The following is a 140102-nucleotide window of genomic DNA, read 5'->3' as shown; positions in this document are numbered from 1 at the left end:
TAAGAAATTTTGGATTCAGATTAAATCACGTGATTGCCAGGTCTAGTAATCGAAGTATTAATCAAAATGAGAAAATAAAGTTACATATTTAATTAATTTAATGAAATTAAAATCGAAATTAAAGCAGTTTTGAATGAATGAAATGATCTGTACAGTACATCGGTTGGCCATATTACTAATATAAAAGCCGAGGTATGTGTGTATGTGTGAAAAAAAAATCTTTCCATAGTGATCACGTCATTCTTAGTGGGCAAAATTACTGGTACAATATAATTGAGACGGTCGAATGGCCAAAATTGGTTAAGGCGCCGGCCTACTACTTGGGGGGGGGGATCGGAAACGAATTCGAATAATAGAAAAACTATAGGAATTTGTCATAGTGGTCCATCCGAGATATATCGGACCCCAGTTACCCCTGAGGGGACCGTTATGGGTACCTCTCTATAGTCGAAGTTGGCCAGATCGGTCAATCTGATCGCATCCACGAACAGGGTCGTCGTGACGTTGAGCGGTGTATTCTCGGATTGAAGAAAGAGGCTAAATGCCGTTATTACGTGTTTATTTACAACTAAATATAACTATATATACAGAAAGTATAACAACGTCGGTCGTGGAGACACAGGTCGGAGCACACGAGGTGGACGTCCGAACCGAAGCACGTCGAGCCCAAAAAGTGGTTAGCCTCGACTCTGACGTCACGTTGGTCGGGGACGGTGGTCAGTCGCAGTGTTGCCGACCGCCGCAGTACCCCCTTCCTAGTGTAACGATCGTGTGGCTAACGAAAACGTGCCGGAAATCGGACGCGTCTTCCGGAGCGCGTCGTAGTTTTGGTTTCGGCTTCTTGCTTCGAATGTGTGGTGCTCGATGATTTAGGGTCTTGTACTTCTGTTGAACTGGGAACTTGTTCTGTGTCGGTCTCTTGCTTGTCGTCTGTTGGTGGTCTCTCGCTTGGTGAAAGATGTTCTGCCAGACAGTAAGCTGGCTTAAGTCTGTCTATAGAGATAACTGTCTCTTTTTGCCGTACGCGGACTTTGAAGAATTTGTCTGCACGCTGCAGTACGGGAAATGGTCCGTCGTACGGCGGCTGCAGAGGTGGCCGTACGGCGTCGTGCCGCACGAAAACGTGTGTGCAGCGCTGTAGGTCCTGAGGGACGAATATCTTCTTGGCTCCGTGACATCTCGTTGGGGTTGGTGTCAGTTGGTGCATTTGCTCCTTGAGCTGTTGAACGAAAACTGCTGCATTTGAGTCTGATGGTGTAGGGGCGAGAAACTCGCCGGGTAGTCGTAAGGTCGTCCCGTAGACGAGTTCGGCGGTTGTTGCCTTGATGTCTTCTTTAAAGGCGGCTCGCATCCCTAGCAGCACTGACGGTAAGACCTCTGTCCAGCGGTCGGTCAAGCAAGCCTTGAGAGCCGATTTAAGTCTGCGGTGGCTGTTCTCCACCAGGCCGTTTGCCATTGGGTGAAAGGCAGTCGTGTGTATATGGCTGCTACCCAATAATTTAGTCAGAGCTCGGAACAAGTGCGATTCGAATTGCCTACCCTGGTCGGTAGTGACCGTCTTCGGTACACCGTAACGCGCGACCCACTGACCGTAGAAAAACTTTGCCACTGTCTCTGCCGTACAATCGGCGATCGGGAAAGCCTCCACCCAACGGGTGAACCTGTCGATGAGCGTGAGACAATATATGTTACCTTGCGACGGCGGAAGGGGACCTACAATATCCATATGCACATGTTCGAAACGTGCGTTAGGGACCTGAAGATTTTGGACAGGGCTCCACGTGTGCCTATGAATTTTCGCTCGTTGACATGGAATACAGGTTTTGGCCCACATACGTGAGTCCTTTCTAATGGAAGGCCAAACAAAACGACTAGTTATTAATTTGGCGGTAGCTCTTATTCCGGGATGAGCCAGATTGTGTACGGCGTCGAAGACTTGCCTGCGGAAATTAACCGGGATATATGGGCGAATTTTGTTCGTAGATATATCACAGAATAATTCGGGACCTGCATTCGTGAAGGGCATTTTCTTCAGCTGCAAGGCTGTACTCGAAGACAGTAACTGTTGTAATTCGGGGTCGCTGATCTGGGCTTGCGCGATGTTCGCGTAGTCTATTGCGTTTGGCACTTCGATAGTTTCGATCCGCGACAATACGTCCGCTGGTGTGTTGTCGCTGCCTTTAATGTAGCGGATGTCCGTGCTGAATTGACCTATAAGGTCAAGATGCCTTAATTGCCTAGGGGTGCATTTCTCTGGCTTCTGACTAAAAGCGTACGTCAGTGGGCGATGGTCTGTGAAAACCGTAAACTCCCTGCCTTCGAGCATGTGCTTGAAGTGCCTTATTGATGCGTATATGGCATAAAGCTCTCTATCGAAAACCGACCATTTTCGTTGTGACTCTGTTAATTTGGCAGAGAAGAAAGCTAGTGGCTGCATCTTCGGTGTGCCGTTGGAGGAGTCAACTTGATTTAGTGAGCCGCCGATAGCTATGTCGCTTGCGTCGGTAAAAAGTGCCAGTTGCGCGTTTGGGTTCGGATGGGTCAAGAGCGTCGCGTTGGCTAATTCCTCCTTGCAGTGGTGGAAGGCTTTGGTTGTTTTCTCGGTCCACTGAATTTTGCTGTTGGACTTAAGGTTTGGTCCTTTTAGTAACTCGTTTAGTGGGGCTTGTGCATGGGCTGCGTTTGGGACATTCCTACGATAGTAGTTGAGTAGCCCCAGAAAACGCCTGAGCTCGCGAACCGTTGTTGGAATTTTATATTCCAGTATGGGGTTTACGCGTTCGGGTAGAGGTTTAATGCCCTCCTTGTTGACTAAGTACCCCAAAAACGGTAGTTCTGGTGCACCCAATATACATTTGCTCAGATTTACCTTGACGCCGTACTCTGAGAGGCGATGGAAAACCGCCTCTAGGTGAATCTCATGCTGCTCCCTCGATTCGCTAGCGATTAGAATGTCGTCGAGGTATGCGAAGGTAAAGTCGAGCCCTTGGAGTACCTCATTTATGAACCGTTGGAAGGTCTGCCCGGCATTGGACAACCCGAAAGGCATGAACATGAATTCGAATAGGCCAAAAGGGGTTGTGATTGCCGTCTTTGGAATGTCGTCCTGATGAACAGGAACCTGATTGTACGCGCGGACTAAATCGACCTTGGAGAATATAATTTTACCGAATAGGGAAGAGGAGAAATCTTGCAGATGTGGTAACGGGTAGCGGTCGGGAATCGTAAGTCGATTCAACGCTCGATAATCGCCCGTTGGTCTGAAGTCGCCGTTTGACTTGGGCACCATGTGCAAGGGGCTGGCCCAGTTGGAGGTGCTGGGTCTGCAAATTCCTTGCTCCATCATATGTTGGAACTCTTTCCGAGCTGCCGCGAGTTTGGCTGGGTGCAGTCGGCGGGGTTTTGCGAATACCGGCTGTCCCTTTGTTATAATGCGATGCACGGTGTGGTGTTTGGGTGCCCTGGCCGTCCCTGCGGGATAAGGATGGAAAATGTCGGGATACTTCTCCAGGATACTGCGGTATGTCGACGAGCTGGCTATCAGCGTTACTTGAGTAATCTCTGTTTCGATTTTTTTACCCGTGGTGGCTAGGTTAGTAATTGAGTCCCGGAGACGAGCGCCCTTTAGGTCGATTAACAATCCGTATTGCCGCAGAAAGTCGGCGCCTATGATTGGCTTACTGACGTCGGCTAGTACAAAAGGCCACTGAAAACGGCGGCGGAGGTTCAGCCCGAGCGTAACTAGCTTGGTGCCGTACGTTCGTATCGGTGTACCATTTGCCGCGTACAGCTTTACAGCATGGGGGTCGTCCCGCGAGCCATTTCCTGAGAAGGGTAAAACGCACACGTCGCTTCCGCTATCCACCAGGTACTCGCGGTTAGAAATGGGGTCGAAAATAAATAAACGGCTCTTGTTATTGGGGCTGAAATCGCAGCGGGCCGTTTCGTGCGATTTCCTTAAGGGTTTCCCGACTGGCGGAAAGAGCACGGGGAGCGGCAGCGTTTTGCCTCGCTCCCGTATTTCTGGTGATACCAGCAAGGGTGGCTAGCATCCCCCTTGGGCGTCTTTGAACGCCGCCGCCAATGTGATCTTCCTTGCCTAGACCTGTCTCGGGGTCGAGCTAATCGTTCGATTCTCTGACTCAGGGATTCTATTTGCATCTGAAGCTCGCTTAGCTGAATTTGAGTGTTATCGGGGACTTTTTGGACTTCGTTTACGTTCGCGTGCGTTACTTCGCCTATTTTGTCGGCCATGGTGGCCAAGTTTTCTAATCCGTCGTCGGAGGCTGCCAGGATCGCCTGGGTCTGTTGCGGCAGTCGTTGTAGCCATAAGGTTTTAAGAAAATCTTCCCCTAATTTATTGTTGGCTAACTGCCTCATTTTTCTTAGTAAATGTGAAGGTTTTTCATCTCCCAACGCGATATCGGAGAGTAGCGCTTTGATTCGCCTTTGTTCCGAGTCTGAAAAATCGGCGAGCAGTCTGGACTTAAGAGTATTATAACGGTTTTCGGCCGGTGGGTTGAGGACGATGTCGCTTACGTAGTTCAAAATGTCGGAGTTGAGAGCCGAAACGACAGAGTAGTACTTGGTACTGTCTTTGGTAATGCCCGAAATGGCGAACTGGGCCTCTATATTGGCGAACCACAACTCTGGGGTCTTGTCCCAAAATGGAGGTAGTTTGAGAGCCACTCTGTTCACTTCTGCGGTGGGTTCGGGCTCCGTCATCTTTGTTCGGCTGCTTGACCGGCGTGGAAGGGAAAAAGAGGCCTACCTGAATTTCCGTAAATGTCGTCTGGGCTTCGGGCTTCGGGCTTCGGGCTTGGGAAAGTTCGGTGTTGCTCCCACGTTGTCGATCACGTTCGGGTCACCAGTGAGGGGACCGTTATGGGTACCTCTCTATAGTCGAAGTTGGCCAGATCGGTCAATCTGATCGCATCCACGAACAGGGTCGTCGTGACGTTGAGCGGTGTATTCTCGGATTGAAGAAAGAGGCTAAATGCCGTTATTACGTGTTTATTTACAACTAAATATAACTATATATACAGAAAGTATAACAACGTCGGTCGTGGAGACACAGGTCGGAGCACACGAGGTGGACGTCCGAACCGAAGCACGTCGAGCCCAAAAAGTGGTTAGCCTCGACTCTGACGTCACGTTGGTCGGGGACGGTGGTCAGTCGCAGTGTTGCCGACCGCCGCACCCCCGTTGTGCGCTTGGCTGTATACACGATGAATACGAAAAAGAGCCCTTTTAGTGTCCACATGACAGAGAGAGTTTTTAAAAAATACAGTTTAATTTTAAAATAAAAAAAAATATAATAAAATATTAAAAAAATACATTTGGGATGAATAATTCTTGGAAATAATGCCGTAATTTAACCATAATGATATTCGGGTGTTAAATACTCTATCGGAATTATTGTGAAGCTTCGGAAGTGGGCCTACTATTTGTGCAAATAAGAAAATTTTTTCTAATTTTTGTATAGAAGAAAGTTGTTATTATTATTATTATTGTTGTTATTATAAATTAATGTTGTAAAGAGAAACCGTCAAACAAGAAAAAAATAGTGAAAACGAAAAATGAATATTACATGTCCATAAAAGGACATGTCTGTAGAAATTTCCGAGAAAGTCGGACTTCTCAGGTTGAAACAATAGATGAATTTCAGTACTTAGATCGAACATCTCCGATAGGAATCGAATTGTCCGTCGATGTTGACTCATCCAACGACCTGGGTTCCGATCTCGTTACCATTCGTAACGAAGGGAGGGGAGACCAATTGGAAAGCGGAGGCAAGTCGGCTTCGACCTATCGGAATGTTCGATCTGGGACTCAAAAGAAAGTTATAAAAACCGTCAAAAAAAAAGGATGTGACGTTCTCGGTTATTAGTTCTCTCAGTTCTCTTGGTTCTTGGGCTCGTGATCTTACGGCTGTGTGTGTTTCCGTGATCTTCGGCAGTTGGATTACATCTCTTTTGGAAGGTCACCCGCTCCCCTGGATTTGTCACCTGTTATCTGAATCGTCCCTGCTTCCGGAACTCTCCCTCGAGAAACTGAACAGTGCTCCCCGGGGCCATCATACTCCTGCGAAAACATCGGAGAACTTTTCTTGTGGACCTTTGCATTCGAAAAGGGGCCCAGAAGACTCGAACGCCGCCGCTGATAAAAATGTATCGTAGTTGTAAGCACCTTTTGTTATATAAACGGGTTACGAATGAAAGTCTGTCTCTGAGAGTTTCACTCCCACACGTGGATCGTGACCGCGCGACATTCTGACTAACGCAGTCGTTTGGCAAACCTCACATTATTCAATAATTAGGGGGGAAAAGTATTGTTTGGATCTGAATTTGAAAATATTTTATTGAAATAATAGAAAATACTCAATTGGATAGTAACGAAAATATTAACCATTATAATAATAATTTATTCTGTTCTCCTTTTCTTACATCTTAACATTTACTGTTGCTGATTACCGTATGTTCCACAAAGATAATATATACTTTCATGGGTACAGGGATAATAACAACACATTCCATTAACATCCACTTGAACTGGAACACCTTTTATGTAAAAAGATAATTAGTAGTGTTATAATTTAAATAAAATCTATTTATATATTTATTTCACTTACTTATTTCTCTATTCGTCCACGTAGAATCTTGGCATAAATATGCTAATGCTTGTCTCAATTCATCCATATTGCAAATTTTGAAACTAATTGATTGCATTCTATGAAATTGAAGGAGAAATGCGAACAGCATAAAAACGAAAACACTCATTATGTCCTAAATTATGAAATAAAACAGTTACTTTTTGAAAGTTAAAATGGTAAAATTACATGTAAGTTTATAATTTAAAATATAATATATTATACAGAGTGACAAAAAAGTAACCAAAACACAAAGAGCAATACATTACTTTACTAACAATTAAGTACGATCTCTTTTTATGGATGGAAAACTACATGATCTATATGTTTGCCATCAAGTTTAAAGCATAGCTCCATTATTGAACGATATTTCCCACCATGGCATTACATGGACCAGGTGAAATTCCTCCTATCACACGTCAGATGTAGTCTTTCAATAGAGAGGTTGCGGCCGACGTTTTCAACGCGAAAACGTGTACGTCGGACGTTCAGCGCCGTCTTCCTGTAAGCCTAGAAGTTTGACAATGGCGTTTGGTACGTCAGTGGAATTATGCTCGACGTTCGAAAGGCCATTGTCAAACTTCTAGGCTTACAGGAAGACGGCGCTGAACGTCCGACGTACACGTTTTCGCGTTGGAAACTTCGGCCGCAACCTCTCTAATGTAATACATGTGTAGAGTATCTGAAACCTTGTTCCTAAACAATTCTTTACAGATATTTTAGATTTCGATTATTATTCGTGTATGTATTGTAAGAGTTATGTATATAACAATGTGTGTACATTGTTATATACATAACACTTACATATACTTCGGTTATATTTTGGACCACCCAGTAAAATAAACATACATACAAAATTTAAAACTTATACTTCGATTATCGTATGGTTTATCATGACGTTTGATACGCAATAAAGGAATTTCAAGTAATATTATTTATTTGATTGACAAAACTTTGAAATGAAGTAATTTTTCAGATTAACTTTTCTTATGATTTTACTATATAACTTAGTGTAGTAGCAAAGCTATTGTCGTTTATTAACAGCACAGGTAATCAGCGCCGTAACTAGCCTTTTATGCGCCTGGTGCGAACTTCTCTAACTACGCCCCAAAACAATGACCCAAAACTTGGTCCAGGTCATTTCTGCGCTCCACTAGGGTCTACGCCCTGTGCCTGGGCACCGCTGGAACCTCCCTAGTTACGGCACTGCAGGTAATATCACAAACGATAACAACTACATCTTTCTCGGTTTTGATCCTAGAAAATATGGTAAACTTATTTATAGCCCCGTTATAATAATTACTTGAATGATTCCTTAAATTTCTTTCTATTTAATGTTTTGTTTTTATATATTTTTTGGTTAATGTTACCTATGGTAGCGAACATGGCGGCTAGTCTCTGAAACAGTGGGGACGCAAGTTCTAACCCAACCTAACCTATTCTAATAATTTGGTTGGCAATAATTATGGTAATTTATTAGAATAGGTTAGGTTAGGTTAGAACGTATGTCCCCGCTGTTTCAGAGACGAGCCGCCATGTTTGCTACCATAGGTAACATTTACCTTACTATAGGTAACATTAATTTTATATCTCTTGATATAACTATTATATGTACTGTACAAGTATCCCTCATACAACACGACACTTCTACAACACGGTTTCGCTCTAATATAGTTCGAGAGTTTGGGAAATCATCTGCCCTCGTTTAACTAAAATTAACGTTAACACGTCATACAGTAATTTTAATTGTAATTGTTAATTAATTATTGATTGACAATAAATTATCGATTGTTTTAATAAACATACCTCTCTTAGTAACGGAAAAGAATAAGCATACTTTTGTTAACCTTTGAAATCTAACCCCATGTTTTGTATTAATCCTTTGTTTTGTATAGCACGGATTCGCTTAACACGGCACTTTTTCGGAACGTAACTACCGTGTTTTACAAGGGATACCTGTATTGATATTGTTATTATGGTTAAACGAACAGTGATTCATGGATAATCATATATAAAAAATTCTTTGTTCTGAGATCCTATATTTACAAAAATTCAGAAGAATTCGCATCGAATTCTTCTAATTTTTTAATATGGTTTTGTTATTATTTCAAACCTATGCTGACATTATTGTGGGCCAGACAATAGTTGAATTCCAATGAGTTAATTTTGTGGCTAAGACAATGCAACACAAGGGGTTTATCCCGGAGAAGTTTCACAGAAGGCTTGTTTCTATTTAGGTGTTAGACATGTGAAGAAAACCCGGAACACACTATGTACTTGGCCAGCCTGTTGGTTAGACGCCAACCCACTAACAAGTGTTCAGTGTTTTATCTACTCGGCCACTAGTGGCGACCGATTATGATAAACAAAAATGGAAATTTAAGCGATTGTAAACTGATATCATGCATAAATGTTTCTAAAAATATTATTTTCAAGTTATATTTCTATGAACATTGGAGTTCCGTAGGACCTCCGTAAGCATATTGCATTTATGATAAAAACTCACCATTTGAAAGAAAAGTATTCGATTTAATATTTTAAAAACGTATTTTAATCTCAATAACGTGTATGTTCTGTGAATGAAATCTTAAATGTTAGGATTTTACAAACTAGTACACGTTTAATTCTTTCCATTTAAAAATCACTTTTGTTTTAAATAAAATAATAAATTTAATTTTTCTTTTTCTGTTAACATAACATAAACGAAAACTTAAATAAATAAAGTAAGTTAAAAAGTAATATATAATTATACTATAAGTCAGGGGTGGCGAACCTATGGCACGCGTGCCCAAAGTGGCACGTAAGAGAAATCATCTGGCACGTAATGTATCATATGATTTCTGTCCTTTTCAATCATCCTTTCTGTTAATCACTTGATCATCCTTTCTTCAATCAGATTTTTTACACTTATTCAAATTAAAGCGTATTCGTTTAATTTCTTTAAGTATCATTATTCGAAGTCTAAGACTTTGGCACGCATTAACATCTTTAAAGCTAAGTATGCTTACAATATGAAACGCGGACTCAAAAAGGTTCGCCATCCCTGTACTAGAAAATAAAATAAATACAGTTTATGACCTAATTATTTAACAATTTTGCAAAGTATTATATTCAAACTAATTGGTAAAATTGTAATTAAAGTAACTAAATGTGAACTAACTGAAAACAAACTTACTTATTAAATGAATAATAATAAATAATAAAAACAACTGAAAGGTAAATTGAAAGCTGTAGACAATTTACAAATGACGTTTTTACCATGTAGATATAATTAAATATATTGGGGATAAATAACGCGGTAATTTATAAGCATATAAGTGATTAGGCATTTAATTGAAATATTAAACAAGCAGCATGATAAGTGAATTACATGAAATATTTCCCATCAGATCACCCGATTCATTCTACGATATTATTTACATGATAAATAGGAAATTAGTGTTAAATAAACATTTTTAGGTGATCTAATTTAAAAAAAACACACATTTTGTTACCTTAAACGGTGATGACAAATATTTAATAAATTAAAGGAGATTTTATAAAATAAATAAACTATATAGAAATATCAAAACCTTATTTATACATAACAATATAATAAAAATACGGCATTTTAATATAGACTACATATAAACATGATCTAGATTAAAATGTAATATTGACACCATATTTTTGTTTGTTATTTTCGCTGAAAGTTCACATGCAACCGTAATTTGTATACCAATTTTAAGTACGTATTTAAATTTTATTCGTTAATTTTACAACAAAATATATAGTATTTGAACGGAGGCGAAACAACTTCGGTTCGAAATTCTAATAAGGACCATTCCAACTCCCGCAGCAAAGGATGGAACTTCCATTCCCTCAAAAAGCCTTTAGTACTTTACTGAAAACAGAATCGTTCGACTCACGAGTCGTAGGGTTTTTGCTTTACACGTTTGCTAGGCTCTAGTTCATTTTCAGCACTTAACTCTTTACAACTAATAAACCAGTTTCTCTCTACAACCATTTGAAAAGTGATTTAGTCTGGTTCGACAACTATCAACTTATGTTAGAAAGACTATACTTTTATTAGTGTTTTCAATGCACAAGTTATACTAAAACTGGTCAATATAATACAATAGAAAATATTCACAAAATTGACAGAGTTTTTCATTTTTGTTTCATTTCGTCCTGTGAGCACTAACTAGGTATTTATAAATCAAGTTAATGTCTGATAGCTAAATTGATTTGAATCTAGTTTGGACCATCATGATTTTCTCATGACGTCGTTTTCCATCTCTCATCTTTGTTGGTGGACCTAAGTGTCGAACTAGCTTTTCATCTGCCCCGTGCAAGGAAGGTTTCATTTTTGAGTCCCTGATTTTTTGGAGAGAGAAAATAATAATAATAATAATAATAACTCTCCCGTGGTCACCACCTGGTCGTGGTGGGAGAGCCCAGTAATTTTACTGAACCATAGAGCAATGCAGGCTGGAGGACAAGCTCCTGGTAGGGACACCCATGCCAGTAAGGTCTATGGGGAGAAATGAAGCTAAGAGTGACCACACCCACATTCTGTAAGGTCGCCGACTTCCAGGGGAAACAGTTAATCACGCGTCAGGAAAACCTAGGGTCGAAATCGTATGTGGGTGGTGGCGGTAGGAGACAAAGATGACAAGTGTCTTACACAAAACCGTTTATTCTAACTACTAAGTCAACTTACATATAACTGCAGTACAACACGATCTAGATCATTAGAGTAACGTTGTTGAGGTGACGTTGGAACGTTCCGGGGCTTCCTCGGTCAATTCCGGAGAGACAGTCTCTGGGCGCTGATGGACGATGAGGTAGGGTCCCGTTGTAGATGAGAGGGAATCTTGTTTCGTTTCCCGTGATCTCCGGATCGTCTGGACCTGGGTAGACTCGACTGGAGATGCACTCGTCTGCAGAACCGCCGCACTTCTTTTCCGAAAGACCGAAGGAGAATCGATCCCCTGACCTCGCGACTCGGGAGTTTTATAATCGTTTTCCTCTTGAATCTCACCCGTTTGATTGGTTCTGTTCCTCCTCTCCCTTACCCCGATTGGTCATTTCTTTTGTTTCTACGCGGAACCGGAGACCGATCTGGGTCGGGAGAGTTCCGAGAGGTGTTGACGGAGTCTTTGAAGCCCGTGCTTGTATATTCCGCCGTTATGGCCCTCTCTCTGACGTCCTTGACCTCACGCGGTCCGCCAGATGCTTCGGTGGCCATCTACCCCCCTCCGCCTCTCGCCTCTGACACTCGTACACGAACACTTGGACAAAGCTCCCCCTCTCTCGGTTGACATCCCCTCGGTCGTTCATTATCGTGTCGCATTTGTTTTAGGATAAGTTTTGGGAGAGTTTCTTTCGTGTCTGGTTTACATCACCAACACGTGTTCCTGACACGATTTGACTCTCGAAACTTCCCGACTTCGGAACTTTATAATTATTCACCATTTTTACGCGTTTTTGCGATCCCTACAATTCTGTGGAGATATTTATCATGGTAGTAACCAGATCTATATATGATACCGGCTCGGACGTCGCCCGGGTTAACAAGGTCCGAGTACGTGGGTTAGGCAGAGGCGCACGTTCGAAAAATAGGCCACAGAAGGAAGAATAGGCTCCCTTGGTTACCGGTGGCGAAAGCAGCACCGGCCCAAGCTTGGCTACTGCAATGCCCTCAACAGATGTGAGGAACCAACCTAGCCTTGGTGTTTCTGTGACAATGCATCCACAGACCACAAAGGCCTGAAAACCATGCTAACGGATGAAATGGACAATAGAAATGAACGAGTTTATCATCCGTACTTACTACACCATCACAAAACTCCAAATAAACATGACAGCATATAGAGAACAAGTACACCATAGATTCACACAACAATATCCTCACCTCACTGTCACCGAACAAAGGGTTGTTGATCAAAAAAGAACAATTACACACAACTACCTTATCCCACAAACAACACTCGAACTTATCAAACAACGGGTTACTGATCAAATACATCAATAGACAGAAAAATTTAACATTATTAATGAAGATCACGTAACTTGTCAGGATAATCCAGCAACAAGTATTGATATTTGCACACATACAACAACTACCACTAATGATACTGGAGACATTTCCTCATTCACCACTGATGGACATAGATTTAGTTAATACGCTGTCACTTATATTTCAGGAAACACTCATTAAATATACAGGCACAAATCCCACACAAAGACCACGAATACCAAAACTCAACACGTCAAAGGTAGTAGGAAACACACTAAATTATGTAAACACTCACTTACTACCACACTACATTCATTCAATTTCTACACTCTCAGACATTCATACACTAGTTTATGCTGGGGCAGTCACAGTAGTAACACACCATGATCTGAAAATACAATCGCAGACAGACACACACAAAACACAATTCTACCACAAGCCTGCCTGCAGAGAAGAATAGATACACAAATAAATAACATTAGACAGCAATTAGGCAGGCTGACATAATACACTAAAAAGAACGTAACACCCAAATTAAAGAAACAACTCAAAAACATTTTCAAAAAGATCAAAACACACAAAACACGAACATCACAACACACACATTACAGAATACATCGACACACTAAAACAAAAACTCGCAGCCAAAGCACGTAGACTTAAACGATACAAAACATGTTCACTACGAAAACAACAAAATAAATTATTCACAAACAATGAAAAACTCTTCTACAGACAAATCAGTACCAAAACAAATCTGATACACAGCACAGTGGCACACCAACAGAAGAACTCACAACTTATTGGTCTTCTCTTTGGTCCAGTGCTGTTATGCACAATGCTGATGCAGGCTGGATCGAAGAGGAGGAGAACAGAAACTTGCATAACATACCAACTATGCCCTGTGCTGAAATAAACGTACACGACATCCGCTACGATGTTAACAGAACACACAATTGGAAGACATCTGGTGTAGACAACATTCAGAATTTCTGATACAAAAAATTTACATCACTGCACCAGGAACTAGCTAAACATCTAACGCACATCATCATCAATCCACAAGACATTCCAAAATTTCTTACTCACGGCATCACCGACATGAAACCTAAAAACAACAATACCACAGACCCCACACAATACACACCAATTACATGTCTTCCAACACTCAACAAATTATTGACAGCCTGTATCGCAAACAAAATATACAAACATGTTGAAGAACACGACATTCTTCTCATATTCCATATTTTTATTATATTGTTATGTATAAACAAGGTTTTGATATTTTGATAAACAAGGTTTTCTATATAGTTTATTTATTTTATAAAATCTCCATTAATTTATTAAATATTTGTCATCACCGTTTAAGGTAACAAAATGTGTGTTTTTTTTTAAATTAGATCACCTAAAAATGTTTATTTAACACTAATTTCCTATTTATCATGTAAATAATATCGTAGAATGAATCGGGTGATCTGATGGGAAATATTTCATGTAATTCACTTATCATGCTGCTTGTTTAATATTTCAATTAAATGCCTAATCACTTATATGCTTATAAATTACCGCGTTATTTATTCCAAATATATTTAATTATATCTACACGGTAAAAACGTCATTTGTAAATTGTCTACAGCTTTCAATTTACCTTTCAGTTGTTTATTTATTTATTATTATTCATTTAATAAGTAAGTTTGTTTTCAGTTAGTTCATATTTCGTTACTTTAATTACAATTTCATCAATTGATCAGAATACAATACTTCATCTTTTGCAGATCAACCACCATTCTTTTTGTATTATGTTTTTACATATCTTTTGTTTCCATCTCATGTTTCATACTTTTAATTTTCAAATCTTGCAATAAAATATGCAAATATTTGCATCATAAATTCATAATTTTTATTGTTTATGTATTATAATAAAATATGGAACTGTTGTATTGTTCATTGAATAAATTAATTCTTGTAATTTATCAACATATCCTTCTGCTCTTGGAATGTTTTATTACGTACTCACCAGTGGCCAAGCAGTCTTCGTACCTTGAACACTGAGAGTTCGGTCGTGGGTTCGCGCCTTGCTCGGACGGGCTGGGCACATGGAGTTTTCCCGGTTTTCTCCACGTCTGTAACGCCTAAATAAGGGCCAGTTTCCTTAGAGACCTCCCGAAAGGGATCGCCCAAGTGTTGCGTTGCCATAAGTTAACAAACAAACATAATTAACCCCAAGTAAATTTAAATTAAATTTTGTAATGTATTTTGTAAAATGTACAGAGCTTCCCTTCTCACAGTCCGATCCTGAAGCCTCAATATGGTAGGCAGGAATTTTCTTAACTCTTTCCGCCCGTGGGACTAAGAAAACCTCATTTAGCAAGCCCATTATGGGCTCGACCAGGCCCACAATGGGCAGCCGGGTGGTGAGTTACGAGACCTGACATATCCGGTCGAACCATCCCGAAAAAAATTCTTGGGATTTTTTCGATTCGAACCCAGAGCAGTAGGCTGCCACCTTAAACACTCGGTCATCCAACCGTCGGAGGTGTAAACGGGTTGCACAGGTGAAGTACTGTATGCCAGGAGATAATCTGGTAGGTGTGAAGGCTGTGCTAATTTATCCGGCTAATGCAGGAAGGCAGATTTACCCAAAATGGATTAGGTCATCATGGGGAAGTATGGCCCACACCTTCAATGATGAATGATGATTGCTCCCAGACAAGTTCGTACCAGCTCGATCGTCTCCCGGATGAGCAAGAATCGAGTACTGGGCTTAGGCAGAGTGCCCAGCATGAAAAGTACTCTACAGTCTCCAAAACTAAATCTGAAACAATGGGATCTGTATGTTGCAACTTATAAATACAATGAAGGATCAATGTGAGTTATTACAATTTGAAAAACTTGGGAATGTGAAGTGAAATATTATTGGTATATATGAACATAGAAGTACAGGAAAAGAATTAGAACAACTGAAAAGTGGGAATATCCTAGCAATGATCGGCGGAGAACTTACCGACAAAAATGGAGTGGAATTTTTGATACATAAAAGGCATAAAGATAAAATCGAAAAATTAATATATCGGACTGACTCACACAACTAGTCTTTAAGATAAATCATCGATACAAACTGCGAATTATTCAAATCTATGCATCTACTACAAGTTCTGAAGATCAGGAAGTGGAGGACTTAAATTTATGAAGACGGATAAGGCACCAGGCTCAGATGGAATTACCATGGAAATGATTAGAGAGGGTGGGAAGATTGTAATTAGATACCTTCCTGTCTTCTTTACCCAACGCTTAAAAATTAAAAAAATACCAAAACGTTGGAAACACGGTCAGATTATTCTGATTTATAAAAGAATAAATCCAGCAACAAGTTGCTTAACTTTCCCGGCAACAATGTTTAAACTGCGTGTGGCGCAATCTGTTTTGATATTTTATTTTAAAACTTTTTATATTTTTAATTATTATAAAATGGGAAAAAAGCTTAATTTTGAAAGTAAGGATGAATTTTATATTATGAATTTAATAAAATTGTAAATGCTAATCAAGAATAAAATCTTTATTAAATACTGTACATCTAACCCTACTCGAGATATGACGCACAACCCTTTCTCCCCACCTTCTCAACCTTTAACCACCAAAATTTAATAGCATCAGTGCCCCTTATATAAAAGCTACAGTGGCAAATTTCGTCGATTAATCTTTGCTCCATCCTGAGATATTAAACGAAATAGACGCCAAAACACACACATTTTGGGTATCAGTTTTTTAGATTTTTTTGAGTTTAGACATGTCAAAATATCACTATTCCAAAAACGCGGAGGGTCAAATGTGACACGATTAAAATATTATATATAACAGCTGGATATGTATTATAACAGCTGAAAATGTAACCCTCGTTACGTTAAAACGACCAGGAAAGTAACAAGAAAGTAAACATTTGAAATGATACTTTCTCGTGTTATGTTAACAGTCGGAAAAGTAAAAGGCGATAGAAGGAATATAAGAAATTACAGGACTAAACAATTTGAGTTAGGAATCCGATGTACAGGGTTCACTTCAGATATTTTTCTTCGAGGGAATTTTTGGAGGAAATTCTTCCTCGATATCCTCATTCGTTTTTTAACGCGACCTCTAGAGGGTTTTCACTATACTGAATTTGCGGGTAATGTAAAATAAATGAACGCTTAGGCTAATTAATACTAGTTAGAATACTAGCTATCATTATCTTGATAACGTAATCAAAATGCTCTACTCGAGGAAATTACATTCGTCCCGGACAATTCAGTAGTGCTGCGGTACTTTAAACTTAACAAATAAATATAAATCAGATCTTGCATGTCGTAAACAAAACGATTCTGTGCAAAATTAAATATCTTTTATTGCGTAACAAAGCAATGTTAATAATAATAGATTATTATCGAAACCCGAAAAATTCCAAGATGTCGCGCATTTCACGCGTTATTATTGTGTTATCGTTCATCCACATCGACAATTGTCAATATTATGGGAAAGTGGGCAATGTCTTCGCCTACGACAATAATTTTAATAGGAATAACGAGAAAATTTGGTTACCAGAAATCGAAGGAAAACAAGGAGATTACGTGAATGTTGCTGCCTACGACGATCGACCGAACGGAAACGATGCGGATAACTTCGATAACGATAATAATTTTTCCACGAGGAAAAACAATAAATATGTTGCTAGAAAAGTGGATCCCCGCCACTTCGCGCAGGTTGCCCCGGTGTATTACGCATATTATCCGGATAAAATGTTAGAGAGATCGTTTAAATCCGTAGAAAATTCGAATATTCCGGAAGAAACCGTCCTAGACTACAAGGAAATCGCTAAAGCGAAAAACACGCAAAATGATCCGCATAAATCTAGACAGACGGCTATAAATCAACGAAGGTTTTTAACCGATTTGGAGAACAATAGAGTTCGACCAGGTTTGGAGTATCGTTACGTGGAGAGTGAAGAACATAGTCCTACCAACGTCACAATAGGCAACAAGACTACCGGAAAATCGGTTAACGTCACGAAAAGTACCGTTTCTTTTGTGGAAACTACCACAAAAAACGTGACTAGCGTCGGAGCAGAATCACGAACCAATTTCGTCGTGGAAATACTAGCAGTGGTGACTTTATTCGTGTTAATCCTCGCTTGCTACTTCAGTTCTAGTTACTTGAGAAAACCTGTAATTATAAAAGAGATTGCTCACAAACTGCTAAAGAAGTTGAAGAAATTCAAGTTTTCTAGAAGAACGAAAGAAAATCAGGAAAATAGACAACAGAGAGATAACCTGATCGGACACGAAGGGTTTTACGAGGATGCGGGTGAGTAGAACGACGCTGCAAAGGATGATTTCGTCTTTCGCCACTGTCCAGTGATTGTCATTAAAATTTATAATTATAAATAAATATTACACAATTTAGTTTCTAATCTACAGAAAACTTGTATCAGACGTTCACACGAAATACAGTTTCACCTAAATCTTATTTTATTCAAATCATACCTTTATCTTACTTATAAACCCCCATTCAAACAATTACACAAATATAAATATACTAGCAGGTAGGCCCGGCGTTGCTCGGGCAAAAGTAACGAGAGCGAAGATTAAGATTATTATGTTATAGTCAACCTTACCCGTTTTCACAGAATGCAAGAATTGGGTCCTCCTGTTTCCATACTAATTACAGAATTTTTAGATAAGTCTAAAAATATGTTCGATTTCCCGCGAAAACGAAAAAACCGCATCTGCGTCTTGCACGTCGCTTTCTCTTAACAATTCCATTGTTACTTGACACTTCTATCAACAATGGAAGTGTTAAGCCTTAATCCTGTCCCTCTCCGCCGTGGGGAGGAATTTCGAAAAATCCCTTCTTAGTGTGCGTTCTCGTGATGTACCCTAACTGTGTACCAAATTTCATCTTTCAACTCCTAACCGTTTGGGCTCTGCACTGATTATTATTATTATCAACTCGTCTCGATTATATATATAGATAGGCCTACATTTTTAGTAATTATAACAATACAGAAATTACAAAATGCTAAATTTAAAACTAATATAAATAATAAAAATAAATATAGAATATTTAATCGTTGTCTTTATGTAATTCTGTTTGTTCTGTTCTGTTTAGGTAATAATTAACCATTTTCATTAATCGTACTCTATTAATTAATTGAATCACTTACACTCGATTCTATGATTTATACAATAAAGCATAAGTGTTGTACGTCTTCGAAACTCTAACATTATTGTAATGGTTTACATCAGGCATGCCAAACTCATATGATATTGCGGGCCACATAATCTATTTTGTATAAGTCGGGGGCCGCATGTTTTCAATGTTCAAAAAATTAATAAAATACGGTTTTAGAATGATTATATCAAGTATATATTAAACTCAATGTATTGTATATTATACGTACTGTACATAGACATTTTGTATTTCGTATTATTTTTTAAACTTAAACTATAACTATTTTATATTTTTTATAAAGAACAAAAATAAAAGTTATAATAAAAAATAAACAAAATCACAGTTTAATATTACTTTTTAGAAGATATTTGACAACGTTTCTCACAAAGCGAGTCATCAAAATTTGGTTGAATATATTGAGCCGATGCAATTTTTAAAATTGATGATAAATGTTGATCGGTTAACCTGGACCTTTCTGAATTTTTGTTATTTTTCATTAAAGAAAATAGTTGCTGGCATAAATAAGTGCTTCCGAACATGGCCAGTATACGGGTAACAAAGATAACATTTTAGGAAACCGATCTACAGATAAATATGTATAAAAATCTGGAATTCCAACATTCATATATTTTTGCTTCAGCAAATTATCGCATTGGATTTCAATTAATTCCAATTTTTTTTTTTAACTCTTTCCGCCCTGTGGGCACTAAGAGGGCCTCTTTTAGTAGGCCCATTATGGGTTCGGCCAGGCCCACAATGGGGCGACCGGGTGGTGAAGGACGGGGCCCGACATATCCGAACGGACCACCCCCCGAAAAAATCCTGGGGATTATTCGACCCGTTCGGATTCGATCCCGGGTCCCCCAGAGCGGTAGGCTGCCACCTTTACCGCTCGGCCATCCGGCCTAATTAATTCCATTTGTAAGTTTTCATCAACAGTTTCAATATCGATAGATAGAGGCGAAGTAAAAAGACGAAATTGTAATTCGCAGCTTTTAAAATCAGAAAATCTTCGATCGAATTTCGTTTCTAACAATTTAATTTGGTGAGCATATTCTGTAAATTTTAATTTGGGTGATTAAGCAATAGATATTGACAGCTTTCAAAGTGAGACAAGTTTTCTTTTTCTATTTGTTTTCGCCAAAGTGATAATTTTTGTTCGAAAGCGTTAATATTATCAAATAGCGTTGTAACAACATGATTTTTGCCTCGAAGCTTAATTAAGATTAAGTTGATTAAGATGACTCGTAATATCAACTGAGAAAGCCAGGTCCTTTCTGTAAGTCCAGGCCTACTGTAAAAATATAAAATAATTTATATTGTTAATTTAAATTAAACAGCATGGTAATAATAATTTTGAACATTTTCATTGTATTATTCACCAGCAAGTACTGTGCTCCAAAGTTTTAAATATTGGACATGTTTTAAAAATAGTCACCAAAATTGTAAATTATATTCGAGCACGTGGACTTAATAACCGTCAATTTGCTTCATTTCTGGAAGATATTGAATGTGAATACATCGATCTACCATATTATACGGAAGTCCGTTGGCTTTCGAGTCATAAAGTGCTAAAACGATTCTTCACATTGCTGGACGAAATCATAATTTTCTTGGAAACAAAAAATTATGAATGTGCTGAATTAAAAAATGGATAATGGATAGAGGACCTGGCTTTCTCAGTTAATATTACGAGTCATCTTAATCGACTTAATCTTAAGCTTCGAGGCAAAAATCATGTTGTTACAACGCTATTTGATAATATTAACGCTTTCGAACAAAAATTATCACTTTGGCGAAAACAAATAGAAAAAGAAAACTTGTCTCACTTTGAAAGCTGTCAATATCTATTGCTTAATCACCCAAATTAAAATTTACAAAATATGCTCACCAAATTAAATTGTTAGAAACGAAATTCGATCGAAGATTTTCTGATTTTAAAAGCTGCGAATTACAATTTCGTCTTTTTACTTCGCCTCTATCTATCGATATTGAAACTGTTGATGAAAACTTACAAATGGAATTAATTGAAATCCAATGCGATAATTTGCTGAAGCAAAAATATATGGATGTTGGAATTCCAGATTTTTATACATATTTATCTGTAGATCGGTTTCCTAAAATGTTATCTTTGTTACCCGTATACTGGCCATGTTCGGAAGCACTTATTTATGCCAGCAACTATTTTCTTTAATGAAAAATAACAAAAATTCAGAAAGGTCCAGGTTAACCGATCAACATTTATCATCAATTTTAAAAATTGCATCGGCTCAATATATTCAACCAAATTTTGATGACTCGCTTTGTGAGAAACGTTGTCAAATATCTTCTAAAAAGTAATATTAAACTGTGATTTTGTTTATTTTTTATTATAACTTTTATTTTTGTTCTTTATAAAAAATATAAAATATTTATAGTTTAAGTTTAAAAAATAATACGAAATATAAAATGTCTATGTACAGTACAGTACGTATAATATACAATACATTGAGTTTAATATATACTTGATATAATCATTCTAAAACCGTATTTTATTAATTTTTTGAACATTGAAAACATGCGGCCCCCGACTTATACAAAATAGATTATGTGGCCCGCAATATCATATGAGTTTGACATGCCTGATGTAAAAATATAAAATAATTTATATTGTTAATTTAAATTAATTTAAATACTTGCTAGGGCGCCCCTAGTGGCCGTTTTTGGCATACATTGATAGAATCCGGTTTTTCAGCTTTATATAGTAGATTTTTTTAATGGGTAAAATGCTTATTTATTATTTTGCCAGAGGATTATTCATCCTATATGATGATCTCAGCATGAATATCATCAACTAGTAACAGTTTTTATTACACTTCATGTTGTACGAGGGTTTTATTTAATTCTCGAACCGTGTTAGAGCGTATCCGCGCTATAGAAGTACCGTGTTATACGGGGGTTACCTCTATTTTAAAACTATCAGTAATTCTTTATTCTATTCCTTCCTATGTTGCATTATTCTATTTACTGTATATAAATATCAGGCACGTTAAATTGGATGGAAATAAAAGCATTCAGTGAAAATTCACATACAAAACTTAGTCATTTACAATTAATATAAGGAAAAAAAGCAAAATTTTATTTCATTTATGAAGGTTTATCACAGGCATAAAATGATTGGAAAGATAATGTGAAACAAAAAGCATTGCTGAAAAAGAAATCGTCTGCAATGACTGGTGGGTAGGTTAGCGACTGGCCACGGCTCACAAGAGGGGTTCCAGTTGTAAAGTTCAACCGCCAAATGAATTGTCTCGCTGAAAGAGCATTCAATGTAGCCACAAAAACATTAGAATGGTGGCTACTATTGGAAAAATCATACTTACATTACATAATAATTAACATGCGCTTTCGTAACTTTCATTCATCCAACAGTATAACGGAGAGTATGTGAGGCGTGGAAAACGCAATGTTGTTTTATACCGTAAACATCCCGTTTTTACCGTATGATGGCGCGCACTCCAGCCGAAATATAGCAACACGTCCCGCAGGAATTTTTAAACAGATTCCGCCCGCGCCCAGCAACAATTAATTAACACTTCGCAGGCGGTTTGAAGAATAGGAAATGCCGACAGAATTTTAGTTACGCTAATTATTCGCTCGCGCACAGAACGGTATCTACAATATTCAGACGGGTTTCGTTTGGAATGTGCAACGCTAATAAAGCACGGTCCGATCAGAACACGCTGTAACGCGATCTCGGCCATCACTTCCGCATTGGCTTGACATGCTCGGATCCAAACTTCCACCTGTTCTTTCTTCCTAGTTGATCTCGTACGTGCATACCTGAACACAAATGTGTCAATAATACGCTATTTCGTTTCAAATGTTTAATCTTCTCTTCAGTCATTTCCAGGCGACGCAGCTCGAAACACTGTCAGTTCTTTCACGCCTCCAAATCTTCAAATTTAGGTCGGCCGAGTTAAACGAATGCTTCGGTGAGAACAATCACAGCGCACAAAAGTACAACTGCTCGTTACAGCTTCTCTTCAAATTACGCACGAAATCGCAAACTGTCGCCATAACAGTGGCCTTGGATCGCGACGTCTACAATGAAAAAATGAAATAAAATAACAACCGAACTCCCGCAGGGAGACTTTTTTGGCATACGCGTGTTCTCTAAACGACATGTATCGCGAAATGGCTCTCATAAGTTTCGACGCCGGACGTGAGAAAAAAACAGTCACGTCCGTCGAGGCGGATTTGAACCACCGACCTATGGATGACTATGCCACTACAGTCCACCGCTCTACCAGCTGAGCTATCGACGGAACGAACGTGATGTCTGAGAATTTACGTGAAGTGCTTTGCTTCGCCCAACTCGTTTCTTTCACCTTTTCTAGTTGCACGTAGGGACTTGCATCACACCGATTTGTCTGCCTGCGCGCGCTTGCAGAACTAACCGGTGCGATTTCAGCTGGTTCGTAGCGGTAGGCTGGCATTCATTCAGTACGGTAGAAAGCCATATCACTACGGACATGACGCCACATCGCCCGAGTCGAAATCAAGTCTTTGGTGTTCGCGGGACAAAATGCTTACGCTGCGAGACAGTGTTTTGCGTTATCGACAACGCCATCACTCGATCACTCGCAGCCAATATTCTGAGTGCAGCTGTTGTTGCCAAGCGTTGTGGAGTGGTTGGCGAAAATGTATGTATCGAAAGATAGGTGTGTACCTTATGACGAGGTGGCCGAGCGGTTAAGGCGATCGAGTACTAATCCATTGGGTTTCACCCGCGTGGGTTCGAATCCCACCCTCGTCGGGACTGTGCCTTTTGGCCACGTCTTGTTTTTAGCCTGCGTTTAGCTCGGAGCGGTCTTGCGGTGTCAAATGCACGTGAAAATATCTCGTTGTAATATTTTTCTTTAGCCTTATAATTTTCCAATTCTTACTTTTTCCAGGCCCACCAGTGGCCAAGCGGTCTTCGTACCCTGAACACTGGGGGTCGTGGGTTCGCGCCTCGCTCAGACGGGCTGTCCACGTGGAGTTTTCCGCCTGAATGGGGACCAGTATCCCTTAAAACGATCTCCAGGAAGGCAACCCCCTTAGGCAGATCGCCCAAGTGTTGCGTTGCCATAACTTAACAAACAGCAACAGCAACTACAACTTTTTCGAAAGCGCATCGCGGATATTGTCGTATCCGTTAACGACCAGCCGTATTTAACGAGTTTTAACATCTTGCATTTACCGGCGTCTCACTTCATCCTTTGTCGACGCAGGGGCTCTAGTCTGCTGTGTGAGTTGTTGTCGAACGACATTTGGTGACGTCATTGTCGACTCAATTCACTATCGTAAGTTGAAGTCGAACATCAATTACTTTGCAAATCCGCTCGGTGACTAGTTACGAGCGGGGCGGATAAGGTTTAAGCCCTGGACCCACAAAAGTCGAATTATTTTTGTTAATAATATTTTTAAAATATTATATATTATATCTTATAATATAAAATATCTTATATATATATATATAAGATATAAAGTTTGTAATTCCACACCAATTCATAAATAAATATATTTAAACTGTGATTTTGATGTTATTAAAAATAAATTCTATATTCCAGTTTAAAAGTTCTTTATCTAACAGAGGGCCCCATTGGACTTCAATAAGCCCTAGGCCCCGAAAAACTTAGATCCGCCCCTGCGGGTAACTAACATTCATCATGGAAATGCCACTTGGTATAACCATTGGAGTGTTCACGTAGAAGCTTCCAACAGATATACTGAGTGACATTTTCCGGTATCTTTTCATGAAAGTTAGATTTTGAAAAATAAAAGTTAAAACCTGCAAAAGTGAAACCTGCAAATTTACATACAAAGAGTTACCTTCAATATGAATCCTATAGGAAGATAGGATATCGATAATCTTACGATCCGAATGAAATTGCTGTAAATCTGTATAACAAAAAGGCATTGTATTAGTTTCCGCCGTTTTATTTCCACAAGTTTATCAAAAACTACCATAGATGCGAGAGAAACGATAAAGATGCAGACGGCTGCACAAAATACGGCATCAAATCCGAGCAATTCTTTGTTGGGCCTTTCCGAGAATAGGAATATATACCATAAGTGGCAAGATCGAAATACATCGCACATTTCTTGATGTCTGTCCATCACATCTACTAACCGTATCTCCAACTTCTCGTTAATTATACCGAGCAATGCCAATTTGCATTCTATACATTTTAATTTAACCTCTCGAATATCAAATTAAACAAAGTCCCCATAATGATATACACGAATGAAAGCTAACCAATGGTATCAGTCTGCCACAAACCATTCCATACAGAATACAGCAACAAAATGTCCGGATTCGAGACTCTAGTATTCGTGGCGGGTTTAAGCATTAAGTTCAAGTTTACGGAAAGGACGATCATCCAAACAAAACGCTATACCAGCCAGAAGTATACAGCAGTCTCCATGTTTTCGAAATAACGTTTCTCGTTATGGCACACTTTAGAAGCGTCCGCCTAAAAACGTTTCTATTTACGATTCTAAACTGAATGGCGATCGACGACGACGAACGTCATCTTAACTATATGGGCACCATTACCGTAGACACTTCTTCAACCCTCACGCAATAGTTATTCGTATAACGTATCCACTAGTTTCAGAGCGATACTTCATAACATACTTCTACCACTCAAATGTATATTGGATACAAGCGTTGAAAAAATGGCAAAATGGTGGCGGTGGCAGGCTCTGGACTTTATCAGTTGCGAAACTCAGCCGGCTTTTATTAAAGGATTAAGCGCGGAAATATAACAAGATGTCATTTAGCTCTCTTATTCCCTCAGCCAACGAACAAAATGCCATTTCCCTCTTTTCTCATTTAGTCCCTCATTCCCCAAACTTTCACCAGTTTGGGCCGGCAGGAAGCAATCGTTTTCGTTATCCGTATTGGAATGACGACGTAAAATCGAGAAAAAATTCAATAAATGGCAAGAGTCCATTAAAATATTTCATTTTCTGGTAACGTTACTGTCAATAACTTTTTACACTAATAGACTTTTTGTATAATTTTTGAAAAATTGGAGATTTCGTTATAAAGGCCCGTACTTCATTGTCAACAGTTTTGTTTACGATTTACATTGACGATTGGGATTTTATGATTTGATATTACGTCAAATCCATCAAAATTCTAATGAAACAACGATCTTGAAAGCACATTGTTTACTATGTTAAACATAAGTGCAAAAATGCACTCCCAGGCATTTCACTTGACTTCAAATGACGAAAGACCGCGCAAAACAAATGAAGGTAAAAAGTGAAACGACCAATCAAGCGCCGACCTTCAGTTTTCGGTCACTACGTGCGGATTAAAATTTAGCCCTAATTTTGTTTTACTTCATACGTTTTTCCTCGTGAAATTTTTGGGAAAGTATTTTCTTATAAAATATTCGTTTCGTGTCCCTGTTAGTGAGGCCCTAGGCAATTGTTTTTTTGCCTATAGTGTAATGAGACGAACAAGAAACGAGGAACGCCATTTAAAGGTGAGCAGCCAAGGAAATCGGTCCTGAAATTATCTTGAGCAGCTTGTCCTGTTTGTCGCTACTCGGCCGCACCCGTTGAAAGCCCGGTCGAACCCACGACAGACACGAAAAAGTTCTTTTTAGTGCCGGCGGGAAGAGAAAATAACTAGAATTACTTTAATTTCTTAATTAGAAAAAAACTTTATTTGAAAATTTTGTCAATTATTGTAGTGTTCCGAATGAATTAATCGTATTCGGGATCGAATACGATTCTCAGAAACAACAGAGTTAACAGATATTGATACTCAAACACCTCATTTGGATTTTTATATTTAGCCTGGTCGTTTTGAACGTCGTTGTCGTTGACCAACAATTTAAATGGATGGAAATGGCTTATTTCACGACTGGACGAGGCCGATTTTGAATGTAGATGAGCCAATGCTTTCTTCTGTTCGTAGTATCGTTCTCTGTCTCTTTCGGCCATTTCTAGGTATGTTTCTTTCTCTTCTCTCTTCATACCATTCCATTTCCTTCCTAATTGCTTAGCTAATTGCCAAACTTTCAGTTCAGGATTTTTCTCTCTCTCGTAAGAATACGTATTTTTAAAAAAGAACATGAAAGAAGGTACATTTTTCTTCGGCAAATATGGCCTCGATTCGTATTTCAGCAATTTCGTAGGACTAGACACCAAAGGACGAAGAGCTCTTTTCTCGTTCCGATATCTATTGCAGTCTTCTTTAGCCTTATTTAAGTAACCGTTTTTTGTATTTTGGTCTAAAGTTTTCCATTTTCTGCCCAACGTTTTGGCGACTTTGGTTATTTTCCATTTCTTTTCCGATCGCAAAGCGCCTTGGTGATCGCGAAAGTATAATAAAAATGAAGAGGCGGGCCTGTTTGGGAATTTTGTCAGTTTCTTGATATCTCTTAACTGTTTGCGATGAAACCTTTTCGACTCGGACTCTCCCCTTCTACGAATACGTCTGTAATCCGAAGTCCTGACGTACGACCGCTTAAAAGCCCAAGTTCGAGGAAATTGGCTTTCGGGATTAGCATTCTTCCGATTTTTTCGTCGGGGAGCCATGTTACGGTTAGGCCTCTAGTTCGATTGTATACAGGAACAATACTGTAATTCTTACAACAAAAGAAAACAGACTCTAATTGTTCGTAGGTTAACTCTGTTACGATCAATTGTTATTTATAAATATACCATTACTTTTCACTTTCGATGCCTTGAAATAATTTACAAATTTGAATTAATACAATAAATATTCAATCGAAATACATTGTACTGTACCTATAAATTTAGTTGCGGTAAAAGGATGCGAGTAAATTGATAAACGTCACTCGTATAAATCAGTAAATGTAGAGTACCTAGATATCAGAGTAGGGACATACGAGTCATCGCCGCCATGTTCTGTCGACTGTCATCACGTGGTCTACGGGATTACATTAAGAAATGACGATTTTTTTTAGTTTAATAAAAAAATTTTTACGAATAACATGCTTTATTAATATTTAATTATAACCGCATTATTTATTTTATTACAAATTTCTATACATGTGAAAAACAATGATAAGATTGCTATTGTATTTTTCAGATTTTCAGGCATAAAATCTTTCGAATTTTTATTACTTTTACACGTTAAAATTTCAAATATTGCGAGAAACAATTTTCCGAAGCGCGTTTTAATTCTTTAAATTAAGTCAATTTTATGAAGAATTTTTTTATTTATCTAAATTACCTAGTGAATCGCAATATCTATCTTTATGTCCAGACTTTATTGACAAGTCATAAAACATATTATAATTAATGACGTACTAAATGACTAACAATGATGTACTAAAAGAATTATATGATTTAATGTCATTAATGTTCACGGTACCATAAGCAGCGCCGCTAGCTGTTTGAGCGTCCGTGTGCAATACCGATTATGCCGCCCCTGTTTAACTACGACTATCTACGCTGAGCTTGCCAGCAATACCAATTTGCCGCCCCTGGACGTGCCGCCCGCGTGCGGTGCACGCCTTGCACGCCCGCTTACGGCGGGCCTGGGAGTGCATCTGTTCAGCACAGTTTCTCAACCATGCAGCGAATTCATACATTCGCAAGGAACACTCAGTCAGAGGAAACTTCGTTTAGTGTCAATTATCTATTTTAGAATTAAAATAAATCAACTGTTTAAGTCAATAAATGAAACGGTGAATGTAGAAGGTAAATGTCATTGAACCTCTCAGAGTCTAGATATTTGTTGCTCGCTGATCTTTGTACAGTACAGTACGTTGGATGGCGGAGGCTACGATGAATTCGGCTAATGACGTCATTACTCCGAAAAAGAGTAATTAACTAATCATAGTAGGCGAGTGATCCAAACAACTGCTCCACTGTGATCGTTCGAACAGGAAAATGCGGAGAACATTCTACTAATACTGCAGTGGCGTGCCGTCATTGGAAGCGATGGAAGCGCCGATTCCACCTTTCCTTGTATTTTATAAAATATAAATTTTCATATTTTAACGTACTTTGCATTAATTAAAATTAATATTTTATTATAACTGCATTATGTATCTTTTACAAATTTCTATACTACATGTGAAAAAAACGATAAGATTGCTATTGTATATTCGAATAATTTAGTGGCGGAAGGAGTGTCGAAACCGGGTCAGTTTCCAATCAGCCAGATTATATAGGCATTGGCACATGCGGTTTACAGAGCACCAACCTCACCCGGTTTAGCTGGTGGATGCTTCACATATAAAGCTTCTAATTTTATATCTCGGACCGGTTGTGGGCTGTTAGCCACCTGCCCGCTAGATATTCGGCCGCCCTCGCCCGATTACGTGAATCACGAGTAGACTAGATCAACGGCGGGCAACCCCCGGCCCCCGGGCCAGCTACGGCTAGCGAAAAGTTTCTATCCGGCCCACGAGATCTTTAATAGATTATTAAATTGGAAAAATAAGTAATTAATATTTATTTTTCCAATTCTTTGTAATTTTCGAAAACGATAAGAGAAATAAATGTAGTAATTAACTTTTTATTTATTTATTTCATATTTGCAGACTAAAAAAATTACGAGCCACAAGAAGGCGTCAATTAACTACTATGGCCCACAGAAAGAACGTAAAATTTATTCTGGCCCACGTTATAAAAAAGGTTGCCCACCCTAGCCTAGATTTATAACTTAATCCAACCGATAGGAATTTACTGGCATGTCTTTATGATAGTTCTGTATAGTTGACAGGAGTTTTAAAAAACTCCATTAAAATATTTGATATACTTATTCTGCGTTTATTCCGCTCTCCCACCTCATATTACTTACGAATTTCAATGTTAAACCGGTGATATTACGATTTAGTACGTCCCATCTGTAAGGGGATGCAGAAAAAACGTGTACAATTCTAGTAGTGTTAAAAAATGAACTGTTACTTTGGCAGCATCATTTACAATCAAATTTAATGAATGAGACATACAATGGCAGAAAAAAAAACTCTAGAATTTATTTTCCTTAAATTTACGATTTATGTTTCGGTTGTCATAAAAATTTCTTTCCACTTCTTTCCCAAGACTACAGATATTCAAGTACAAAGTAACCGGTTTCGACTTATTTCTACTTAAGAAGTAGTTAAATAATTAAGAGATTAGGGAATTAGAAACATAAATAAAACCCCGATGAAAGAGCCGAAATTTTACTTAAACAGAAGCTTAACCGAACCAATCTCTTGCCGAGTACAGTGGGGTCTGATCTCTTCGTAATATTAGATGTAATAAAGACAGAAATTTTTCCAGTTCAATGAGAGTGACCGAAAAGTTGTAAATTTTGGAAATTTCCATGGACACTTGGTCCTAAAACGAATTAGTTAAAAAACGAACGAAGGACAATCTGTTAAGTTTAACATATTTAGATTTTTACAGCTATGATGAGAAATGTTTAAAATTTACAACCACCCCATCGCGTCCTTTGAGATATACTAGTGATGCGACAAAAGAGGCATTCGACATTGACCGGTATCGGCACCCTCGGGATTTGGCACGCACACACATACCTGGACCGTCTCCGATTCCATTCATTAGCCACTCGTAGGGAGCTATTTCACTAAGTGGATTGTTTTAAGATTTAAAAAGTAAAGAATATTTTGTTATTTTTATGTACGTTTCTTCACAAAGTTATATTTAATTATAAGTTTCTTTAAAAGCATATTCATACAATTGAAGAATTTTTTGTACTAGGCATGTATATTTGTCACACATTTTGTTTTACCAAGCAAGTTTCTTTTTATAATTTTAATTTTAGCCCTTATATCGTGGCTAGTGATTCAAAAATTTATTTTAAAAAAGTTTTGGCTCGAGACCGTATAATGAAAAAGAAAACATTATTAAAAGAGAAAGACCAATGCCTAAATTAAATATAAATATGTCGACAAAAAAATTTCGACATTTTGACGATAAAATTTATGACGAATGACGATTCTTTCGTAAAATTGAAGCAATTTGGAAATCAAAGCGGAATAGAATTTAACATTGGTAGACAATATAAAATAAATATTGAAAATTATAACGAGATAATTACGATTAATAGATGTTATATGTTTTTTCTCAAAGCTAGAATTGGCATTTAGAGGGCGTAGAGAATTTATTGAATCTAATAACGGAGGTAATTATATTAAACTTTTTTATTTATTAAGTACGTCAGATAATCTATTAAAAATACATTTAAAGAAGTATACGGTTTTTACTGGCTTATCGAACAAACGAATACGAATGGGCCCTGACGCGCAATTAATTGATTGCCCCTGTAAGTCGACTTCTTACAGAAACACAGCTTCCCTATCATCAAATGTCACGGCACGCCACTGTAATACTGTGAAACAATCAGCCGAATTCGGCAATCTAAAAATGTATTACGTGACCGCGTTTCATGTCATATAGTCAGGTGACATCTGCAACGTTTCCCGAAAACTTATTCTCCTCGTGGATGCCTTTGTATTTTTTTCGCCAAATATTAGAGACATTACGTGATACGGCAATGATGTCATGTTTCCTAGCACGTGATTCGCCTCTCTGCAAACATATAATAACAATAGAATCTGTATTTGTATGAAATTTAAATATATAAAATATTTTTATAAAACGATGTGTTAAGGTTATACGGACAAACGTCTATAATTTCGACCGTTACGAAAGGATACGACCCACCACGACACAGACGAGAAACGAGGAACGACACTCAAAATAGGTGAAAAGCCAAGTCCTTGGCTTTTCACCTATTTTGGTCTCGGGGCAGCCTGTCCTGTTTCTGGCTACTCGGTCGCCCCCATTGAAAGCCCGGTCGAACCCATGACCGATACGAAAAAGTTCTTTTTAATGCCGGCGGGAAGAGAAAATAACCAGAATTACTTTAATTTCCTTAATTAGAAAAGAACTTTATTTGAAAATTTTGTCAATTATTGTAGCGTTCCGAATGAATTAATCGTATTCGGGATCGAATACGATTCTCAGAAACAACAGAGTTAACAGATATTGATACTCAAACACCGATCACCGAAGTCAAGCAGCGTCGGGCCCGGTCAGTACTTGGGACGAAGACGACCTGGGAATACCGGGTGCTGCTGTCACTATTTAGATGCCGTTCTTGCACCGAGCGGTAAAGGTGGCAGCCTACCGCTCTGGGGGACCCGGGATCGAATCCGAACGGGTCGAATAATTCCCAGGAATTTTTCGGGGGGTGGTCCGTTCGGATATGTCGGGCCCCGTCCCTCACCACCCGGTCGCCCCATTGTGGGCCTGGCCGAACCCATAATGGGCCTACTAAAAGAGGCCCTCTTAGTGCCCACAGGGCGGAAAGAGTTAAAAAAAAAAAAAAAAGATACTCAAACACCTCATTTGGATTTTTATATTTAGCCTGGTCGTTTTGAACGTCGTTGTCGTTGACCAACAATTTAAATGGATGGAAATGGCTTATTTCACGACTGGACGAGGCCAATTTTGGATGTAGATGAGCCAATGCTTTCTTCTGTTCGTAGTATCGTTCTCTGTCTCTTTCGGCCATTTCTAGGTATGTTTCTTTCTCTTCTCTCTTCATACCATTCCATTTCCTTCCTAATTGCTTAGCTAATTGCCAAACTTTCAGTTCAGGATTTTTCTCTCTCTCGTAAGAATACGTATTTTTAAAAAAGAACATGAAAGGTACATTTTTCTTCGGCAAATATGGCCTCGATTCGTATTTCAGCAATTTCGTAGGACTGGACACCAAAGGACGAAGAGCTCTTTTCTCGTTCCGATATCTATTGCAGTCTTCTTTAGCCTTATTTACGTAACCGTTTTTTGTATTTTGGTCTAAAGTTTTCCATTTTCTGCCCAACGTTTTGGCGACTTTGGTTATTTTCCATTTCTTTTCCGATCGCAAAGCGCCTTGGTGATCGCGAAAGTATAATAAAAATGAAGAGGCGGGCCTTTTTGGGAATTTTGTCAGTTTCTTGATATCTCTTAACTGTTTGCGATGAAACCTTTTCGACTCGGACTCTCCCCTTCTACGAATACGTCTGTAATCCGAAGTCCTGACGTACGACCGCTTAAAAGCCCAAGTTCGAGGAAATTGGCTTTCGGGATTAGCATTCTTCCGAATTTTTCGTCGGGGAGCCATGTTCGATTGAATACAGGAACAATACTGTAATTCTTACAACAAAAGAAAATAGACGCTAATTGTTCGTAGGTTAACTGTGACTCCTGGATACTTCTGCACTTTTAGTGACTTATTTGTTTATAGTGAACCCTACTCAAACTTGTTTTCACTATACAAGTACTCTGTATTTTAATACTGTATTATATTAATCAGTACTAATACATTACCCTGAATGAAAGTGTGAATTACTGTATATTACAAAAAATGTACGGAATTATGTGAATTTATTATTATTATTTGTTTACTTTTATAATCTGCATTGAACAAAATTTTAGCACAATTCAGTAAGGTATCTAATTGCAGTTTTGCATGTCGATTTTTCCTAACCCCAGCTAGGTTTTTCCTAACCTCACTTATGTTGTCAGAAATTTTGTACTTCAAAGGTGGCTACAAAATTGAAATTTCACTGTAGTATACCTTTATGAAAACTACACAATAATGTAAATATATAATAGAGTGTATGTAAACTATTGTAATATTATGTTTGTTTTTTGAAGCAATATATTTATTTCTGCATAATTTCTTATTTCCTTTGCACATATTCACACTTGTATGACTAAAGTTTGTCATAGGTATAAACGCTAGGTGTTATTACAATTACAGGTGAAACACATAAATTATCTTTGTTCCTCCGGAGCCCAATCTGTGAGGGGCAACATCTCAGATTTGTCCCTTAGCATTTTAATTTATTTTAAGGGCATACAAACGTCCAAATTAAACTTAAAATCCCAAGGTAAGAGCATCTGTGAATTTTTTTCAATATCATTTTTTTCATTCTTTTCTATATCTGAACTCTTACTTGTAATTGAGATAACAAAACTTAGAAGCTGTAGAAAATTTTGTTATTTGGGAAACCAAAGAGCATCTTTCATTATTAAAATGATGTAAAAAATTAAATTAAAATAATTTTTTGTGCTTTATTAAAAGATAAAACACAAACTTTTTTGATAATTTTATCTCATAAATTTGCTTTTTTGCATCAGAATCCAAATAATATTCAACATATTTTATAATATATAATTATATATTTTATAACTTAACAAATTACACTTGAATTTTCTAAGAATTAAAATTAATATAATTTAATAAATTAACATTGACAAACAACTACTCTTAACATTCACATAAAACAAGAAGCACAATCAGATTTGTTTTTATACATTAAAAGTATAATAATTTTTTTTACAACCAGGTGTAGAAATATCAGAAAATTATTTGATGCCAGCAGCATTAATATATTATTATTAGAGTATTATTATCACCGGTATTATAAATATATAATAATCAGATTTGATATCACAGCTTGCAAAACAAATTATTTCATACTTTTACAAAATTCAATTATTTACATTTTAATTCTATTCTCTATTAAAACAACAAAAACATTTATGTTTAATATAGGAAAAGCATGCTGAAAATTCTCAAACTATAATTTACAAGTTTAAATATTTTAACTCTTGTATACGTATATATTATATAATGTAACTAGCAAACATTTTTATGTATTAAAACTGTACATTATTTGTTGTCCATATGTTTGTCCCATAGTATGTGGTACTGCATGTTTTACATACAAAATATATTGCAAATGTCAACAAATGTTTTAAAATTAGATTCTATATAATTTTTTTTTTGTTTTTTTTTTCTTTGGAGGAAATTTTTGCAATATTGACTTAGCAGTTACTACAAAAACAATTATGACACTATATTATGGCACTGTTCTACTTGGTATTGCACTTCTTGATGAATTGCTTTTGTGGACTTTTGCAGATATTCTTTCTCTTGGCATTTCTCCAATTCCCTAAAAAATATTTTCAATATATTTTAACATGTTAAATCATCATATAATTAAGCAATGAAAAAGTAATTTGGTTAAATCTAAAAGCTGATCAAGTTTTTCTATACATAACTGTATAAAAATATGTTTTTATCAGATTTAATAATGATACCAAGGATTTATTAACATGTGATTTCAGATGATAATTCTGAAGATATTTTAAACAATATTTTATTTTTCGTCTTACTAAATTATAGAGAAATCCTTCTTATCTGTTTCTGTCAGTTAGAACTTACTTTTCAAATGTTTAATGGAAATTGAGCTGTTTCAAATTTCATGATAAATATTTTAAACAAATAAATAAATTAATTAAAGAAATAGGTACTCTTTAAGCATTGCCTACATACTCACAGGAACTAAGCATATATAGGACAGTTCATTTTTAATCAAACTACTGGAATAACTCAAAAAATACACATCCTACAAAAAATCCACTAAACCAAAGAGGCTAAACTTCAAGGGGCCACAAAATGGTGCTATTACATGGCTGCCATACCATGAGCATGGTGCAATGGTATGGTGGTTGTGTAAAAGTTCAAATGTTCATAACTTTTGATATGTTCATGTATCTTTTGGAAAAAATGTCTCAGATAAAAGTTTGTTTTTGTTATAGAATCATAATACAGTAATCCTCAATTTATGTGAATCATTTTAAAGCAGCTGAAAATTTTTTAAAGTTTAAATAATCAACTTTATGGAAATAAATGATAGTTACTTCAAAAAGAGGTTTTTTTTTTTTTTGTTATCAATAACCTCTTATAGAGATGTATATTAAAATAATTTAGTTAAAACTATTCTATCACAGTAAGAGTAAAATACTGAATTTGAAAATATGGAACAAACCCCTATTTTAAACAGCTTTTCATGGGTCCATTTAAGTGCTGTTTTGTTGAACCAATCACTCACGTAAATGGAGGGATTACTGTATGCAATAAAATAATGGAGATTTCCATCTAAGAAACTGAAGTTGACCCTGTCTTTCATGATTTTAGCACCATCTATGATGAAACTGACAGAGCCATTTTGAAGTCTCCTTGAAGTCTAACATTTTTTTAAATGAAATTTTTGTATATGTATTTTTGATTGTATTGATTAAAATGAAAGTGAAAATGAAAGATTAAAGTGTATTGATTAAAATGAACCACATTTTATAAGTGATCATTTTTGTGTGTTGCTGAAGCAATAGTGCTGTTTTTTTCAAGTGAAATGCTAGCAGAGTAATGTTAAATTATTAAAGAAAAATTTAATAAACATAGGAAGCTATTATTATATGCTAGGAGGAATATATTATGTTTTCAATGGTAACCTGATGGCTGATACAGTAAAGATGGGCCAATGACAGTATCAAATAGATAAGTCTGGGCAAGATCTTCAGGAATTTCATGAAAGGTTAGTCTGGATATGCAAATCCCATCTTTTGTTACTCAATGATTCCACTACAGGCCTGGATGAATCTATAATGGTGATGTTAAATAGCATTCTTAGTGCTTGCAGAGAAAAGACAGTTAAAAATTTTCAAAAGTAATCGATCAATATATTAAACAGAGAGTAATTTAATTTACTACATTTTATACATTAATTTTTATAATGAATAATGAAGCATATAACTATGATAAATAATGAACAGCATCTTAACAATATCTAAAAATATCAAGTCTCCTTAAGTCTGTCATTCTATATACTGTATAAGAAAAGTAAACTGATGTGAGAATCGGGGGTTAAGCGACGAGGTCTAACCCGTTATCCGACAACGGGGAGGTGATTCCCACTCACGTGGTCAGTGGATGGCAGTTTAGGAGGGCAAAAATCGAGTGGGAGGTCGTGGATAAGTCGATAAGGTGTTGGCCGCGTTCGAGTAATCACACCTATTTAAGACTCTAAACATATTTAATAAGGATATTATATAAAAGATGTATACATTACTAAAAATGACAATAATGGTTATACTAATAATAATAGTTTAGACGCGACAATAATCCTTCACGGAATTATTAATGAGGCGGTTAGCGGGGGTTTGACGCTCGTACTCGCATTCAGAGAAATTTTTAATCCTTTCCTCTGTCTATTATTAACTAAACCTCGACCAGCTGAGGGGAGAGAGAGATTTCCGTATAATAAGTCAAAAATTACCTTGCTATCTGTAAGTCGTCGGCGTCAATTCGAGTCGAAGGCACGGAGGAAGGTTGTGGATTAATTCTATTCGAGATCCTTGACGTCACACATTCTAATGGGGGTGTGAACACATTTTATACCTAATTCAAGGGGTGTGAACTGTCATATAGTCAGGATTTATTTGCACACCTGTTATTGTGTTCATGTCTGAATTTGGCTGGTACGGACGCCGGGAATTGAGATGTTTGTTTTAATTACAGACCTAAGTGCTTCGCAGAGGTGAACTTAAAATATAAATTTCTATTGACATGACAGCTCTCACCCATCAATTAGCGTGTAGCTGACAATAACTATTGCAATCTTGTCTACAATTTCGATATTGTTTATGTCCAATGTCAGGTTCAACGACGATCTATGTGATTTATTGCTGCAGCCATGTGTCACGTGCAACAAAAAAGGGAGATGAGAACATCGCTTATTCCCGTCTTGTTGATTCTATTGTCTATCGAATTACTGTAATACAAACGATTATTTCCTTCTTGTTTATATATATTTTTAACAGCTATTTTGTAAAGATCGTTGCGGTTGTTAACCTTGGAAGGCCTCTTTAACTTTCTTACTTCACATTCTTCCGTAGAATTAAAGGTTTATAAAAAGAACGATACTATTCAAAAAAAAGGGGGGGAGAAAGGGAGTGTTTCGGATCCTCGCACTGATGTGTCTGCAGACAAGTAATCTAAGACATTTATCATCTATTCAATACAACTGTGTTATTTTTGCATTTCTAACATGCAATTTTGTTTCAGTTCTATTCTCATTTCTTATGCTATTACATCCAGTTTTAAAGATGCATTTCCCTAGTTTTATTTTTGGTCCCGATTTTTATAAAACAAAATACAAAAAGTACATATTATATCCTAAAATAAATGTTCTTTCATCTCTACTGATTTCATAAGAGCAAGCCAAAATGATTAAATTGTTGTCTAAATTAATAATATTTAATCTTAGTATAGTCCAATAAAGACATCTAAAAATCATTTCAGAAAAATTAAAATGGACATTAATTTCAATAAAATATAAAATCAATCATAATATTGGCAATTGTAATAAATGGAAATTTTAGATATGGAACGTCACTGACAACTTAATTTTGACAACAGAATGAATCAATCTCAATTTTTTTCTAGAACAGTCAATAAATATGCCATTTCTAGGTAATCCTATTATAGCAATTATTAATGGAAAATACTGAATAAACTTGCTTTAGTGTAAGTTAATATTTAGAATCAAAGAGTATACAGTACTTATTGATTCAACTCATTATCTCAAATTTCATAAAAATCAGAGTAATGTTTTTGTTATTTGATTCAAAATTTGCAAATTTTTGTTTTTGTAAACAATTGGAATCATTATAAATAGAAATAAAAAGTAAAAATTGTTCTAATTTGATATGTGACCAATTATATTAATTTAAAACTTTACAATACCTTTTTTCTAATTGTTTCCAGAATTCCTCTTATATTTCGAACTGTTGTTTGATGAACATATTTAGTTAACATTTTATCAAAGGACGGATGAGGTAACAGTACTTGAAATATTCTCCTACCATGATACCTAACAGAATCAAACAAAAATTAAGACAGTTGCTTAACATTTGAACAAGAATGAAAATAACTTAATTTCAATATTTATAGTTACAGTGGAAACTTGATGGGACCAGTCTTATGTATAATGCAAAAGTGATTTGTTTTTATGTTTTTGAGTACCTCAAACATTGCACATTTAAAATTTCATGAACTGTAAATATTATAATGTAATTACCGTATTTGAAAGTAAATTAATTTACTCAAAATCTAAAGTAATGTTACATATACATATGGCCTATTTTTGTGGCATAACAATTGACAAATGATGTAGTAATTTCCTGTTACATAATGAGTTTGAATATATATGATATATCTATCATATGTACTGTAAAATGCTACATGTTCTAGTTCTTCATTTTAAAACAATTTCAAATAATTGTGCTTCAGATAACCGAGTTTTCACTGTAACTTTTTATTAAATTAACATGTTATTAATTATACCTTGTCAGAGGAACACCATCCATTAAAAATTGTGCTGCCACAGGCAAAAGACGTTCAGTAATTTCTTTTTGTCCAACTAAACATTTTGCAGCTCCGATACGTTCAACCAGAGTTGCTGTAACTTGAGCAGTTGTCTTTCGAACAGCACCATTACGATGACTGCAAATTAAAAAGTTTTAAAATATTTCTTTTGTAAATTTTTCTAAATGTTTTATTTATTACAGAAATAATTCTAAAAAATATCAGTTGATAATATTAATTGAACATTTAAATATCTTAAATAATAAGAATGTTTGACTGCAGAGTTCTACAGCTATAATAGAATAAATGCATTCATTAATACAGTAGAATTTGCTTATTGTAAACACTATAAGCAAGTCTCTAAGAGTTGATAATAAGTAAATAAAACTACAATTAAAGTAATATTTCCATTAAATTCTAGTTTATTGACTGTGACATTAAAAAAACTGGCTAAAGCAATGAAAAATATAATTAATAATTCTGCAAGTTACAGAATTATTATTACTAATTAATAGTAATTCATTCAGCATTGTTTACTTTCTGTTTTTTTACACTACCATCTTTATAACAGCTAGCATATAACTGAAATAAGAAATGACAGTAATTTAAACTACTGAACTACAAGGAAACAATTAAAATGTTTAAAGTACTCAGTAAGACCAATAACCATTGTTTTTATCAGCTATATGCTGATACCGATAGCTTAAAAATATGTTTTTATTTGAAAACAACTAATAAGCAAAGCTTTATGAGTGCATTTTAATCATCCAATAATCTGTATTTAATTATATAACAAGTAATTATTATGACAGCATCACAATGTTGGATTGCAATTTTTAATCATCTTTTAATTAAAAAAAAAATTATGTGACTTCTGGTCTGGCCTGGAAGTCAAGATTTTTTTAAATATATGAACTTCTGGTCTGGACCATAAGTTTCTATACAGTTAATTGGGGACTTCCAGTCTCTAAGCTTTCTGTATCTTGTCTGAATTTTCATCTATCTAACTCTGTTCTTGAGATGAAAAAAAGGACAGACAGTCAAATAGACAGGTGATAGTGGAAATGTATAAGTCTTCAATTTGAAAATTGCTGCCCTATTATCAACATTAGATAAATTAGATGTTTAACCATATTAGCATGACCCAGAACTTAATTCTACAGTAAATGGAAAAGAATTTATCATATTACCATACATATATTCTTATAGATAAGTCAAAATCCACTAATTCAGCAAAGTATCTTTTTAGGTACTTTGCAGAATAAAAAATCTCACTATTTTAAAAATCACTTTTATAGTATCGGAAGAATTTTTTTATTTTGGCTTTTTATGTTAATAATGATTACATTACAGATGTCACTGAATAATAACTGTATCAATATATTTACATTTAATTTGCATTGACTCAGAGATGCAACACTCTTATACATGGGGTATCCTCTAAGCAAAGCAGAATATGTTTCAAAACTGTAAAAACAAGTGAGTTTCACATATAAGAGCATGTTTATCTGGAAATACAATACATACAATCATAGATTAATATAAGGAGCAGAGTAAAAATGAACTGAACTTTTGAAAAATCAGGGAGTAAGGTTGTTGGGGAAAGTACTGTTCTGTCCTTGTTAGATATTTGTTTATCATGATAATGACCCTGCTCCTTGGTTGTTCTTGAACATCAAATATCTGATCAAAACTACATAACAGTGCTTTCCCCAATCTTCTTACTCCCGTCCCTAAAAATTTTTCTCTTTCCTAAACTGAAAGAAAAATTTGAGAGATGACAGTTCCAGTCAGCAACTGATATGATTCAGACACAATCACATCCAGTGGCGATATTCAGCGGGTTCGCACAGGTTCTGCCGAACCCATTGTTAAAATTTTCAGTTTTCCGAACGGGTTCGCCCGAACCTGTTGTTAAAGTTTTCCGAACGGGTCCGCCCGGACTCGTTAAAACTTTCAGTTTCCCGAACCTTGTTAAACACACAGAACATTTCTCAGTTGGTTTGTTTTTTTTTAAATATATTAAAATATACGTATTATACTCTGTAATACTACTAAACTAGGGCTTTATATCCCATTTGCACCGAGCATTTCAATCTAGATTGTGAGCAAGGTCGGGGACTATGTCTTGGTGCGATCTCTCTCGACTGTTTCAATCTCGACCGAAACGAGGTTTAGTCGTGATCGATTCAAGAGAGTTCTTGAAAGTAGATCCAGTCATAAGAGAGATCTCAGAATGCCACGCGCATGAGATAATACAAGATGGCTGTGCAACACGTGTCGGGCTATGGACAGCGAAAGAAAAAAGATAATGTATCTCGAGAGATGATAACATCTGTCTATAACAAGGAGTGGCATTCCGCAGCAAAGAATTTTTCTGTCTAAAAGAAAAAAAAAAAGGTTGACAGCATTAAAATACCATTGTCACCTGGTCTTCACCCAGGGCTCGTTACGTTCCAAATACGCCACTGATTGTTAGATATATCACAAGAAAAGGTATTGTATTTATTTCTAGCTAAAACTTCCGTTTCGTTTGTCGGTGATTGTCAGGGAAAAATTTTCTGCTAGCGAACCCCTTGTTAAATATTTCGAATATCACCACTGATCACATCTGATAGAAAAATATGAATAAATGAATAAAGCAAACTTTGTAATATTTACTTCCATAGTAATTCTTAAATTAGTTATATTAAATTCTTTAATTATAATTTTAAAACTAATTTATTTTTCATAATGATAAAACAAAAATCTAAATAATTACTACAGTGAATTAATTGCAATTTTATTTTGAAAGGATAATTTCTGGACAAATATTGAAATGGTATATTTTCTATCTATAATACTTGTATCTAATGCACTTAGATTTATGAATAAAATCATTTATTTTTACTTTAACAGAAATATAATGGGCATAGAAACACCAGTTATGTTTTTTAATAAACAAAATTTTATCTATAACTAGGACTGGATTTATTAATATCTATAAGCTAACAAAGCTACCAATTAGGGCCTCAAGATTTTTGGGGTCCTAAGTGACCCTAAGTCTAATACAGACAAACTGTTCAAGAGATCAATCCTGTTCACAAGTAAAAAGACTTAACAATGAATTAAGTTCTATAATGCAACAAGAAAAGCTTTCAGATTTAGTTATTCTGTGCATAAAAGAAAATAAATAAATAAATAAATAAACTTTGAAGTTTATCATTTGATGATAATATTAATGATTTTGCATATCAAAAATCAAGAAAATAAACTTAAAAATTTCCAATATTGTTTAAACAAAACTTGCAAAAAATTTGTAATTAAGAAAAAACAATTTTTTTTAATTACAAATTTTTCATTTCAATTTAAAATTCATTTTTAAAAATCTAATTTGGTAAGGTATGAGCCTCAACCACTGTAAATTCAGCCCTGTCTATACCTGGTGATAACAAATATTTACATTTTATCATATATAATTTAATTTAATTTGCTCAATCTGTGATTGCAGATCATTTTTTCTATTTAATAATAAAAATGTTTATGTTTATTCACAATTGTATTGTCATAATACATTAGGAAATTATTACATATTATAAGAATGATAAAACAAACAGTTTAAATATTAGGTCAAAGAATTAATACAATTGTTTTACATAATCTTAACTATAATTTCACATGCTACTTAAATTTGTATGTATATTTAAATATAAACTTACCTACCACCTCCTAAAATGACAGCTAAAATAGCTTTATTTGATGAAACTTCTTCAATCATATTATTCATTGCCTTTTCAATATCATCTCTAATGAAACCAACACTTTCACCTGTTTTATGAAGTAATGTCTGTACAATAACTTCTAAATCCTATTATGAAATAACAAAAATTTAATAAAATGGAAAATAACTGTAATTTAAATTAATGATATTCTTAAAACTACTTATATACTACTATAAAAAGACACGCAGTGTATTACAGTGCATCCAAATGCAATAGAGAAACTACAAGCAAAGATTAAAAAATTTGCCATCACACCACTGGCTAAAGAACTGGGTCTGACAAAAGTCGTAGTCCACTCTCCCTCGATACCTAAGCTATTTGGGTTTGCCAAAACTCATAAAAAAGATAAGGCATTAAGGCCGGTGGTAGATAAAGGATGCGCACCCACAATCTTACTAGAAAGGTTGGTTAATGGCTTCGTTAATAAATATTTACCCCAGAGCCCTTACAGCATAAAACAACCCCTAGACCTTCTACAGAAAATGGCTAACATGAACCCGCAAGAAATTAAATATATGACCGTACTAGACTTCAAGGCTCTGTATCCCTCTGTCAAGCTGGAACCATGCTTCTGTCATCTAAGGGATTTCCTGTTAACTGTGATCAAGTCCCCAGAAAAGAAGAGAAAACAAATACTAGAGATGGCGCACCTAACCACATTCTCATCCATCTTTAGCTTTAATGGCATCGCTTACACGCAACAGAAGGGTGTAGCCATGGGTAGCCCCCTGGCAGGTACTTTATGCGAGATGGTCCTAAGAACTCTGGAGAATGCACTCCTGCCAAAATATGCAACGCAAATCCTAACATATGCAAGGTACGTCGATGATGTGGTTGCTTTCTGGAATGTCAAACCCAACTTACACCAATTCATAACGGACATCAACGATAACAAATTCGGCCTGGAGATCGAACTCGAGCAAGAAAATGATAAGCTTATACACTTTCTAGATTTATCTATACAGCTCGACAGCCAAGGAGCTTTCCGTACTAAGGTATACAGAAAGCCTACTTACAACCCAATCTTTATCCCATGGAACTCGCACGACCCGCCGACGTACAAACTCGCAGCATTCCGAGCGCTCGCGGCACGAGCACACACACACTGTAGTAGTACCCAAGACAAAAACGAAGAGATGAACTACATCATTAAGCTAGCTCAGAAGAACGGGATCAGTCCTAAAGCTGTCACTAGCGAGATTACGACACGCAATAAGGAGCGAAACCTCCTAAATACAGAGGAGTTTACATTGATGGAATACAGAGCGGAACTGGGCAGCATCTATAGACGTATAGGAACTGCCACAAACAAAAGAATAATATATAAACGGAATCCCACTATATACCAGCTGCTAAGAGCGGATAAAGACGCCATGGACACTAACTCCCTTCCGGGGGTTTACAGGATCCCTATTACGAACACACGGAGGCAAAATAAGCTATTTTACATCGGAGCCACCAGAAGATCACTCAAGGAAAGGCTGGCGGAACATCAGAGAAATATAAGAAGCGAACAACCATGCACGGTTGTTCGCTTCTTGGCGACTTACGCATGGCGACTTACGTCCTGGCAGATCCCCAAGAAGTCCAAGCTGAATGGGCCCAAGCAAGATTAGTACAAACAGTTCGCAACGTAAAGCACCTCCATTATACAGAAGCTTGGCATATCTGCAAAGCAAGCCAAAAAGGACAATCTATCAACTTCAGAGAGGCTAGTAAAATATCTGCAGCCTGGCGCTCAGGCAACATGTAAACCTCAGAAAAGCGGATATGCGGAAGCCTACACAAGGACAAAAACCGTAGTTTTTTGTCTCTGCACAGCTCCTCTCCTTCCCTATGTTCGTGCGCCGTTCGGCTTGCACCATAGTTTATGTTTGTATTTTACTTTTAATGTCTCCAAGGAGCATATTACTTTTTATTGTCTGTTATTTATTTTTATTTTATTCTCATGCAATGTGTTATTTAATACGCATCGATATAGAGATGGCGCACGCAATTCTCTTTAGAATATTTTTAAAAACGTTCCGAAATTTGTTCGTTTTTGCAGATTTTCGTTGTGTTCGAATTTTTTTGGATATTTCCTGAAGAAGGTCGTTAAACACGACCGAAAACGTTCGTTTGTACCGAATAAACACGGCTGCAAATTTATAAGGTGTCATGAGTGTAGTGTTTTAATAAGATATGCAGTCTACGATGAGTTATACTACTATAATTTTAAACTTAATAATCCTCAAAATATTAATATAAAATAGAAACAAATAACTACGTAATTTCTCAAATAATATGATTACTACTATAAACAAGTTGTTCTAAAACCACAAGAAAATTTCATTATTAATATATTATGTTATATTGTGAAGATAATTATAAATTTAATGTAATATGCTATATATAATTATATATACATACTGTTTCCATATTGCGTTTAAGTTTTAGGAAAAGTTCTCCTATTGTTAGTATTGCTGTTCTGGACACAGATGATCTTAAATTTTTAACTTCACTTAATAAAGCAATATTAATTGAATGAAGCTGCCCCTTTACAGTATCTGCATGGCAATTAGCTAAACGGCTAATCATTTGCATTCCTTCTATCTTCACAGTCCTAAATAACCGCAATAAAAATATTAATTAAAGAATTATTCTTAGTTTTATTATTTTAATAATTTAGAAATAAAACTTATTTTAAGATAAGTTTTATTTAAAACTTTTCAAATATCCAATGTTAAACTGAAAATTGTAGGAAATTTTTAAAATTTTCCCGTCTTTATGGGATTTTTACCAATTGCCCTTTATTTGAAAAAACAGAAAAATTAATATATAGGATGTCACAAAAATACTTGTAGTTTTAAACTATTATAAATTCATACAATTTAAGTTATTAAATACCATTTGAAAGCTTAAATGATGAAGTTTATTAGTCTGAATTCATTAAACTAATACATAAATTTTTTTTCAGATTTATTAACTGATTAAAAATGGCAAATGTAGACTGTGTACTGTGGTTAGTAGAGCATTAGTCAAACTCAGCAGTCAGAAGAATATTCATTTCTTATTACAGGTTGAGGGCTCCCATAGAAATTCAATAAACGATTGGTCATTAAAAAGTTCAAGAAAACTGGTTCAGTTTATGACAAAACCAGATCTGGGAAGTGCTGAGACACCCAACTTGATCCCACAACTATTAGTGTTTTTTGTGAGATCATGTCAAAACAGAGTCTTTTCATGAAAACCTCATTCTTTAGCAAATCTTAGGATTAGGATTATAAATGCATTCCATGCATTCACTGAGCAGTAGATAATGAATGTTTTCAGAGTTAAGAAAAAACTTACTTAAACTTATTACATAACAGTAATTATGTTAAATTTTAAAGTAAACCCACACTGTACAAGAACTTTATTATTGTAAATTTGGACAGATAACTCATGGGTTATATTTATAAGACAATATAAAAGGATGTGTGGGTTACTTGAGCAGTGGGACAGGTTATATACCAAATTTAAATTTCTATCAAAAGTTAAAGTTGCTTCATACTACAGGACTGGCCAGAGGGAAGCAACTGTCTTGCTGAACTGACAATTACCTATTCATACATTTGCAATTAATGAAACCAAGTGTTTAATTATGGTATACTTGCCACCATGGGTGACTGCAGAAAACTTTCTAGGGGGTGGCAAAGCTTAGAGGCAAGTAATTACATCAAACAATTTTTTAAGACCAAAATTGAAGACACAGTTTGTTGAAAAGAAACCACTTTCAATGTTCCATAATAAAATATTTTGACGACTGACCTTTCTCTGTAGGCTATTTGGCCATCAAAAATTAAAAACTTCTGTTTACAAAACAATGAAAAATATCTAATTATCCAAATCAAAAATATCCAACTGTGTCTTCAGTTTTGGTTTTAAACTTAATTACCATCTGGCAATATTCTACAATTGAATAAAGTTCTTAATTTAATTACTTAATTTCTTCAGATTTTTTCACAAGTAGATTATAAAATATGGTATTGCTTCAATAATATAAAAAGACAAACAAAGCATCTGCAGTCAAGAGTGTAAGGTTACATATCTCAATCACTTTTATATTTGTGAAATTTTTTACTTGATCCCAGGGGAGAAGTGCATCATTTGATCCCATCCACATATACCCATGCTCTCTACTGTTTTTATAATCCTGACCCATTTCAAAGGATTAAAATTTACATTTTTAATAAATAATTCTAATTAAGATAAAAACTAATCTTCAGTGCAATACTAAATATAAGAAGACAAAAAGAATTAAATTTTACAAAATTAAAATAAGCAAAACTCATTATGAAATTCTGTTTAAAAGGTTACAACATTAAAAAAGTTAAACAGAAAATAATTTTAATATTGATGATAAAATTATTTTATGTTTAATTTTTTCTGAGCTTATTTTATTATTATTTCTGGACATTAATAATAAAGAAAATAAATCATAAAATAATAACTAAGGTATGCTAATCATGATAGATATAGATAACAGCATACAAGGTGTAAAACTCTATAAAAGATAGGTCAACGATATTCTATTAATATATAATGAAGCAGAAATCACAATAGAAGAAATCAATAAACAGATTAATAGCATATGCAAAGCAATAAAATTTGAAACAGAAGTAGAATATATAACCAGTCAAGAAATTAACTATTTGGATATCACAATAAAAAGATTAAAACAGAGTTTGGAATTTAGAACATTCAAGAAGCCAGGTTCGGGAAACATAGCAATAAAATATCAATCTAACATGCCATTACAGGTCAAATATAATACATTTAAAATGGAATATTCTAAGACAAAAAATAAAACAAGTCAAGAGATATATATAAATAAAGACCTGGCTGAATTAAAAAAGAAATTTCTTTTAGCAGGCTATCCGCAACGACTACTGAATAAATGGGAACTTAAACTAAATAATCTGAAAATATCACATAACAATAAACAAGCAAATAATGTGAAGTACAGTAATACCCCGAACTTACGCGATAGGTGGGACAAAGCGATAATTGCATAAGTCAAATTTGCGTAAGTCGGGGTATAATTTCACATATAAATACATACAAATTATTTTTAATTGGGGCCAAAGTCTAAAGAAAACAATAATTTAGAAAAAAACGTTTAATAAAATCTTAGATAATACATATGTATAACAAATTATATTATTAAAATCGTAAACCGAAGTTATTTTCATGTAGAAGGCTTCATAAAATCTAACAAATTCGTCTGACCGCTCAAAGATTTTTTTCTCCTGCAAAATTTCCTCCTAGCATGCTAATAATTTTTTTATTTCTCGTTTTGTAGAAGAAATGTGCTCTGCATTGGAGTCTATATTTTCTAAAATTTGTAACCCCCTTTCATTTTTGTATTGAAGTCTTTAATAATGTTAACTTTACATTCCAAAGAAAAAGTTTTTCTTTTCTTGTTTGATGCAGAAGAATCAGTTCTGCTTTGTTTGGATGACATAGTAGAGTCTCTCAAGTCTCTGTAGATATAACAAACACAGAAATAAATAACAAAATAAATTGTAGCTATGTGTTGATTCCATGCGACACGTCCAAACATGTAAGCTGAACAATAGTGTGGGGGGAGTGAGTAATCAAGAGTTGCGTGGCACTCAAACAAAAGACGAATCAACGAGATTTAAAAATCGCATAACTCCAGGTTCATGTAAGTCAGGGTAATGTAAGTCAAGGTATTACTGTATACTGCTTTCACTTACAGCAATGAAACTATATCTTAGTGTTCATGGGCTACCAGGGCACAGCCCTTGTTGAACACTGGTTCCGTGGTGAATAACCACTAGTCACAGTATTGTATATATAGATACAATTAGTATGTAAGAAACACAAATAATATTAAGCTTTGCTTTGTACCTGGTATTCTGTAATTGGTGACGCTCTACAAGTTGTATGTTCGTACGAAAGCCTACCTCTTGTTTTAGTAGGCTTTCCACCTTTTGTCAATTGTATATTTCAATATTGTATTGTATTCTATTTGTACCCTACTGTTTTCATCGATAAATGCGATGCAGGCGCCCTTGGGCCTCCCACGTCTTCTTTTTCACACTTTCCTATCCCCCTTTACTTCACACTTCACATCTCATGCCTTCTCTTCTTTCAATTTCTCAGATAGAAATTCTGTTACAAAATACAGATAGCTCTACTTACTCTTTAATTAAATGTAAATGTAAATGTATACTGCTTTCCCATACATCAAAGGTCTATATGAAGAAATCAACAACGAAATCGAACAAATGGACTTTAAACTTGTGCCACTGTACCAGAAAATGTCTACTAGATTAAATATAATAATCAAAAATTAAGCAGGAATAAATTAAAGTCTCTTTAACATCAGTTTTGCCACAAGATGGTCCATCTACCACATAACTACAAAAATGAGCACAGTAATACACATTAAAATTAGAAATGTTATAAAGGTGTAAAAAACAAATAAGAATTTGTTTGTACAATAAGAACCTCTCTGACTTCAATGTAAAATGAATAACTAGGTATGTTGTTGTAGATTTATGGAATTGTCATCGGAAATTAATTTAACGCGATAATTAATGTATAATTCTCCATCAGATAACAAGAATTGATTAACGGTATAAGTCAAATGCACAGAGAAGTTTTAAACAGTTTTAAGTTTACAAAGATCTGTGATTCAAAGGTATGTTCTATACAGCATAAGCTTTTTATTTATATATTTCAATTTGTAACTAGTGTATACTTGTATTTTAGTTGGTTGAGGAGGGGCGTGAACAGCCCGAAACGTGTACAAGCATTTAGTATGCGTATCAACTGAATAAAAATTAATGATGAAATTTGCCATGTGTCCAAGTGAATACACTATATAGTTGGTGTTCAAGTTGCAAATCATTTTCATTGATAAATGCAGTAAGATCACTTATATAATAGACATCTCCATTTCAAACACTCATAACATGAGAAATGCTCACATTGAAAAATCAACAAGAACACTCCACTCTCCCAAGAAATAAGGTAGCTGTGGAAGATGGATAGGGTATTTATTGTGCCTATTGTTCTCTCTTCCACTCATGTTTTACCACATACACTACACAGAAGTCTAGAAACATTAAACCTTAATAGAAACATATACATTGCACCATAGAAATTCAAAATATTGAACACATGTAACATTGTTAGGAAGACACACATACCAATAACACAGCTTAATGTTACACGTGTTTGGATAGCTATGCCTTGACTTTAGTTTGCTCAGCTGATACTGGTATGTTCAGCTGAGCATAACATTTTCAACATAAAAATAATAATAATAATAATATTCAGAGAATCATTACCATGTTTCATTTGCTAAACATCTCAATGCCTTTTTCAGTGCTTCATCTGGATTAGGATATGGAATGTGACGATTAGTTTTATCATCAAATAATGAAAGAGAACTTGATGAGGGAAACTTATGATTAATGCTGCCTGGTAATGTCTGTGATGATCCTGGTGTCATAGGCCTGCAATATATAGAAATATATATACTTTTATAAATATTATATTGAATATAAAATTTTTACTTAATTAAATATAATAATATATTTTTAAATAATTTTTATGGTAAAATTAAGTGAAAAATAATTTTAAAAATATTCAATTGTTTAATTTTCAAATAAAAGCCAAATTTTTATTATATTTTCAAAGTACAATTTCATTTAACAAAATACATGGATCATTAATATTTTTGAATTCATATACTAATTTAAATGCATTATTTATTTGTAAATAATTACAAAGAGATTAACTACAATTATTTTCATATCAAATGTCAATAAATATGAGCATTACTTTGAATCATATATTATGAAATTTTTATTTACATTCATTAAAAATAAGCATTTACTTCTATTATATAAAGACATTTTTATTTTAAATGAATATATTAATTCCTATTGAATGCAATTAATAATAGTAAGAAATAAATATGTAATAAAAATTACTGAATAGCAAAAAAATATTTCATCTATTCTATATAATAATCAATTTTTATATTATATTATAATATTAGTGCTTTAAATTTTCTTTGGGTACTGAATGCATATAATATAGTGTATTTTAAGGCATATAAGGCAAAAAAAAATTTGAAAATGGCCCTGCATCTTATATGTAAAGTTGTGATCTCCCATAGGCTAATGAATTCCCAATACAGCCTTTAGTAGGTGACAGTTAACCTCTAACAAGTATAGTACGAGGGCCGCTCTGACAGTTTCTGGATACAACAACCCTGTTTGTTGTTACTTTCTGTCCATCCTCATATCTTCTCAAAGTACTCTCCCTGATGCTCAATTCACTGCTGCATGTAGGAGAACCAGCACTGACACCAGTCTTCTTCTAAGATGTTTGCCAAGGTCTCTGTATACAGCAACTGCCTTTTCCAGACTTCCCAAAATGATATCCCTTGAGGATCATCTTGGTTTTGGAAAATAGAAAGAAGTCACAGGGTGCTAAATCTTGACTATAAGGTGGATGGGTAATCAACTGCACTACAGAGTCACTCAAGTAGTGCACCATTCTCATTGTTGTATGTGCTGTTGTGTTGTCACGGTGCAGCAAGAGTCCACAAAGGTCTGCCATTTGTGGATTTATTGAAAGACTTGAGGAAGATAAATAGTGACATACCACTCAGCATTAACTATCTTGCTATCCTTAAGGACTATGGTAGTAACATGACCTGTCTTTCAAAGAATGTCACTACCATTTGCTTCTTGGATGCTTGACTTTGACAGGTGGTCCTTTGTCAGAGAAGACCCAAATTGTGGACTGTCTCTCTTGTTTTCAGGGTTGTACTGGTAGATCCAAGTCTTGTCACCAGTGACAATGTCTCACACACATTTTGAGCTTTCCCATTGAAATTTTTCCAGCATATAGCAGCATCATTTTACACGTTTCTTTTTGCTGTTCGTCAGAGAATGAGGCACCCACCAAGACATGATCTTCCTGACAGGAAGATAATTGTGCAAGATACCATTCACTGCCACCGATCCAATACCCAAGATGTGCTCAATATCCTTATGGGTTATACAGGGGTCTACTCTAAGCAGTTTATCGACACAAACCACATTTTCCAATCACTACAGTTGCAGGTCAACCGCCTCTCTCTTCATCTTTAAGGCTGTTTCTGTCATGTCTAAATTCTCCAAATCACCAGAATACTTGTGTTCCGGATGGACAAGAATCAGAAAATGTTGCTTGCAAATGGTAGAGGGACTGGGACTTTGACAAACCAGATTTAAAATTGTAAAACATCACTGCTTGTAAATGCTCCCAATTCAGCTCCATTTTCAACATCCAAATTTGGTGGCACTTCCATGGTCAGGTGCTCCCCGCAGGTGTACTGTTGAACTTATGCTCAGAAAATGTTTAGCAGTAAAATATTACAGACTGTTTTCTTTCTGTGTTCAGTGGTTTTCATGTATTCATAAACTTTCAGAGTGGTCTTTGTATAGCAAAAATTTTTAGCCTATTAATATATGGTTTAGAATTTTGAAAATCAAATTTGTTAAATTTCTACAAATTTTTTATGACTAAAATTTTCCTGTATGCTATAAAATATTTTTCAATGTAAATTTACAACAACATTGGTGAATTATACTCAAAATTAACTATAATTTATTAAATTAACTAATTTTGTCATAGTTTCAAAGTTTTATCATTTTATCAATTGCAACTAAAAGTTAAATTACTTAAACTGAAAAAAAAATCTGTAATATATAATGTGAAACACAATGTGATTAAAATTTTATATTTCAACAGCAAATATAATAAATATATGTACTTACACTTCTGTTTTTGGTTTGGTATCATTTACTTGTATTTCTGTAGTGGAAGAACTATTTACGGATGCCTCTGAATTTGCTGAATCTAAAGAAGAAAGATATAATTAACATTTAAATAAATGAAATGTTGAAAAAGTAATAACATTTATGTAGTTACAAGGTGCCCCAATGAAACTCACTTATTATCAATCCTACATGAACAAGCCAGCTGTTAAATGATGTGTGTGAGATGTATTATTCATGTGACTGTAGGGCCGGTATCTCTTTGATACCGCGTCAGGATGACACCACTGTATCCTTAGATTGATACAGAGAATCATAAAATTGCGCGAGCGGTTACGTATGGGTTAGACCCGGAATGAAGCAAGTGGAGAGGATGACGGAAGGAATGCACTCGGAGGTTTTTATATGTATAAATATACCCATTTATTTTCCCATATACCCAATTAGATACAAAACGGTTACTTTACAGAGAGATTGATAAGATACATGACTCACGATCCGTGAACGTAAATTCTACACAGATTAGAGAGAGAGCTTACAAATATTCGTGGGTAGGATAAATACCTTAGGATATATGCTGATCATATCAACAGACGTCTGATAGATGATATAATATCTTCTATTCTAGATTTCAGTCTAAATGTAGATTAATCCAATTGTCCTAGATTTCAATCCAATTGTACGCTAGTCCGAGGAGGATGAACAGTGGAGGAGCTTGATGATGGGTAAATCCGAACAGGGACACACACATAGTCAAGTGACAACTTCTGCTGTCTTACTCATTGTACACCCTTTTTATATGGAGAGGTGTTTTGCAGTCCCTTCCTTGATTTCGTCAGAGGAGATGATGATCTTGGACCAATAAAGTGATGGGTGACATAGTCGTAACACAGAAATTTTACTCATCTTAACAAGGAACTCAACTCGTGGGAATCGAGTTTAAACCGATCTTATCAGAAAGTTTTATCAGTTGATTTCCCATTAAACTAACCCTTTTTGGTCTATTTTGTCCCGTTTTTGTATAAAATGTAGTTAAATATTTTGATTAAGATTATATAAAGATGATATTAAAAGATTATAAAATTATATAAAGATGTTAAAGTTCACAACATCATAAAGATCCCGATCTTCACATCCATTTGAAATGCAAATATTACTGTTGATGCAAAATCAGTTGTTGTCTAGTAAGAACGAAGGCAAAATGTGAAGCAATGCTAGCTGTTCACCTAAAAGGTATGAAAACTAAGGATATTTTAAAGTTGTTGCATCTAGATATGAATGGGAGGCTTATCCAAATAACTGTGAAGCAGTAGACAGATACAGGAAAATCAAATCTGCTTTTCAACATGGAAAACTCAAATCTGTATGGATATTAAAAGTGATTAGATGCATAAGGAATTAACTCAGGTGGAATGTATCACAGTTGAAAAGGAAAGGTGGCCATGAACTCAGAATCAGCAAATTATCAATAAATCAAATCATTCAAAGTGACCTACATTTCTGTGCTTACAAGAAACACAAAGCTCATAGGCTGGGCTGAGAAGCAAAAGGAGACTTGGATGGAGAGATGTAAGAAGTTGATTTCCCACAAAAAATCAACAATTTTTTCTGATGAAAAAATATTCCAACTGCAAAACACATTCAGCAGCCAGAATGACTGTATCTATACAAAGTCAGTAAAGAATATTCCCAGGGGTAAGATACAGGTTCAGCATTTTCAGAACATATCCCAGGTCATGGTCTGAAGTGTTATCTTTGTTTGCAGCAAGCTGCTGATGGGATTAAAGTAAATCAGGAATACTATACCACTCACATACTGGAGGATTGTCTAAAGCTAAATGTCAAAAATATGTTTGGAAAAGACCATTTATGCTCTCAGCAGGGTTCTGTGCCATCACACAAGTTCATGCACAAGTGTTCTGGATAGCGAAAAATGTGTCAAAGTTCATCACACCAAATGAATAGCCTGACTTACTTCCAGACCTTAACCCACTAGACTACTATATTTGGGAATATATACTGGACAAAGTCAACATCACAAATGTTCATCAAGGATTCATCAAGGTTCATCAATAACATCAAGGATTTACAGCTGATTTGGGATGAGATTTGAATGGATGTCATTAGTGCCACATATTGTGTAACATATTCATTCCAAGGATGCAGAAGGTTGTGCAGGGGAAAGGAGAATTAATTAAACTCAAACAATGTTTTTCATAATTTACATTATTCTATCCATATAAAAAGTAAAAAAAAATTGTTTATGTTTCATTGCATCACCCTGTATAATAAATTGTTTTATACCTATTTATATGCAAGATATTAAAAAAATTTTCATTTATATTTAATTTTTTTTTTAATATTTCATTTTCACATAAATACAGGGTGTCTGAGACGAAAATTACCAATAATAAATTATCATAAATCAGTGAAAGACATATATACAACAATTGTTGAGATTACATGGGCATCAGTTCTTTTTGTGGTATAAGATAGAGGAACTTGCTAAATTTTCATTTCTTGTATTTAGAGAAATCACACCACAATTCATGAGTGCAATTTCTTAATAAGATAATTCTCACTGATGAATGCAAATTTCATGTCTTGAGATGGGTTAAGAGACATAACTGCAGGATATGGAAATCTGAGAATCCACATGTATTCAGAGAGCTTCAACAAGACAGTCCGAAAGTGAATGTTTGATGCAGCCGTTGTGGCAATGTGAACTAAGTCATTGGTCCATTCCTCAGATATCATATGTAATCTTTTTTAACCAGGTGGAGACCCTCTCATTATACAACACATTTAAAGAATCATTTGAATGAATGTTTTTTGATGTTGGATTAGATGTGACAAGCCCAAGGTATAGCCTCCTAGATTCCCGGATCTAACTCTCCTTGATTTCTTTTTTGGGGTTTCATAAAAGACATTGTGCACCAAACACAAGTAGTGGACTTGGTAAATTTAAGTTGGAAGATTGCTGCTGTTTGTGAAACTGTTACTCCACAGATGCTGAAAAAGATGTAGGTGAGAGGTCAATAATGTCTGGACAACTATCATGCCACTAGGGAAACATATATGGAAATTTACTGATGCTCATATAATCTCAACAAGTTCTACCAGAAAACAAATTATTGTATATATGTTTTGTAATAATTTAAAACAATTTTTTATTGATAGTTTTAATCCCAGACACCATGTATATGTATTAAAATGGACTGAAAAGTTTTTAATATATGAAGGACAGGCTTAAAATAGGTGTCATACATGTAAATCACACAGCCACCAAAGTAATAAAAGTGCTGAAGTCAGTAAGTCAGCTAAGGATTTGCAGACTTTGTAACAGATGAAATGTATAATCTCAAGTGTTGACTGCATATGTGTGCACATGCATATGCATGCACGTATACAGATATCAGAAAAGCAGGTCTTCACATAATATTGTTTCATTATAACTTTGCTGAGAAAAGATACAAGTAAATTGCAATCATTGTTGTTGAATTTCTTTTTGAGCAGTAAAAGTGACTCTATCTGGTGGGAATTAAAACTACAAGTTGCAAACACCATGCTATAATAATAATGTAAATTGCATTCATTATATTTTCATCTCTTTTCAAATAACGTGAACCTATATCCACATTAACAACATGTAAGACATTGTATAATGTTAAAATAAGCAAGCATATGCTATTTAAATTTGCCATTTTAAACTTATATAGCCCCTTTCATAGTTCATTGGAATTGTCACTTGTTTGTTTTTGAATTTTGTGGTGATAGGAAGTGCTCCTTACAATTTTCTCTTTGCAAACATTTATTCTTCATTACTCATCCTTACTAATCTCCAGTGATAAGGATTTAGCTTTCCTTCCCCTAATACCCACCACTATTATGACAGCCATCACTTACAGATTCCTAAAATTGGGAAAATAATTAACTTACTTGTTTTCATTATTCTTTCTTAAATATGGTTAGCATAGCTCACATTTATTTCAATCTTTCATATTAGAGGTGTTTTGGGTCTTTATTTAGAACTTTGTTGATGTTTTTGTAACAAAAAAAAAAAAAAAAAAAACATAGGAACTTAATTCTTGTTTATATCATTTAGCCTATGATAAAATTGGTTTTATTATACATTATTTTGCTTAATGTCACAGTTTCCAAGCACCTATCAATGATGTTAAGTGAAGACTTGCTCTTTATGGACGGAATAGTTGGCTAAGATCAAGAACAAAGATGAAAACGACGAGCAAAAGGATTCAATAGTGCTTCTAAAACTCCAAATTCATTTATATAGTGTAATGCAAATTTCAGCATTAAGTGCATGGTATTATGGACTATTTTGTTAACTGCTATCTTGCATAGTCTGCTGAGTTTTAGTACGAGGACAAAAAGCATAAAAAAATTAAAATACTTTTTCTGTTTTCTTTTTTAAACTATGATATTTTATTTAAAACTTACACCAGCTACATATTAATTATTTCAATTAAAAATCTATTTTAACATTATTTCTTCAAATTTACGTTTTACTAGATGGGACTCACATGCTCTCAAAATTTAACCAGAGCTTGCTGTAAATGTGTGTATTTGTTTGTAATCCTTTTTGACTTTCTTTTCTTTATGTATAACCATAACCATGTTAATCCAAACAACTCATATAATAATTAATTCAAATTAGTGACAGTGCATTGTAAAATAACAAAAACTATAAATAAAGGTTAAGCGCATATTTTTAATGTAATTTAGTAAATTCATTTTATAGTTATACATTATTACTATTAAATAATGACCCAAAATCATTTTCTGTTTATTTTAGATAATTATAATCAGGGCTATTTTTCAGCTGGAATGTGCCAGTATACTGTACCAGCAGATATCATAAAAAAGTATTGATAGCCAGTACTACATACCAACAGTTACTCAGTAAGAGAAATTTTACATGTTCACTTGAGAAATCTAGTAAATGGCACAATAAATACAAATGAAATAAACAGGGTCATTCTCTTGGCCACAACAAATGTCTTGGACTGAGTGGAGATGACATAAAAAGCAAATGGGGTAGGAACCCCCCCTTTTGTTGGAGGCCATCTTTCAACAAGCAGACAATACTGTCTGGTCTATCTTGTCCATCTTTGATATGTTCTTGTGAAAAAAAGAGGTACACACAAGCATTAATTTTATTAATGCTTGTGTATACCTCACATATTTTAAATGGTAAAAGTAAAAATATATTTACTGAAGACCAACTGATAATAAATCCAAAACAAGAAATAGGGAATAAAATACAGATAGATATACAAAAAAAAAAAAAAAAAACATGTAATTCATTATAAATGTTACAATATAAATATATTCATATTTAAAGAAAAAGAAAATAATTAGTAATACAGGTACTCCTCACTTTATGACCTATCTGCTTAACGACCACTTGCACTTACGACCAATTGAGTTTTGACCTGCAATTCAGGAAATCCCCTTTCTCAGCTTGAGTGTCAATCAGTGATGATTGGTGACATGCTCACTGAGCATAGTATAGGCTTGCTATGCACTTTTTTAGTCAGTGTGATGTAATTAAAACAATTGTGGGCCTTGCCAATGTGCTTAATTTAGATGTTGAAGTAGAAGACATTGCTGAATTAGTGGATTATGCCAATGGAGAGCTAACAAATGAAAATTTAATAGAGTTAGAAGCAATGCAGTATTTGGAAGAGGAAGAAGACGAAAGAACTGAAGAAGTGAAAAAGAAATTCATGGTACATGGGTTAGCTGGTTTGTTCTCCAAAATTAATGCAGCTATGTTGGAACTTGAGGCTATGGATCCAAATACTGAACATTTTCACATAAAGATAAACGTGGGATGAGTGAACTTTTGAAGTGCTATAGAGAAATTTATCAAGAAAAAAGATTACAACGCAAACCACAGTTACGAGTTTCTTTTCGACTGTTACATCCAAGACCTCCACCCTTGAAGGTACAACTTCTATTTCATCATTGTCAACTCTCTTACCTGGAGGAAAATAACCTCTACAGCTTCAGATAATCAAATAAACAAATGATAATATGTACATATGCATGTCTTTTTATGAATAAATTTGAAGTTTGTTGCATAATTTTTATAATTTTACAACAATCCCATATTCCCGGCGCAAGCTCTTCGCTTATCGACCAATTCGCTTAACGACGTAGTCGTCGGAACGGAACTCGGTCATAAAGTGAGACGTACCTGTATAATAAAAACTGTTATCTAGCTGTTACGTTATTCCTAAAACAGAACTTTATTTTTAGTCACCTATATGCATACTGGCAGTAACTATTTTTAGAAAAAGAGCACTGATTAAAATTATTTTATATATGTTGCAGGGATATGATAAAAATGGGGATTTAGTCAAATCCCTAAGGGCGATGATTAATTTACTGACAATGTTAAAATAAAAGTTCGATATTGACATTTCCCTAATTAAATGAAGTGATTTGATCAAATCTCTAAACTGGTTTCGTGAAATGACAAAAAACGAATCAACAAAGTAAGAAGTACTTATATGAAAAGATAGAGATAACACCAAGTTTATTTATTTTTATTGAAACACGTAGATTTGTGGCACCTGGAGTTACAGAAGACATTATTTTTTTTTTTTTACAGGCACATCTATTTGTTTTTCATTGTACCTTGGATTTTTCACAGAAACATTTCTTAAACCCTTGACCTCTGAATAAAGATAATTTTCCAGCAATTTCTTGCAAACTTAGCTTTATTGGCGGGACAGTTTCAGTAAATATGGTTGTAGCTATTTGAAGACTTGTTTATTTTATCTTTTCACTAAAATAGTAAAGGGATTTGATCAAATCACTTATATTTTTAGGATAATGACTCTATAAAATTGTCATTTTAACATCTTCAGTAAATTGATCATCTTCCTTAGGGATTTGACCAAATCCCCATTTTTATCATATCCCTGTGACATAAACATAATGGAAAAAAGTTTAACCTTGATGATTTTCAAAATTTTCAGCTTCCTTTCCAGTTTTATTAGCATCTTCTTTCTCATCAATATTGTTTATTTTATTGGGTAAGTTATCTATATCATTGATAACTTTATTTGCTATGTTATTATTCTGAACTTCTTGCATTCGTTGTTGCCTCTCCCGTTCATCCTGTAATCTTCTTTCTAACATCTGTTTTCTTTCCAGTCGACTCTTTTCTCGAATCACTTTCCTTTCTTCAGCTTCTTTCAAAATTTCTTGTTGACGTTTTAAAAGCCTATCTCTTGTAATTTTTGAAATTGATATATTTGAATGATCCTAGAAGAGCATAAACAATTGTTTAAGATTTGTATTATTTTAAATATCACTGCAATAATTTCAATTGAAAAAAATACTACACTGTATAAAAAATATCCTTAAGTCTAATAATTATATGTAAACTTAATAACTGTTATTGACAAAAATGCAAACTTCTTTATAAATAGTGAATATTTTGTAAATACAACAAAACCTGTGTAAACCAGAAATGCACGTACTGAATATTTTATTCAGATTTGTCACGTTCAAAACTTTTAAACATAAAAAAAAATCACTCTACTCTGAAGAATGTTTTCCATTTAGACAGATTTCTATTTTATTCAGGTTCTATCTTAGGCAGGTTTTACTGTATCATTTATTTTCAATGAATTTCAGTCTGTCTGACAAAAAAAATTCGTATTAATTTTTAATATTTGTTTGATTGAATTATATTGAAAAAAATTAATCTACTTGATAAGGCTAAGTTATTCATTAAGTTAATATAAAAAAGAAAGTTTTTAACAATATAAATCTGATTGGTAGTTTCAAAGTTTTAATGAAATATTCATATTTTTCAGGTTAGAAATAACAAAATAAACACACAATAATCAACATATTTACAACATTGAACTTTTATGCATCTACTTTTTTATTTTATATTTTTTTAAATTATAGCATGCAAATCTAATTATTTTCTTTTTTAGAAACAAAAATAAACATGGAAGCTAACTCAATTCATTCAGTTAGCTCCTATGTATATATCTCTTTTTAATGATTAATTAAAGAAAGCATTATGAAATATGTAATTGATTAGTTGAACACAAACTTATATATTTATATTAATTAAAAAAAACAACATATGTATTCTTTCTATTATTAGCAGAATGTTCAAGGAGAATCTTCATCTGGAGGAGAGTAATTTCAAATCTGTATGTCAAGCCATTTTATAGCGGCAAAATAATTTCTTTATCATTATTTATATTTTTAAGTTCATCTTTTGTTTTTTTTTTTGAACTTTTAAACTTCCTTTTAAATTGTATTTTTTATTACTGTTTATTATTGGAGAGTTTTATTGTTAAACAGAAACAGTTCTTTCTTGCCTTAGGAAACTAACTATAAATGTAAAAGTTGATAAAGAATAAAAAGTATCTTTTAATCCACTAATGATTTTTAAACTTTATAATTTTTGTGTTGCTTGAATCTTTTCACAAACAAGTGTGAAATATATCTAATTTGTGCAGTGTTTTGGCCTAAGTACTTATTCATATCTTGTAGCCTTGACACATCAATTGGATCTTTTTCATTTTTAGTTAAAGAATATACAATAGACACTTACATTAGAACAATTCAATTTATGACTTGCTTAACGATAATCTTCCAGAAGTCAATTAATTTAAAAAGAAACTACTCTATTACAGGGTGTAGACAAAAACCCTGCACCAGACTATATCATGCTTCTGCTATGTGTATTAGCTAAATACAAGTACACAAAATCATAGGTAACCAGTATGCTATCTGATGGTGTAACTGCTTTTTACCTGACCCCTCCTCATAGGGTCAAATCCTATCTCACCTGCTACAAAAGATAGTAACACAGTTTGAATTACAAAGTTATAGTGTGTTTCAAAATCAGTTTTTGTCTGGTTAAAATACTCAAATGGGAAGCATCTAGACCAGCGTTTCTCAAAGTGGGCGATAATGCCCCCTTGTGGGCAGTGAGTAAATCTAGGGGGCACTGGAGGCAGGGTACTGAACGGTGATCAAAGGTAAAAGTTCCCTTTCCTCTGTCAAACAGATAAGATGAAACATTGCATTTAATGGTTTCCAGATGTTGAGAACAATGTACGGTAAGGGCACAAAGTGTGAGATTCATAGAAAAGTTTTCCTAAGAATATTTCCAATCCTTTCTCACACGGGGGGCGTTGGGTATAACTTTATGGAACAAAGGGGGCGGTGAATCGAAAAAGTTTGAGAATCACTGATCTAGACCAATAAAAATGGATTAGGTAATGTGTGTAAAGCTTCTCTGCATAGCCTTGAGCATTGTGCTCAAGGCTATGCAGAGAAGCACAATGCTTGAGCACTTTATCCAAGTCTTTTGGTTAAAGCAAGTAACAATCTATAAAATTTAAATTTTATCCATATAAAGCATGCTTTGTCCAAAAACATACAAGAAGCAAGAACAAAACTTAAAATTGAGGTTTATCCAACCCACTTTGAATAAAACAATAAGAAAATTTAGGGATTCACTTTAGCTGGTTAATCTGCAATCTTTCCAATGCAGGATGGATGGATACAAAAGAATTTTGCTCTTTAAGCCAAACAGAATTAATTATTTCCCTACTACATAAAAATGTAGTGAACAAAAACCTTCTGATGAAGCTTTTAATGTTTTTGCATTTTTTGCAGAACTTAGCCTGAAATAAAATGTAATGTCGCAATGTTTTTAGGTGATCCATTATGTGTTTGAAAGGCCTTTTAATACTCCTATTTTTGTGTTTTTCTTCAATTGTATTTATTAACATAATTTAGTCCTAGAGTTTACAACTGGTTTTTTAAGAAGTTTATCAAAGGCATGAAAAAGTTACCAGATTAAAAAAATCATTACCATATTTGCCAACTGCCTTGAAATCTGACAGTTTATTGCCAGATCTGGCAACATTCCCTATCCAAGTATCCATGTAGTGGCTAAAAAGAAAAATGATATTTAGCTCTATGTAAACAATGATAGATAAGATCCACAGTATCTGAATAATGCCTGAATTTTAAGTTTTTTTTCCTGCTTCATCCAATTATGACTTGGATGAAGTGTACTTTACATAAACAAAGCTGCAACTATGATTAGCATGAAAATCTCATTTCCAGCAACCACATTTATTAAAAATACAAATGTTTGACAGCTTATGAAATAAGCTTATACAGCTTATACAAATAAGCAAATAAGCAAATACAGCTTATGAAATAAGCTGACATTTGTCAGCTTATTTCATAAGCCTGTGTCAGGTTTTTTATATAGCTTCCAATCTGATGACATTCAAAATTGAAATGTTACTTGATAATTGAATATTTTTAAAATACGTTCGAAAATGCAAATTTTCTAAGTGTTTGATTTTCTTAATTTTTTCTTGAGAAAGGTCATTCAACATGATCGAAAATGTTAGAGGATAATAAATTTGGCTGCTCATTTACATGGTGTTGTGAGTTTGTTTTATTGTTACTTGATAAGTGGTTATTTAATTTTAAAATATAGAACATCCTATATTTCTTGTGCATTTGTAATTTAAAATGTAGAAAAATATATATTTATTAAAATTAAATAACATCACTTATCAAGTAATATTCCATTTTCAAATGTCATCAAATTGGAAGCTATATGCAAAACCTGATGCAGGCTTATGAAATAAGCAGAAAATAATTATGTTCTTAATAAATGTGATTGTTGGAAACGCATAGACGATGTTGAGATTTTCAAGTAAAGCAAATCAAATTTTATTTTGTTGAAATTCCATACAACATAGTGAATATGCAAAGCTATTTAGTTTATTGCCTGTTTATATAATTCTAATTATCTAGCATATATAAAAAGAATCAGACAGAAAAGTGTAAACACTTTTATATAGATGAGAATAGAAATTTTAACATGACATATAATAATAAACCATTTATAGAATAATTAAAATGATATATAAAAATTTCAATTAAACCATACTAACATTAACAAATATAAAAATTATCATTTACATAGTATTGTTTATAACACAATATACAGTACCATATCAGTAAATACAACATACTTGAATATGGGACCAGAACAGTGTCAGATTAATGATATCGATAAATTATTGGAAGTAAGATGAATTTAATGGTGCACAAACAAATTTGAGAATGTAAAATCAAATGTTAATGATGCAGAAAAACACAAATTAGATTACAGACCAAAACATCTAAGTGCCTTGCCTTTGCTGATAAACATGTTGCCAAGTTTATGGATTCCCACTAAATTTATTGGGAATCCACAAACAGTATTTTTGGTGGAAAATTTCAGGGGACTGATTTTTATATTTAGACAGTATTCTGTTTTAAGATACAATATACTTTTTTGAGCAGCCTAAGATGATGAACCTAATAATCTTTAATATTGTGATCAAGCTCAAGTGTTCAAATATCACGCCATGTTTACTGGAAAAGTGTTCAAATTTAGTCAAGCTCCTCACTAGTTCAAACTGGAATTTGAACTAGTGAGGAGCTTGTCTATGACTTGGCAACAGAGTCAATAATACTAGAGTCAACTAATGTCACATTACTGGATATGCTGAACTAGTAGTCAGATTACAGAGACTTTACTGTAAAATATAAATTAAATATTGCTACTAAATCGAATAAAAATTTATAAATGCTACATAAATAATTTTTTTTATGACTATTATGATATATATTACAATATAAAAATGAGTTGCTAAGAACAAATATTTAAATGTTTAGTAAATTAGATTACTCTGACTGATAAATTTTTAATTTTTCAAAACAAGTAAAGAAATAATAAAAATATGCTTTATAGAAGATTTTATTATTTCAAAAAATTAAAGTTGTTTTCTGTCAGAACCAATATACCAAACTAATTATTGATTATATTCCATAACCAAACATCCTGAAGCTTGAGGCATTGATACTTAACAATTAATTACAGCGATCATTTGGTTTAGTAATTATTGATTATGTGAGCAGCCCATCTGATCTATTTTACCCCACATTTAAAAGGGAGATTTATTTTAGTTTTTATTTTAATTATTAAAAGATATTGAGAAAATTATTTGTTTAAAAAGGGACCATTCACTTCTCTTTTACTATCCAATTTGGTTAAAGAGGGAAATAAAACTTCCTTCTGTTTTTGCCAAGATTAGATCATTTTCCGCAATGAAGTTAATTATATCACATGTTATTGACACATCTGGTGGTAGAACTCACCCCTTGGATCCTATCTCATGGTGTTTTATAATGAAGCCCAATTGGAGAAGATTGGAGAAGATTAAAAGGGAAAACATCCCATTTTTCAGGGCTCTCTCTCCCAAAAAGGTTCATTCTCTAGAGTTCTCTAAAAATTTACCTCCTGATAGTCCATCTCTTCAAGTTCTTGCAATTTCTCCTTGTGCTCCAGTAAAAGATTTTTTAGTCCTCCTTAAGACCTGTCAACTAGATCGTGATCAATGATTACATAAATCATGTTATAAACTATCTCTCTTACTATCTCTCTTATCTATTATTCAAATAGAGGTATAGGTATATGGCTTGATATTATATTATGATATAATAATTGTAAGTAAATCTAAAATTTTGTTATATTAAATTTCTTTAGTTATGAATCTGGTTTCAAATCTGATTCTTTCAATATCAGTCACTCCATCACTGGACCTCAACCCTTCCCATTCGATGTGTTTTAAAAATTAGATATAGTCGTGAGTTAAGACATGTTATTTCTTAACTGGTGTCAGGAATCTTGACAATAGGACGATCTCAACAATCTTTCTGCTAATTAAATTATAACCATCCTAGACCAAGTAAGCAGGACCTGCTTCCCCGAGTTCACATTTGGTGTCAGGAGTTTGGGTCTTTTCCAATCTCCGTCATCAAGAGTTCTCACAATTAGTTTGGTTTTAACAGAATAAATTAAATAAATAAATATAGAAAAACTTACCCCATATACTTCTGGTAATACATCAGGAGCACCTTGCCATAACTCCGTAGGAATTCCATCATTTGCTTCAATACCTTTAACAGACCATGAGGATGAATTATTTGCAGATGGATGTATTTTAATAATGTTTTCTACTGGCTCTATAACGAACAAATTGATTTGGAAATTATTAAACTATTTAATATTTTAATAAAATAAAAATTTTAGTATGACATATAAATTTAACGAAATAAAAACGAACCGATCATTTCAACTTTAATTTCATCTTTCTTATTTAATTCTTCTATATCATTATCAGCCACTGCAACTACATTGCCAGAAGAATGGAACAAATGTGTTCCAACATTTCCCATTTTTGATGGGAAAGTGGATTCATTCAAATCATCAATATTAGTAATTATAGTACTTTGATTATCAGCTGGTGATGGCGATTCATCAAATATTAGCTTATTTTGAAATGAAGAGTCAGGATCGGGTGATATTTTTTTGCTGAAATAAATAATCAAAATTAATATCTTAGCAGTAAAAAAAAAAAAATGTTACATTCCAAACAAATGTTTTCAACTTCTTTAATGGCCCATTTAATATGCCATCTTTGAGTTATAAGACAAAAAACCCTAAAATAGATTTTAAATACAATATTAAAGCACTCTGGAAATAAAGCTAGGTCATTGGCCAACAGGTCCAAAATAATAAAATGAAAAATAAAGCTTTCATGTTAACAAAATAATTCTATATTAAAAATGAAATTTTACAGTTTTTATCTGTTAATTTCTGAATGATAAATTCAAATAAAATTAATATATCTATTTATATTCGAAAAATACAAATAATAAATTTAACTTTCTCTAATTATTGATGAAGCAAAATAAATTAATAAATTCAAAGTGTAAAACACTTTTTACTCACATTTATTAATATATTAATGTAATTTAAATTTTTAAACAATGTTAATAAAAGGTGTCTGTAAAGTTCCTGAACTAAAACGCTGAAAAATTATTGCGTGTGAATAGTGGCAACATGGTGTTGCAGTTAATGTGCTAGCTGATTTTTGACAAATTGTTTCTATGTGCCACATTACCAGGGATGACAGTGCTGTGGAGGTCCTTTGGAGACCACACAATTTCCCAAAATTTGTGGCCACCATGATTTTCAGACATGACATTTCTTGATTTCTCTCTGTAGGATATATTGAAGAACAGAGCATACAGAAATAATTCACATGGACCAGGGGAGAGAACCTTCTTAAGTTTGTATGCCAAAATCACTAACTTTACAATGCTAACTTGCAAAGCAAAATTTTTTGGAACATATTATATTATTTGGTGTCTTCTAAGGCATGTCTACATGACCAAATTTCTTGAATGTAAAACTTGTAGTCAAGTTACTGTCATTGATAATGTAGACAAAATAATTTGTTCTTTCAAAGTTCTTGAATTCAAAAATTTTGAAGTAGAATGCTGCTCTACTAGATCCAAGAACTTAAAAGCTCCAATCAATCAAGATAAAACATTTTAATCATGTGACAAAATGCAGTTTGGATGAAGAAGAATGTGAAAAAGTTTATAACTGAGTATCAATTATCTGAAACACAAGTTTTCTGATTACCAGAGAAATATATGTATGGAATAGATCACACAATTGGTATAAGCATTCTCACAAGACATCAATGACATAATCAAAAGAAAAAATTAAAATACTTTTTGAGAATTCTGTATTCAACTGAATGTTTGAAAATTTCTAACTCTGAAAAAAGTGGAACATCAACATCAGCAGTATATCAAACCAAGCGGTATTGTTTCTCATAACCTGCTATTTTCTTGGCACCATATTTAAACTACAAAATCTGAAGTGAAGCCAATATTGCCATCTGCAAGTGTCTATTGTATGGTGCAGACATGTTTGTCAAATAATGTTCATTTATTGATTCTCAAAAGTACTATATAATAATGTAGACAAAACACTGTTTTAAAATTTTTTTGCTTTCAATTTTTGCAAGAAATTTGATTGTGTAGATATGCTTTTAAGTATTGAGAAAACCTTTTCAAATAATCAAAACTCCATATATATATATACACACACACTTAAGAAATCCTATAAATTCTTTACAAAACAAGAAAAAAATGTGTAAAAAGATGTTGAATATTTAATTTTAAGGTGAGTGTTGCATAGTGGAAAGAAGTCATAGGCATGCCACATTTGGTACATATGCTAAGGATTGCCCATCCCTATACTAGATTAACTGAAATACAGCATTAAAGAAGCAATTTGGTTAATTACTCCTGAAAGGTTTGAAGTGTATCTCACAAAACAAGGGCAAATGCATCAACTTGTGTCTTCAGGAAGTAGGAGGGCATTTTCGGTTGTATGTTGTACATGGTAAAATATTTGCCATTATTTACACTACTTATACATACAATTACCACATTCTCATGTTTATTGCAATAAGCAGAATAAATTTTAAAAGCTTGAGATGGAAGACTTTATATACAGTCAAACCTGTTTTTGTGCAGTCTTTTTTTGTGCGATTTGTTTTGTGCGCGGTATATGAAAATTTCAATCAAATTGGAACATAATTGACTCTTGTAAAATTTTTTAAAACTCTATTGGATGTTTTCTATGACATCAGCAGGTTTTTTCATTTTTTATTCAGTAAAATTTTTTTCTCATACGTTTTTTTCTGTCCCCTCTTATTTTAATAGCATAAAAATCATAAATAGGATGTTATATTTGAACAGATGCGGTAAGTTAGCTCCCCTCCAGCTTTAGACTGCAGGTGTGAAATTTCACGCCTTGTTAAATCAAATAACACTTCCTGCAGCTATATTTATCAAATAAAATCATTTTTTAAAGATTATTTTTAACTTTTTAATGTTAGATTCGTATTTAAGTGGAAATAATTAATTAATATAAAAAATAAAATTCTTAGAGGATTATTTTTCACATTAGGGATTGCAGAAAAACGCCCAAGGAGTTAAAAAAGCAATTCCTAGTTATTTCATACGGTTTTGAGTTATTTTCTACGCGAGACTTTTTTTATGCGATCCCTATTCACCGCATAAAAAAAATATTTTTTAAATTGTGTTGCGAAAACTATCTTTTATAGCCACTCGTGAAGTTTCGTGCGATTTTTTTTATGCGTTTTCTTTTATGCGGTCCCTATCCACCGCACAAAAACAGGTTTGACTGTATATATATACAGGGGTGTTTGTGTCTGTAAAGTTCAAATATAATAATAATCTTTATACTGAGAAGTATATTTGCTAGTTAAATTAATAAATTTATAAGTAACCTTTTATTCATCTTACAATAAATATTAAAATCTAAATCATTTATAATAGTTATAAATATAATACAAAAATTATTCAATGGAAGTAGCTTTTTGTGTTTCATTTTCTACAGATCCATGTTTTTAAAGAATTTCTATTTGACTCAGTAAAGTTAATTAAAAATCAGATTTATTTGTTTAAGAATTAAAAAAATATTTTACAATGTGTAAAAAATCAATTATAAATAAGTATACCAAAGAAAACGATAAAAAATATTAATTATTTTTAATGATCAGAGAGAACTGTAAAGAATAAAAGGATTTTAAAGATATTTCTTGTCTATAAAACTATAAAAATTTTATGAAAATAAGAATTTTATATAGTTTTAAATAATAAAAATGTAATTAAGCCATTAAGATATTTTATTTACAACAGGGAAACTATAATATAAATAAATGTTGATATCAATAAGTGATGATTTTATGACATTAGTCATAAAATATTTTTTGTTATATATCAGTAATCACTTTTAATAGTAATTACTGATATATAAGAAATGTTTGATCTCACTATATCTTCTAGATCAGTAGTGCTCAAACTTTTTGAGTGGTATGCCAAATTGTGTGTAAGTCATAAGTATTTTGTATATTGCATACACAAAAAAGTAGAACTATTTCTAACATTTATAAATGATGTATCAAATATATTTGTAGGCAAGATTAACATGTACCAAGGGCTGGATTTAGCCTGGAGCCATAGTTTGAGCATTACTGCTCTACATAATAGAAAGTTAACAGATCTTCTCAATGAAACGTTCTATATTCTATATTCTGAAAGTAAATTGGAATCAAAATAGATAATATGATTCATTCTATTAACTAGAAGCAGAATCCATTAAAAATAGCAAAGTGTATTGAACATGCAGACTATTCTGTGAATAATCAACTCTGTCTTTTATTTAGACACAATATAACATGTATTGTCAACAATCATGCTTATAGTTATTTATTTTCAGTTTTGAATTAATTATTGGATTGAATAATAATTGTCTTCAAGAAAGATGATTAAAGTTTCCAAAATCAACATTTAAATCAGCTAATTTCTATAATTTGAACAAAAAATTTTATTTATGATGTTAAAATCTTAAAACCTAACCAATAAAATTAAAAAAAACTAACAAAAATATAATTTAAATTTATTGATTATTCTGAAAGATAATATAACTACAGTAAGACCTTGTTTAGTGCTTCCTCGATTAATACTGATTTGATATAACGCACTCTGCTCGAGGGCTAAAAGAAAGCTCAAAATTTACGCTGACTCAAATCAACATGGCATTTCATTGATTTGTATAAAATACAAATATTCCCGAACACAAACCAATCAGCAAAAGGTGGCAATTTGTCGTAGTGGTATACTTTCCTTAAATCTATGTTTGTTTGGCACAATTTTGGAAAAAATATCATCAGGGATGCCATAGGCAATATTAACTTCACTTGGCAAGAATTAACTGATAAATGCATGAATGAAGGGTGGAAGAAGGTATGGCTGGAAGTATCTAAAAATTCTCAATGAGAAGAGCCTATCGTTGACCAAATTGACAAGCTAATCGATATGACAGGACTAGGAGACGAGCAGAATATTGAGGAATTACTGCAGGTTTCTGGTGAGAGCCTTACCAACAATGACATTCAAGAACTGGCAGAACAAGGAATTCATGTAGAACTGGAAAATAGAGATTCTGAAAATGAAGAACCCAAAGAATTTCTCTACAGATTTCCTTAGTAAAAGATTGGTAACAATAACCAAAATTGTTGATAAAATTGTAGCAAACGATCCAGATTTTGAAAGGAGTGAAAAAGCAAGACAAGGCATTTTGGATGTGATCTTTTATCAACATTTGCTTAAGGAAAGAAAAAAGTGACAAATGAAACTTCACAATTTTATTGCAAAAAACAAGAATTTCAGAAAAGTAAGAACCTTCATGACAAGAAATGAACTTTACATTTCTGTATGCATGTGTTTGTTATTTAAAATATATTATTATGCAAATTAATATAAAAACTTAAAATTAAAGTAAAATCTGTTTATTTTTGGCCGTGTGTTTCCTTTTCCCTATTTACTCTGAGTTAAAATGACCTCATTTAATGCTGTTTCATTTAGCACTTTGTTGTCTAGGAACGTATCCCCGCGTTAAGTGGGGTCTTACTGTATTACTAAAACTACCTTCAACGTATACTTATTCTTAAGTTTAACAAAAATTTTTTCCTTTTTTTAGAAATTGACATTATTATCATCATTTATCATCAACTTTTATTACATTTTTCCCATGTTATCTATTTAAACTGTATATTTTTAAAAGCTAATTTTTTACACTAAGAACTAATGAAGTTACAAATTAAATTTTACAAAAATATGAATGTAGGAGGAAACATCATTTTGATTTTCTTTTTATATATGCAGCAGTAACAGAAATCTCTCCCCAGCTAATTATTTCAAAAAAAATAATAGAGCGATCACTGTAGACCTTTTACTGATGCATATTATGTTGAACATGTGATAAACAATGGTGGAAATTTCTGCTCCCCTCCAGCTCTTCTATTGGAGAAGACTGTTGCAATCTCAAACCCCTAATGAAAATAGGGGAACTTTGTCAATTATGAAATAGGGGAAAAAAGTGAAATCTACTCCGTACGCGGCGCTAGTATCGACGAGGTTGTAAACAGACTAAGCGATACGTTGTCGGTTCTAAAGTACGATTTGTTAATTCTTTAAACGAAAATCCAATAATTATTTTAAGACTGGGTAATGGCTGATAGAGGTTTTAACATTCAGGAATAACTAATTACTAAAGAAGTTGTGGTAAATATACCCACTTTTATGAGAGGAAAAGCACAGCTGAGCAGCAGTTTGTCATCTCGAGACAGAAAAACATCTAGTAAAAGAATACATATTGAACGTATTATAGGAATGGCTCGTACTCACGTACTGTACATATAAAATTTTGAGGCAACACATGCATCCGGCAGTAACGAAACTTGGCAGTGAAATTATATTTATATGTTTTATGTTATGCAATTTTAGACCATGCATTGTTGGCAGAGATTCTTAATTTGTTTCACTGTTAGTCTAGCTCTCTATTAATACCGTATATAATTTTTTTTCCATTCTAGACCCTAGCCTAATTTAAGTTTTCCATCTATAGTATTTTTAAATTTTTGTCTGTTTATAAATTCTAAGATTAAGAATGTATACTATCATACACAGTAAGGTCTTCATTGTGGAACTTCAATTCAAAGTAATATAGTGGTTTTAAAATTTGTACTATAGTTGAATAAATACTTGTAAGCTAATAAAAGAATTTTAATCTTTAAAACAAAATCTCTTTTTATTATTTAAAAAAATTCACACTATACACCATCTAGAAAAATTTTACATAAACTCAAATTGTAAAATAACAATTAGCTCAATTATTTTATAAACTTAATGTTTATAAAACATTTTTTTTAAAAAAAGAACTGGCTTAATATGCTCATGGAAAAACATAATTAGTGTTTCAATCATGTCTGCAATGAATTTATTATCTCTTGGAATGATACAAACTTTGAAGTCACTTTTTGTGTAAATAAACAGATGAGCTGTCACTGCTAATTGTCCTTGGATTTGATGAAAATAATCATGATTCCGTTTTAAAGTAATTTTGTCATCAGTACATTCCAAATATGGTATCTTTAGCACATTCACAGGAAGTTTAAAACTGGAGTAAGGACATTTAACTTCTAATATTTTATCATCATCCACTAGCCCATCTGGACTTGCAGCTAAGAATGGGTATTTTGAATGAAGAAACATGCCACATTCTTTCACAGGAGTATTTACAAAAGAATATGTTTCAATTGCTTCTTTTTCATACCTTAAGCCGTGAGAAATTGCCTTACTTTTTATTGGCCTACTTGACAGTAATGAGCCACACAATTTTACTCTGTCTGTTGATTTTAATTTACAAACCTTTCCAAAGTTTGAAGATGTCAAATGCAACAAATGTTCCTTCTTCCAAACTGCACTTTTTCATTGTAATCTGGTCTCTTTTTCCAAATGTTTTATGTACTCCCTACTTGCTTCAGTTACATGTAAAGCACTTAAAAAACATTTCAGACATTGTGCTTTTGCAATAATCATGATCTGATTCTAAAGCCCTCATGTTTGCTGGTTGCCTTAATTGCAATATCGGTATTGCACAACCACTTTGCATGTTCATTGCCAAATTAATAACAAAGTTTGTATAATCAGGGATTGTACTGCCAGATGGTCTGGGGTCAAATTTTATGTCTTCCAATAATTTTCTTTTCATTCCTCTCTTCTTAAATAAATAAAATGGAAGCTCACTAGCCTTAACTGGGGAACCTTTATGTTGGCGGGTAGGCTGATGGAATGTTTGCAGAACCTGTGTGCATGTTTTGTGACACTTATATGTGCCTGTTCTTCCATATTCTTCTATTGCCAATAGTGTTACACATACATGTTTGCAATACGCTTTAGGCCCTTTACCTGCTGTACATTCACATATTACATTTTCTATAACCCCATCATCTGTAATTACTAAATCTGTGTAAATCTGTTCCCCTTGATTAATTCAGATTTTACATTACCTTTAAAATATAAAAAAACGTTTCTCTTTTGTTCCTCTTATTATTAATAAGAATTCATTAAAATACATCTGCACAGCAGACAGTGGCATTCTTTGATCTGACATCTCCATGTAGGCATCAATTGTCTCTATAGTCAAAACTGGTATTTGTAAACTTGGAGAGAGATCCTTATATTCAGATGAATCAGGAAGTTTGAGTTCAGGAGAGCTATCACAGGATATAGAAAAATTATGAGTTTCCTGATTCCTCTCATGCCAGTAACCTGAAAATTATTGTAAACAAGTTTAATAACTAGTTAAGATATGATCACCAATATTTTATTTAGTTTTTTCTGTCTCATTGACAGGAAAGGCAAAAATTATTATTATATATTATATTCTTACCTTAATATATTACATATAATATAAAAATAAACAGTATAAGGTAACTAAACAGTATTGACAAGCACCTAAATATGGCATATATATAGTGTATGCCAGATTTAGTAAAAGAAAATGGGCAAAAATTCACTTGTACAAAAAGTTTATTGGTGAAGAAATTAGTCTTATTGCATTAAATTATTGAAACAAGATGACTTGTGACCAATAAAAAAGACATTTTGATTATATTTATTTTAAATACTCCAAATATTGTTTTCTCTTGGTAAAAGATTAAGATATATATCTCTTATATTGTCTTAGAACTTCATAGAAAGTAGTTTTGTTTGTATTGATTGTTGTTCTAAATTACAGTGATAACCTATTGATACAGTTAACATTTCAGATACTGATATAAATTGGTTATAATATATCAGGCTCAGTACATGACCATATTCCAAAGGAAAAAAAATTTATTTTAATTAAAGTTTTGACCTTATGTATTGGTTAGACAAATGTGAAAGAAATCAATGAGAACTTTACTGATCTTTAAATGTTTTTATAGACGAAAAATGTGCATTTTGTGAAATCTTATTCTTAAAACTTTCATCTACTGGTAAGTTACCTTATCATGTAATAGTTATAATGACTTGAAATTATAAATGTAATAATTAACGATAAAAATATAGATGTAGATTATTTTAACTTACCTTTCTATTAAATCGGCTTTTCTACCAGCTAACTTGGCATTGTACTTTTTTAATTCTTCCTTTAATTGTACCGTTGTTAACCTTCCTAAAAAATATTTTCGTTCTTCCTTTATTATAAAGTAAGCTATCCTTCGAACGGAACAGCTTGTTTACAACCGTATCGATATGCGCGACACCTATGTCACGTGATCACTTTTTTCCCCTATTGTAATGTATGAAAAAACATACTATTGCTTTTAGTGAATTTTGAAATATCAAATGAGATCCTGGAAGAGGCTGTTAAATATGACAGATAAATGCTTCACTGCACAACACACAAAAGGTAGCAAAAGTCCAAGGTTGTTGGTTCAGTGTCCAAGGCAACAACATTGGACACTGAACCAACAACCTTGGACAATGAAGCAATGAGCCTGAAGAGGAATTGGAAAATACTTACCAATCCAAAATGCTTTGTTAAATAGAAGAATAAAATGAATTGTTTTAATCCTGATCTCTGTTTATTGCAGATAATTAAGAAAAACATGATAAATATCACTAATCAAACTATTGAAAGAAGAAACTTTTACTCAGTTTTATAAATGTTTACTTTATTATTATTATTATTATTATTATAATTAACAACTACATAAATAAGAGGAATATTATAGTTTTCAGCTGTTTAGTAATTGACAACTTTTTTCATTCACTTTACACTCTTAATCTATTGCTTATTACTTAGAGAAAAGATTCTTTAAATAAAGAATCTTTTCTCTATGTAATTTATTAGAAATCTGTAATTCCTTATTGCATAGCAAAGTCTCTTATCAAAAAGTGAGATCTGCAGAAACATATTAAAATTTATTCATAAATGCCTAAACATTTTTTGCTTATTTTAATTTATTCATGAAAGAGACCACATCAAAATATGAGAAATTTATTTAGAATAAAAATAAATTTAAACAAAAAATTCTATGTTAATTTATTAGTAATAATTAATCAATGAAAAAAATTTGTTTTTATTTTTATATATTATCTTTGAAAGAAGTCTTGTAAAAAAAAATAGAAACACTTAGAAAATTAATAAATTTCTTTTCTGTGAATCTAAATTAATTCTAAATCTGGTAAATTAAAAAGTCACTTCAAAATTATTTCATTAGAAATTAGAATAATACTTTATACAATTATTGTTATTCTCTGAATTTCCAATTTGCTTAAGAGAATATGATTCATCATTTTCCATGTATGACAATTAATATACTTCTGAGGTATGAACTATGTTAAGGTGATTCAATCATTTTCAGCATCTATATCATACCCATTTCAGAATAAGATGAATGAGTATTTTTCTAATAAAATAAAACAAACCCCAAAATTTCAGATAAGAAGCATTTAGTAACAATTTGAAATTTAGATATATTATAATATGACATTTTTAACTGCAAACATGTTATAGAAATTAAATCAAAAATATTAATCTGTTATTTTATTAAATTTTAACTCATACAAAAGTACTAAATTTTTTCTGAATCCAAGAATGATCTATAAGAAAATTCTTATATTTTCATACAATAACTGAACAGGCTAATAAATTTATTAGAACAAATTTCTAAAAATTATTTTACTAATAATAAGTCATCAATAATAATTATTTTCTATATTTTGAAGAAATGAATATTGATTAGTTGTATTAATTATATCTATATATAATTTAATAGAAACACAATCTAAATAAATTATATATCTGATAATAAAGAACCCATATAATTATATTATAAATTATTTTTTCAGAATGTAACAGTTTAGGACTAAAAAAAAACTTCATTTTTTTTAATAATAATTCTTTATTAAAAATTGTCTAATTTAGATCTAATAGATTTTTTCCATAGGATTATTGGAAAAAATATAGTAGTCTTATTGATCGAATTTGAAATTCAAATTTCATGTCTATATAGTGGATTATACATCCTGTTACATGCATTCAATCATATTCATTAGAAGCTGGTATTTACTTTATTACACAAGGTCATTTCTATATATTGATTAGTAACAAACCAATGGAAAATTCATATTTGTCTCATAGTTATGACTGAATGCATTTAACAATATTTCTAATCCATATGAAATTGGAATTTAAAATTAAATCAATAACACTGATATTATTGGAAAACTATAGTCTGAATTTCTACAAGAGAAAATGGGTTAGGAAGCATTGGGTATAACTTTATGGAACAAAGGCAGTGGATCAAAAAGTTTGGGAGTCAATGGTCTAAGCTAAAATTTCTCCAGTATTCTTCAATATATAATAATAATAAATAATGTGATAAAAAACTATATGAAAATAATCGAAATAAAAAATATTTTAGTAACAGTTTGAGTAATGTATTTTATGGCATATAAAATCAACTTTTGTAATAAAAAAAAAAATATGAAGTTGCAATCTCCCACAAGCTAACAAATTCCTCAAAAGGCATTCAATAAGCTATAGGTAACCTCTACCTAGCCAAACTAGTGAATAAAAATGTTATTGTCGTTGTTGTTATTATTATTATTATTACTATAGCTAAGCAGCAATTGCATAAGTTTATGTTGTATATTTTAATTGTATATTTTAACTTCTTTAAACTACTACTCTTTTTCTCTAATAAATAAAAGTTGCATTCTAATTTAATTTTTTTAAAACCAGAACACAGTAAAAAAATCTGGGGTCAAGTATCAACGGCATGTGATTAAATATTTCCCCCCTAAATATGTGGTCTTCCAAAATGAATGGTACCATTTTAAATTACTGTAATTATATTATTATCTGAGAAGTATGCAATGTACACCAATCAATAGAGTAACTGTCTAAGTTTTATTTGCCATCTGCATTCAAATGTCTTGTTGTCTATTATTTTTAGGAAGCAACATAAATGAAAATGGTTGCTCTACAACAGAGAAGGCAAAAGTGGAAGTAAAAAAGTGAAAACCTTTTGTGAAAGTGAGAACTGATATGCTGTTGCAAGTGTAGGAAGAATTTGAGTACTGGTTGGATATGTGCTGTATGACATGAGGTGCATACATTGAGAAATTGTAATGGGCAAATGTAAAACTTGAGCAGTTTTCCAATGTTTTAATGTACACTACAATAATTTAAAATGGTAGCATCCTTTTTGAAAGCCCCTGTATTTTATGCTGAACGGTGTGTATCTTATATGTTGTAAAATAGAATAATTACTTTAGGAATTTTTCAAACATTAAAATTAAAACTGTATTAATTACAATTACTATTTTATTTTATTTTATTCTTATAGTTTCTGAAAATAACTCTGAATGTTTTCATATTGACATAAGCTCATCAGAAGAGTTAAGTTTAGATTATTCCATAAAAATTGAATTTTTAATGAAAAATAATAATGTAATAGATGCTGAACAATTTTTAAAATTATTGGTGTGAATAAATAATAGAATGAAAAATAAATAAATAAATAGAACAATAAAATAAAAAAAAACTTTTCAAACAACCGATAGCCCCTAACTGCACACGTGCCGGGCTGTGATTGGCTCATGTATTTAAGTAACTCATACAACACGGATTCATATAACACAGAATGTATTTACCATGTTATAAGGGGAGTCTACTGTACTTGTAATTAATTTCAATGTACACATTTATTTACCTAATTTTTAATCATATATTTAAATTTTTATACTCTTTTCGTACTAGTTTTCTTATTTCACTAAGATATTTTCTTAGGTTCATCTACCAACTTAGAAATTTACACTGTTGAGGATTTTCATTTGTTAGTGTTGTAATTTAAATTATTAATTTAAATTAAATGTTATTTCTGTTCTGTTATTAATGGTTAAATGATTTTGTTCAATTTCTTGCCCATTAAACATTTGGAAATTGAAAGTATGCTTTCAATTGAGTAGAAAATTTCAACAATAAATACAGTATTTCAAATTTGAATTTCAAAACCAAACTATCACAAAATTTAAAATTTATGCTGTTATTTGTTAGAAAAATTCCATTTACTGACATTGGTTATAAAGAATAATGGACTGCACTTAATCTAGCGGCATATCATCTACTGCCATTCGCTAAGTTGGAATCACAAAGTACTGTGCATACATCCTTGTGAAATATGAGAACTCTAAGTGCAAATCAGTGTAAACACAAATGTAAGTCATTTATGTTACAGACTGAATATGAAATTATTAAAAGGTTGGAAAGTGGTGTAAAGCAAAGCTAACTATGAAAAGAAATGAATATAACAAAATCAACAGTTGCTATGATTTAGAAGGAAAAAGACAAAATACTAGTGAGTTTCAAACTTGCTAATTCGAATGCTAAAAAGCTTAGAAAATCAGTGCATGATGAATTAGATCAAGTATTGTTAAAATGATTTTCTCAACAGAGATTTAAAAACACGACTATTAGTGGTGCTATATTGCAGTCAAAAGCAGAAGAGTTAGGAAGCAAATTGGAAAAAGAGTACTGAGTTTAAATGCAGTAGAAGTTGAATCGAAAGATTTAAAAAAAGACATCGTATTCGAAGCCGAAAAATTGTTGGAGAAGCAACTGCAGTAAACGTGGATGTGGTAGAAGACTGGTTGTAAAATAAGTGGCCCAAAAGTAGAGAAAATTTTCAAGATATCTTTAACGCAGATGGAACAAGTCTTTTTTATCAGCTTACACCAAATAGGATGCTAAAATTCAAAGGAGAAAGCTGTGCTGGAGGAAAATTATCTAAAGAAAGAATTACTATTCTACTGGCAGCAAATCTTGTGGGAATGGAAAAGAAAAAATTGTTAGTTGTCGGTAAATTGAAAAATCCAAGATGTTTCAAAAATCGACGGCTACTGGTAAACTACAAATCTAATCAAGGAGCATGGATGACTTCTGACATTTTCTGTGGTGAACTGCAAGAACAGGACGAGAAAAAAGAAATAAAAATTTTATTATTGATTGAAAACTGTCCAACGCATCCCAACATCAAGAATTTACATTGCATTACACTAGTGTTCATGCCACCCAGTACAAGCTTAAAACTACAGCCTTCAGATCAAGGGGTTATACACAGCTTAAAGAGTGGCTATTGGCAAATTCTCCTTTCAAAAATGGTAACTTGTATAGATAACAGTGAAGAATCATTTTCTATAAATCTGCTTGATGCAATAAATATGGCATGGCAAAATGTATCAATGCAATGCAAACAATAACAAATTGTTTTTGACTGCTGGCTACAAACTAATAGAGAATAGTTCGATTCAGATGATGACATTCCAATCAATGAACTTTTGAAAAGTAAACTTACAAATGATGAAACAAAAGGTGTTCAAGATGTGCTCCCAATGCAGTTACTGGATGCATTTTCTGACTATGATATATGAGCCGCTCAGTGCACACATCGATTAACTCCATAAAATGAAAAGTTGAGAAACGCGATGATGTAATGTATATTGTTTTTTAAAATTCCTCTGATAATATGAATTCAAATATATAATGTAGAATGCATAATTGCAGATATAGCTTTCATCTAACGGTATATAAAATTAATAAGAAAGAATTGCCAACAAACAATCGTCAGTAATGTTACAGTTTTTATGTGACTGGTGGAGTTAATCGATTTGGCAACTGAAAAAAGTAATAAAGTTAAATTTAGTCTTTACATTTTTAAGTTTTTTATTACAGAAAAAGTTAGTTATTATACATTTTTATCACAGCTTTTCCATAAAAATGAATGTTGGCAGTTCGGTTATAATATAATTTTTGTAATTAATTCATAGCAGCTTTATGTTAGCAGCATTATTCTTTGGGATGATTCAACAATATTATAAATAATGTCTTCTTCATCAGCTGTATGCGAGGATTCGTCATTTCGATTTGTTGACAAGTTCTTATAGTAATCGTGTTTAACAGGAGGAATGAATTTTAGCAGGTCCATCATGTCTCTCCATTTTTCCTTTGTCACAGTTCTACCTTTAGGATATAATAAAGGCTGATCTATATTTTTCAAACTTTGCGGTCTACCCACTAAAGATTTTCTGATATTAATGGCTTGAAATTCTGTATCTTCATTATAGTCACATTTGAATTGTATGAGATAGGGTTTGGACCTTTCTAACTTTATCCAGCGTATTTTAAGCCAATTTACTGGAAGCCCTGTGACGGTTACTTTTCTGTTAATGATAGACTGTTCTAAAGGTTTTGTTGACAAAAATTCTTGGTGAGTCATTTGGATTAGATGAAATGGCGCTTTCTTTTTACATGTTTTGATTATATGGTACCAATCATCTGGTGAAAAAATGTTTTGATTTTTTTTCGCACATGACTCAATAGTGGCAAAATCTGAGTCATTGGGCAAATAGCTGTGTCCACTTACCAAAAATTTCATGTCAATTGATTCAGCTTTGATTTCCGTGCTTTGAACAAGTTTCAATAAACTTAAGACGGTTTTAATATTTCTGTTTTGCCCGGTACACGAATCCGAATATGTTATTATTTTTTCGAAGTTTGCAGCGTAAGTCTTTATGTACTTTATTAGACAAGATGAAATTTCTTGAGACCCACGAGATCCTTCAGTTTCTGGCCAAACAAACATGTGGCTTATATTTTTATTGAATTCATGACATCCAAAATTATAAACATATAAATTTCGCTTATAATAAGCTACGGATGTGGTCAACTTGGGAAAGGCTAAAGCTTTTTCCAAGTCAAAAGAAAATACGAACAATTTTTCCGATGTTGCCATTCGATCGGCAGCCATTTGACTGCGAGCCCGTTCAGCCTCTTCTAAGTGAGTTTCCTTTTCAATTTTCGCCATCTTAATTCCCTCATCGTCTGAAGATTGAATTTTTATTTGAAAAGCATCACAAGTTTGACACGTATCCTTTGATGGTTGTTTAAAATGTAAATTAAATTTTGTAGAGAACACATTATAGTAATATTTTTCTTTCACTGGTGCTACGTTTTCCTTTTCACATTCTGTGACGTATAGTTCATACATCTTCTTAATATTTAAGTCAGGATTTAAATATTGTCGTCTTGGATTATGAGCTCTGGTGTAGTGACTACTGTAGGCTGGAAATGACTTTATATGCTTTATAACATTTGTATCATCTATTTTATTGCTTGCAGCGCGGCCTTTGCGCTTATCAATCAAAGATGTAACTTGTTCTTTAGAACAACAATCGTATATCCGCCCGTCACTCACCTGATAAGTGTCTCTAAAATATTTTTTACAAACGGGAATATCAAGTCTCTCTTTTCGAAAGTAATATGTAAACGAATGTGATCTTCGTTCTCTAGTTTCATTCGTAGGGCGCCTTCTTTTTATTTCGTTAACTTTGATACAACATCTTAAGAAAATATTCTGGTCAAGTTGACTATATAAACTATAAAATTCTTTCATGGCAGCCTCTCTATCATCCGAAAGAATTTTTTGATTGCAATTTTGACGGCATCTGCATTGTATATCGACAAATGTTTTTGCAGGTATTAATTTTCCTCCCCTATTCCTGTATGCCAAACCTTTTATCCTGTTATGCTTTTGTAAATTTCGTATCCATTTAACAGGATTACGACTTCTTTTCCTCCCAATCAATGTGTTTGTTGTGTTTGTACTGTTGCAATCGATGAATCCGAGGAAAACGATAAACGTCTTCTTGGACCAGACTTTCTGTTGATAAATCGTATTGAAGAATCATCACTGCTTTCCTCATTCACATTATTAGTCTCACTCATCTTGATTATAACGGTATAATACAGTCAAACCTGTTTTTATGCGGTCAATAGGGACCGCATAAAAGAAGTCTCACATAGAAAATAACTCAAAACCGTACGAAATAGAATTTATTGACAACAGATGTCAGCACTTGACTGCATCGTCTGGTCTATCGTCTGTTTTACATATTTTTGTCCAGGTGGTGTTTTGTTGACTTTAAAAGTAAATTATTTCATTTTTCGCATATTCATGCAATAATGTTACTATAATAAGTTCATTTATGCTATAATAAGTTTATTTAGCTATAATAAGTCAACGTGAGACATGACGAATCGCACGAGACTAGTCGCCAACTATACCGCACAAATAAAAAAATCGCACAAAAAAAGAGCGCATAAAAACAGATTTGACTGTATTTATTTCTTTAAAAACAATCTGGGAGTAATGTTGAAAAGACTAAGAAGTACACAGTAACATTCAGCGTGCGAGATCACTGCTATACTAACTACCGTTTGCATTGTGCTTCTTTTTATCTGTTTACCGATGCGATTTTGTTACGAATATTATTGAGAGGGAGAGAGCATCTTCGGCTGTTTAAAAACAAATAAGCGTCGATGCACGGCCAGAACAGATACAGCGTTACTGAAACGATTTACATTAGAGTATGGAGTTAATCGAAATGGCTTCTGAAATAAATTACTTATTATTCAATGGCCAAAAAAATTTGCCATTTAACGGTGCTAATCTTTATTATTCAGGAAAGTTATTATAAATATAAAAAGTTATGACTATACCAAGGGCTTTGACACTTAAATTTAAGATTTTTCAAAAAGTGGAGTTAATCGATGTGTGCACTGAGCGGCTCATATATGGGTTGATGATAGTGTTATCAGTAGAGAACTTTGACCAATTGTATTATAGCTTGTGTCTTCCAAAAATAATGAAATTAGTGAGGATGAAGATGACAATACAACATACGCAGACAGAGTCAACATTCCAATAATGCCAAGTTCCGAAGTTCTATAAACACTATTGTTATTCGAGTTTTTTTACAAATGCATAATACTCCACAAAATATTTCAAATAGTTTTGCTAAGGCGGAACTGTATAATACAGAATGCATGGATGACATCGCCTTTGAAACATCTTGGAAACAGCAACTAGCAAAAATTCAAAAACAAAAATAACAGAATTTTTAAAGTAACTATGCACATTTATATTGATGTTTTAACAAGCAACTTCCTATGTAACAATTTGTTATATTTTATCTTTGAGACATTAAACTTTAGTTTTTCAAAATTAGATTGTGTTTTATTTCTTATCTGATATAACAAACATCGGTTATAATGAACCAATTCTGATGGTCTGTACAGGTTTGTTATAAACGGACACTATTGTATTTCAAATTTATTATATATAAATTAAAAGATTTTCATTTATATTCACAATATATTACAAATACTAATTGCTACGTAACTGATTTAAAATTTTTAAGTATTTTAAAACAGTCATAATATCAAAAAGAAAAAAAAAATGTTTTATTGATTGGAAATAACTAAGTTAATGTATAAATAATTTTTAAAATATTTACTATATTTAGATATTATTGACTTTTGAAGCTTTAAATTATAAATCATATATCAAAATATTTTTTACCATTGATCTTCCCTTTCTCAAATGAGAATTAACTCAAAACATAAGGTTATATACAGTTCTTTTTTTACAAACTCCTTAAATTATAATTATAATATTAATATAAAAAATGAAAACAAATATTACAGATAATAATAAATTCAATAATAAAAATATAAGCATATAGAAAATATTTAAAAACAAGAATATAACAACTTAGATTTTTTCACTTATATCATGCAATGAAGAGATTGATTATTGATTTTAAAAGTTACATAAACTTGTTATGAAAGTCAATTAAGTAGATACTTTATGTATAGTACCATATCCATGCAACATTCTACTTTTTAAAATCTTTTTTATAAGAATAAATTAATTAATATAAAAATTAAAAAGTACATTTAATTACTAAAAACAATAAAAATAAATATTTTTTTGGAAATCATTATTGTTATTATTATTATTAATTATTATTAAAGTAAAAATTACAGTAAAAGCTTTGATATGCTCTTATAAAATATAAATATAAAAAATTCATACATTTTAATAAATTGTTGTTATAAAAACTAAAAATATTGTGACAAAATTACTTTATGTATTTAAAAACGGATTATTGCATCAACAAACTTCTATTTGGGTATCAAAACTAAATTCATTTATGTGAAAATATTAGTATATTATCATTAAAAGATCAAACTTACCCACATATGAGACAACACTTCATAAGTCAACAAAGATCAACCCATGATATTGATCATATTCATGTATATCAACAATAACCATAAGAATATATAAGTGCTTCAGAACTAAATTTAATCCATGACCTTAAAACTGAACAAATTTTGATATACATAGCTTGGAAGAACACTAAAGGAATTACACTACAGATTAATAAACATTGAAGAAAAAAGCAACAAGCATGCACTCTGATGTCACCATGGTAGCAGATATCACAACAAATTCTTCTCTTAATACACAATCAGAGAACTGGTAACAACAAATAGCAGCATAACACTATCTCTAACTAGGTCAGTCACAAGTGTAGTGCATTAACTCTTCCAATTTAGTAAAGTGCACCACATCTAATCGGTGAAACCACAATTGATCATTTCTGTCCTCAATTTTCCACATAATTTTGACAGTCTAGTTTATTGCTTAAGCACAAATTAACATTGCCAAAATACTGACAAATTAACATTATGTTTTACTTTAAATGGAAGAATCAATAAGTGCTTAAGTGCTTTAAAGTGTTTTTATTTATTGATTTGTATATTATTAGTGTAAAGAAATTTATTATAGATAAATTATTTTATACAACAGGAAAAAATATATACATTATTTAATGGTGTTTGATTATGATAAAATAAAACTATTAATTATATAATTTTAATGTAACAGTATGAATAAAAATAGTAAATGAGTAAAATAATTTGCAAGTTCACTGATCTGATTCAAAAACTGTAGGAAAAAAATTTACATTCTTCTAATAAGAAAATTTATTCTTATTAATAAAATAAATTGTAGTATATATTCAAATTAAAAAGTTATTAGTTTTAAAGAAATGATTTTTACTTATAACCGTAGGATAAATTAGTGGTTTCAAATAAATTTTAGATGAATAAATAAATTAATCAAAGAAATTAATAATTTCTCTCATTAATTTTTTTTCTGAATATTAATCAAAGTTTGTAATTGAAAAATCATATTATTATTCATAAATATTTGTTCAAAAATTGCCAAAGTTTTGAATTTTTCAAAATAGTAACCTAAAAACAATATAATGAAAATAAATTTAACTACAAAAATTTTTGAAATGTTAGTAATTCAAAAGTATAAAATATTGTATACAGAACTTAAATATTGGGATGAAACATTTCAATTAAATTGAAAATAATTATCCCATCTGTAACAAATGATGAATTTTAAAATGTTAAAAGCTTTTTCATATACCATAATTAAATTTTATCAATCAGAATGTCACCAGGAACTGAGTATAATACAAAATAGTTACACAAAAACCAATAAAATCCAGCAAAATTAAACTTTACTAAATTAAACATAAGTTTTTGACAATTTTAAACTGTCATTAGTTTAAATTAAAAGTTTGTTTTTGGTGTATTTTATTGATTTCTCTATGATTAGTTAGATTTTATTATTTTAGACTCTAGCTATAATGATTACTTTTTATATTCTAGAATGAATGGAACTGAATGTAAAGAGAAAGTGGAATTGAGAATGGAAACTAAAGATCAGTATAAAAGAAGACAGCATAATGTAATAAGTATTAGGTAGTTATTTGATGATAACATTTCATAATTTATTTTTGACTATTTTAAAAATAAAGCAAATAAAAAGTTACTTCTTTCAAGTTGTAAGCAGTTGATTAGAAATCTTTAAGGAATCTTAAATACACTAAATTACATTTTTGTAATAATTAAAAAAACATTCCAAGTTGTATGTTTAATTGAAAAATTTTTAAATTGTATTTAAAGATTTTTGTTACTGTTATTCTTAGGTGTCATTTAATTATATTGAAGACTGCTTCATAATTATCAATTTATTAGTAAAAAAAGTTAACTGCATAAAATTGTGAAAACTCAAAGCAATTAAAAATAATTAATTATGTCATTTGTAAGTAGCTGATTTATAATTAATTACTTAAAGATAAATAATTTAAATAAATGATACTTAGATTTTTTTTTTTCTTTTAAAATGACACACATTTCTCTTTTATCTTATTTAGTTAAAAATAGCTGTTTATAAATTCATAGATTTTTTTTTGGTGTTTTAGAATTAATGAATAAGAATGTGTTATAGTTTTTTTACAAGCTGCCAATACTATTCTTTTATAATTTAGCAATTTTTCAACTAAGTTTATAATCCTTCATAAAGAGATTTTATCAATACTTCTTTTTAAACTTTTATATATATGTAAAACTAATTTTTATTTTTATTTTTAAGAATTTGCATTAATTCATGCTTTATCAAATTGAATCTTCTACTTTATAAGAATAATCATCATCTGATAAACCATTCTTGTCAAAAAACTAAAATATCTGTACATACAATTAATCCTATTATCTACAGTGAACATGACTGATTAATGCTAGAATGAATTAAAGTTAATTGATTTTTAGTTTGCTTCTCTCATATAAGTATAATAGTAATGAAAGGTTTTATAAATGATAATCTTTCAAAATTCTGTTTGCCATGGTAACAATACTTATTCAGAAGCAATTTTCTCTTTAATTTTAATTATCAAGTTATTGAAATTTAAAAAAAAAAAATCAATTTTTCGGTCAAATATAAAATATATCATATGAATATCTTATTTTAAAGTAAGTGAATAATAGAAAGAAATTAATATTAAATTATAAAAAAAAAAATAACAATGCATACCAGTACTTTTATCATTTTATTCATAAATCAGTGTGAAAGTTAATAACAACAACATTGTTAATACACAGACTAATTCTACTATTTCACATTTAAAATAAATTTTTTAAATAAATGAATGCTTTCTTTTCTAATTATTACTCATTTAGAGATATTTTAAATACTTTGAAAAAAGTTTTTGTAAAAATATGCTTGATTTGTTTACAAACAATACTAAAACTTTATAATGAATGCATTATTATTTATTTTTATAATCTTCAAATCATTTTGTGCAAAATATTAGTTGCAATTTCTTTTTTTAATATTTAATATTTTGCTGTAACTGTAATTTTCATGTTTTTAAGTGAATATTTTGCAAGAAAATTTATATACAAGGTCTCTCCCAAAAGTAAGTGTGCTGAATTTTTTATTTCAAAATATACAGGAGTTACATCTAACTACAAATGATTTCCTTCAAAGTACAACCTTTGCAAGGTCACACAGTGGTTTCAAAGATTTTTCCACTGGTCGGAGCAATACTTGAAGTATTTTTCTGTAAGGGTGTTTAGTTTGTTGATTCAACTTTTTTGATGTTTTCCGCTGTCCCGAAATGATGACCTTTCAACTTGAATTTTATCTTAGAGAGTAGGTAGAAGGCACATGAAACTAAGTCCAGACTGTAGGGAGATTGCAGGCATGTGGGAATTTTTTCTTGTCAAAAACTCTCAAATTTATAGTGCTGTGTGAGCAGGTGCATTATTGTGGTGCATCACCCAATCTTCTGCAATGTCCTTGCAGACTTGCTTTGTGCACAATTCAACGGCTATAAAAAAAAAACGATAAGCATCGTCTTTACCCTGGGTCTTTGTGCCATCTAAACACCATGTTTCTTGATCAGTTGGCATCTCCATAAGCTTTGGTTAAATATGCAAATGTCCTGGTTGCAAAATTTTTGAGTTTTACACAAAACTTGATGATGTAATGTTGTTTGAAATTTTTCTCCATTTCATATGTAACAATGTGTTAAACACTATCTTACACAAACAGAGATTGTGCACACTTGATTTAACCAATCAACTTCAAATAGGTTTAGATATGCTACTAAGATATCTAGCAATGAAAAAATACCAATTAATGATGTGTTAAGCTGCACAGTCATTAAATAAAAAATCAGTACACTTACTTTTGGGACAGTTATTTGATATTATGTTAAATATTTCTGAAATCAATTACAAGTTTTAGAACTGCTGAAGATTCTTAATAAGATACATAACAGTATAATTAATTCTTTAAGCAATTGATTAGCATTAAATAGATGATGAAAAAGAATATGATACTATCATAATGATATTTGTTCAGTTTTAACATAGAATTTATTTTTTAAATTTGAAAGTTTCAAATATCGATTTAAATTCACTTTTAAGGGTGCTACTGCTAAAAATATTTTCTATTAAGTACTAAAATTGTTTATAATTATTTAAAAATTAAAAGTTTTAAATTAGTAAAAGGCTTGTAAGAAACAAATTTAAAATGTAAACTGGAAAAAACACAAGAGAAAAAATTTCTCCATAAACATCATAAAAAATTATTAAGATGTAGAAAATAAAACAATAAAACTGTGGGAAAATATTCAACCTTAACACAAATTTTTTGCCCTACTTTCTTTTTAGTTTTCAGCTTTCTTATTCTTAAAGATAATATTTAAAAATAAAATAAATATTGATATTCTTATTACTACTTCACATAAAATTATAATAAATGCTTATATTTTTTTCATTATCTTCATAAATTCCTTCATTATTGAATAATGTATCTGCATAAAAAATATTCTAAGAACACCACACTTCAATCAATGTTCTTCAAATAAATTAGATCATATACTGTAAACTAACTGTATAATACCTAACATCTAAATAATATTTAAGCTGCTTACAATATTTTCAGATTTCTGCTAAAAATATATTGAATGGAAATCAAGATATTAATAATGTATGTCATTTAAGATATTTATACATTCTTGATTAAGACAGTTGTTATATATAAAATATAAGAAAGGGAGAAAAACAAGAAAAAGCAATTATTTATTATGACATCATCACAATGCCAAACTGCAAATTTTCATCACAATGTTCTCAATTTTATTAGTGTTTTGCCCCTGTACATCATACTTTTCCTGTTAACAATAGTCATGCTGGTCAGCTATCTAACTCTATTCAAGGAAAAATTTTTGAACTGAAATAAAATCACTTCCAACCCAAAATTGAGGTTTATATATAGTTAATCAAGGCTTCCTGCCCCTAAGCTTTCCATATGTTATCTCAACTTTCATCTAACTCCATTCTTGATTAAAGAGGGATAGATGCCAGAGGGAATTTATAGGTCTAAAAATTCTAATGGACTAATGATCGTTAAAAATTGCAGCAACAAAGTAAAACAGTTTACAAGAACTACTTGTAATGAGCACATAAAAAAAATAATAATAATAAATAGAAAAAGATATCAGAATTTTAAGGTATCAATAGTGATATTTTAGCATAATCCGCAAATGAAAAGATATCGAAAGCTATACTATATGTATTGAAATTTAATTATAAATCTTGTATTACTACAAACTTAAAACATTCTTAAATTTTTTAATTTTGTGATTATGCAGCAATTGCAATGCTTAAGCAATTACAATGCTTAAAAATTTTTGCATAGTTTTGATAATATGATACATTACAAACTTGATTATCTGAGGTAATGTGGATTGATGGATAAAATAAACTGCCAAACCATTTTGTATTAAAATTTATAAATATAAAAGTTTTATATTGTATATCACTTTTAAGCCTCTTTTTATTTATACCTTAGTAACTTTAATCATAATACATAAGAATAAGAAGTTTTACTTCATTTATCTTACAGCTAAATACATATAGTATTTTGAAGAATAAGTGTATTGTTTATTTAAAAAAGCCTTTCAAAAAATTGATAAAAACCAATTTAAAAAAAAAAAAGGATTTTCAATGGAATGGATATAAGATTTAAGTTAAAATTCAGATATAAAATGTAAGACTAGTGAAAAACTTCACGTCTTTTTTCTTCCAATATCCATATTAAATCAGAGACCAAAACTTTAAAACACAGCTATTCTTATTCTTTCTTTATAAGCAATGCATTTCGGATTAAAATTTTTCTTAATCCCTCTTCAGGCTATAAATTCAAAAAATTATATTAACAAAGTTATTTGATATATTAGTTACAAATAATATTAGGTACAAACCACTAACCTTCTGACATAACAGTCATTTAACTTTTTTACCCCCACATCACATTTACAATTTATTTTAAAGTTGAGTATTACATCATACCATATGGGATTAAACTTAATCATTGGACTTTAGATTTGTTCTAAGAGATCTGTTTATTTGTAAAACATTGTGGTATTATTGTACATGATTTCTAAATTCATGTTGTGTCTGCATAAGTTGTCAAATTTATGATGGGCATCACCCGAAATGCAGACAATAAAATACAGTAGTGATCGGTTAATGAACAGTTTGGACTATGAACACTTTTGCAAAAGATTTTTTATGTTCAGACAACAAACACATGTTCTAATAACGAACACCTGACAGAACAAACACAAGAAGAAGTGATGCTGCATTTAAAATTTGTAAAACTATATTTTAATGGCAACTATATTCATTTATGTGAAAATATTAACAAAAAATATTGTTTATGGAATGAAACTTTCATAGTTGTATACATAACCTTTTTTGCATTAGTCAATTTCTGTTCTCTGAATTTTTGTAAATGCTTTTCTGAACTTTTTATTTAAAAAAACTGATAATACAGGTATACCTCGAGTTACGTCACTCTCGAGTTACGTTGTTCCCGATTATACGTCGTTTGTCAAAAAAGTATATGGAAAAATAAAAATCAAGTTTAAGTCACAAAAGAAAAGCGCTGAAAGCACACAAAATCATATTAAAATATGTACATTTACAGTAAGTGTTAATATAATCATCATAAATCCTAGGAAACGAACCATGAAAACATCTGTGTTTCTGTGTTGTCGTCTTATTTAGCAGTCTTTAAGTACTCATTATTGGTGTTTCCTCCATTATTGGCGTTTAATTACAACATAAGTCGAAACTACAACTTACGTCGTAACTACACAAGTAAATTTGACTTACGTCGCCTCTCCTGGAACCAATTACCGACGTAAGACGAGGTATACCTGTATTATGGGACCTAAAAAGAGTTGAGTGTCAAAAACTCAACTCTTTTTAGAAGTTACTATAGAAACTAAGCAAGAGATAATAGCCAAGGTAGAGAATATGATATTGTAGGCAGATGACTACAACAGGTCTACAGTAGATACAATTTTAGCTTAGAAAGATATGATCAAAAAGACTCGAGCAGATAAAGGAGTAACGAAAATCACATCTGAGAAACAAAGATGTGCAATCCATAGACTGCTTTTAGTTTGTTATTACATGTAAATAAACATAGTAAGAAAGTATATAATTTTTAACTTGTTTTTTGAGGTCTCCAGAACAAATTAATCAAATTTCCACAAAAATCTATGGTAAATCGATAATCAGTTAATGAACAATTTGCATAGCGAACATGGTTGGAACGAATTATGTTCGTTAACTGATCACCCACTGTACTTCTAATACAGTTAACATATCGTCCTCCTTGTGTGTTTAGATGCAGAGAAAGTATTGCAAAATTTAAGCATATATACTTATCTTATTATTATACTAAATTATTATTATTTCATAATTGTAAAATTTTTATTAATAATTTTACAATTATTCAATATAATCAAACCCAGTTTGGTTATTACTCAATTGCAAAATAACTTTATATAATTAAAAATTACACTTTTTTTTAAACTGTATATTATTATAAATATGTACAGTACATACAATTTTTAATAAACATGAAATTTAATTTAAATTCAATAAAATGTAGTAGAGAAATTACTGAAGTAATTTATAATAGGATAAATGCTATTCAAATTATCTATGTAAATTTGATGATTGTAGATATATTTAATATAAATTTTTAATCATAATATTAAAAAAATGAATTAAAATAATAATATAAATAATACAGTAATAATACTGAATATAGTGACACTAATTACAGAACAATTTATTTTTCATTATTGGATATATGTCAACTACTTAATCAAAATCATTTCTTAGTAAGCAATCTAATGCACACGCTCACATAAAAAGTTTGTTTTGAAAGTGATAATTAGCAACACAAAACAAACATTTTGCTAAGCAATATATAAATCATTATAAAGGTAATTCACTCACAAAAGAAATTGATAATATCAAATATCCTATACTTTCATTTTAAGCAATTATTTATTAATGTTTTAAAAATGCTAAATTATTAATCAACACTCATCAAAATAAATATTTTATGTTTTGAATCAATTTTTCTTTTGGCCTGATACTTTTATCTCGTTGTTTGTTTGTTGTAGGTATGCCGTGTCCATATTTTTTAACATGTACAGGTATTTGCCATTTTTGTCTTTTTAAGTAATAAGTTTAAACAATGACGGGCTTATAATAATATTTGATTAATATTTAAACCAAATTAAATTATACTATAAAACTAAACTGTATGCATACAAAATTATCCTGTTACTTATTATTGCTGTTTTAGATTACAACCAAGTAAGTAAAAATTCTAAGTATTGTATCAAAATAATATATAAATGCTTTGAAACTGTTAAATGTGTGTATGATTTTTTCCGCATTAAAACTATTAATATCTGAATGACAATGGATTATTAAAATTTTTAATTATACAAGACATACACAATTTTTTCATTGCATAAAAGTCAATATTCTTAAAATTATATTTTGTAGACAATATGTTATATAAATTTTAGTTAATTATATTTGGATATAATTATGATTTAATGTAGCAATTTTTTAAATCTAAGCATTTGTTTGAAATATCCACCTGCATAAATTTCAAAGTGTTGACTATATAGTCTTGATAAAATCCATGATGTGTCAATATTTAATATCAGGTCAGTCCATAAGTCCATGCCATTTTTATGACCTTGAGAAAAATCTTGTTTTGCTGTTAAAAATGTCAGTCTAATGTGATACTTTTTACACTGAAATGTTAAATTGGATGTGGTTTATATAATACTGTTGAAATTGGGAACATTTCAGTTGTTTATTTTGGTTAAAATGGAAGTAATGGATGAATATAAAAGACATGTTTTATACTTTTTATTTTTGAGTGGTGAGAATGCTACAAATGCAGCCAAAAAAATAAATACAGTATACTGTATACCGTATACTACGTAATCAAATTGTAATTAGTGCAAGGACTGTGCAGAAGTGGTTTGAAAGATTTAGAAACAATGATTTTAGTGTGGAGGATAAGGCTCGTACTGGAAGACCCGTTGACTTTGATGATGATGCTCTCTCTGCACTAGTTGAAGCAGAACCATCTTTAACAGTTGATGAAATTGTGGAACGTTTAAATTCATCCCATGGAACTGTTCATAGACACCTGCAACAAATCGGAAAAGTTTCAAAGCTAGGAAAATGGATACCACATGAACTGTCAATAGCTAACCGACAACAACGTGTAAACATTTGCATGTCTCTTTTATCTCGTATTGCTTTAGAATCTTTTCTTGATCGGCTGGTTACTGGAAACGAAAAATGGATCCTCTATAATAATGTGATGAGAAAAAGACAATGGATGAATCGCGACAAGCAGCCAAAATTGACTGCTTGGTTGGTTTTGATTAATCAAAAGGTGGGTTGCATCCAAAAAAAATTCTTTTTTCTGTTTGGTGGGATATGTCAGGTGTAATTCACTTTGAGCTGTTCAAATCACACAATTACAGCTCAAATGTATTGTGAGCAATTAGAGCGTTTAAATGAAAAATTTTTTAAAAAATTGACCGTCGTTAGTGAACAGAAAGCAGGTTCTCTTGCAGCATAACAATGCCAGACCACACGCTGCAAAAATAACTGTACAGAAACTTGAAAGCTACAACTGGGAAATTTTACCTCATCCACCATATTCGCCAGATATTGCTCCCAGTGATTATCATCTTTTTCGTAGTTTGCAGAATTTTTTAAAAGGGAAAACTTTTGAGGATGAGAACAATGTAAAAAAGGCTATTTCTGAATATTTTGATTCAAAACCGAAATCATTTTACGAAGATGGGATTAAAAAGCTACCATCAAGATGGCAAGAAATTGTACAAAATAATGGTGAATACATTATAGATTGAAATAAAATTTAATTAAAATTTTTTGTTGCTTTTTTTGTAGATAAAAATATGCACAAACTTATGGATTAACCTGATAATAAGTAATAATAAAAGCAGTAATAATATTTTTGTTTAATTTCATTGAATAACAGGTCAACTTATTTATTTGTACTTTTTTTTAATTGATATTTGAATTATGATCAAGTTTAAAAAAATTAAAATCAATCCTTATGAATAAATGATATATAATTAATCAAGTTCTCCTCTTATTTAATTTTTAGTATCCACCTTTCCTGAGAAATTTAATTAGAAGAACAGATTTTTTCCATGACTGTTATAGGATTGCATAAAATACGTAGAGTGAGTTAATATTTTATTTTTTTCTCAAATTCTTAATCCCATTTGAATTCAATTAGCATTATTTGTCTATTTATTTGCTTATAATCTTATTCATCATATATTAATAAAACTAGGGGTGATGATAACATTTTTAAAAGTAATTTATAAGTTTAAAAAGAAAATGTTTTTATTTATCAGTGAGATAAACAGGTTTGAATTAAACATTCTTTCCATGTCTGCATTCAAATTTAAAAGATTAGCAACAATAAACTGTATATATAATAATTTTTTAGAAATATTTTATAATGTAAACCTATAATTTTTTGATGTGAACTATTTACATATATGGAACAAAATATATATGAAATATACATATATATTTTTTAAACTAATGTGCCAATTTTTAAAACTTTGAATGTTTTGTTAATAATAATATCAATGTGAGTGTGCCATAAAAAAATAATATTTAAGAAAGGCATGCAGTATAAAAGCATGATATGTAAATGTCTTACAATTTCCCTCTCCCTTTTTTGTTTATTAGGGTCTACAATTCATGTATCACATATGTATAGAAATATATATCCAACCAAAACTTCTTGGTATATGTTTACCTTTTCCAGATACTTTCTAACTAGCTCTCCATTCATAATTCATTGTATTGTAAATCAAATTTCTAATACAAACTAGCTTTATCAAAATCAGCAGATTTAACCAATTTTTCGGCTTCTTCATTATGATAACTTTTCTCTTAAATACTTAATACAGTAGTACCAAACTATAATAATAATTTCTCTGTAATGACTTATCAGATGCGTAATTCAGAATAGTTTAAGTATCATTTTAAATCATTATTATTGACAATTATGATAATTTAATTATTTACAATGAGATCTGTTAACCATTTGTTAGTTAACAATCAGTTTTCAAACAGTCAAAACAGTTTGCAAACATAAAAAAACAACCATTTTTCATTGAAAATCTTTTAAATTTCAAACCTTTAAGTGGATTGATGGCTATTAAATGGGAAGTGACTATATAATATTCTATTAATTAAAGATCTTTACAAGATTAAGATACATTTTGCTAATTATAATTATATAAATAAATTTTAAAATGAAAAACTAAATAGTTCATCATATTTAGAAATAATTTTACTTAAAGTATTACTATTTTTCGAAGCTTTAACTTCATCTTCAAATAAATCAAATGTTGGTTAATTTTGAAGAATTAAACAATGATATTACAAAAATTTGTAAATCATTTTTGAACTTTGGTTGTCTTAGAAACATGAAACAATCTTTTAACTGACAGATTAATAATTAACAAATAATCATTAAAAGAAATCAAAATTAGAGAGAAAGTTAATCTGTAAGAAAAGCTGATCTTAAAATGTTCGGATCTAAGGGTCTAATGATAGGTCTTATTTCCTATATTTTTTATTTTTCTACTATAATTAGTAGTAATTCTATCATTTAAAAAAATGCCTTAAAGACTGGCATAATTAATGTAACCGTCTTCCAGTGGACTTCTATCAGTTTATCTAAGTCCTCTTCTTAGTAGTCTTACTGACGTCACTTCTATGTTGGTTAATTTAATCTTGGTTAATTTTGTTGGTTTGGTTGGCTAATTTGAGTTCTGTACATGTTACCATGTACAGAACTCAAATTTGAACACCAAAACACCAAAGTATTTTAGAGTTTTTTAATTTAAGATATTATTATTAAATTGTACCAGATGAATTTGAATGTGACTCCAAAAGCTTCAATAATATTAACGTTTTAATTAAAATGACTTCTAAATATAGTAAGCTATTTAATTTTTTTGTTCTAATTTCTCATTGAAAAGAAGAAATCAATAGAATGACTACAATTCCTGTTAAATAAATTTTCCATTTCTTTGAATCATGTTATTCTTTAATATTAACAGTAATTAAGTAATTAAAATAATAACTTTTTATATTAAAATTGGTTATTTTATTATTAAGCTTGTTCAATTCTTTGAAGAATTAGACGTATTTCTAAAAAAAAGAATCAATCAATTAGAAAGAAAGAATTAATAAGGACAATAGTAACAACAATAATAATACTTTATTAAGCAATTAGAAAATTTTTCAGTTAATTTCAGTTTAAATTTGTTGTAAAGACATTGAAAGATTGTTAGATGCTGAAATGGGTAATTATTATAAAAGAATTCATTTCATATTTAATGTTTTAGCTTATTACAAGTTGCACAGTTCAAATAACCCATTAGTTAATTAACACCTTCCATTTAATAATTATCTGAATCTCATTAACCCATTGTTACAGATTTTGTTTGAGAAAATTAAATTACTTTAGTTAGTAACTAAAACATTAAAAGAAATATGCACATTTACTGAAAAGTTTTGATTTTATACTAATTATAAAATAAACCAATTTAAATTAAAAACATATTAAATATTAAGTAATATATATTTTCAAAGTTAAATTATATTGTTCTGCAACATATGCTTTTAAAATTCTATAATGTCAAACTTATTTGCCAATTCTAATCATTCTAATTATCATAAATTTTGTAGGTGGAGTTTGAATTAATTTTCTATAATTTTCTATTTGAATATATAAATGATTATAGTTTGTTTTTTCTTTCAAATTAATAATTAGAATTGTTTATGTTAAACTTGAACAAGCTACAAGTACACAGTAAATTTAATAATCAGATTTTATAATAGTTATAACTTTGTGCTTAAAAATTAAGATTTCATTCTTAGTTTTATATTAATTTTTTCTTTTGTAATCTGTTCACAATTAGGAAATATTGAGACTTTTATGATACTTTAAGAACTTTATGAACTTTAAGAAAAAAAAACATACAGAAACATTTATATAAAATATCAAGAAAATTACTTTAAATTATAAAATATTATGTAAGTTTAATTGACACTATATAATATAATTGATAATATAATTGAATAAATAATATGATATACCGTATATCTCAGTGGATAAGACGATAGTTGAATCATAAAAAAAGGCCCCGAAAATCCGGGGTCGTCTTATAGGACAGATACAAAATATTAGATTGAAATTTAAATAAATTAAAACCATTATAAAAAAAACGGACAAACAGTAATTATTTACTAGTAGAGAGTAGGGTATGTGCACAAAATAGAATAGCCCATACAATGTTTTTGTGAACAGTCAAGGTCATTACCCAAATGCGGAATCAGTGCGAATGCTTGCAACAATCGCAAGGCAGTGCTGCCAGATGCAAGAAAATTAATTTGTTCATTTGAAAAATTACGTATTCCGTTTATAATTCCGTATACGTTATACAGTATTATTATTCAGATGATGATCACTGATCTAAACTAAATTCATAGGCCATTGATAGTTTGGAAGTCGTCTTATAGGACAGATATATGCTAAAACTATAAAACTTCGACAAAAATTTATACCTTGTCTTATCCGCTGAGATATACGGTAATTGAATAATATATTATTCAACATCAATTAGAAAATCATTTCAGTTCAATAAGTTCTTCAAATTAGTATTAAACTAAGAAAATATAAAACAGATAATCTAATTTATCAATGATGCAAATTTTTCCAAATTATTTTTATTAATTTGATACTACAATAAATGAAACACAATTGTTTGATTGAAGAATAAAAATAAAATTACACTTCAACACTGGATAGAACTTTATAAATACATTTGATATGTTTATAAGTACAGTAAGACCCTGCTTAACATGGGGGATGCGTTCCTAGATGACAAAGCGCTAAACGAAACAGCATTAAACAAGGTCATTTTAAAATAGAGTAAATAGGGATAGGGGAACATGCGACCAAAAATAAACAGATTTTACTTTAATTTTAAGTTATTTTTATATTAATTTGCATCATAATATATGTTAAATAACACATAAACATATGCACACAGAAATGAAAAGTTCATTTTTTTGTGACAAAGGTCCTGATTTTTCTGAAATTCTTGTTTTTTTGCAATAAAGTCGTAAAGTTTCATTTGTCGCATTTTTTTCTTAAGCAAACGTCGGTAGCAGAAGATCGCATCCAAAATGTCTCATTTTGCTTTTGCACTCCTTTCAAAATATAGATCATTCCCTTCAATTTGATAAACAATTTGTTATCATTACCAAACTTTTACTAAGGAAATCTGTAGAGAAATTCTTTGGGTTCTTTATTTTCAGAATCTCTATTTTCCAGTTCTACATGAATTCCTTGTTCTGCCAGTTCTTGAAGGTCATCATTGTTAAGGCTCTCACCAGAAACCTGCAGTAAATTTTCAATATCCTGCTTGTCTACATCTCCTAGTCCCACTGTATCGATTAGGTTGACAATTTGATCAACCTAACGATACAGCGATAGGCTCATCTCATTAAGAATTCTTGGATACCTTCAGCCATAACTTCTTCCACACTTTGTTCATGCATTTATCAGTTAATTCTTGCCAAGCGAAGCTGATATTTCCTATGGTATCTATGATGTTATATTTTTTCCAAAATTGCACCAAACATAGATCTAAAGAAAGTACATCTTTTTGCCACTTTTTGCTGATTGGTTCGTGTTCGTAAATAATCATATTATATATGAATTAACGAAATGCCATGATAATTTAAATCGGCGTAAATTTTGAGCTTTTTTCTAGGCTCCAAGCAGACTGCGTTATATCGAATCAGCGTTAAGCGGGTCTTATTGTATTTATTTATTTATTAACTTTCATTGATGTTAAACTATATGCTTATGTTAAACTTTTGCCAATATGAAATTAGTTTTTTATACCTTCAAAAATTTTTAAAGCTAGTTTTCATCCACACATTGAATTTTTCACTTCATTAAGTGACTTAGTTTTAGTTGATCTGAATTGTAAAATATTGCCAAACTCCCTTAATAAAGTAAAAATTGCAAAAAACGTGAGGATAAAACAGATTCCAAAAAGTTTTTCAGAAAAAGTGTAAAAAACTAATTTCAAATTGGCAAAAGTACATTGCGTTTAGTAAGGATATTATGTTGAGAAAAAAGACAGTGCAACACTCATAAATCCGATAAACAAAAATTATAAATTTGTAGAATTTGCTTAATATTTTTTATTGAAGATAATAAATGTATATATAAATTTGTGATATTCGAAAAGTCCATTAATTAATTTTATATAGTTTTATATTGTTTGTAAGTAAACTTTAAATATAAAACTTTTGAGAATTTGCTACTATGAACATGAAAAAGCACTTTAATACTCCATTTTATTGTGATAAGCTCATCACTTGAAATAAAATAGCTGTTTGGTGAAAAGTTATTTTGCAATATAAAGTAGATTTTATTTGACAAAGAATTATTGTATTCTTGATCTGTTTATAAAACTGAAAGTCTTGCCTTCCAAGAAGTAAAAATGTTATTAACATATTAACCTACTTAACATTAAAATCTATGTTACTGTGTTGGGATGAGTCTAAAATATTTAAAAACTTATTTTATAGTTATAACATTTGTGCTAATACACACTATTATTCTTTAGGGCTTATCACACTAACACAATTTGCTATGAGGAGTTTATTAACTAATAATATATATACACTTTCAAATTACATTAATACAAGTCCAAAATACATTCTGGGCTCTATTTGGCCCCTCTTCAGTTAGACATTATTTGGTGATTTTACATTAAGTGTAAAATCACCAAATAATGTCTCAAAAAATGAAAAAGCACTTTAATACTCCATTTTATTGTGAAAAGTTTGGTTAATTTTAAATAAGGTGAAAAGGGCAGAATTCAGGTTTTTACATTATGCACTGATAATACCAGAATAAATTTCCTTCAATTAAAATGAAAAATTCTGCCTTTAGTCTAAGAAAAATACACTTAATGTAAAATCAGCAAATAGTGTCTAACTGAAGAGAGACCAATTAAAGCTCAAAATGCATTTTGTATTGTATAAATGGTGAATATTGTGTTAATTTAATTTGAAAGTGTATGTATATTATTGGTTAATAAACTCCTCATAGCAAATTGTGTTAGTGTGATAAGCCCTAAAGAACAATAGTGCATATTAGCACAAATATTATAATATTAACTAGTTAAAAGGACAAGAAGCATTAACAATAATAATATAATATTTGTATTTTATAATTATTATAAAACATTCATACTTTTATCATCACTAAAAATTAATTGAAGCAAGTTCAGTTTTATAGATATAAAAAAAAAAAATCTGAAGTGATATTATTCTTATTTCAAGTTCTATGATCACATTAATTTTTCAATGTATGTAAATAAAAAAAAGTCATAATTTTTGTCAGAACAGTTTGATTGAAGCCAATGAAATTGTAATTTATCATAAGTGTTATTATAATTTTGTATAGAATTATGAATGTCAAATTCAATAATGATTATATTAATATATTCAATTTCTCAATAAATCATCACATTTCTAAAAGAATAAAGATTAAATATTCTTTTAAATAAGATGTATTCAAGATATAAAAAATTACCTTATATTTCAAATTTAGAAACTAAAGATCTGAACTTATTCTCAATAGACAGCAATTACACATAACTTGAGAATATATCTGACTTATGTCTATGTAACAAAATTAATGTATCAGAATTCAAAAAATCCACCAACAAAAGAATACCTTAATATGTAAACAAACATTTTTGACTGTCTTAATCAGTCATCCTCAAGTTTTAAAATTAATAAATTCAATAGGTAAAAATAATTAAAACATAAATATTTTAAAAATATATTTATGTTTTAATTATTGAAACTATCAAATATATTAATTTTAAAACCTCAGGACAACTGATTAAAAATATCTGTTTACATATTAAAGTATTTGTTGCTGGATTTTCAGTATTTGTGTGTTTGTTTATTCACTACATCCAGTTATACCGGCTGTAAGTTGATTTTTATAAAACTATTAATTCAAACAACTATGTTATTAAAAATTTCACGTAAACAATTAACAGTAAACAGATTTAAACATGTTTCAATCTGTTTATCTTTACATGTTTGATCTGATGATGCAATGTAAAATATCTGGAAAAATGTTTAATCCAAATAAAATAAGTTCAACTTCTTGAAATGTTTAACAATAATTTTGCTTGAATAATAGATGAAATTGGTTGTTACAAGGAAGAAACTATATATATCTGAAGGCACATTCTCTAGAAATCTTAATAAAATAGCTACATGAAATAAACTTTTAAAATAAAAATGAACACTCCAAACCTAAGATACCAGTGAAAAAATTAAACACAAAGTGCAAATGTTTTGGTCCGCATTAAACAGAAATTGTCAAGGCAAGCAAACTGCTGCAAAAAGCACTGGGGGTTGCCAAACCCGTGTGAAAGAGTGGAGTGTGTGACGTAAGGCGAGGTGAGGGGGGTTTACAGTTTGTAGAACGACTTCCAAGAAATTTATAGCTGCGTTATGGTGGATGGCCTTCATTTTTATCTAATAATAACCAGTTGTTAAGTAGCAGTTGTCAGATAACTTTTAAAATATTTTATATTTGCTATTAAATGCAAAACAGATACAATTTCCATAGTTTATCTATAGTTATGTACATTCCTGCTTAATATACTTATAATAATTCTAAAAAATACAGAAATAATTTATACATACTTATTTTTTTATAAAGTATTAAACTAAAACATCATTTATAATTTTGCATGACTAAGTATAAATATATAAATTAATATATGATGTGGTACTAATGCTGTTATATTCAATATGAATAAAAAGTAAAGACATACAGTTCAGTGTCAATATTAAATTCAAAAACAGTTATTATTGATCTTAAAAATATATAATCATTAGGACAAAATTTTATGTGAGTATAACAGATTATTATATATCAGATAAAAATTCTCATACTTCTATAAGAGAAAAGTAATTATAATAGCTTTATTTCCAGACAACAGAGCAAAAATTTTATTCATAAGTTATAATTCATATAAGATAAAGTTATTGATAAATATTAAAAATTTATCATCTATCATATAGTAAGAAGATATAATTTGAATAAATTTAGATCCAACACTTTAAAATAAATATAAAGATTTTAATAATATAAGCATTACATTAAAATATACGATTAACAATTCAATATACAGTATCTTAAAATGTAATTGGGAATTTTAATCTATGAGAAAACTAATGTTAATATGAAAAAATTTATTAATTTAATATTATATTTTTTAATATTTCCTTTAATATACCACTTAATAAAATAAATTTAGCAGGTTCTTAAGTTCATAATAAGTTAAGGTTTAAATTACTACAAAAAATTTTAATAATTAATTACCATAATCCCTCATTTCTAAGATGTATTATTTTTAAAAATTTTATTTTAACTTATCTGAAATAGTACAGTATCTTACAATCAACAGCATCTTACATTTGCAGTCCAAAACAATACTAAGCAATCATTATGAATACCATATGATACATTACATAAAAGTAAAACAGATATTTTTGGCTACACAGCTTAATGGTCAAATCAGCTTAAATGAGCTTTGCTAGTAACAAGTGTTAATTTAAATTCCTTTTTAATGTTTAGAATGCCTTCTAGATAATATAAGGCAGTGTAAAAAGAAAAGAAATGAAGTGAAGCATCTGATTATGTATTTTATAGCATTTGTTTTGTTTTGTGTTTTAACTTATTTAACAAAACTTTATATGAGTAAAATTGATTATTTAAAACTTTTTCCATATTTTACTTCATTAAAAAAATCTTAAAATTTGATTTCAAAATCATGTTGCATCTTGGATTCAACAAAATATGGTAAATACAGATTTAATTTTCTCAATGCTAATGAACTTTGTAATTGAAATTATCAACGATTTCATTTGTTTATAGTTTAAATTGTAAATTGATTACATTCTAACTGATTAAACCATTACTAACTGATTTTCTTGGATTCCTGTCAATTTAATGTTCAAAAACTGAAATTATGCTTTTGATTGGCTTGCAAATTTCAAATGTAAACAATTTTGAACTTGAATTTAAAAATTAATTTTTCCCAAAATATTTTAATTTCTTGCAATGATTAGTTAGAAAGAAAAAATCAATTGACTAATGGTAATTTTAAGAACAGCATAAACAGGTGATTTTTATTTAGTATCTCTTCTTTCAAACAAAGCTTATACCTTTTTATCATAAGTAAATTTCTATGATTTTTTGTCTTTTGAATAGACTAAACCCCCCAAAAAAAGCCCTTGCACCATACCAAACAAATTATTTTTAGTCAATATAGAGTAAAAGCTCAATATAACAGACCACTGCAAGACTGAAGAAATTGGTCTGTTATATCAAAAAGTCCATTACAGTACAGTAGAATCACATTAGAATGTATATCGATAACAGACCTGGAGAAAATACCTGCAAACTGCAGATGTCTTCTCCAGGTACAGATGCCAAATCAATGTATTTTTACCTCATTTCAGAAGTTCTGTTATTGCAAACATAAGACAATTCTACTGTATATAGTAATATCAACTTGCCCATTACTATATATTGATAATGTGAACAAAAGCCAATTACATAGTGAACAAAATTTCAGTTGTAAAGTACATAAGCCAGATTTTTATTAAACTAGTAAAAACAAAACTTTTATTCACTTTTTAAAAAATATTTTTAAGGATTGTTTTAAGAAAAGCTTGTTGTAGATTTTCTCTTGCTTTTCAAATATCTGAAATTGTCTACTTACTCAGAAACATTTCCTTACTGATTTCAGCTTGAGATTTTCCATGTTCAATCTAATAAATTATATCTATTTTTTGTGTTAAATCTAAAGCTTTTCATTCCTCTTTTATGATCCATGACCTTGCTTTACAGAACAAATGCAAGACTCCTCACTCATAGAGAAAATGAAATCAAAACTGAACAGAAGTACTCAATCAGAAAATAGAACAAAAACTAAATGTAATGTGAAAATCTATGCCAAAAAATGATTAAAAATTAATCTTTTATTATTTTTGTACTTATTTTTTGCAAATAAAGTAAATAAGATGATGGCTATGATGAAATAAAACAGCAAATAAAAAGTCCATAGTAATGGAAGGACAATGGTCTGTGAGACCTAAAAAATAGTCCATAGTAGTGAGAGTGAGTCCATTATAAAAGTCTGTTACAGTGAATGAGTTTTCTGATAATTTTCATATACTTTGGCCAAATTGACATCAGCTGCCTGTAATAACAGAAGGTCCATTATATCGGGATCCTTAATGTCAAGCTTTTACTGTATTTGTAAATTTTAAAAAGTAGTCTACTACTGACTATAAAGACTTGCTCAATCAGTAAATCCTATGAATAGAACCAGAAGCTGTTTCAATCTTAATCATGAAATATATACAGGAACTCCCCTACTTAGCAAACATTCAACTTATGAACTTTCAGACTTATAAACAATTTGACCATACATCTAAAATTTAAATTTTGTGTGGATTCTAAAGTTCTCTTGATGCTTATAGGGTGGTGTTAAAGTCAGTCTTTGGCCAATAATAAATAATAAATTTTAATAAATAATGTGAATTTATTTCATTTAAGTATTATCATTTTTCAGTTTTGTGCAAATTCCGACATTCATTGCTGCTTGTGAAGTGACGACAAAGTTGGTAATGTTTGAGTAATGGTATTTTTCACTATTGTTTGCAATTTTTATAAACTTTTACAGTTAGTGTTTCAAAAATGCATACAAAAAAATAATTGAAGCAGAGCATTAATGAAGCTTCTTCTATGAGGCTTACAGAATTGTGTTTGTTCTCAAAATCCATTTGATCAATTTTGATTAAAACTTTGCCATCTTCCATTAATTGCAATGTGGAATCCAAAAATTCAATAAAAATGGGGAGCCCATGACTTTGTTTTCAAGATATAAGGTCATTTCACAAGCATGTGCAACAAAGTGATAGTGCACGAATCATGCAACTTTATTGTTTGACGTTTCATGGTCACTAGCATGTCTTGTATGGGCTTATAGAATCGAGTTTGTTCTCAAAATTTAATAAATTGATTTTGATAAAACTTTGTCATTTTCCATTAACTGAGATGAGGAATCCAGAAATGTAATGTGAGTCCATTTAAATGTAAATCCAGCAATGAATCACTTAACTTTCCTGGCAACATTTAAAATTCTGGTGGTGCTATCTGTTACGATATTTCATTTTTAAAAAAACTGTTTACATTTTTAATTATTATAAAATGACAAAAAACTGTTAATTTTGAGGGTAGGGATAGGTTTTATAAAAAATTATAAATGCTAATAACAAGTAAAATTGTCATTAAGTCCGACCCTACTCAAGATATGACATACGACCACCCTTTATCTCTCCACCCTGTCGATCTTAAATCACCAAAATTTAATAGCATGAATCTTTCTAATACACAAATCTTCCTGCAAAATTTCATACATTTTCGAAAGCACAGTGGTTATTAAGCTTCAAAGAGGATGAACAAAATTGTGCCACACACAAACACACACACATTAACATCCTCACATACAGAAAAAAACTCTGAATGTTTTTGCATTTCTCGACATTTCAAGGTCTTCTTGAAATGTCGAGGGGGTTTCTAGGTTAGTTTTTGACTTGTGAACATTTCAACTTATTACAGAACCTTAGAAACTAGTCTATTTGTAAGCAGGGGAGAACCTATACATATTTTTTGTGTAAATGAAACTATTAAAACTTATGGAACATAAAAAGAAAACACTTGAAATTGGCACCATATTCAAGAAGATGGAAAAAAAAATTTTTCCTTATGGAATATCTCAAATGAGTTGAAAAATGTCAAAATATTTAAATAAATTAAATGATATACATCAAAATGTAATCTTTAATATGCTGTATATAAAAATTCAGGTAGAATGTCAGTATAGATTTTACACATAATTTTATTAAGCATTTTCTAAAATTTCAAATGACAATGAAAAATATTATCTTTATAAATAATATATATATGAATTTTGTATAAAATCTGTTAATATTACTTACTCGTGATTTTCATCTGACCCCCAACCAGTTGTTGTAATTGGCAACTCTTCATCATTTGCATCTGTTGCAATCATCTAAATTGTAAAATGAGTTTTAAAATATAAATAACTTTTCAACTTTTAGAAAACTATTTCTCATTATTTATTTTGAATTAATACACACACAAAAAAACACAATCAAACAATAAAAAATGTAATTAAATTAATTAGTACAAAATATAATGATTCATTCCTAGTTTCTTGATGTAATTTTTTAACAAATAAATGAATTAGATATTATTGATAAGCATATTATATAATAAAATAACTTTGTAATAATAAAAGTAACTTAAAAATCTTGAAAGTTTATAATTACAGGCTGTTCTCATTTAATGCTGGATTGTTTTTTGCTGATTGAAGAAAATGCCAATTTCAAAATTTTCCAAAAAATCCAAAAAAACGTTTTTCTACAATATGTAGAATATTCTTTTGCCAATACTAAATGCAAATATTTTTTTCACAACTGATGGTAGTGCTAGATGCTACTACAGCTTGCTTCTCTTTAATAGTGATTCCAAGCAGTATTGGTTTGTTTATTATTCTAAAGTGTTTATTATTCATATAATATTTCACTATTTTAAAGTGAAATTATTATGTAATACTAAAAACAGAAAAAGAACAGTCATGTCAAATAAAAGAAAATTAATAAATTCAAGATATAACATCCATCAATCCAGAACTTTAGAAGATGAAATGGAAGTCATTCTCTGAATGGAATGTGATAAAGGCTTTACCAAATTTGTAGAACAGAACATTTAGATACACAAAGAGAGGAAGTTGATAATAAACAGTGATGAACCAGTGTGTGTTGTAAAGATGATAATTACTGAAGCCTTTAAATGATTTCTTGCTGATGCCAGCTCATTAATTGAAGAGTGTTTCAAAATGGAAGCAAAATGACTTTGTAAGAAGGAGTTTAAATGAAGCTTTAGCACCTTATTATGAAATTCTTAAGGAGAGAAAAAAAAGGCAAACAACTTTGGATTCATATTTCGTAAAGATCAATGTATGATCCTCAACCAAGAAGATAATCATAGAAGTTAAGACAACTTCCAGTATACAGAGTATTCAATCACAAACATTTGCAGCTTCATTCAGAAGTGCTTTCAGGTTAAATGACAAGAGTTTAGTTTTACTGAGTTTCCATATGCTGTAAGTTATTTGAGTATCCTGTTCTAGATGTTCCAAAAACTTTTTTAAAAATTTCTAAGTTGTTCAGTTAGTAATGATTTGAATAATTTTCAAAATATTCTAAAATTTATTTTTAAAATGTTTTCCAGATGTCAATCATAAATCTGGATATTAAAGTTATAACAAGTGAATGTTAACATTAAAAATTAATTCACACTTCCTTATGTAAATTCAGCATAACTTGCCAAGCTTGTGCTAGATTTAACCTGCCTTTGTTATTAATGCAGCCTCCTATACAGTCCTTTTTGTAGATCTGATAGTTTCAGCTGTTTTAAGTTTTGTTCTGTCAAACATCATTCTTAAAAGTCTAGCTTCAGTCCAGTATAATATTATTTCAAGATCTGATGCAAACTGGGCTAGAGCAGTCATGTGGTTCTTTTTTATATCTTAGATATGTTCTTTAAGTCTAGATGCTAGCAACCTATAGGAATCTAGTAATGCACCAGTTAAAATGAAGGCAGCCTGTACTTGAGGATTTTAGAAGAAAATCCATTCTAACCATTTGTTTTCACAATATGTTTGTGTCTCCTTGTATATTTAATTAACTGCTTATTTAAGGTAACCAAAATCAGGTTTTACTGAAATCTGATTTTGGACACAACTGATTACAGTTTGGCCCAGCATCAGTCAACTATTGATGATAATTGGCTGGTGGTGGCTGAACCATAATCCTCAAAAAAATTTTCAACATCATCTAATTCTGGTTACCTTAGTGTTTCCTTGTATTTAAATATGATGCAAGTTTTGTTGAATTTCAACACTAATTATTTTATTTTCTGTAAACAATTAAAAATTATTTTCTTATAAAAATTCCTCAAGCTACTTTTTTATTTGCTTAATTACAACTATCTTTATAACCATAATAACAACTACAAAAAGTCAAATTAATAATTGATATAGTTGTTTATTACAATTTTTCATTAAAATTAAAACAGTAGTTTTACTGTTTTATTTAGATATAGTGTCAATTCACTTGCCTAATCAGACTATGGTAAATTTCAGTTGTATTACTATGTTATTCAGTGTCCAGACTATCGAGTTATATAATGAAGAATCATTTCAAATGTTACTTATATATATTTTGTACTTTTTATCAAGTCTATATCAATTCTTATTTTCTTTCATATAAAACTAAAATATGATACGATCCCTGTGTTACAGCTAGGGTTTCTCAAATGGAATCCCAGTTGTTGTTTTAATCTGGGAAATATCCCAGAAAATTCTTCTCATCCTGGGAAATCCCTCAAATTTCTTAAAAGTTCACTTTTTTTAATTCTGTGTTAAGATTGAGGAAATTTTGTAAATAGAAAGTATAATTAAGTCATAAACTGTCAGAATACATTTGTATCTATTAATTTTAAACCTACTTATTAGTTTTTTTAAATATTTCCTCGTTATGGTGTGTCATGGATTGTCAATAATCAATACATAGCCTATTTGTGACAGGGCTCTAAAAATTCTTTACTTGTCAGAACCGGTAATATCAAATAATTGTGCTTATGCTGTCTTAATTTTTAACCATGCCTAGTAGCTTCAATAACTGTGTAACATCAGGTTGTGCAAATTGAGCAAGGATACAAACGAGTATGAAGTATGCAAGTATGAAGTTTTTCTTCATAAACCTGATTATTACAGCCAAACAAACTGCTGAATTATCAGGTTATAAGCTCGATGCCACTATTAAAGCAGTCACAGACAGCCAAGGAAGACAAATCAAAAATACCAGAAAGCAAAAGAAGCACTACAATCTTGAAAACAAACTAGAAATCTTCCAGGCTACAAGTGAAAAAACACATAACATCTGTCTTCTCTTAAATTCATTAAACACGATTCCACTCTCACCAATTGAATCAGAAAGGGCATTCTCGATAGCAGGACTTTTCATTAGTAAAATAAGAATCAGATTGAGTAATCGGAATATTGACCATATTTGGTTTTCAAAATCTTATAAAAATTTACAATAATATTTTGTATTATGTTTTATTTAAATATTGAAAATTACTTTCTAACTTAGAAGTTTGATCTAAGTTCATTTTATTCTTTAAATTTTCAACTCAATTCAAAGGCATTTTTACTGTTGTTGTATGCAGTTTCCAGCAAACTTTAATAAATTGTTTCTATTTGTAAAAATTTCTACGTAATTCAAAGGTAATTTTTAATATATATCTTACACAGCATTATTAATATGATTTTGGAGGTTGCAGAACGTATTAAATTACTTTAAAAAATGAAAAATAATTATATCATTTGATTTCAAGATATTTTGTGTATCTTAAAAATAATTAATTCTATCCTGGAATCCCAGGAAACAGTTCACTTTTATCCTGGAATCCCGAGACAAGCAAAAGACCGGGAAATGAGAAACCCTAGTTACAGCAATAATATAAATAAGATTATCTTAATAAATTTTATTAAAATATCATGAAAACTGACGTCTTAATAAGATTGTTCTGCAATTTTAAAGATAAATGTTATAATAAACTAGATACACTTAGCATTATTAGTTTTTAGTGGATTAATATTTTGATTATTATGTTATCAGATGCGTGAACATGTATCTTAACTTTAGCATGAAGTTTACCTATCCATTTATTGAGTAGTTTGTTAATTAAATTTCAACACTGGTTTATAAAACAGAAATAAACAATTACATTAAATTCTAAGCATTAGAATTTAGATTTCCATTCCATTAAATTTAACAGAAAACATAATCATCTCCTTGAACAATAATATGTTGCTAATGATCCAAATTAATACAAAATTAATGTAATCAAAGATTTGTATAATCATGGTTTATATTTGAATAAAACTAGCAAATAAAGAAATAAATTAGTATCATTTATAGAGGAACATAAACTTGGAATATATTGAACATTACAAAATTTATCATTTAATGTAAATAATTAAATTAGAAATTTCCTATAAACATACCTTTTCAGAATTTTCTAGCTCTGATGTAACAACTGGTGTATGTGCATCTAAAATTTCTTTTTCTGTATTGTTCAGATCAGAACTTGTTTGTGATGATGACGACGATGCTGATGATGGTGACAAGGATGATGATGATGAAGAGATTGCAGGTAATAGAGGAGATGAATTATTTTGAGACATGGACATTTTTTTATACTTTGCAGAAATGTTTCCACACTGTACTTCTTCATCTAAAATATATTAAAAATTATTTTAAAACTTTCACTTTAAAATTTATTTAAGTAAAAAGGAAATAATTTAAACTTATAATACAAATATATTCTGAATAATTCATTTTCCATTTTAAACAGTTTTGATATATTCAAGAACGTAGCCACACAGGGCAGTAAAGGGTAGCATTACTAAACTAAGCATTCTCAAACTAAGGCTCTTTTTCCTGCTGCCCCATATGAGTTTAAAAGTAAACAATGTACAAAACATGTCACAAGCAGTTGACCATTAGATTAAACAGAAAATAGGCACATCAAACTCAAATACTAGGCTACATGGATAGTCATAAAGCAAAGAATAAAACCGAATATTTGTTCAGCCTTTTGCTTTTTCTTTTATCAAACATTTTCATGTGTATCACTGGTTTGTATATGACAAGCCAGGATTGCAATACCAATATGGCAGCTCCTTGAACAATAATATGTTGCTAATGATCTTGGGCTATTGCATTTTCATGGTAGCCTATTTACCTACAATGCCATACATAAGCTATGAAACCAATCAGCAATGCAGGTGATTCACACTCAGAAATTTCTGGTTACATACTTGTATACGTTAAAATTAAATTAATTTCATGATTTTTCTTTATACGCTGATATTTTTCTTAAATAACTAAAATTTAAAAATTTTTTAATTTTTAAAAATACATTATACACTCATATATACTTACTGACAGAAAAGTTAGACTTTGAACACCTCTAAACAAAATCATTTGATTATTGTAAAACTCAGTGTAGATAAAGTCTCAGACAGGTAGCAAATTATTACATTTGTGGTTCAATTGCATATCAGATGATGCCATCAGAGTTCATTAAAATTGCTAACACCTGTAGTTTATAAAAAGCACTTCAGAAACTCTTGATGCTCAGAATTTTCAGTACTTGTTGTTGGGAAGACTTCGAATGTCAGGCATGCTTACATGATGCAGTGAAAGACATGATGCACATCCAATAGAGTTTAAAGAAAGCTGCATTATTGGGCTGAGGGAAGTGGGATATCTGTTTTGACAAACTGCCTACAATCTGGGTCATTCTGAGCTGACTGTCAAGTGGTGTTGAGGACAGTGGATAAGCCAGAGCATTCATACATAGCAAGCATGTTCTGTCTGATCATGATTGGCTTTGTTTGTAGTAATACAATAACAGAGAAACATGGACTGCTTCAGACTGGCAACATATCATCTTTAGCAATAAATTTCAATATGTTTGTTAACAGACAACTACAGGAAATCCTTGTTAATTTGAACTTGGTAGTTCAAAATCCCATTAGTTCGTAACATACTTTGTCCCAGCCAGAGATATAGATTTATATGTTAAGGAATTCAGTTAGTTTGAAATATGGCTACTTTATAATTCTGGTTGTGACCCCTACATAACTGGTTTCTTCACCCGACAGTGTACGTTTTAGCAGGACTTGGTAGATTCCAGATTTTTCATTACTTTATATTTCAAAGTGAAAATTCTGTCCAAACTGTGATAATGCATATGTTAACTTGTTTATTTAGATTGAAGTGCCTTGATGCTATAAGAGAACAACAGACCAAAAACAACACTAATCTGGTCAATATGACTTTGCTTTTACAGTAACACATTTTCAGTGTCACCTTATGTATGGACTACCTTTTTTTCTCTTATTTTATAAAATACGGCTGGTTTCAAGATTGCAAGATTGGGCTACGAGTATTAGATTAAAATATTTGTAGGGCTCTAGACATTTGGGCAACTTACTACTTTTTGGGCCACATATTCTGCTTTACTTTTTATAAAACCTATCTGGTGACTCTCATCAGACACATGCTGTTTACTTGAAGTTTATTTATATTATTATTATTATTATTATTAATTACTAATTAACAAAAATAGTTCAATAATAAATAATAAGATCCTGATATACTTTATATATAAAAATGAGTGTATACACAAATATTGTGACGTACAATAATCATACAAAGAGTTGCTCACTGTTTAAGAAGTTTCTTTATTGCCTTGTGGTTTAGTCAAATATACATTTCGGGCTCAAGCCCCTCATCAATTTGACTGATTTGATAACAGTATTCTGTTATCAAATCCTTGCCTAATTATATCACCACATGTATCCAGACAAAAGGAGGTTGTACAAGATAGTAAAAGTTTCTTTAAATTATACCACTGTTCCACAGGAATTTTCTCTTTGCTATGATATTGAAATCATCTATTACCATTGTCATTATATTCGCAGTAATAAAGTTTAATTTTAATGTGTAACCTTTTTGTAATGAATGTGACCTATTGTGTTCACAACAAAATTAAACATTTCTGAGGATAGTTTCAGTAAATAACTTTTTTTGATACATTCAAAATTAAGAAATGGCTTCAATCAGCAAGAAAATGTTTCAGGTGAAATGTTTGATTAATTAAGTATAAAGAATAAGCATTAGAGACATTTTGGTTTAAAGTAAAGTAAATTTTTTTTAAAAAAAAAAAAAAAAAAAAAAAAATACAGGTGAAAATTACTGACCATTTTTCAACTTAAGTATACAAGAATACTTAATTATTTCTAATCTTTTTATCTCAGTTTCAATAAAAATAATATATATTGTTATTATATTATTATACTCTCTTTTTATAATTTACAATTATTTCTTTATTAATATTTTTGTTTAACTATTTACTTAATTACCTTATAGTTATTAGAATCCAGTTGTCATTGTTACAACTACAACATATACTTGTATAACTTCTGCATCCAAGTAATATTGTGTTAATTATAATTTTATGTATATTTATAACTGTTCCAACCCTGGTATCTCCATCTTATTGTAGTGGTGGTGTTTGTGTGCCTTGATGACCCTGAGGGCTTAACTGGTGGTAGCCATAGGGCATACAAAGTTAATGTGTGTTGTTGTGTATGCTCCAGTTGAGTTGAGTGTGTTTGAAGAGAAGGATGAATTCTGAAGTGTTCTGTTGGATGTCTTAAACAAATGCAAGGCAAATGAAAAAATTGTGTTATTAGGTAGTATGAATGCACATTTAGGTGTGTGATGGACATTTGTGGTCACATGTAGGTATGATTTGATGGAATGAATGACAATGGTGAGTGCCTGGTTGAACTATGTGCTGCAAGGTATTTGTTCATTTACAACATATTCTTTCCACAAAACTCAATCCACGTGTATACTTGGGAGAAAGAACACTGCAGCAAAAGAATATGATCGACTTTGTGATATATGATGAAAGATTAAAATGGATGGTGAAAAATGAGGGCAATGAGAGGTTGTGACAATTACCTAGTCAAGTCGAGGATACAATTGCTGAATAGCTGATGATATAGAAGACAAAACAGTGAAAGGAAAATTTTAGAATGTGTGAAAATTAGAGTGCCTGAAAGAACAAAAATTACAGTATAAAGAAAATATATCTGCTAAGCTAAATGAGCTGTGTGTGGATGTTACACAAAACCCAAAGAATCTGCGGAATGCTGTAAAAAATGTGTGGTATTATGAAGATGGGCAAACAAATGAGGCACTGCATGGTGAAATGAAGAGGTTGCTGAAGCTGTAAAGAGAAAGAAAGAAGCCTAAGATATTTGAATGGTGGAAATAAGGATGAGTAACCATGAATGCAAAGAAATTGTGAAAAAGAGAAGAATGTGCTAAGGATGAAAGAGCTAAGAAATTGAAAGTGGCATTTAAGGATTACCAAAAAACTTTTAGGCAGTATATGAAAAAGGTGAAAGGTAGTGGTGCATATGTGGGTACAAAAAGTGTGAAAGATAAGAATGGTTATATGTTGTGGAGGAGTGAGAATGTCTTGGAAAGGTGGAGAGAATATTTCAGTGAGCTTTTAGGATGTGCAGATGTCAACAACGAGGTGTCTAAGTGTGAAGTTTGGATGTCTGTAAACGAGGACAATCATGAATGTAAGGAGATCAGTGTACTGTACTGTACAAGAGATGAGAAGAACAATTGACAATTTAAAAATGGGGAAAACTGCAGGTGTGGATGGAGTATGCGCTGAAATATTAAAATATGGTGGCAATGTGTTGTTGGCATGTATGACAAACCTCTTTTGTCTGTACTGGGAGAAAGGGTGGGTGCCAAATAATTGAAAAGATGCTATTATTGTTGCTCTGTGTAAAAGGAAAGGTGATTGCAGAATGTAAGAATTATAGAGGTATAAGTCTGCTAAGTGTACTAGGAAAGATATTTGCACAAGTTCTAGTGAAGAAGGTGATGAGAATTACTAGGGGAAACATCTGGAATGCTCAGTGTGGGTTTGTGGCAGGAAAGAGTTGTATGGATCAAGTCTTTAGATTGCAAATGATTGTTGAGAAGTACCTGGGTGTGAACAAATGTTTTTGCTGCATTTGTGGATTTGGAGAAGACACATGACAGAGTAAAAAGAAAATACTTGTGGGATGTTCTCTGTGAGTATGAGGTGAGTTAGAAGCTGCTTGAAGCAATAAAAGTATTATATGAGAACAGCAAAGAATGTGTTAGAGTGACTGGTGAAATGTTAGAGTGGTTCAATATGACTATCGGAATGTGTCAAGGTTGTGTGATGTCTCCCAGGCTATTCAATATGTACTGTACTTGGACAAATGTGTGAAGCAATTGAAAGAAGAGCAAATGGATGTGAAAGTCGGTGGGGTAAGCTGTTCAATTGCTTATTATATGCTGATTATACAAGGTGTGGCTATTAAATAACGAGACTGACACTGCTACAGAAGAAGTATGCATGCGCCAAACACTAGCAATCGACAGCTGTTTAGCATAAAGTCTTCTCTTTCGAATGCAATACCTCTCACTTCTGTAAACAAATCTGTATAGCCGTAGCCTTTGTTCGCATTAGAGTTGTTTTTTGTTTTGCTGGAAAAATGTTAAGTGTAACAATAGAGCAACGAATGTTGTGAAATTTCACACAAAACTTGGAAAAACCGCTACTAAAAACTTATAATTTATTGAAAGTGTATGGCAATGAATATTTATCGCGTGCATGTGTTTTTGAGTAGTTTAAGCATTTTCAAGATGGCCGAGAAGACGTTGAAGATGATTCACGCTCTTCCACATCAAAAATGGAACATTGTCTGTCAAGAGGTTTCTAGCTAAGTACAGCATCCCAGTGTTAGACCATCTGCCTTATTCATCTGATCTTGCGCCATGCGACTTCTATCTGTTTCCTAAGGTGAAATCTTCATTAAAACGAACAAGATTTGAGTCCGTTGAAGCTGTGAAAGAGAAAGTGGCACACGTCCTGAAGGAGCTGACAGAAGAAGACTTCTAGCACTGTTTCAAACAATGGAAGATTCGCATGGAGAATTTTAGAGATAAAGGAGGGGTGGATATTGAAAGTGATAATAAGTAAATATGTATGAAATTAAACTAAAACGTTTACAGCATCAGTCTCGTTATTTAATAGCCACACTTCGTATACTGTTCTACTGTCTGAAAGACAAAGTGAACTACAATATCTTATGTTGAAGTTGAATGAGAGCTGCAAAAAAATGGCATTGAGAATAAATGGAGAGAAAATAAAGGTTTTAGTGTTTGAAAGAGATGAACAAATGAGTGAGTGCAAGATACAGCTGAATGGTAAGAGGAGAGGAATGGCAGAATAGATAGGAAGATTGAATGCTTCTATGAAAGTGGTTAGGTGCACAGGGCAATTGGTTTGTAAGAATATGTTTCCAAAAAAGGCAAGTATGACTGTGTACAAGAGTGTGGTCCTCCCAACTCCATTGTATGGTTGTGAGGCGTGGGTGTGGAGAATGAAGCATAAGAGTAGAGTGATTGCAGCTGAGATGAGATACCTGAGGTGTGTATATGGTGTGACAAGGAGAGATTTGGTAAGTAACAAAGATGTGTTGGTGGCAATGTGGTGTGAAAAAGAAACTGATTGAGAATGTGCGTCATGGATTTCTGTGCTGGATTCGCCATGTAGAGAGAATGCCAAAAGATGAGGTGTATAAGAAGTTGTGTGTGAGAAATTTAGAGGTAAAGAGAGGGTGTGGAAAACCAAAGAAAAGATGGGCTGAGCAAGTGGAAGGGTGTCTGAAAGAAAAAACAGATTCAGAGTGAAAGAAGATGCCAAAAATGTGTGAAAAGAGTCATCAATGTGGAAGAAGCAAAAGAGGTATGTATGGATAGACAGAAATGGCATAAGATTGTCAGGTATGGGTGTAGTGTATGATTTCAGCAGGTCCCAGAGTAAAAGTTTGAATGAGTGTTCCTGGAATGCTTTGCCCTGCCTATATGATGTTCTTCAGAGGACTGAAGCTTGCAGAGTGTTGTGCAAGCTTCAAGCTTCCTTTAGGGAATGCCATGATAGTATAGATAGACAGAAAGATTTATAATTGTAACCTATAAAAAACTTTGTATTGTTTTCAACCAAATTGATGTTAAAGAGAACTGATGAGGAACATAGTCTGAAATGCATTTCCTTCAGAATCAATAAAGCCTGTATATCCTAGTTGTGTTTCTGTGTGATTAGTTCTCTTAAGTAATGTAATGCTTACTTCTAACAATATGAAAATAAGAACACACAATCAAGTACAAAATTATATATCCTGTTTGATTTTTTTTTATGTAAAATGAATGCATAATCTTTTTTCTTATTTAAATGAGTACAACAAGAATAAAACATCATTATAGTATGCTATGTTTTCTTTTTATTACTAGTGCATTTTCCATTTAATGAATGTTCTATATAACAAATTCTTTGAGTTTCCTGGAGGTAATTCATTATATGGAAGTTTGACTGTAACTGGTTCTTTTAAAAATTTAATAAGTTACAACAAAAATTATTTAGAAAAATAATTTAAAATTTAACCTTAAATTCTAAAATTACTATAATACATTTTAATTAAGTTGCATATTGATAAAAATTAAATTATAAGAGAAATTTCTTTAAAAAACATTTTGTTAAAAAAATAAACATTACTTTGTTAAAGATTTTCATATAATATCTCCAATTACAAAAAGAAGTAATGTCTATTTAGATTAAGATTAATGATTCAAATTTCACTATCTCTTTTATAACCACTTCATATATATAAAAATATGACTAAAAAACTGCATAAATATTAAAAAATAACTCTTACATATACAAATAATAATAAAGAATTCCTTTATATCTCTTTTAATGTAATGGTCTTGAGAATCTCTTTTGAAGTATTTATATACAGTTTTTTCTATTCAGCATTATCAAATACTTGCTACATTATTTTTATGTTATATAATTAATAGTTAAATTAATTTGACATGTGATAAAGTCTGTCATGGTCTCTTAAAATCTTAAGAAATTTGGTAATTTAGAAAAATAAGAATTGTAAGTTTAATAATTTAGACTTAATTTGTTACATTTGTCCTAATTAAGTTTAGAAAACAGATAAATTCTTAAAGTTTTGCAAACTAACAGATATATTAAAAAATTATCCAATATGAACTCTCTTGGCTAAGCTTCTTTCTGGATATACATTTGATATAAAATTTATATTATGCACATATAAATTAGGTTTATTATGCTGACTAAAGCATAAACTTTATGATAGTTCTAAATTAATTATATATCTAGAAGAAAACTTGGTTTGGAATATTTGGATAATACTGTGCTGAAATAACTGCTAATTATCTAATCAATAAAGTTATTGAGAAATTATGACTGTCTATTTCTAGCGATACATTAATTTAATAGCACAAAATAACACAGTAAAATTTAGCAAGATTTGGTTATTGTATATTTATGACTTAAGTGTGTTTATTATTTTGGTATTGTATTCTAAATTTAAAAAATTCTTTTTATGTGATTTTTACAGATGCTTGATCATATTGACCTTGATTCTTCTGAAACACTGGACTTCTGTTATTAAAAATTTGTAATAATTCATTTGAACTTCATAGTAAAAATTCACATATAATTAACTTATAGTAATTAAAAATAAACTTTTTGTAAAGTTTATTTCTATAAAATTGTTAATAATATAAAATTACCAATGTTATTTTATATAATTAGTATAAACTGATTTATGGAAAATTCATTGTAATACTTTAAAGTAAAAAACTTAATATTTCTATTCTAAAATGCCTAATGATGATAATATAATGCAAAACTATTGAAAATATTAGCAAAAAATGTATATTTTTATATATTTTCTGTATTCCTTTTCAACAAGTTTAACTTATATTTTGTTTCAGTTCATAATACCATAAGGCAATTTACAATTTTACAGATGATGCCCTCTATAAAAAAAATTTCTTCAATAATACAATTTCATCTTATAAACAAATAAATGTTAGACCAAGGAACATTTGAAAGTTGCAGGATGAAGGAAATGTTTATAGCTATAATAAAACTTCTATAAAAAGTATATAGTAATGTAAATAAAATAAATGTCATTGCTTTAAAATAGTGTCATTTATCTACTGACTATTTTGGTCATTTTAGGTTTTTAACATTCCACTGTTTAAAACTTTATATTAGGATAATACTTACAAATAATCAAGGTTTTAAAGGAAATCAATTTTGCAAGTTTCAAAAATAAATTCATAATGAAGTAAGGCCATATTATCAAAAATGCTAATCTTTATACAAGACTTTAATCTTCAGGCCTTCTTTCTGAGGAAACGCTTTTGTACTGTTCAAAATCTTTTTCAAAAAGCAATTGACCAGTCAAGGTTCATTACTGATTTTAACAAAAAACTTTTCTGCAGAATTTCAAATACTTCCAAAGAAAGTCAATTACAGAGAATACTATCTTTATGTTGACATTTTCTTTTTTTAAATAAATCTTTTTTTATATGATAATTTGAACTACTGTATACTAGTTCTTAACCATTTTGATAATATGATGATTTTATCGCATAAGATTTTCAACTTTTTGATTTTTAGTCATTGAGTATTGATAGCTGGATGGCTGAGGTAGTAAAGGCCATGCTGCACTAGGAGACCTGAGATCTAATCTTGGCAAGGAATCTCAAGAATTTTTCTGCCTTGTGGACCCTTTTAGTGCTTAAAAAAGAATAAGAATAATGTAGAAAAATAAAGAATAACGTCAAAAAGAATAAAAACTCATTGAGTCTAGTCTCTTCAGTCTGTATTCAATAATTTTATGAGATAAGAGATATATATAAGAGATGATAAGATTTTATCTCTTAATTATCTATTGTTATTGCATTACCACTGAAGCAGTTTGAAAACAAATTCTTAACAAATATATCTTTGCAATGTAATAAAACAGTTTTGCTAACAGTTCAGTATAAATTACAACTTGAACTTAATTTATTCTTTCAAAAAACTGACTTTTAATAAATATTCACAATATTTATTCTAATATATTCCAGTGAATTTCTACAGAAAATAATATTTGATTGCAAATAACAGAAAATAAGACTAAACACAGTAAATAATTGCATAGATAAAGATAACAACTGGCTAACTGTAAAAAAATAAAAATAATAATAATAAAATTCAGTTTATAATAGAAAAAAACTTTTTTAATGTAGAAAAATAGTTAAACTTCTGAATATTCTAAATGAGTTTAATTTTAATGTAATTTCTTATTCAAGAAACCATAACAGATATAATGTTAGCAACTGGATAGTTACAGTAGGCATTAAAAAATATTCCGATATGTTGAATTTGTTTATATACTAAACTTTCCAAAGCCTGATCTTCCAGATGGCTCTAAATTATTTAATAGATTATTAAAAAATTACAATTATTAATTTAGATAAGAGATGGTGCCTAATGTCTACCTCCAGTACCAAATTACTTAGTATCTAATCATTAGTAATAACAGATTTATAGCTCAATTGATTAATGCGATTGTTTGGTCGAGAATTTGTTCATATTTAAGTAACAATCAAAATTAGAAAAAAAAGCAATAAGAAATGATTTGTAAGATAATTACAAAAAATTTCTTTTGCAAATTTATTAGAAATTATTAAAACAATTTCATTTTTCTAAATTCAAAAACTGAAATATTACAGATTCTTTGATATCTAAATAAACTTCATAAATTCCTTCTAAATATATTGTTTATGCTTATTTTTTTTTAAATATAAATTTCAAGTAAAAAATTACAAAAAACATGGCCGGCGTTATTACATTTAATAATATAAAAAATATAATACGACATTACAAAGCTAAAACTTTGTTTCTTGTCCTTCTTTTTGCCGTTTTACACCATCAACAGTCCTCAAGTCCTCACAGTCCCTCGGAGACGACCTTTCTTTTGAGGCTTACTGCCTCTGCATTTTCTCACAGAGGCAGTAGCCTCAAAAGAAAGGTCGTCTCCGAGGGACTGTGAGGACTTGAGGACTGTTGATGGTGTAAAACGGCGAAAAGAAGGACAAGAAACAAAGTTTTAGCTTTGTAATGTCGTATTATATTTTTTATATTATTAAATGTAATAATGCCGGCCATGTTTTTTGTAATTTTTTACTTAAAATGTAATATTTTACTGTGGCGACAACACCAGAGGATGCTTTACCTACTCTGCATTTTCTCACGGAGGCAGTAGCCTCAAAAGAAAGGTCGTCTCTGAGGGACTGTGAGGACTTGAGGACTGTTGATGGTGTAAAACGGCGAAAAGAAGGACAAGAAATAAAGTTTTAGCTTTGTAATGTCGTATTATATTTTTTATATTATTAAATAAATTTCAAGAGTCTTCATCTCCCTGATATGTTCCCCACATAACATGGAGACTTGTTGGAAAAATGGGACAATCCCATCTTCCAATGCATAGATGGAGAGGGTGGTGGTGATTTTTCCATGCTGAATGTCATATAAAAATATAACATTCGACAAGCCTCTATGTTAAAAACATTGGTACTTGGAAAACATATTAGAAAGATAAAATTTTCAAAGCAAAAGCAGCAGGAAATTGCATTAGCAACAAAGAAGAAAAGGCTATCTCAAAAGCATGGCAGGCATGCTTTAACAATAACTTATCCATACATTACTAGGTATGTGCATGACAGCCGATTTAAATTGTATTCGATACAAAATTAAATTTTCCTGTTCAAAGATTCAACGAGCATTCCATTATGTTCTAATTTCTTGATGAAGACCTTCAAGAGTAGGTCAAAAACATTAGAAAGGTGATAATTTTGATGACTGTTGGGCTAATTTCAAGGTCGGTGGAGATTTTACTTACTAAATATTTATAACACACTAGATCTTGAAAGAAAAGCAAAATTTTATGAATTTCTAGGAATTTTCATGACCAACATAAACCATGAATAATCCAAGACAATTATTAAGCATTAACAGAGCACAATTTATTAAAGTGGATATAATTATAATATATAACAGTTTTCATGTATACTTTAATAAATTAATTTGACAATCAACATTACAGAAAATAACATCAGCATCAAATTTTCTCATTTGAAGAGCAATCCATTCATCAATTAAAACAAAACAGACCACCAGTAGGAATAATATTTTGCATTCTAGCGACTATGTATCTTACGTACAGTACAGTACAGATAACAATACTGTATGAAAAAGTTGGATGTAGACATTTCAATCATTCTGTAAATATTTGGCACAAGTAATGTACACTTAACATAAAACGTTTCTTTTCAGATTCATTCCTAGAGTTCATTTTGTTTTTGGTATCAAGACTAATTTCAATTTTCTTTTTCCAGTTTTCCATGTTCTCTATATCAGTTTCTCTAATCCTACATTTCTTTTATATTGAAATTACTTCACTGGCAAAAAGAGACTGATCACGTAAACTGGACATAAAAAACTCATCTTTTTTGAAATAATTTTAAAAATGAAAGAAATACCTAAGTTACAAGCATTTTTCAAAAATAGTGCTTTTTCTAATATAGCTCTATCTTGAAATGTTTCTTGATTCAGTAAAGGCATGTAGTTTCTTTTTTCAAATCATAGTTTTTAAAAACTTTAGAGCATTAACTGTACAATGAACTAAATTGCTGATGTTTGTGTTGTTAGCCTGCTGCTACTGACAAGCCTGATGAAAACATGTTCAGAGAATTGAAAAATTATATTTTAAATGCAATGAACAGAAAATGTTTAATTCAGTGAGGTCTATTACCATATATTTCCGCTGATAAGACGACCTTCAGATAAGACAAGGTATAAATTTTCGTCAAAGTTTTATAGTTTTAGCATATATCTGTCCTATAAGACTACCCCCAAACTATCAATGGCCTATGAATTTAGTTTAGATCAGCGATCATCATCTGGATAATAATACTGTATAGCGTATATGGAATTATGTCCTATTTGTAATTTTTCGAATGAACAAAGTTTATTTTCTGCCTTGCTATTGTTGCAAACGTTTGCACTGATTTGGGCATTCGAGTAATGAATGACCCTGACTATTCACAAAAACATTGTATGGCCTATTCTATTTCGTGGACATGCCCTACTCTCTACTAGTAAATAATTACTGTTTGTCCGTTTTTTTTATAATGGTTTTAATTTATATAAATTTCAATCTAATTTTTTTGTATCTGTCCTATAAGACGACCCTGGATTTTGGGGGCCATTTTTTATGATTCAACTATCGTCTTATCTGCAGAAATATACGGTAATTAGTTTAACAGCAGCCTTTTAAAAATAACAGTTTTCATTTACATAGTTTGTTCTAATTTTTATTAAAAAAGTAATTATATTTCTAATTTTTTAAACAATTGTAATACAGATAGAAAATAACAGTTATCATAACTTTTAACCTAAATAATAATTAAGTAGAGTTCAGCTAAAATTTAAACATTATGAAAAAATATCAATAGAACTGCAGAGAACATTATTTTTTAAATACAGTAGAGCATCGATTATCCGACCCCCGATCAACCGTCACATCAGTTAACCGACCGCGTTCTAGTCGGCAAATTCAAATGTCCGCTAGCGATGTGGCGTTACAATATTTGGCTATGTCTTGGCTACTTTAATAATATTTTTGTTAAATTTTTGCGTGTTTTAGCTGGAAACACTGGCTCGACCATGAAAGGGAGGCCAGTATTTAAGCCAGGCTTAATTTTCTATTTTTTATTTATTTCTGTATTTATTTTGTGCAAAATAAAGAAATAATTTAACGATGATTATTATTTAAAAAAAAATTTGTTAGGCTTAATATCGATGAAAATTCAACGCGAAGCAGGTTAATAGCGATATACTAATATGCTTATTACATGGGATATACTAATATACTATACTAATAATGTATTTTTTCATACTTTTCGGTTATCCGACCAACCTCAGTCCCCAATTGAGTCAGATAATCAATGCTCTACTGTATAATTAATTTAATTAAAAAAATTTTGTTTAAAAATTATACAAACTTATTATACTATTTGAAAATACACTATTTTCTTGTGACATAACTTGTGAAAATATACTATTTTCTATCAAAACTAATAATAAACATTAAGATTAAGCTTAATATAAATACATTTAATCTTAACATATATTAACAGTTTTGATAGAAAATTAAGTTAAATGATTTATTACTCTTTAATCATACATCATTCAACAGGCTGATGTAAAAGAACAATTTCATAACTATTCATAAATCAATAAATTTACTGCATTAACAAGTATCTTCAACACAAGACACAAATACAAAAAAAAAAAAAATGATAACAGTAATTTATAAATTATTATTAAATTATATCACAGAATTTTATAAACAATATTATGATAAAAAATTAAAATTAAAATGTTTGTTTAATTTTGATTATTTAATAAAAATCTTAACATTGATAATATTAAACTGCATAAAAACTGCAAAAATTAAATTGATGATAGAAAACACTAACCTTTAAGATTATTTATCAAATGTTGATTAAGAGTAGTGTGCCATTGTAACTGATCCAAATCATCATCATCTTTATCATCATCCTATTAGAAAACACATATTAAATAAAAATTATCATCAATAAAAACTACATTAAATAAACTATACATTATTTATTTTAAATCTTTAAATATATTAATAAAGTTTATAACAAAGTTATCCGTTTCATTAATTATAGGATAGCTGTTATCCATATCAACATCATATATTAGTTTATTTTTATGATTTTGGACTATGATAATGTGACTTTATTGGCTCATTCATATATATTTACAAAAAGATAATTTTATAGAAATAAATGAAGTTTTCCAGGAAAAAATCATTCTATGAAATATATACTTTTTAAATTTCCAAAATTAATAGTAAAATTGCAATTTTTGATATCGGTAATCTAATATTTTTGTAAAATAACAATAATGAAATGGACTGCCACTGTGACCATCAACTGATGAAATGAAACCCTGGAATAACTTAAAAAAAAAGAAAAACAATTATTTGAATGGTAAACATGCTTATGACAGTATTTGATTTTGAAACTTTCTTTTGTCAAACTAATTGAATCATTTTGGTCAGCTATTTCTAATTATTTTGTTCTTAGTGTTATCTATTATTATTAGTTTTTAGTCAATCTTAGTGATTTTAGTTGATTTTATTCCTTTTCCTGTGTAATGTCTGCATCTGTAAATAAAGTGCTTTTGTCTGAATTTTCTCTCATAACTTTTCCATGACAATATTTTCAGATCAAACAAATAAGGAAAACAATTTGCTTGTTAACTTGTTTTTAAAAAATGCAAAATAATTTTACATCTTTTAATTTTAGCATATCTATCTATCCTTATAAAAAATATTTACTGTTAAAAGTAAAATTTATTATTGTAAAAAGTTTGAAATGCCTATTAATTATTAATAAAATGCTACATTGTTAAAATTATATAAAATCAGCAACAAATAATAAACATTATATATATATAATATATATATATCTTCTCTAACCAGTATGACTTTTATTTTAAAAAAATTACCAATTTGTTTTTTATATATACAGTATAAGTGGAAATAAATGAATCAATTCTGGAACATAAATTTAACATAAGTAGAATATATATCAATCTACAGAGAGAAAATCAAGATAGATAACACACTAAAAGAAAGTCAATAATGGATATTTTGGTCTTGTATCCTAAAAGTTCAGTTAACATACATTATAAATGAGTACCACCTGTCTATTGATTTTCATTTTATATAAGACATATTATATTTTTTTCTTATTCCAGATTTCTGTTTGATACTGATTTAATCAAATATCATTATGTGTTTTGATGTTTTGTTTTGTATTTTATGAAGTGTAGTTAAATTTCTTTTTGGGAAAGGTCTTTCATGTCAAATGGAATGGCCTTTTGGTCAAAAATAAATAATAACGATCTTTCTTATTTATCATCTTATATCAAAATATCCTTAAAAGTAAGCATTTTCATAACTGACCAATTATTTACAATATGATGATTTGTGTAATGTTTCTTACATAAGCTAAATTAGAACATCATTATAAAATATTAATGTATCTATAGTTCTGGCTGTGGCAGATTTTGTATGATTTTATGGCCATAAAATCTTACAAAAATGTTTACTTTATTATCACTTTATTGCAGGCCTGCAAGCAATCATAAGTATTGCATCATCCTTGACATCATAAACACAAAAACACTGACTGAGAAAGCAATGTTTCTGGTGCATGCAACCAGAGGCAGCCCTAGGGTGGTGCGAACGGTGTGACCGCACCAGGTACTGTCATAGGGGGAGCAGAAAATGCAACGATAGATTGTCTGTGCAAAAAATAAAACCCAATCACCTTATTACTACTTAACACTACCTGCCAAAATTAATTCTATACAACAGTGAGCTGGGTTATGCGCATTTCAAAGATATACACATATAGTATGAAATTCGCATTTAACATTATAGACTGTTAACCTTTTCAAACAAATATTGTTTTTTTTTTTTTTTTTTACTGTTATTGTTTCTCATCCATACTACTACTATGCCAATCTTTCAGAGGTTTGAGTTATTAATAATGTAAAAAATGTATGTTATCTTTAGTTTTTATGTACAGTTTAGTCTCTACAAGGGGGTGCCAAAATGAGATCTTGCACCATCTGAAAACCTTGCTAGGGCCTCCCCTGTTTGCAACATCTGTTACTATAAAATGGAAAGATGGCTTTTGGCACCAGTTTTATAGCAAAATGGAAAGTTTTTGACAGTTAATGCCATATAAAAACTTCATTCTCTATGAAATAGTGGAGGCAGTGCATTGTCATCAATCAACTATTGTGCATTTGTTACAAAGGAGATGGGAACATGACAACACTAAAAGAAAAGCTGAATCAGAAGGTAAATGGTGAGAATGTCATGCAAGAATAAGATGCTGAAGTGTTTCAGTTATAAGAACATACTACTAATTCTTCCAACCAAAAGAAGAGTGAGAAGAGCAGACAGGCATAAAAACAAGTGCATGAACTGTGTGACTAAGGATGTATAACATAGGTTTAAAATCCCGTAAACCATCCTTGTAAACTGTATAGACAGCAGACTGAACAACATATGAACTGAAGGAATCCAAATTTAACTGCATGAATCTGATGTAAACTCTATGTTAAGTATAGAAAAGATGTCTATAACAAAGATTACTTGATACAGACAGTAAAGTTTCTGATGAGTCAAATGGTGTAGGAATGTATATCTATGATGTCAAGTTAATCAGCAGGACTGTGGAATAGGAGACGTGGAGTTTTGTGTTTTAGTCAGAGTCGTCAAAAATCTGCCAACTCCTGACTACTTTTTATTTTCCCAACTTGTTATGTATATAAAACGAAAAAGTATTGGAATTGTGTGAAATTTGACCCTCCCAGTTTTTTGCAAATTTACACATTTGGAGGCCTCCCAAACCAAAAAATTGTCAAATAAAGGAAGAAAATTTGTGTGTGTGTGTGTTAGCATCTAATTTGTTTAAATTTCTTTATTCTCTGTTCTGATATTAAACAATATCTCAGAATGGGTAAAGCTTAAGAAACGAAGTTTGGCACAGTAGCTTGTGTATAAAGTCATTAATGCTATTAAATTTTGGTTCTTAATTAAAGGTCAACAGGGTAGAGACAGGAATCATGTGTCATACCTCCAGTGTGGTTGGACTTAATATTTTACTCATTATTAGCATTCACAATTTTTTATAAAACTCATCTCTATCCTCAAAATTAAGATTTTGGCACTTCATAATAGTACAGTAAAACCTGGTTAAGATGTTTTTGCCTGAGATGTTAGAATGTGTGAAGGCATGATTTAGTTCAACCACTTTGAAGCATAACAACTCCTGTTGTTAAACCATCTAACTCAGATTCAAAAACCACAGAAGTTATTAAGCTTCAAACAAGATGAACAAAATTGTGCCCCTCTAACATCCATACAAACAGAAAAAAAAAAACCTGAATCTTTTGCATATCTTGACATTTCACGGTTCCAGAGTCCAAAAATGTAAAAATTTGGGAGGGGGGTCATTTTTTGACCAATCACTACACTTTCCCTCTGTTATATATAACAGCTGGAAAAGTAAAAATTATCAAATACATATTTATATATTGACTATGTCATTACTTAGAGGCATCTTTTAGCTTTGGAATAAAAAGGTTCCTATGTTCTATCTTTAATCAAACTCTGTTCATTGAAGCTTTTATTCTGAGGTCAAATGATGACATCAAAATTCCCAAGCCTATTTTGGTAACAAGTCTATCCCTGGTCGGAGTCATATGGTAAGGCAAAGTCGGAGTTGATAGCTTTTTACACAACTCCACAGTCCTGTTAATCAGGGGCTTTTGTGAGTACAGAATAAAAGAGCAATGCATTTATGCATTGCTCTTTTATTCACTCAGCAATGTCAATGCATTTATTTTTCAATACATGTACCTGCTAAATTTATACACTTATTCCAGCATTTAACTGATACTTGGAAAGCTTCAGCATAAAAGCATTTCCAGCCTGAACCAAACTAGGATGGAAATGATGATTCCAAGTTTTGTCACATATTATGGTGTAATCCAGAAAATCCTGGTCTTTCTTGTTAAAATGCTCCTTCAATTCTACAAAGATTTCAATTCTTCTGTGCCAGTCAAAAGCTGAAAGCTGTCTTGGTACCCAGTGCGCACTAACTTTCCGAAAATGCAATCGTGCATAAATGACTGTGTTCCCTGTCCCATTGGTTTGCTTACTTAGTCACTTGCCATAGTTTCTTCTAGGAACTGCCTGTAAAGTTCAATCTGCCATGGGTAAACAAACGAAATCAAGTAGACAACAGAATTGCTTTGTTTCTATTCTAACACAACTTCTTTTAAGCCATGTAAATTCAAGAATATCTATAGAATATTTTCTATATTCTTGAATTTGCCCATTCTATAGTGTACCTTAAAGTAAATGTGATGTAACTAGAGGCACACTGTCCTTAGTTTGTTATTCAATTACAATTGTCACTGTCCAAGTAAGAGGTCAGTGGCCAAATAAAAGTGAAAATTAAAAATATTTGAAATTGAAACATTGATTTGTTTATGTTCTCTGTCTTTTGGCCCAAATAAACAAAATCTACTATACTTACAAAAGTTGATACAATATCAAACATAATATAAACAAAATATCAAAGCAAGTTTGCCTTCCACTACAATTTATCAAAACTAAATGTGTAATTATAGTATAAAATATTTTTAATGAAAATAAAACCACTGAAACATAAAATATTGACCAGATGATCATAACAGTAAAGTTATCAGCCTGCTGTTCTTGGGGAACTCGGGAGAGAATCTGGAAAAGCAGAAAATTTCAGGAATTTTTCATGGATGGTCTGTTTCAGATGTGTTGTGCCCCCACTTGTCTGCTCCATTATGAGGCTGGCCAAGTTCACAATGGGCAAAAAAGAATACCCCATCGTAGTGCCTGCAGGGCAGAAAGAGTAAATAGGAACAACAAAATTAAGTCTAGTTTATTGTCTTCTTGATTTATATTTTCTATAAGAATTACTGTTCTCATCTATACTTCTTATCTAACATAAGACCAAGCTAAAAGTTTAGACTATTAAAATTAAAAAATAAATAAATATAAAATTGCAAAGACAAAGGTTAAATAGAGACAATTACTTTTATGTTTAAGGGTATAATAGCATTTTAAATTATGCAAAATTATGGAATATCTTTAATCTTTTGTCTTGATATTCATATTAGTAGGTGGTCATGAATTATATGAAAGTGCATGCTTGGAATGCAGGCATAAATAAAGTTTTGTAGAAATTATGATAAATTATTCTATAGACACATTAAAATTCAGGAGAAAAGATATTCCAAGAATACATAAATAAGCCGAAATATATTCTCTTAATTTTTATTAACATAAAAAGATAAATGATGTTTAATAAAATTAACATATAGGTCTGTTATGTGAAAGAATTTAGGGCCTATAAAATATTCAACTGAAAATTACCCTATATTGTACAATAAAAAAATATAGGTAAACTGCAAATACCATTCACTGTGATTTGATTATATTCTTTTTGGTTTTTTCTTGATTTAGCAATCAAATTTGAACTTTCCTTTTACTTTGAACAAATATAGAACATATTTCTTTAACTTTTACACGTGTAATAAGACTTTTTTTATTACTTATATTGTCATATTATTTCAAAATCAAATAAAAATAAAACTATAAATTACAACTGCATTACAACATATTGAGCCAGTACTGTTATTTAATAATGATTAATCTAGCTTTAAGATATCCAGCTTTCATTAGAATTTAAAATTTAAATAGTTTGTACTTGCATTTTATTGCAAATGTTTAGCAAGAAATATTTGTACTTGAAAATAATAAAAGACATTGTTAAATTATTAAAACTCAAAATTTGCTTTAAACTATATTTTAGTAAACAAATTTAAATTAACAATCACTTCTCTAGCATTTTCAGACAACCATGCCCATCACAACTGCAACTGAACATCTCTACAAAATCATTAATAGCTGTTCCAAAAACTACAGATACTTTTTAGAGAAAGATGATTTTATAGAGCTCAGTCAGCTACATTTTCTGACGATACACATCATTGAGAAAAGTGAGAAGTGCTGTAGAAGTAATTGTTAATTTAAATTCATATTTCAATAAAGCAATTTTGAGTTTTATTAGAAAAATTGGTTTATTCATTATATGTTATTGGCCCAATCATACAGTTTATTTGTTTTATAAATGCTTTTGCTTAGTTTTTAATATGTATATGTTACAGTCAAAACCTGTTTTTAGTTAGAATGCGTTTTAACTAGTTGAAACTAGTTTATACTGGATGTCTTTGTTAAAACCCGTTTTGTCTAGTTAAAACTAATTTTAGCTACATAAATATGTTTGGGAGAAATAAATAGTTATGTATAGTGATTTGGGGAAGATGCCTAACATTTTGCTTATGAAGGAAATTATAACGATAATTTGGAGGCCTCTAATGAAAATATCATATTCTTGAGCATGTTTTTCAAATAAAACTTTGGAGTATATGAAAAATAATTGTATATTGTGTTTGCAATGACGACTTTTTTACTGTCTGGCATTTTAGGCATCTCACCCTAAGTATCCAGGTGAGATGCCAAATGCCATTAGGGTAAGATTACAAATATAATTGCATAAAATTAATTTTCGAATATCTTAACCAAATTTAATTTATTGCATATGTAGTACTGTACAAAGTATTTCATAGTAAGTATAACAGTACAGTATAAGTATTGTTAAGTTTCCGCCCGTTCTAACGTGCTCTATAGCTAGCTGAAAGCTTTTTTCAGTCCAAAAACCTTTTTGAGAAGTCCTTATATAATTTCTATGCACATCCTGCAATAAAACAAGAAAACAAAAATTTATTAAAAATAGACATATTAGAATTCAATTAACAAAAAATAGGCATGTTACCCAAAGAAAAATGTGGCATCTTTCCCACTTGTCAGGGTAAGGTGCCTAGTGGAGTCACGTATCTAGCATGTCCAATCGAGATCGGCGGTAGCTCACAATGGAAACTTTAGAACCTTAACTCACACATTAATTGTTTTTAGCATTTTTTAATAAATTTTATTTTAACTTTTAGTTTTAAAATGATTCTAGAAACATTTCACAACAAAAACTTCGATCTTATCTTGCTTTTATTCTTCTCAGATATAGAAAATGAGGTAACGATAGCCAACTACAGGTTTCCGCACTCAATATTGGCCCTACGATTCACCATACAAACACACGACAATATCTGATGTCACCGTTTGAAAATATCAAAAAGTAGGCATCCTCCCCCGCTTACCATCTTACCCCGAATCACTCTATATGTTGCACTCAAAACTAGTTTTTAGTTAGAACACGTTTTAACTAGTTGAAACTAGTTTATACTGGATGTCTTTGTTAAAACCCGTTTTGTCTAGTTAAAACTAAAATTTACTGCTAGTCAAAAATGAATTTGAGTTAAAACTAGTTTTAACTAGACAAAACGGGTTTTAACAAAGACATCCAGTATAAAGTAGTTTCAACTAGTTAAAACGCGTTCTAACTAAAAACAGGTTTTGACTGTAACATATATACTTTTTTGATTAATTATTAATTAAAATACTATGCCTATATATTCAGAACATTTAGAAAGTTTGTAATCCTTATTTTTGTCTAACTATTCACTTCATTATTAAAACTGATAAAACTGAACTAGAACAGTATCAACAACTGTTACACACAATATATGGAATGTCAAAAGAGCTTTTCAGATCAAATTCCGCACAAACCACTTTTTTTTATTAGTTAGATATCTATCTAACTAATTGCAGAAATAAAATAGCTATCCACTACAGTCTAATTACCGACATACATATCAAGTTATACAATCACAAATAATCAGAGAAAGTATAGATAATTTTATATCATTCTGAATATGAATACTTATGTATGCACAAGCATTAAATAGTAAATATAAAAATAAAAAATTGGTTTTAAATAGAAAATTAAAAAATAAAATTAAACATCTACGAATTATGTATTTATTAATTTATCTATAATGAAGAAAACTTGTTTGTTTTTTTAAACATCACAAACTGTCTTTAAATTTCTTTTTTAGTAATTATTAAAATAATTATTGTATCAATTTAAAATCATGTTGTTGATTATCTAATCCACAGGTGTACAATACTATTATTTCACTGTGACCCATATCTTGTCTGTTTATTCTGTCTACCTACATTTTAAATCTAGTGTTTTATTGATCAATAACCATTTGAGGTTATAAAAATTTCAAATAAATGCTAAAGCAACTGACACACAATACTTTGTATATAACAGAAATTCTAGTTAGAGTTAAATAGAATAACAAACAGCTTGCTAAAAATGGATAAAAATTAAATAAGTTAATGTATTAAAACAGTTTAAAATTTAAATATTTCAATAACAAATTTAACAGTATGAAAGAATGTTTTTATAACCTATTTTTTAAGAAAACAAAACACTATTTTAAGATAAATGTTTCATAAAAATAACATAAATTAGATTTTGAGATTTGTGGTACTTAAAAATTATAAAAAATTACTTTTTAAAAATTTCTTAAAATTTTAATTAATTAAATATTTTATAACTATCAAATCATTTTCAAAACCTTAAGAATTGAAAGCATTATGCAATCACCACTTGGTTATCAAAATATTATAATCAGATCATATAATTTAGAAGCTTAATTAAGTTACTAATTGGTACAGAGTTTAATTATTCTAATCGTGAATCAAACTTTATTATTGATTGTTAATCTCGTCTAATTTGGTAAATTATTAACATTACAAAATATTAAAATAAAACATCTCAAAAAATTTTATATAACAAATAGAAATCAAATTCTGATATTGGTCATTTTAAAATCGTTATCCTAAAAATAAATTATGTAAAAAAAAATACATTTTTGGTTCACTTGATATTTAAACAATGTAAAATGCTTAAATTTAGATACCAATACTTAAAATGTTCAAACTATTCTTTAATTGTTGCCTAGCAACTTACTCATCCATCCTGTCTTGTCTTCTATGACAAGCTTTTGTTATATAAACTCTTCACAGATATTATGATATATTGCAATGTTTTAATTTAAATCTGAAATTCTAAAAGTTGGAAATTTAAAACTGCCAAAAACTAAATAAAATTTTAGAAACTGACATTACCAACTTTTCTTCTCATACCACAATTACAAAGGTAAAAAACAATTCAATGAATAAAGCACATGAAACCAATCTCCAGCAAAATTTTACAACAAAGCAAATGTTTTCGATCGAAAACATTTGCTTTCTTATATACTCAGTTTTGAGTAGTTGAACAATTCAATGTTAAATAAGAAGCAAAGACAGCCTTTTCAAAAAGTTTTCAATGCTGCATTCTGTATTTTCAGAACACACATTTAGTAAAATAAAATTCAAATATAATTGTAATCAATTTAAAGACTTCAAATCATTAAAAGTTTTAAAAATCATTTTTATATAATTTCAGACATAGTAGCAAATCTTTCAGCATGTACAGTACATTGAGAAAATATTTTGGTAAATGTAAATTCTAAAAATAGAGGAAACATTTCAAAAAATGTTTAACATTTTAATAAAAGTTCAATTTGAAAAAAGGCCATTTTACTTCTTTCTTAAAAGAAAGATATTCATACCTTATCAAAAATATATTTGGGTGAATATGAATTATCCATATATACAAATTCATCAGTAATTTCATTATTTTTATCTGGCAATTCTTCAAAAGATTGTTTTTTGTTGGTCGTGTGTGAAAATTTCTTACTAATAGGTATATCTTTCACATTGTGCCAACTAGGATTATTAATATCGGGCAATGAGGTTGCAATTCTTCGATGACGTGAAGGAGTAGAAATGCTCAAAGGACCAGAAGCTGACATAATCCAGTCAACATCTGCACCAGAATATGAAAGAAAACAATTCTGTCCTCCAGCTGATGAAGGTAGAGTAAGAGCATGTAAAACAGAACCATCTGGCGCACATCGAGGTAAAACACGTCGCGCTAATCGAGCTTGTACTGCTGCCATCAATCCGTCGCTATCATAATTTAATTCTACAGCATCTACTGCTGAAACTAAATAAACAATTCTAGATGTTCCCATTGCTTGAGCAAGGACGGCAAAACATTCTAGTGCTGCCAGTCTCACTCTCCGCTTTGAATCTACTAGGAAAGGAGCAACAGCTTCACACAAATATGCAAATTCAAAGTTATAACTAGGAAAAGTTAAAACTGCAGCTGTTACACGATTTAATAACTCTTCACGTAGTCTTGCGTTACGCTGATATTTACATTCAAACATATTATTCAGGACTAAAATTGGAGGATTGTAATGCATTAATCTGTGGATTATCCTTATTGTCTTTTCTCTGATAACAACTTTACCATCACCAAGATACTTTGTTATTATTGTCACAATTAATCGTAGAAACTGTCTCATATTTTCCTTCAATTTTTCTACTAAATTTTCAAATATATCAAGAGTGGACATAATAACCTTAAGGCTGTTATCCTCTAAAAATACAGACAAAATTTGCAAAAATCCATTCAAATGATTTACAATGTTTTTTATGTCTGAAATTTGATTAATTGAAAGTTTAATTTGTTCTATGCCTTCTACACGATACCTCCAATTCTCACTAAATAATTTTTCTAATGTATGTTGATCAATTACACAAAATTCGAGTAAGACACTAGCATCTTTCTTGGATAAGGAATTAACATGGTAATTTTTGCTATTTACAGCGCTGGACGGAATTAAATTATTATTGTTATTATTATTGTTACTTATAAAAGGATATGTTTCTTTCCCAGAATTCTTTTCAATTCTTTCATACATTTTTACTGCTTCTTTATCAATTCTTTGTAAATACAAATGAAAAGTATTGAAACCCACAATATCTTTAATTTTTTTCATAGCCAGAAATACTGGATAAAATAAAGTTGTATCTCCATCAATTAATAATTTTCCCAAGCATTCAATTAAAATTGATAAATTTTCACAGGCAAAATCTTCCGTAAACAGCACATTAATACTCCGAATGGATCCCTTTCGTGTCAAATAATCACCGCTCTCTAGACCAAACTGGATAAAAGATTTTAAAAACTGTTGTAAATTGTAAGTATTTCTCAAATACCAATGCAAAATTTGGACGGTTACGCAACAAACGTTAGAATTATCGTGACCTAGATTGGAAATCAATTTGGATAGTATCAGAGACATACACAGATCCAAATCTTCATTCAAGTGTGGCAATATAGAAGATATTAACAATAGACACTGATATCGCACCTCCCATCTAACATCATCCAGGACATGACTCAGAACTTCGAAAACCGCGTATCGACTGGTTCCGTGAAAAGGAATGTTACCGCGATTTCTTCTAACGAGACTACGCAGACTAGTCAGAATTTCTATTCTCTTTTGTGCATTTTGTTCTAGCAGATGATGTAGGACGGCTCTAGTATCAACGTCATTATAGAAAATAGGTTTTATAGCTTCTACGCTTTCATCATTGACACTATTTCTACCATCACAGTTGGCATAAACATATCTTGCCATTGTTTTAACGTCAAAGAACAATGCGTTTTCCTAGACAATATAACATGAAAATAGCACAGAGTATTTTTTCACAGTAGACACATAAACATTTTTGTTTTTCTTCGTAGGATGTCTTCTCATTTTGATTTTCCACTTAAGACACTTAAATCACTTCAAGAAAAGTGCAGGAAACATTGTCACTTCTAAACAATACTTTTAAATGCCATCTGAAATCCATCTTATGCTTTAATCGTTTAACAGATTATCTAACGGTTCTCCCCGTTAGAACTACTTCACTGGAAAACACATCAGTGACGACATATCCATTAACTGATTAATTCAGAAAATGGTGTATCATAGACATCATTCGTTATGTCTCTAATAACTAAGTATTTACAATAAATTAATATTAGTTACAAAATTTCATACTAAAATATTTCGATAAATATTAATTATAAACGAAACTAAATATTTTCATAAATTTCATATTATGATATCATAAAAAAATTTCAGCTGTAAAATAACCAGTATAGAATCTTATTCAAAAATATTATTTATTTATATTTTTACAGTGAAAGTAAAAAACTAAATTAATACAACCGCCAAATATAAAATTAAAATATAAATTATTTATTTTTGTACATAACTCAAAATTAAAATATAAATTATTATACAGCATTTTTGAAAACTCTTTTCGTCATGTGGGCAATAGAGAGCCTTTTTTTTTGGTAATTCCGTTATCGGTTCTGCCACGCCAGACCCACAATGGTGCAGCCGGATGGTAAGAGACGGGACACCCCTCAAAAAATTCCTAGGGTTTTTGGACCCGTCCGATTCCATACTGGGTCCCCAGGGAGGTAGGCTGCCATCTTAACTGCTTAGTCATCCGGCCAGCGCAACGTCGACATTGAATTGTGTCGACAATAAAACCTACTCTGTAATAGCACATAACGCCAAGAATTTTTCGCGGTATTGTCAGTCCCGATATATTGGTCCTGTCCTTCACCACCCAACAGCCTTATTATGGGTGCTGACCGGACCCACGATAAACCTGATGAAAAGACTCTCTTAGTTCTCACAGGGCAAAAAAAACTAAAAATAAAAACACTTATTAATAATAATAAATATTCATCATTTATCTTCTTAAAACATTACACAGTATTTATACCTTAATTGAAAATGTAAGAATAGTAACTTATATTTATAAACGTTTCGCAAAAATTAAAGAATTTGATCTACTACCCGGTGCTCTTCTAACTACAGTCCTATTAATATAAAACGGATAGAAAATCAAGAAAGTGAGATTGCTCTCTTAACCATTCGATTGTTTTTTTTTTTTTTTTTTTTAACTCTTTCCGCCCTGTGGGCGTCTTTTAACAAGCCCATTATGAGTTTGGCCAGGCCAGTGGCGTAGCGTGGGTGTCAGCCGCCCGGGGCGGAGGAAAATTTCGCCGCCCCTTATTTAGGTATTATTATTATTTATTGTGAAATTTTGCCGCTTCCTTAAAGTGCCGCCCGGGGCGGGCCGCCCCTGCCGCCCCCACTACGCTACGCCACTGGGCCAGGCTCACCGTATGGCAGCCGCGTGGTGAGGGACGAGGTCCGACATATCCGAACGGACCACTCCCCGACAATTTCCTATGGATTATTTAACCTTCCTTATTCGATCCTGTGTCCCCAGAGCGGTAAGCTGCCATCTTGACCGCTCGGCCATCCGGCCTGGCCATATAAGCTTAACGTGCAATGTCTCGCATTCACAAATCAATCAATCACTAAATTTATTGCCAGCAAAATGCAAAATATTATTTAAACTTGAAGCCTGTCAAATAAAACATACGTGTTTGTATACAGCAATGCTACAAGTGGGTGATTTGCCAAGGAAAAGGAGAACTTTCTATGGTAAGATGGCACCTATTTAGGTGATACAAACGTGAAGAAAACATGGAAAATCCCACGTGACCAACCGGTTGGCGAGGTGCAAACCCATGGCCAGTGTTCAGTAATCCGTTTAGTTTCTATTTTAGTAATAACTTAGAGCCCTCTATAAACAGAGTATGGTCAACTGGGGGGTCAAAATATGATTGGCTACTGCCGATCACGTGGTTTGTGGACGCCATTATGAGGCCAGCTTCCGACCCGCTTATGACAAGGGAGTGTCAATCAGCTATTTATTACGATAAATAACAGGATTGGGAACTTTATATACCAGGTAGTTCCAATCTAAAATAGATTCTAAACATCAAGTTAGTTCTTACTTTGCTATACTGACGTTAGAAATTATTATTTTAGCCTTTAGATCTATCGATACATCTATATCGCTCTTAAAGCTACCACATAAAAATAGATCATGCCGGGTCGATCAGCCATTAATTGCTCAAAATAGAGCTCCTAAATTCAAACTGCATCGATTTCCAAGTGATAAAGCTAGGAAAAAAAGCATTGGCAATTAAAGTAAACCGGCTGGATGAAAATAAGAAATTATGGATTCCTGGAAAACATGCATTACTTTGTCAGAATTTTTATGAAAGGACTTCCGCTTTGCCTACCTATTTAATTGTACATCGCACATTAATAAACTAAAGCTAAAGAGTATTAAGTCTGTTAATACATTTTAACCTTTATAAGTATATTGGTTTAGTGATGTGAATATTTACAATTAACTCTCATCGGTTCATTTTGAGAAAGATCAGTGTGAGAATCACAGGAAGGATGGAAGAAGATTGCCGAAGCTCGATGCCGTCCTACACTTTTTTCTCGCATTCCTGCACTTAAGAGAAGATGCTCTGAATCAAAAACAGGGCATAGGAACAATTGTGAGCGTATAGATCCGACCTTGGACCACAGTTACGCTACAAATTATCTCCTATGACATCTATGCTGCTCAGTACAGGTATATTTATAATATAAATTTAAAATATTCTTATTAAATATTCTATTTTTTATTGCATACTTTGATTCTTTTTGAAGAAAATGCCTAAGAATGTAAAAGCACGAATGAAGACGAAGACAATGAGACATCTGGTCCGGTATTTCGAGACTCCGGTAATCTTGTTAGCCAGCCACTGTCACCAAAATCGAAACAAATTAATGAATTGTAATCTCAATTGCATAATGCATTACATAGAGTTAAAAGAGTGCAGAAAAGAATAAGGATCTCTATGAAGAGATAAGAAAATTAGTCTAGAGCAGGGGTTCTCAAAGTGGGCGTTACCGCCCCCTGTGGGCGGTGAGTAAATGTAGGGGGCGCTGGAGGCAGGGTACTGAACAGTGACCAAAGGCAAAAGTTGGGGTCACTGATGGGTTAGGGGGCGTTG

General features: G+C 31.3%; 3 protein-coding genes, 1 long non-coding RNA gene and 2 other non-coding genes across 7 annotated transcripts; 1 reads left to right on the top strand and 5 right to left on the bottom strand.

The window, feature by feature from the left end:
- Positions 1-3957: 3957 nt before the first annotated feature.
- On the bottom strand, positions 3958-4725 carry LOC136969672 (uncharacterized). Its single transcript, XM_067263956.1, has one exon. The coding sequence runs from the start codon at positions 4723-4725 to the stop codon at positions 3958-3960; it is 768 nt and encodes a 255-aa protein (XP_067120057.1).
- A 1677-nt stretch (positions 4726-6402) lies between these two features.
- Positions 6403-13722, bottom strand: LOC136969546 (uncharacterized). The gene is made up of 3 exons (XR_010879840.1): positions 13448-13722; positions 6632-6785; positions 6403-6560 (listed from the first exon to the last, which is right to left on the bottom strand). It is a non-coding gene; the product is annotated as an uncharacterized lncRNA (long non-coding RNA).
- A 9356-nt stretch (positions 13723-23078) lies between these two features.
- On the bottom strand, positions 23079-23161 carry TRNAY-GUA (transfer RNA tyrosine (anticodon GUA)). Its single transcript is given in 2 exon segments — positions 23079-23114; positions 23125-23161. It is a non-coding gene; the product is annotated as a tRNA-Tyr (tRNA).
- Positions 23162-23570: 409 nt separating this feature from the next.
- On the top strand, positions 23571-23652 carry TRNAS-ACU (transfer RNA serine (anticodon ACU)). The gene has a single exon. It is a non-coding gene; the product is annotated as a tRNA-Ser (tRNA).
- Positions 23653-26600: 2948 nt separating this feature from the next.
- LOC136969671 (high mobility group protein 1 homolog) lies at positions 26601-27437 on the bottom strand. The gene has a single exon (XM_067263955.1). It carries the CDS (start codon positions 27435-27437, stop codon positions 26601-26603), a length of 837 nt encoding a protein of 278 aa, XP_067120056.1.
- Positions 27438-34580: 7143 nt separating this feature from the next.
- LOC136969520 (TOG array regulator of axonemal microtubules protein 1) lies at positions 34581-137140 on the bottom strand. 2 transcript variants are annotated; one of them, XM_067263699.1, is made up of 14 exons: positions 134887-137139; positions 125127-125208; positions 111083-111312; positions 106923-106996; positions 65893-66140; positions 65652-65791; positions 59668-59980; positions 52685-52766; positions 50198-50365; positions 45264-45456; positions 42792-42940; positions 39073-39231; positions 38473-38599; positions 34581-34837 (listed from the first exon to the last, which is right to left on the bottom strand). In XM_067263699.1, the coding sequence occupies exons 1-14, from the start codon at positions 136807-136809 to the stop codon at positions 34745-34747; spliced, it is 3981 nt and encodes a 1326-aa protein (XP_067119800.1). In that variant the 5' UTR covers positions 136810-137139; the 3' UTR covers positions 34581-34744. The 2 variants fall into 2 exon arrangements, 1 of the variants encoding a protein (XP_067119800.1); XR_010879835.1 differs by lacking the exon at positions 34581-34837 and having other exon boundaries at positions 42796-42940; positions 134887-137140.
- Between the last annotated feature and the right edge of the window lie 2962 nt (positions 137141-140102).

The sequence above is a fragment of the Centruroides vittatus genome, unplaced genomic scaffold (assembly GCF_030686945.1).
Source record: "Centruroides vittatus isolate TY-2023 unplaced genomic scaffold, ASM3068694v2 contig_18, whole genome shotgun sequence".
Classification (NCBI taxonomy): domain Eukaryota; kingdom Metazoa; phylum Arthropoda; class Arachnida; order Scorpiones; family Buthidae; genus Centruroides; species Centruroides vittatus.
Note: the sequence above shows the minus strand (reverse complement) of the source record. Positions and strands in the feature narration are given on the sequence as shown.

What these genes read in the sequence shown, in the direction of transcription:
- LOC136969671 (XM_067263955.1), bottom strand. Translation starts at nt 27,437, where the DNA reads ATGGCTCCCCGACGAAAAAATCGGAAGAATGCTAATCCCGAAAGCCAA.
- LOC136969520 (XM_067263699.1), bottom strand. Translation starts at nt 136,809, where the DNA reads ATGGCAAGATATGTTTATGCCAACTGTGATGGTAGAAATAGTGTCAAT. An exon ending in AAATTTTGAAAATCATCAAG is followed by an intron (nt 52,767 to 59,667) that starts GTTAAACTTTTT and finishes TTTCTTCTTTAG; the next exon opens with ATTCAGCAAATTCAGAGGCA. An exon ending in TTAAACGCAATATGGAAACA is followed by an intron (nt 42,941 to 45,263) that starts GTATGTATATAT and finishes ATTTCATAATAG; the next exon opens with GATTTAGAAGTTATTGTACA.
- LOC136969672 (XM_067263956.1), bottom strand. Translation starts at nt 4,725, where the DNA reads ATGACGGAGCCCGAACCCACCGCAGAAGTGAACAGAGTGGCTCTCAAA.